Source organism: Malania oleifera, chromosome 8, assembly GCF_029873635.1.
Source record: "Malania oleifera isolate guangnan ecotype guangnan chromosome 8, ASM2987363v1, whole genome shotgun sequence".
NCBI classification, from domain to species: Eukaryota; Viridiplantae; Streptophyta; class Magnoliopsida; order Santalales; family Ximeniaceae; genus Malania; species Malania oleifera.
The window spans coordinates 29,041,675-29,185,853 of NC_080424.1; the positions used below are offsets into that span (position 1 = coordinate 29,041,675).

Here is a 144,179-nt window from a genome sequence, read left to right on the forward strand (position 1 = left end):
TAGATTTAAGCATGCACTTAACTTGATTTAGCATATCCAAGTCTCCACAAGCAACCAACATGTCATCAACATATAATAGCAAATATATATGACATTTATCACATTTATAATAAACACAGCCATCATAATTGTTTCTACAAAAATCATTTTGAATCATGTAAGAATCAAATCGTTTATACCATTGTCTAGGTGATTGTTTCAGCCCATATAAAGATTTCTTTAATAAACATACATGATTTTTATTCAATTCTGTATCAATACCCTCAAGAGGTTGCATATAAACTGTTTCTTCTAAAGTACCATGCAAGAAAGCAATTTTAATATCAAGTTGTTCCAAATGCAAGTCATGTATAGCAACAAAAGATAATAGAATTCTAATTGAACTCTGCCTTACAACAGGAGAAAATATTTCATTATAATCTACCCCTTCCCTTTGTGTAAATCCCTTAGCCACTAACCTAACTTTATACCTAGCTGGTTCAACTCCAGGGATTCCCTCTTTCCTCTTAAAGATCCACTTGGATCCTATGAGTTTCTATTTTTCCGGTCTAAGTACTATCACCCATGTCTTATTCTTATTTAGAGACTCCATTTCTTCTTACATTGTAAGAATCCATTTTTCAGCCTCTTTACTATCCATGGCCTCTTTAAAAGTCCTAGGCTCCACCTCAATTTTTGTTTCAATAACAGAAAAAGCAAAAGCTGTCATATCAGCTTCCCCATACCTTTAAGGCGGTTTTATGACCATATTTTCTTTATCCCATGCTAGAAGGTAGATTTTACTTAATTCAGAGGTTTCTATTTCTGAGTTTTGCTCCTCAAAATCTACAGCATCTGTTTCTAAATAGCTATGAGAAGTGGAGGGTTGCTCTACCTCAAGATGCAAGTCACTAGTATCAGGGTGCCTAACAATTTCATTTGAATTTTCTGGTTTTCCCCCCATTTTAGTTTCATTAAAAACTGCATCTCTGCTAATAATACATTTTTGTTTTCCAGGTTCTATAACCCAGAGATTATAGCCTTTAACCCCCTCTAGGTATCCCACAAAAATGCATTTAATAGCCCTAGGCTCTAATTTATCAGTTCTAATGTGGGCATAGGCTACACACCCAAAAACTTTTAAACCTTGATAATTAGCAGGCTTACCCGACCAGATTTCTTGAGGGGTTTTAAAGTTTAGAGTTAAGGATGGACACTTATTAATAAGGTATACAGTAGTAGTCACCCAATCTGCCCAAAAGGTCTTGGGCTGACCTGAAATGGCTAACATGCATCTTACCCTTTCCAGAGTAGTCATATTCATCCTTTCAGCTAATCCATTCTGTTGCGAAGTATCCCTAACAGTCCTATGTCTAGCAATGCCCTCAGCTTTACAAAATTCAGAAAATTCATTTGACAAGTATTCTAATCCATTGTCTATTCTCAGTATTTTAACTTTTCTGCCAACTTAAGTTTCAACTAAGGTTTCCCATTCTTTAAACTTTTCAAAAGTATCACTTTTATGTTTTAAAATATAAACTCATACTTTCCTAGAAAAGTCATCTATATTTGACAGAAAATACCTAGAACCACTATGAGAACTAACTGTAGAAGGCCCCCACAAGTCTGAATGTATGTAATCAAGAGTCTGTTTTGTGGTGTGAGTGGACTTCTTAAAGTTAACCCTAGTAGACTTACCCAAGACACACTCCTCACAGAATGACAATTCCTCAAGTTTCCTATCCCCAAGCAGCCCCTATTTCTCTAGCTCCTTTAGGCCATGTTGGCTAACATGTCCTAGCCTCTTATGCCACGAGGAAACTTGATTTTCTATCCTGTGATTGATAGGTGAAGCCTCTCCAATCACTGTCGTTCCTACCAAAGTTTACAGCCCATTCTTTAGCACCCCTTTCATCACTACCAATGAACCTCTACATACTCTTAGGCTACCTCCTTCAAACTTAAACGCATACCCTGTCTTATCTAAGCTACCAAGAGAAATCAAGTTTCTCTTCAACAGGTATGTACCTCACATCTCTTAGCACTATTTCAATCCAATCATGCATTAGAAGCCTCACTGTCCCAATACCCTATATTTTACATGACTTATTGTTTCCTAGGACAACATGAGCTCCTTCTAAGCATGTAAAGGACTCAAACCAGTTTTTCAATGGACACATATGGAAGGAACATCCTGAATCTAATATCCGTTCTTTTCCCAAATATTTCTCAGAGCCGTTCAACACTTCTACATTATCATACCCATCTAAAACTACAGTTGCCTTACCCTTTGATTCAGAGGTGGTGGCATTGGCAACCTTTTTCCTTTCAGGGCAGTCCCTCTTAAAATGCCCTTCCTTGTGACAAGAAAAACACTTTAGTGCTTTGCTCTTAAACTTTGATTTAGACCTCTTGTCTTTTCCTTTCTTGTCCCTCTTTTTAGACCTACCTCTCACATTTAACCCTTCCCCTGACCCTGATTTAGTCTCAAACTTAGTGTGCATTTCCCTAGAGAGCAAAACTACTTGCGCATCTTCTAAAGTCAGCCTCTCTCTCCCATACATCATAGTTTCTTTAAGATTTTCATATGTGGAATCAAGAGAACTCAATAAAAGAATTGTCTAGTCTTCTTCATCTATATTAATATCAATATTAGCAAGATCCAAAATAATTTTATTAAATTCATCTAAATGTTCATCAATAGATGTTCCAGGGGTCATTCTAAAGGTATAGAGTCTAGTCTTCTTATGGAGTCTATTTGCTAGGGATTTTGTCATGTACAAACGTTCTAGTTTTGACCAAACTCCAGTTGTTGTATCCTCATTAGCAACTTCCCTAAGCATTTTGTCTCCTAGGGACAAGATAATGGCACTATGTGCCTTTTGGAGGATTTTGGGCTTTACTTTGTCGGTGGAGGGTAAACTTGGTTCCCCCTCTTTTGAAGTGGAAGCCCCCTTCTTTTCTCCAAGAAGGGCCTCCTCAAGCCCCCGATGTACTAAAATGGCACGTATCTTAATCCTCCATAAACCAAAGTCATTTTTTCCAATGAATTTTTATATTTCAAACTTAGCGGTCCCCATCACATAGCCAGGCTATGATACCACTTCTTGTGTGAATAACCTGATTGTTTGTTCTAATTTACAAATTTTAATCAATTATAAATGAACCACAATAAGAATCTGATTTTATCTATCCAGCAATCACAACCACACCTAAACTAAAACCTGCTTATTTCAACGTGTGCATGTGTGCCAAGCCTGATCAAGAAAAATATTTATTTATTCACCAAACAATATTCAGCAAAGGCGCAATAATTTCAGAAAAACATAAAAATGCAAAAATCAAAAAAACCACAAAAACGCATTTACGTGGTTCAGCCCAAAAATTGGCCTACATCCACCACACGAACTCACCTTTGGAGACGCTTTATTAAATACGGTGGAAATAAATACATGTACATAGATTTACCTCTCTTGGCTCACCAATCTCCTATGAAAATCAGCTCAAGAATGACCCAAGAAAACCCATCTTCGCACCTGCGAAGAATCCTAGGCTTCTTCCTATCTTTCTCCTTGATTTCCCTGAAAGAAACCCTCCCAAAACCTAGATTTGTGTTTACCTTCCCCTTACCCGTGCGTGAACCTCCGCTGGAGGCTAGAGATCCCCAATGCCAAACCCTCCTCCTTTCGTCTCCCTCTCTCGTGCACTACAGCTGAAAGATCTCTCTCTCGCAGGTGAAGGCTCTCTCAGCTGTGAAAGGGAAGATGTCTCTACTGAATCTATTCTAAAGCAGAAAAACTAAAAAACCTCCTCCTGATTTTGCTGTTTTGTTTACAAATAAAAAGCAAATAAAATTACATCAATGCCCCCCACCCCCCCCCCCCCCCCCCCCCCCCACAGAGAAAAGTAAAAAAAAAAAAAAAAACAGCAGTCGTTTGATCTCTTCATCAAATGGACGGCCCATATTCATGTTTGACACTCACACAAGGACTTAGGAATTGCAACTAAGTTTTGCCTATTTAGAGGGCTTATACATAAGGGACAACTAGTAACTCCATAAATTCATCTCACTATTTTTCAAAGTTTCAACATGAAACCACTAATATGAAAATATATGATCAAATTATTCGGATGCTCCAAGAACATGCTACCATTATAATTTAATTTTTCACTTATATTTTTTAAATTCTTAAAATATCATAAAAATTTCTAATATTTTAGTATAACCCACATTTTATTTTTTTAGAAAGATAATTTTAATAATTTATGTAGCTTTGTATGATATACATGCCTATATTGGTTAAGAAGAACATACAAATTTCTATAGGGACAATTATCCTCACTAAGATGTATGTAACTTTGACAATAATTTTCCCATACAACAATGCTTCAATAAATAATACATTAGCTTAAAAGAGATGCAATGGATGAAAGTACAGACAAATTACTAAAAGAGAAATAAACTACACCTCAATTAACAAAATTTAATAAGCTTCCTATTGAGATTGCAGCTGGTGGAGTCGTCGACAACTGCACCAACCAGCTACTTATGCTAAATTTTGAGCTACAGTAGGTGGAAACTGGCAGCCACCTTCACCTAAATTGCCCACCTTGGTTGACTTGTACCTCCTCCCATCCATGGCTATAAATGAGATGTCTGTGTGTGTGCAGAGTTATGTGTGCTAAGTAGAGAGCTATGTGCAGAGTTGTGTGTGATGTGTGCTTTGTGTGTGAGAAAGAGAGAGAGTGACAGTTGAGTTGAAGGCAGTAGCCTCCTCCTCCTTGTATTATTCCCCCAGTTTATAGTGAATTAGTGTGTGCTTCATCGACGTAGGTCGATTCGACCGAACCACGTAAATCTGGTGTTCCATTCTTGGGTTGTTAATATTTTGCCCATGTGTGATTGTGCTCCTAGATCCACCCCAACAATTGGTATTAAAGTGAGGTTTGAGCAAAATCACTAGATCAAGCAAAACTGCCGGATTGGAGCCTCTGTTCAGCAGCTTAAAACTCAGTTTTGAGGCCACCATCGCGTTCCTCTCATCGAGACGAAGCCAACGGTGGTAACAAGAGCTCGAACAGAGTTCAGACGAGGCCGCACGCGCTTGCACGCACTGCCAATGGCTAGGCTACGTTCCCTCATGCCCCCACGTGCCCACATGGATTGGCAAATGATCAACAGGTGGCCTCACGCAGCGTCTGAGCGTCTGAAGGTTGAAAATGGCCACGTCATCGCCACGTAAGCACTAAGAAAGTGCCCCATCAACGCAGCGTTAGCACGCCGCGTCAACACCCAGTCAATCGGGTCCCGCAACATGTCAGTAACCGAGGATCCCAGTGCCATGTTAGTAGGTGGGCCCCACACACCCACGTCAGCATGTAGTCCCTGCATGGCCATGCCAGTAGGTGAGTCCCACAATGCCACGTTAGCGCCATGTCAGCAGTGGTCCCCACCGTGCCACGTTAGCAGACGGCGTCAGTTAACGCCATTAGAATATTCCATCATAAGGGAATCATCCGTTAAAGTTGACCAAGGTTTGACCAGGTCTGACCAAAATTTTGACCGAGCTTTTCGGAACTATTTCAGGTTCATTTTTTAAACAACTTGAACCATTTTTTAAGTTTTTCGGTCGTTTCGGATCCAACCATATTTTTTGTTTGAGCTAATTCCGTCTCTAGATCACTGAATCAAGATGTCAAATGAAAAAAGCTCATAGATCGAGATGTTTGATGGCATGAACTTCAGTTTCTGGAAAATGCAGATTGAGGACTACTTTTTTGGTAATGAGTTGTAAACCATTGAAGGAGAAGCTAGAATCCATGAGATCGAGTGGGAGTTGCTTGATCAAAAAGCTCTCGAACTATCAGAATGACATTGGCAAAGCCTATTGCCTTCAACATCAAGCACTTGACAACCACCAAGTCCCTTATGGATGTGCTACCTAATATGTACAATCATCCATCAACCGCGAATAAGGTACACTTGATGAAAAGATTGTTTACCATGAGCATGTCTACATGTGAAAGTTTTAGCAGACACCTAAATTATTTCAACGTGCTGTTATATCAACTCGCCTCAGTTGAAATTACATTTGATAGTGAGATCTGTGCCCTACTAATTCTTAGTCAGTTGCCTGAGAGTTGGAAAGGTATTGTTACTACAATCAGTAGCTCCATAGGAAAATCAAAGTTGAAGTACGATGAGGTCATTAGCTTGATTTTAATGGAAGAGATCAGAATGCAGTCGAACAAATGCCTCCACTTCAAGTTCAGCCTTGAACGTGGAAAGCCGAGGAAAAGGAAGCGGACATGGATGATCAAACAATCACGGAAGAGCTAGGACCAGGCGGTCTAGATCCAGAAATCCCAGACGTTCCCAGGGCACAAAGAACGTTGAGTGCTGGAAATGTGGATAAAGGATTTTGAGGCGAAGATAGAAGCAAATATCGCCTCTTCCTCAGGAGATGAAGATGCATTGATATGCTCTTTGGAGAGCAAGCAGGAGTCTTGGGTCTTAGACTCCGAAGCCTCATTTCATGCCACTTGCAACAGAGATTGCCTAAAGGAGTACACACCAGGTAATTTCAGTAAGGTGTACCTTGGCAATGATCATCCTTGCGACATAGCCGGTAAGGGAGTTGTGAAGATCCAGATAAACGGGTCAGTATGGAAGCTGAAGAATGTCAGATATATTCCAGACCTAAGAAAGAATTTAATCTCAATTGATCAACTGGCAGATGAAGGATACACAACGACATTCATTAATGATGAATGGAAGGTTTCAAAGGGTGTACTAACAATTGCACGAGGTAAGAAAAGTGAAACAATTTATCTAACCTCCAATGCCTCCATTTCTATTTTAATTGCTGCAAGAAATGACGACAGCAACATCTGACACCAACAACTCGGTCACATGAGCGAGAAAGGACTCAGAGTGATGCACTCAAAGGGAAAACTGAGTGGTCTACAGTTAGTCGAGATTGACATGTGCGAGGATCGACTATAACTAGTCTACTCAGATGTATAGGGACCGACACCCGTCTCATCCATATGCAAAAGGAATTACTTCGTCACGTTAATTAACGATCATTCTCGGAAGGTATGGGTTTACTTTCTAAAGTATAAGTTGGAAGTATTTGATGCTTTCAGGGTATGGAAAGCAATGGTTGAAAATGAAACTGGTTTGAGAATCAAGAAGCTGAGAACAGACAATGGTGGTGAGTATGAAGACATCGGGTTCAAGAAATTCTGCTATAAGCACAGTATCAGGATGGAAAGAATTGTGTCAGGTACGCCTCAGCACAATGGCGTAGCCAAGAGGATGAACCGAACGTTGATTGAAAAAGCCTGAAGCATGCGTATATAACTAGGTTTACCATTGCAGTTCTGGGCAGAAGTAGTCATCATAGCAGCATACTTGATTAACAAGGGTCCATCAGTACCATTGGACCACCGTATACCAGAAGAGGTATAGAGCGGAAAAAAGGTGAGACTTTCACATTTGAAAGTTTTTGGTTGTATTGCATATGTACATATCAGTGATCATGTTAGAAATAAACTTGATCCAAAGTCCTGAAAATGCACCTTCGTCAGTTACGGTGAAGATGAATATGAGTATCGCATTTGGGATGATGAAAACAAGAAACTGATTAGAAGTAGAGACGTAATTTTCAATGAAAAGGGGATGTACAAAAACGGGCACACAGCAAAATCCACCGAACCAGTTCAGAGAGAGTCAACCTATGTAGATATGGATGATGTCCTAGAAGGTGTCGAGACACAACAACAAAATGTCCAAAATCCTCAGGCGAAGGAACCAGTGGAGCAGATCGTCGCACCACTGCCTCCTACTCCAGCTCCAGAGCTTAGGAGATCTTCTCAGCCCCATGTACCAAATAGAAGATATATAGATTACTTACTTCTTACAGATGGAGAAGAGCCCAAATGCTATGATGGAGCATGTCAAGTGGTAGATACAAGCAAATGAGAGCTTGCGATGAAGGACGTGATGAAGTCCCTCACATCCAACAGAATGTGGGAACTAGCTGAGTTGTCCAAAGGTAAGAAGGCCCTTCACAGCAAGTGGGTGTACAGGATCAAAGAGGAGCATGACGACTCCAGGAGGTACAAGGCTCGGTTGGTAGTCAAAGGCTTCGAACAGAAGGAAAGAATTGACTACACCGATATCTTTGCACTAATTATGAAGTTGACAACCATCAGATCAGTCTTAAGCATTGTTGTCTCGGAGGGCCTACATCTCAAGCAGTTGGATGTCAAGACAGCATTTCTTCATGATGATCTTGATGAGTAAATTTACATGCACCATCCAGAAGGATTCTCAGAGAAAGGTTAAAAGAATCTGGTGTGTAGGTTGAAGAAAAGCTTGTACAGTCTCAAACAAGCTCCCAGACATTGGTACTGGAAATTTGACGGCTTTTTGCACAGGAATGATTTTCTAAAGTGCAACGCCAACCATTGTTGCTACTTCAAGAGGTATCAGTATAACTATATCATTCTGTTGTTATATGTGGATGACATGTTAATCGCAGGAGTAGATATAGAAGAGATCAGGAAATTGAAGCATCAATTGTCAAAAGAGTTAGACATGAAGGACTTAGGCTCAGCGAAGCAAATACTTGGAATGCGGATCTCCAGAGATAAGTGATAGAGAACATTGTAGTTATCTCAGTTGAAGTACATTAGCCATGTTTTATAGAGGTTTAATATGAGCAGCGCCAAAGTAGTAAATACACCATTGGCAAGACACTTTTGCCTCTCCAAGGATCAGACTCCCCATACAAATTAAGAGAAGAACTTCATGGCTAAGGTACCTTATGCCTCAGTCATTGGAAATCGCATGTACGTCATGGTTTACCAGACCAGACATTGGACAAGCAGTGGGATTTGTCAGTAGGTTCATGTCAAATCTAGGGAAGACTCACTGGGAAGCAGTGAAGTGGATCTCCAGGTACCTCAAAGGCACTGTTGATAAGTGCTTATGTTTCGACAAAGGAGACTTGAAAGTCAAAGGGTATGCAGATGCCGATTTTGTTGGTGAAGTTGATCACCGCAGAGCACCACCGAATATATGTTCATTGTTGCTGCAACAGCTGTTAGTTGGATGTCGCAGACACAAAAGATTTTTGCCCTATCCACTATAGAAGTTGAGTATGTAGAAATGACAGAAACCAGCAAAGAGATGATTTGGCTTCAGGATTTGTTAACAGAGCTTGGATTAAAGCAGGAGAGGAATGTTTTGTATAGTGACAGTTAAAAGGCAATACATCTGGAAAAGAACTCTGCATTTCATTCCAGAACCAAACACATTGGACTGCGTTATCATTTCATCAGATCTTTATTAAAGGATGGAGTGCTGGCACTTGAAAAGATTCAAGGTAGTAGGAATCCAGCAGACATATTGGCAAAGGTGGTGACTACTAAGAAGTTGAAGTTGTGCTCAACTTTAGTTGGTCTTCATGCTTGAAGATAGATATGAGCACATCATTTGTTTATACACTGGTTGAGATGCTGCCTCCATCTCCAAGTGGGAGATTATTGAGATTGCAGCTGGTGGAGTTGTCGGCAGCCGCACCAACCAGCTGCTTATGCTGAATTTTGAGCTATAGTAGGTGGAAACTGGCAGCCACCTTCACGTACATTGCCCACCTTGGTTGACTTGTACCCCCGCCCCCTATCCATGGCTATAAATGAGATGTCTATGTGTGTGTGTAGAGTGTTGTGTGTTGAGTAGAGAGCTGTGTGTGCTGTGTGCGTTATGTGTGTGTGTGTGTGTGAGAGAGAGAGAGAGAGAGGGAGGGAGGGAGGGAGAGAGAGAGAGAATTGAGTTGAGGCAGTAGCATCCTCCTCCTTGTATTATTCTCCCAATTTATAGTGAATTGGTGTGTGCTTCGTGGATATAGGTCGATTCGACCGAACCACGTAAATTCGATGTTCCATTTTTGGGTTGTTAATATTTTGCTCGTGTGTGATTGTTTCTCCTAGATCCACCCCAACACTTCCTAACTCCATAAATATATACATACATATATATATATTTAAATATATATATATATATATATATATATATATATATATATATATATATATATATCCTCATCATCTACACTATTGTTCGCTATAACATTGGGATTTAGAGTGTTCTCAAGGTCACATGATTTTGGGATGTCCAAATATGATATATGTAAGAGCCATAGCAAGTTTGCTTATGATGCTAAAGAAATTTACCCCTAACCTGACCACCTTGTTAATCTCCACTTCCCAAATATGACAACCAAGTAAGGAACTTTCAAGGTAGAAGTAATCTTCTAACAAATTGACATATCGAGAGCATAATTAATAGAGAATAAGTAATTCGAGATTTTAAAATATAGATGATACAAATAGTACTATGGTATAAAAAGTGATTTCTTTTCCACTTAGATACTCAAATTTAAGGTCGTTGGACCCTTCCAGATACACATGTTCTCCCTTAATTTGGAAGCTAAAAAACACGCATGTAAAAAATAAATTTTATAAGATTATATAACTACTTATATGAACTTTTTTCTTGGTCCATTAGAGGCTTATTAGGAATAAGCTACATGCTCTCAATTTTATAACTTTTGTCACCACATTTTAGAACTTAAACTTAAAAACTTATATTATAGAAGTTCAAATTAAACTATTGAGATGAGTTACAAAATGGACCCTAGTTACATCAATGCATATTCATAAATGTATTTATATGTGTATATATTTGTATAAGGTACACACTTACATGTACCATCACATGAAGAATTAAATTAAAAGACACCAAATACATTTGTATGAACCAGTGGGACATATTATTAAAGAACCAAGAGGAGGGATGTCTTGATCATGTGACACATTTCGATTGAGCCCACTCCTACACACTGCCTTGACACGTGAGTCGCAAGCCATTGCATGGTCTTCACTTTTCTCACTTCTCCCTTTTATTAAAAAAAAATTCAGATAAAATGGACTGTTGCACCAAATATAATTATAAGTAATTATCTAATAAACTATATAGCTACTTATGTGAAGAAGAAATTGTATAGCACATGAGATTTTTATTTGTATAAATAATAATTTGAACTTGAAACGACTGAAAAAGTTAATGATAATTGTTTATTTTTTGAGTTATTTTTGTCCTAGTTAAAAGACATCTTGACTGAAATTTTGAAAATACCATTGTCGAAAAATTTGAATTTTTTATGAAAATATTATTTTTCATTCAAAAAAATATAATTGATGATAGTTGACACAATATAGATAAAATTGTGTTAAGTATAACCAACTTTCTTAAAAGTATGTGAAAAAATTGAAGCTAGTTGTTGTAGGACCTAACCATGCATGAATTACGGGGTGCATCTAAGTCGGCTAGTTCAAACTAACCTTTCAAAAGTCAATTTATTAAACAATTCCCCCTCTCTCCTCATGCACTTTATAAGTAATTGAATTTTCATAAGTCTGTTTATTAACAAGTTTTATGCATGATTTTTCATGTTCATGCAATGAAAGTTAGACATATTACATGATTTTTCATGTTAACAAGACAAATGCCCCGTATCAATTTACACATGATTCTTCATGTGCATGTTTGCAAAAGGGCACTTTACATGCTTCCTTCATGTGCATTAACATATTCTTGTTGCCACTTGAACCAACAAGAATGAGTGTCTCATCTGCGCGATTGTAGTACCTCTTTCTTTTAGCCCCACCACCTAATCTTGACTTGGTTGACGACTATTGGCACTCATATTCTAATGGAAAATTTTTTGTGAGTGATCGGCTTAGTTTCGTAAAGTTTGAGTAGAGTGTTGGGTGTAAGTAATTCAATGCATGTAAATTGATTCATGCTTAGTTTTACTCCAATAGCCATCAGTTTTAGAGAAGTGCTTCACTATTGGTTGTGGGTGCGCATGCCAAAGGTACACTTGCTACTGCTGCAATGCAATTGTTGACTTTTTGGTCAGATCTCTGTTTTGATTATGACAAATCACAATATCTCATCTATGTGTTTTGAATATTTGAGCAGGTTTATGTTTTAATTAGTACAGATGATGATGCAAATTTGGAAGCCATAAAGAGCACCTAAACGAGCATACCCCGGCGTATTCCATGGAATTGCAAAGGAGCAACGTATGAAAAATGATTTTTGTTTTAAGTTGTATTTTTATTTATCAAGGGTCTGTAACTATTATCAAAGGTCTATAATAATTAATGCATGGTAGGACTGTAAGCTCGGCAATGACCGTAGATAGACCGTAAGTTAATCAGAAGACCCTAGACAAGACTTCGATCGATCAATGCCAAGTTTTTTAGGCTAAATTAAAGAGCCTTAACCTTAGATAGACCCTAGGTCCCTGGACGTAACTTATGATCTAAAACAAGACCAAATCTTAAGCAATTAAAGGGCTTCAGATGACCGAACCAAGCACGTTAAAAATGTCTCGGTCGACCAAATGGTTGAAAAGTCAGAAGGTTGACTTGGGCCGGGCGACCGAACCAAATTAAACTAAGTGTCCTTGGACGCGTGAACTTCACATTCAAATTAACCTCGAGTGACTGAATCCTCAAGTTCGGTAGACTGAACTTAGAACCAGGCGACCGAACCTCGAGTAGTTTGGAAATCGCCTTTGTAATTAGGAATAGCTTCCCAAAAGGGGGGTGAATCGGCTTTTAAAAATTTCTTTTTAGTTCTTTCTAAAATCCTTAACTTATTTTAATATTTAACCAATTCTTTTACTTGTTTATCTATTTTGTCAATCAAACAAGAATTAAGTAAACATTCAATCTTCAACCACAACACTTATTGCTTAACCAAACAAGTAAGCAATTTTTCAACCAAACCAATCAATTTACCATGATGATCAAACCAAACAATCATAAGAATTCTCAACTTGAGTGTAGTCCTATTGTTAATATGAATTTGAACCAAGCCCTGTATATATGAATTTGTTCCTTCAATATAATATTCAATGTATCATCCAATTACTCTTTTCAAATATTTAAAATCCAAATAAACTCTCAGTTAATTTATCTTTGGGTGTTTAATCAAGTAACGTACTCTCGTATGGTTTCCACAAAGAATGGTTCAACCAACGTACTCCCTTTCGGTTTCTGCAACTCAGATCAAAATTAAACCTTAAATTTGTTTGATTACCAAATTTACGTAGTTTATATGATTTTCAAATTTAAACCATCCACGCAATTTAAATATGCACTGAAAATAAAGAATAGGGAAAGAGAGAGTGAAACGGAGATTTTTACGAGATTCGGCTTCAACACAGCCTACGTCCTCGCCTTTGGCAAAACCACCAAAGGATTCACTAAACCTGTTCCGTTGACGGGTGGAACAAACCTTTACAACACTCCTTTGTTAAGACTAGATCCCTCCTTTTCCAAACGATATCCCCTTTTCCGATCACTCCTTAACTTGATTAGAGTCCGCCTCTCTAAGTAATATCCCCTTGCTTAGCCAATGATCCAAACAATCCTTGGAATCGTCAATCTAAAATAAAAATAAAAAGAATAGTTGTGTATAAGAAACACTCTCTAGAAAGAGCGAGTTAGTACAAGTTCAGCACTATATACTTCAATGTAAAATATCAATATGAAATATAATGAAGTTCAAGTATAAAATTCACCAATATCCTTTTTAGATGAGGATTAGCGGTAGGAATTCAGAAGAGGGAGGATTAATACTTGAAAATATCTCAGTAAAAGAGTTTTTCAGAACAAGAGTGCTTTCAGCTTTTTCAAACATATTTTTCAATTCTTGGTGTGTTTTTGATTTGCAAAATCATGTATTTATAGGCTTTTAAAAGTTTCCTTGTTACTAAAGTTTCCTTAGATAATTTCCTAAATTTTTAGAAAGTTTGGAGCACAAGAAACTAATGTTTAAAAAATAAATTTTGAAAATTTTGTGCCCATTAACAGTGTTCAAATAACTGAACTTTCGGGTTCAGTCATCTGAGGTGGTTCTGCCTAAAAAAGAAATTCATAAAAAAATCTTCAGATGACTGAACTTAATCTTCGGTCGTCTGAAGTGGTTCTGTGTGCTGTTCAGTCAACTGAAGTGCCTCCTATGAACAGTGTTCGGTTGATTGACAATTGTGACTCCATTTCAGTATTTTGGCCATAACTTTTTCTGTATAACTCCAAATTCGGTTTTCTTGGTGTCAAAAGAAAGCTAAGAGAAAATCCTATATCTTTTATGTTGAACACTTTTAAAAAAAAAAATTGATAGAGAAAACTACACCTCAATGCAGATGTATAAAAACTGACAGCATTTAAAAAAAACTCTTTTTGGTGTTTTTCATTCAAAAAATGATTCAAACCTTTTTAAAATAATTTTTAACCTTATAAAAATATTTTCCAAATATGTGAAAAGGTATCTAGGTCTAAGAAGTTAACCTAAGAGCTTCAAAATATTTCAAACGATATTTTAAACATTAAAGCACTTACATGAGACTTCTAAAACATTAACATTTTAAACGCTCGAGTCTTCATGCTTACTTTGGCCCTTTCTTGGTCTTCAAGCTTTAATATTCTTCGAGCTCTCTCACTTTTCTTTTCTTTGGCTCTTTTGACTTTAAACATTCCTTGGCTTTCAACAAATCATGCATGACCTCATATTCTTCAAGATTTAATATGTCATCTTTAAATCCATGTTTTGACTCATTTAAGTTTCATTTGATCCTTGGGAGCACTTTGACCTTACTTTTTCATATGTGAACCCTGAAATAACATTACTTATATAAATATGTTAAATTTCACTTGTTTGTTAATATCAAAACAAGATAACAAGATTTTAAACCTTGTAAGGCCAACAGCCTTAGTTCAGCCACCCGAAGTTCTCACCGGGCACCCAAACTTCAAAATTACACTTTTCTTCATGTGTCTGTTCAGGTGACCAAACCCCAAGTTCAGGCAACCGAAACTCTCAGGTTGGCCTATTTTTACCGCAGGTTAGTAAGGTTAAAATGGGGTTATTATGGTTAAACGTGTTTTAAAACAATTTTAAAAATGTCCCCTATGTCCCAACGGTCAAAATTTTAAGGGTGTCTATATATATGAGTTCATTTGCACAAATTAAGCTAAGATTAGGAATTTGGATTAAGAAAAATCCTATGAATTTTTGAGAGCCTTTTCTTTACATACTAAGCCAAATACTCTTCCATTGACCATTCTATTGCAAAATTCTTTTGAGTAAGAGTATTCTAAGTGATCCTACACTCCCTACTATTACTTAAAATCTCATTGCTTTGATTGTTTGATTGATTTTTGATTGAGAGTTCAGTCAAAAGTTTTCCCATGATTTAATTAATAAATATATTGGTTGGGGAAACTTTTTAACTTGTGAGTCTTAGCATTCGTATTAAAAGACTCCTAAGCTTGTCTTGTGATTTGTGAAGCAAAAATCTTTTTGACAAGCTAGTGCTACAAAATATCTCGTGCTTAATATTTTCAAAAATCATTTTTTGAGATATTTGATCATACTATTATAAATTTTTGAAACCCTACTTGTGATTGATATATATATTGTTTCAAAGATAATTTAATAATACACTCTTGCACTTGATTGCTTATTGACATTACATTTAGTGTTATATCACATAGTTGCACTGAACTTATAGTTCTCATCCATTTGAAGTGCATTAGTTATTGCTTGTGTGTATCGATATAAATCTGCTTGTATTAGAAGCAACTTTATTTGTACGTAAAATTTGAGCTGATTGATTGTATTTCAGGCGTGGGCCTAAAGAGGGTATACTCTGCCTTGTTAAGGAGTGTGTTGTAAAGGTTGAGGTCAGCCCTAAATTTGACCTAGGGCCTTCTCCACCCCATAAGGAGAGTTTGTAAAGGTTAAGGTCAACCCTGGTGTAATTTGACCTGGTTGTAAATGGTATCGCTCCACTCCTTAAGTGAGCAATAGTGGTAATCATCGGGCTTACGAGCTGAGGCGGGGATGTAGACAGTATTGGCCGAACCCCAATAACATTTCTTATGCCTGCTTTTAATTTTCGCAATTTAAATTTTAACACTTGAATGTTTGTGATTTATTATTGTGAATGATTGGGTTTATAATTGCATAGATAGACCCTAAGTTGTGTAATACTACTGTTTTGGATAAACCTAGGAGGAGAAATTTTTTAATTCCCAAGTCACCCCCTCCCTCTTAGGAATATACCAATTCCAACAGCAATATTTTGCGAAAAAAAAAAAAAAAGATTTTTCGTTACATGAAAATGGACAACGCACAATCATTGCTTACATAATCTATGCATTTGCATATATACAAAGCTAATATGTGATAGTTACATGTAGAAGTGCATGCATGAAAGTTTTTGTCTCTTCAAACCTCCATCAATACTATGATTAAGTGTTTGTCAAGTTTAGAAAACTTTATCTGATATAGATGGTAAAAGTCATCCATTCGTATCTGTGAGAGAACTCTATAGTTGGCTTACTATAATTTGTTTAACCCCATAATTTGTTTAACCCCAAGTACATTGATAGCATTTAAATGTGTGTGAATAATTATAATTTATCTATTGGGTTTGCAACAATGAAAGATTATAGCTAGCATGATTAGGGCATAGAAAGAATAAAGGTTGAGTTTATATTGGACATGGTTGGCATGACTGCCGAGTTAGAAATGACCTAAAAAGTGGAAACACACTTATATTTGAGGTAATTAAGAAAGGAGTCGAGCCCATTATTAAAAACTAACTTATGGAAAGTCATTTTTGCTTCAACTAAGTGCAAGCCATCTAGTGTGTCTCTTTGTTGAGGGGGCGTAACCTCTCAATATAATTGAATTAGCAATAGGATCCTAGTTAGTGGCAATTTGTTAGTTTTGAAGAATATATTCCCATGTGGAATGACCATGCTTTCTCTTTTCCCTTGAGATTGGAGATGCTAAATATGACCATTTTGTTAGCCTCGGGGGAGTACATGAGTGGGTTTTACACACATGAGTGAGCACCAACTTGATCCAAAAGCTTAAGCCTGTTGGGTCTTGAACCCAACCATGTATATAAGCACCCATCATCCACTCAATTTTTCTAATGTGAACTCACAAGTGGAATTCTCAACACGTTCATGAGAGTCCTTGTAACAATTTTTTCGAGAGCAACCAATTAAGTGAAATGAGAAAAATTGGAAGACAAAGAATTTAGAGTCACTAACTAATTTCTAACTATTGCTTATGACCATTCATGGGAGTCCTTGCAACAATTTTGTTGAGAGCAACCAAGAAGCTAATGACTAATTTCTTACTATAGTTCCTAGTTATTCAACCTCCCCTAAAGTGGTTCCTATAGAGCTCCAACACCATGTAACAAAATTGGAGAATGAAGAATCATGTTCCCGATGGGAGAATGGAGATGCAACCTATGTTCCTTCCACCTTCTAGTCGTCAAAGTCAATTATGAACATAAAATGACCATAAGAAACCTCTCTGCACATACTTGAATATGTAACAAGAAATGAAGATTCTTGAAACTTGGAAAAGAAGCTCATTCCTAGTGGGAGAATGGAAAGGTTCCTCGAAAACCCCAGCAACACTTCCATTAGGCTAAAGAGGCACGACATCAAGATTTGGAAAATAAGCTCATTCTAACTAATTGTTGTTCTTACTTATGACAATTCAAGTGATCATAGGAATATGTGACAGATTTTTTATGAAATATGAAGAAGAAAATCAATTTAAGAGTTAGACATAGAGCCACTAGCACTAATAAAAGGAAAGGAAAACTTAGCAAAGAAACACTTAATAAATGAAAAGAAAGACATCAAGGGGTCCGAAGGGTTTGTTGGTGGCTGGAGTTCCTATATAATCAAAAAAAAAATTGAAAAGAAAAAGCATTGGAGGTGCCTTCAAGAAAGTTGGCAATGTCTTTACTTGGTTTGGACCACATTCTCGCTTGATATATAAATATCAGGTAAATTTTATTTATATATATATGCATGTATTGAAATTTAGTTAGACTAAATTACATTTAGAATATCTAAAAGTTAATTTTTGAGCTAAAAGAAAAAACTTCCAATTAATTAAAAATAAATAAACATGCATTATAACATAGATATCTACACCTATATCTATACTGTAATAAATTAAGAAAACTATGAATCAAATAAATTATTTTGTGCCAAAAATATTATATATTTTAAAAGCAATTCAAAACATTTCTAAAAGAACTCAACCAAGATTAAATAAAACTATATTAGTAAATTCTATATTAGATAGGTTAAGGTTTGAATCTAAAAAAGAAACTCTAATACCAAAAAATTTAAAAAAAAAAAAAATGTGCATATACATAAGATATAAAAATATAAATATTAGTGTAGATGGTTTGCAAATAAAAATATTATTATCTTTTAGAAGTAAGAAAATTATTTATGAAAAATATTAAATTCAATAATATTAGATAAATTTACATTTCAAATTTTTATTTTGAATATATCATGACGTGGACCTAAAAAATTTATTTCACTCGAAAAAATAAAATAAAGCAACACCATTATAAATGTTAAATTAATTGTACATCCCAAAATAAGATAGATGAAATCCTCCAATGTCTTCTAAAACTATTGTAAAGTGTCTAGCATCATTTAGACAAATAATAATATAATTTTTAAACGATAAATATTAGATATGAAATTGTAGACCTAAAAGTACAACCATCTTCGAGTTTTAGTTCAACCATCTTCCATGGAACCCAAAACATTCACAATGGTGAATTAGCCTTCAAATTTATGTTGCCTATTAATAGAAGCTCTTGTAATCTAAAAATGTATACTCAAGTCGAGAAACTATATCAACATTTTTTTTATTTACAATAAAGGGATACCAAGTTAGTTCAAATTTGTATTTATTCATTCTTCAATTTTATTTTTTTTTAAATTTAATTCTAACTTAAATTTCTATAACTCAAAGAAATTTATGCCAATGATTATGTTTTATTTTTCATATACACGTTTAACTCTCTCCTATGATGTTTGTGAGATAATAATTGATTTAGTTTTATACCAATTTAAACATTTTTCCCTCTTAACATGGCAAAACATATTAATCAATAAACGGGTCATTATTTGACATAATGATAAAAAAAAAAAAAAAAAACCTCCCTTCTAAAAGAGAAAGGAAAATTTTGATCGTCTTCAAAAGTGAGAAAATACACAATATCAATCTTACCCTCATGTAAATAAAAATGCCATGACTGAAAACCTAAAGGCGTGTTTGGTATCGCCATTGTTTTCTATTTTCTATTTCTATTTCTTCATTATAAATAAACAAATTATAAAAACACATTTATTTATGTTGACATGTTTTCGTTTTCTATTGTCAATTTTTAACTATATGCCAAAAATTGAATATTAGAGTTCATAGTTTTCAATTGTTTTGAAAACCTGTTGCTAAAAATTTTAATATCTAGAATTAATCTTTTTCGAATAAAATAATTTATCGTATATACTTTTAAATTAAAATTAAAAATAATTGATCATATGACTTTAAATATAATTAAATAAAATATACATAAATTTCAAGATAATAATAATAAAGTCAATTACAAAATAATTTTCCTATTTTTCAATTGACATGCCCTATAAAATTTTAATTTGTAAAGTAAATTTCTAAAGCATAGTAATTAAATAAAATAACTATAACTTTTATTTTATTATAGTGGTTTTTAATGTATATTATTTGTAATTTTATTGATTTAATCATATTTTTATAATGCTATTTAATTTAAATGAAAATGATTTGTTTAATTAAGTTTTTAATTTATATTAATTTTTTAAATATTAACTAAACATGTTGCTGAATTTTTATTTTCAGTTTTTGTTTTTTATTTTTGAATTTTGTTTTTGATTTCCACTCTCATAATTTTTGACAATATGATACCAAGCAACGCCTAAATGTTAATCCCCATTGAGACTCATCCTCTGCCGGTGCCTACCCTCTTGTAATTTTCGACTGGTGAGTTTTGAATTGAAGCTTTTATGTCATTCTATAGGAGCTTACCAGCAATGCAACAGTTTTATTACTTCAAATAGATAAAAGTAAGGTAGATTTTCATGGCCAAAAAGAGAAGACAGAGAAACGAGGAAGAAAACATTTATTTTACGAAAAGAGACGCCATACACAGCCGACTCTGCATTGCCAGTTTCTTCTTCCTACATTAGGACGGCCGACCTGCAACAAGAAGGAACCCTGTGAACTTCAGATTGAAGACGTAAAATCAACGAGTGGGGAAAAATATAATACATACATCTATTCGCGTAGGATTATTAACACTACATGATTGGGCAAAAAGTACTGGTGAAACAAACGGCCGATATTGCTTCCATTGCTTAAGATGAATAATAAAAATATTGTGAAGATCATCCAAACTGAAAATGGCTGAAACAGCACAAATGTTGCTCATATTTCAGTATACCCGACACCCCGCCCCCTTACCCTAAGAAAAAACAACATAAAAAACTGAGACAGTGGGAGAGAAGGATGGGGTGGGGGAGAGAGGGACATTGAGAGTGAGGCCGACATGAAAATAAGAATAAAGTCCTAAAAATTTGTGACATAATGAACTAGATTCCGTTGGAGCTGGTCTTATGCTAAGAGTATTGCCTTAAATGGGGCAAAGATATAGGATACAGTGAGCATGTGCCGAACTCACATCTATCCAATTTTCACCATGGAATTACAAGGCAAAAAATGCACCAGTAATGTCAATAAGATTTCCTCTTCCCAAAATATTGCAAAAATCTAACCATTCAGGGACCTAAAAGTTTCTTTCAATAAAAGATTCAACATAAGTCGGCAATACATTTTCTAAGAACTACACCACAATTCAATACTCCCCCTTAACTAATATAATATTGCTTATGGCAACATTTACCTTTGTTATAGCTCATCTTTTACTGAATCCTGCTGCGCATTGATACCCCGATTCTTCTGTATGAAATCAATGACGCCTTCCTTTGTCCTATCCCCATCAAACAGTGAAAAGTTTCCAGCTTTGGACTTGAAATACAGAGTTGGGTAAGCTTCAACCTTGAAAATATCTTTTGGAATATCATTTGCAGTTGCATCCTAGAAATTGTGTACAAATAAGTGAAATGTTTAAAGCACAAATTTACAATGCTGAGAGAGAGAGAGAGAGAGGGTAAATCTGCAAATGATGATTGACTCATGACAAATTGGCTTAATTTTTCTACTCTAAGCAGTAAATAGAGTGCAAAAAAACCAATAGATTATAATTGTGGAACAACTGGGATACAATTGAACGAGGTATAAAATTCACCCAACCAAATGAAATCAATTGTGGCACCCATTTTTCCTGCTTTTCAACTAATCACGAGTTTATACAATCATGGGAAAGTATTAATGAAATAACAGTAACCTTGATTGCTCAGGTCCCCAAACTAACGTTCATGAGATTAAGAATTGGAGAACGCCCTATATTGCCTTATTATAGTGTGATGTTTACCTTCAAAAAACATGATTCAAAGACCTGGCTAAAATTAACAAAGTTTCTGACTGGGTTGGGCAATTTTCAGCCCTTTTAACCATAAATATCGGAATGTCAATCCCTAATTTAAACACCATCAACCTTAGCATATAAATCCAGTATGCAGAGAAAAGTATAAACATTTCAATAGGAGGATTCAAATTATCCAGGTACCAACTTATGTGATCTCCTTTATTATTGTATCGACAAGTTATTGACATAGCTACCAAAAAAATTGATGGTACACATCCTAGGGGTTGTTATAGTTTCTATAAGGGGTGCACATTATGGAAATAGACATTGATTTTCATTGCAACAAAAAGCACCAACTTTATGAGGGGAAATTCTTAAATTTATTTGCAAATCCTTGAGGAACTGACTAGCCATCAGGCTTTCAGCTATAACAAATATTACATGAAAAAAATAAATGGACCAGCAAACCTCATCAACATTTCTTAACCATTCATCACAAAACAAGAAACTTAATGACACAGTAGGGATACCTAAGAAGATAAACACAGAACGATAAAGGACAAACATAGATCCAAGTGACAGGCAATAAGCAACAAGTCAAAACTACAACAAGGAATCAAAATCCACTTTGTTGAACAGTGAAAGCAATACAAAAAATCAAAATCTCAGGACTCAAGGCAGAGATATAAGCAAGGAATCCAGAAGAACTCCAACAAAAAAATTTAAGAATAAAATAAAAAAGAAATAAGAACACAAACTTTTGACAATTATCGCTCATAATTTCCAATGGGTGACATTTTACTTCTTTGATAATTAGCATGAAGGCTGCTTCCTGCTTCATTCTGATTGAAGGTTTTGGCTAATTTTCAAGCTCATACTTCATAAAAGTAAAAATTTCTTCACAAAAGATTCATCAATCAAAAATCAAGTATCATTACATGGTGTCACAGTTCCATTTCGGCTGTGTACTAGGGAGATCTTGGGCTTACAAGGAGGCTTTGGGCTCCAACTATGTGAGGCGCCTTTTATAGGACAGCCCGTGATGCCAATAGGCCAAAGCGGACAATACCTCATGAAGTTGGGCCCAAGACCATTACATTTGAAATCAAAGCCACCTGGGGATGCTATCATGTGAGTGGATCCACCCTAGGGGCACTATCATATGAGTAGATTCTGCACAAAGGTGTACTAGGTAGACCACTCTAACGAGGACGTCAGAAATCGGACGAAAGAGCCTGTCATGGTCCCATATCGGATGTTTGCTACGGAGATCTTGGCTAATAAGGAAGGTTTGGGCTTCAACTATGTGAGGTGCCTTCTATAGGACAAATCTGAGAGGCTAGAGGGCCAAAGAGAACAATATCTCACCGGAGTTGGGCCCAAGACCGTAACACATGGCATACACCACATATTTCAAATTGGACTCAATACTTTCCAATACTATTGAAGACTAATGTCCAAGTGAAATCTTATCCAAATAGAGAGACCCAAAACATGGTACAGCATTCAAAACAGTCGATTTGACAACCAAGAATTACTTGGAAGACAACATAAAAATCCATAAAAAAACTGGATGTCATAAAGGCTCATGGATTATCAATACAATTAGCAGCGCCATTAACTAACAACTATTTCACATCTAACATGCTTTCAAAAACAGACGATCAGATTATAGTAATATCCTGGTATTCATTAAAAATATTTTTTATTTGAGATAAAGTGAAAAAAAAAAAAAAGGAAAAAGAGGTAGGGATCTAATCTCTAAGATAGCGATCTGAAAAAGCCTATTTCTTCAAAATTATACACATTTTTCCCTTTGACACAAATGATGCTGATACAGAATGAAAAATCCAAATTTTCTCAAAATAATAGCTAAAAACTTCAACTTAATTCCTAGGGAAGTTATAATTACTTATTATTTAAATATAGTATTTGATCAGTCAATTTGATATCAGTACACTGCCTCAGAGATGTTTGCAGTAATTCAGAATGAATTATTATGATTTTTTTTTTTTTTACCTTTGTAATAGAGTAACTACTGGAATGTTGTCCAGTGCTATCAATTAGTGTGCCAGATGATCCTCCTGACAAGAAGGATACTGCTGAAGAAAAATATGATATTTCAGTCCTAGAATCAGTTCAGAGTACCACTCAAATGGTACCTTCGTATTTGATTACAAAACAAGTCTCTGGCAAATCACTAAGATAGTGCACAAAGTTAACTTTGAGAACATTATTCAGTATTTTTCTAGCTTCAAAGCATGTGTCCATATTTTGGCTTTTAAACCCCTTTTTGTCGGACTTTTAATGCATGGTTTAATTGCAAATCGCATGGTTAATATCAAAGCATACCATGACAAACACCTGAAACATATTTAATAAAATCTTAAGCAATGGTTTCCATTCATTTACACAATCATCCTTATACTAAGAGCAATAAAAGGAAAAATGGCGTAATCCATCAGTTACTAAATAGGATCATAGTTCTTACAATTTTTGCGATGATAATATCAGGGTCACTTTCATATGAGACAGCTACTTCTTCCAGGATCGGAGCCAATTTCTTGCAATGTTCACACCAAGGAGCATAGAACTCTAGCAGAACTGCGAAATAAAATGTACAGAAATATGTTACCTAAAAATATTGCAAACAGGCAGTAGGATGAATAAGATCAATTTTCTGTTGCAGAAAACCAAGTGATAGAAATTGAAAATGGTTAGCATGAAGTATTTATAGCATTCTTTATCAAATCAAATTGTCAGTGACCTTCCACAGTCCACCAAAAGACAGCCAAGGAAAGATGGTAAAAGAACCTACATGTGGAACCTGTTAAATTTCCAAATATCTAAAGCTTTAATGGACATCTCATCATAAGAGAAATGAAAGAGTCCACAATTAATATTTTTTTTTTCACATAACCCATGTGTCATTGTAATTGTCTCCCTCAGATCCCCTACACTTCCCCTCATGGTTTTAAATCCGGTAGCGGGTAGCATAACGTAACGGTAACGGGTGTAACAGGAAGCGGGAGTAACGAATGTTACATAACGGGAAGCGGGTGTAACGGCCGTGAATTTTTTGGAAGCATGCACAACCTTGTGCATATTAGCATACTTGCATGTTTTAAGCTGTTAGCCCTAATCTCATATTCTAATCTGTGATAAATTCTTATGTGTGCTAAATTAATTAATAAAACAAAATACATTATACACTCCAGACACATAAGACATACGAATAATACAAATATAAAATAGCTAGAAAAGAAAGAAGGTTGAAGTTGAAAAATATATAACATAAATATCACATTGTTAATATTATTAAAATAAAATATTTTCCCAACAAGTTAGTTTTTCAAATTGTTAATTAATGCATCTCTTGTTAGTATTTAAAGAAATAGTAAATTTTGTATCATTGTCACCTCATTATAATCTTTTCCCCCTCTCGCCACATGGTATATTGAGAATGATTTATGAAAAAGATGGAAAAAGTGGGAAGAAAAAAGTAAAAAATAAAATAATTTTTTTCGTGTAACAATCCTACAACGGTCAGTAACAGCCATAGCGGCCTTTACGTAATGGTCGCGGTTTGTAACAAACGCTATAGCCGTGATTTTTATTCCCACCGATTTTGCGGTGTGCAACGGTATCGGTAACCCAAAAAACCATTACGTAACGACATTACGTAATGGTCGCGGCCGTTATTTAAAACCATGCTTCCCCTCCTCCCTCCCCAACCTCCAAAAAATATAATTAAAAAAAAAAAAAAAAAAACACAGAAAAAAGAATCATTCAATGAGTTCTCCACAGCTTCGTCTGGCTCCATCTCATATCAATGGAATTAAAACTCTAAATTGGTACATTCATTGCTAAGAAAACAAATCAACAAAAATTGAAGATGGGATAAATGAAATAGCACAAAGAAAACACTAAGATTTATGTGGTTTGACTTTGAACGCTATCTCCACAGGCGAGGGAGGAGAGACAATTCACCATGAATCAAGATAGATATACAAAGGGAGACCTTTCTCAAATACTTAAATCTTAACCACATATACACCCAACCTCACACATGAACCCTAAGCTCAAATACACACAATCTCATGCACATTATGATAGAACAAAACCAAACCCTACAAACATAATACATGTCTCTCGAATACAAATAGATCATCAGATCAAATCCTTACAGTGAGGCTACACCCCTACACCCTAGAAAAATTCTACATAATTGCAAAACATAATGACTTAAAACATGCTAGCCAAATTCCCCCACTAGGGCATCACTCACCAATATAACACTCCTAGCACTGTCATCATCCTCCAAAACACTTGTGTCAGTAGATTTTCCTTTCTTTTCTAATCTATTCCTCCACTATGCTCATTCTTTTTCACATAGTAATATTCTATTTTTGTGTGTCCATTCTTTTTACAGTAATTACAAAAGGACAGCCTTATAGTAATATTCTATTTTTGTGTGTCCATTCTATTTATAGTAATTACAAAATGAAATCCTTTTGTAAATATTTTGATCTAGACTTTTTATTTTTTACGGCAAATAGAGTCCCTTCTTTTAGTCCTTCCCTTACAACTAGGCCTTCTCCTAGATTTTTAGACACTACCACTCATCTCTTAGTCAATCTTCACGTTTGACAATAAAGATTCTTAAACATCTTTTAATGAGATGGTTTAAATGCCTCTAAAATTAGGAGAGGCCAAGAGACAATAGCAACAAAGCTAAATCCTCATCCCTATAGTTCGCATCCAAATTTTCAAAATCCTTGTCAAGTTCCACCTTCAACTCCACTCAAAGGCCCCGTATCAACCATAGCCTAAAGATAGGAATTTAAGACACAAGTCTCCACCTTGGCTTGAATTTCGTCAAAGTAGCAAACAACCACCAACATAGCAAAAAACATCCCTTCACCTTCTCCATAAGGCTTTTCAGGGCACAACTCTTCTGCAAGAAATACCAATCAAGTCCAAGCAATATTTAAACTTCATTAGTGGGAAGCAACTTTGTAATCATACCTACAAGACTATATCCTGTATCAACCTTGCTAAACCGCATCACCATGTGACACATAATCTCAACCAAAGTGGCACCTGACATAAATATGCTTGGTTCTCTCACTAAACATCTGATTTTGACTTTAAAGTCAAATGATTAGCACTTTGGCTATCACAAAATACAATATCCAACCTTGTTGCATACTTAAATTGCAAACCAAACCTGTCAATCACAAGGCCTCCTTTGCCACCACTTTAATTGCCATTGATTTTGCCACACCAATGGGCAATGCAACCATAAGATTAGACAGCCTTGATCACTTGCCTTAGGGTTCTAAGATGGCCACCATAAAGCACAATATTCCTATGCTCGATCACAACACCAAATGTGCTTTGTGGAAGTCAAGATGCAAGCAATCTCATTCACTTTTGTATTAGTTCGATGTGAAGAATGTCTTCCTACATCGTGATCTTCAAGGAAAGGTCTATATGGAACAACCACTTAGGTTTGTTGCTCAAGAGAGGATCAACATTGGTGTGTTACCTCAAAAAATCCTTATATGGTATACAAAAATCTCCCAAAGGATGGTTTGGTAGGTATGACTCAATAATACTTGAATTTGGCCTTCAACGATGTGTGGTAGATCACCCTATATATTATCACCACACCATAGTTGTTAGAATCTTACAATTTGCAATTCAATTCATATGGTTCGTATCAACTCCACAACAAATCAATTTGATTCTTACTAGCCAATAAAAAAACAACTGAATTGTTGCCAAATCAATCAATTTGGGGTGAATCTATTGAATCATGATTCTAGGCCTATCATATCCTAACAAACCCAACTGGTTTTAAACACCAAAAACATCTCTTCTTTTATTGCTTTTATTTTTACAAAATTACCTTCCATTCCTTGCCTAGGTCAGTTTTGCACTAAAAAGATGAGAAAATGGAACTTTAAGTCTTGTATTGCCTTCACAAAAACATTCTTCACTAAAATTTAAACAAAAAAGGAAAAAAACAGTCTTCACTATTTGAGGAGTATTGAGTCCTACCATTGAGAAGAAGGGAGAGAGCCCTCATTGGCTAAGGTGATATTCATGTTTTATTGTGTTGCTAAGATTTGAAGATTTTTTTCTAGTAGTTTGTTCAATAATTATTGATCTTCTTAATTTCATTGTATTTTTTATTTTAAAAAAATATGCATGAAATATGTTTTTTTTTTTTAAATTGTTGATAAACACCAAAAGTTCAGCTTTTTATATTTTTTCCCCATTCCTTCCCTTGAACAACATAAAGTTTGTTTTTTTATTAATTTTTCTTCCCTCGTTCCTTTATTTTTTATTGTTTAGGGAAAGCATGCAAATGAAATAAGAATTTTTTCCCTTTCTAAGTTATTTGAAGTGTGAGGGAGGGGTCTTTCTACTACGGCCTTCGAGGCCAATTCTTAGGAGCTCTTTTTGGAAAGAGCTCTATTATGTTTTTGGTTTTTGCTCCTTTAGGTGGATCATTGGCGCTGATTTTAATGTGGTGAGGTTTTCATGAGAGAAGAAGTAGGGGTAGAGTTGCTACTAGTATGTAGAATTTTATTTGTTAACCAAGGATTCCTATTTGAGTGACCTACACTTGAGGACATTTCTTTTACTTGGTCTATAGTGGAGCCAGAGCAGTGGTTAGCAAACTGGGCGAATTCTTGTTTTCTAGTGAGTTGGAGGATGAATCTCCTAAACTTTCTCAAAGTGTTCTCCCAAGGACTACATCAAATCATTTCCCTATTCTTTTGGAATTTGGTAAGGTGTCATAGGGTCCTACCCCTTTTTGGTTCAAGAATATATGGTCGGATGAGCAATTTTTAAGCCTTTGGTTACGGATTCTTGGAGAGAGGAAATGGAGAAGGATTGAGAAGGGTTTACATTCTTAAGGAAATTGAAACATAGGAAGGAGATATTGAAAGTTTGGAACAAGGAGGTGTTTGGCAATGTTAGAATTAGAAAATCTAGCCTTTTGGGCGAGTTGGCTTCCTTGGATAGGAAGGAGGAGATTAATCTCACGGAAAGTGAAGGGGCAAGAAGAGGTTCTCTAAAGAATGAGCTAGATTTGGTAATGTTTTACAAAATGAGGAGTTGGAGGCAAAACACCAAATTCAAATGGGTCAAAATGGTGATTGTAACTCTTCTTTCTTTCACAGACTAGCGGGAAAAGAGTAAAAACTTGGTTAGAGAGCTAGATGTAGTGGGTGGAAGAGTTACTAATGACCATTGTCAGATCGCATCTATGATTACTAATTTCTTCATAATTTGTATTTGAAAGATACTATTGTACGCCTACGATAGAGGGGTTAGAGTGGAATCCTATAACTGAAGAACAAATGCAATCGTCAAAGAGACCTTTCAATAAGGAGGAAGTCAGGAGTGGAATTTGGTATGGAAAGGGATAAGACCCCCAGCCCAAATGGTTTTACTATAGCTTTCTTCCAAGACTGTTGGGAGGTTATTAAAGGTGATCTTTGTTGATTTTTATGGGAATGGGATCTTCAACAAGATCATTAATTCCTCATTTATAGCTTTGATGCATAAGAAATCCAGATCTATCAAGATCAAGGATCTCGAACTTATTAGTCATGTCTCTAGTGTGTATAAGAGTATTACTAAAGTTTTAGCTAATAGGTTGAGTGCGGTGCTCGATGAGAAGATCTCTGGTGCTCAAAGTGCATTTGCTTTGGGGGCGGGGGGGAAGCAAATAGTGGATGCTATGTTAGTGTCTAATGAGGTGGTGGAGGATATTCATAGGAATAAGAAGAGGGCGTTCGTTTTCAATTTAGATTTTGTGAAAGCTTATGATAGACTAATTTGAAGGTTCTAGGATAAAGTCTTTGCAGAAAAGGGATTTGGTGAGCATTTGCATAGGTGGGTTAGGGGTTGTTTATCTAATCTATGGTTTTCGATGTTTGTGAATGATGACCCAAATCCTCGTTTAGTGCTTGAAGGGGCATTAGACAAAAAGGACATCCTTTATCACTCCTTTTGTCCATCCCAGTAGCTAATGTGTTAAGAAGGATGGTGAAAAGGGTTGTGGGGAGTGGGTTGGTGAGAGTGTTAGAAGTGGGGAGAGAGGGAGTGGTAGTTTCTTATCTTCAGTTTTAAAAGATCACAGCCCTTATTTCAGGAGTCTCTTGGGTATTCTCCAAATCTTCAAGAGGGTGTTTGGACTTAAAATTGAAATGGGGAAAAGAGTGGTTTAGCAGCTATTATATGCCCATTGAGTGTGTTAGTGAGTGGACTACTGATGTGTGGTGTGGTTTATTGTGTTGGCCTTTGACTTACCTAGGGGTTCCTAGGGGAGGGGGGGAGGTGGAGGGGTGGGGGGAATCCTACAGTTGCAGATTCTTGGAATTCAATAATGGAAAGAGTGATGAAGAAATTAGATGGTTGGAGGGGATCTTTTTCTGTCTTATGGGTGGAATCATTCTTATTTAATCTTGTCTATCTAGCATTTTGTTGTATTTCTAGTTTGCTTCTAAGATTCCCAATAGAAATTGCTAGCAAGCTTAAGAGAATTATAAGACACTTCTTGTGGTTTAGTGTTTTTTTTTTTTTTTTGGTGGGGGAGGGGGGGTTGTTCTCATAGGGATCACTTAAATGAGCTGGTAAAAGGTTTGTAGGTCTAAAAGAGAGGGGACTAGATCTTGGTAAGTTGGTGTCTAAAAAAACTACTCTTTTAGCTAAATGGTTATCGCGTTTCCCCTTAGAAGATTCGTTCCTTTGGCATACAATAACAAGAAGTAAGTTTGGGTTGGTTCTCGAATTCATTTTTGGATAGAGCAATGGTTGGGGAATGCTTCATTTTCCCACATATTTTCCCCATCTCTTTCAATTGAGCTTATAGAAAAATAGAATCGTTTCTTTCTTTTTGGTGGCGAATTAAGTAGTCCTTCGGTTTCTTGGAATCTCCATTTCAGGAGACGCTTAATGATAGCGAGTTGGTGGAGTTGTCATCCTTGTTGTCTTTATGAATAATAGTAACCTTTTGAAAGAAGAAACGATTGAAAAATATTTTTCTTCATTATATTGTTCTTCAGTACAATCCAATATATAATACGATTACCTATTCTAAACAAGGAAACAATTTCCTATTGAATAATATCAAATCCCCCATAATTACCCACTTTCCTAATTTGTATTTTATTTACAAAGATATTCAGGATTGATATTTTAACATTCCCCCTCAAGTTGGATCATAAATATTAATCATCTCCAACTTGCAAATAAGATCATCAAAGCTCTAACGTCCCAACCCTTTAGTGAGGATATCTGCAGCTTGTTCCTTGGTTGGCACATAGGTCATGCATATAATTCCTTCTTCAATTTTTTCTTTGATGAAGTGTCTGTCTACCTCCACATGTTTAGTCCTGTCATGTTGGACCGGATTAAGAGAGATGCTAATAGCTTCCTTATTGTCACTGTAGAGTTTGATAGGAAGGTTCACCGGTACCCGTAATTCCTCCAATAGTTTTCGTAACCATAATCCTTCACAAATCCCTTGAGCGACTACCCTGAATTCAGCTTCAGCACTACTATGAGCCACCACATTCTGTTTTTTGCTTCTCCAAGTTACGAGATTTCCCCAGACAAATGTACAATATCCTGTGGTGGGCATTCTATCTTCCACTGATCCTGCCCAATCTACATCTATAAAGATCTCTACTTCCTTACTTTCGCATTTCTTAAAGAAGAGTCCTCTTCCCGGGGATCCCTTGAGATATCTAAGGATCTCGTATAAAGCATCTAAGTGAACTTCCTTTGATGAATGCATGTGTTGACTTACTACACTGACTGCAAATGCAATGTCTGGTCTAGTATGTGATAGGTAGATCAACTTGCCAACCAATCTCTGATACCTCTCCTTTTCTACTGGTTTTCCACAATCTTCAACCCTCTTTACTGTTTCTATCGGGGTTTCGCCGGGTTTGCACCCTTGCATGCCAGTTTCAACTAGGAGGTCGGTAACATACTTTCACTGAGAAACACTAATTCCCTTTTTCGTTCTTGCCACTTCCATGCCCAAAAAATACCGCATCTGTCCCAAGTCTTTAACTTCAAATTCAGTAGCCAGAACCTTCTTCAATTTCTCCATTTCTACAGTATCATCACCAGTAAGAATTATATCATCGACATACACTATTATATCCGAACTATATTTAAGTTTGCCACTGGTGCAAATGTCTCAGTACAGTCAATGTCGTAGGCCTGTGTAAAACCTTTTGCAACAAGTCTGGTTTTATATCTTTCAACTGTTCCATCAGATTTACATTTCACTGTGAAGACCCATTTACAACCCACTATCTTCTTCCCTTTCAGTAGATCTGTCAACTGCCAAGTTCCATTTTTTTCTAGGGCTCGTATTTCTTCCATGACTGCCTCTCTCCATTCTAGTATTTCTAGAGCTTCTTGAATGTTTTTTGGTATTTGCATCCTGTCAAGATTAGTGACAAACACACGATATCCTGTAGACAAGCTTTTATAAGACATGTATTTCGACCAAGGGTACTGAGTACATGACTTGGTTTGTTTTTTGATTGCAATAGATAAATTGATATCATCAGGTGCAGAATTATCAGAGGAAGACTCAATTACCAGATCAGGATAAGGCGAGGGCTCATGATTATTTGAAGCCATCACCGGTTCCAACGCTCTTGGTGCCTCAAGTATGAGATTCTCCCTCTCCTTTGTTTTCGGCTTTTTTGAGTAAACCAGTATGTCTGCGTTGTTTTACTCTCCTGCATCTCCCCCTGAGGGTAAGTGTTCAGTTGTGTTTGGCAAGTCGGGAAGTAATGTAATGGAGGACTTAATGGAAGACTCAATAGATGGGTCAGGGAATGAAGTAACTGGAATAACCGCAAATTCAGTAGTAAAAGGATCAAAGAACCGATCTTCACTCCATTTCTCCCCCTGAAGAGAGGGCTTTGGGAAGTAAGGAGTGGTTTCAAAGAAAGTGACATCAAGACTAACGAACAGTCGTTTTGAAACCGGATCATAGCATTTGTAGCCTTTTTGGGTAGGTGAATAACCAAGGAAGACACATTTAATGGCACGAGAATCCAATTTATCACGATGGTGCATGGACATGAACAAAGGTAGTACAACCAAAAATTTTCAGTGGGAGACTAGAAGGAAGTCAAGAGGCAGGAAAGTGTTCTTGAAATTTCTGAAGAGGGGTGACAAATAAGAGTGTTCAACTTGGCATTCGATTGATGAGATGTGTGGCTGTTAAGATGGCATCGCCCCAAAAATAATGTTTCATGTGGGTAGTGAACATTAATGCCCAGGCTACTTCAAGTATATGTCTATTTTTTCGTTCAGCAACTCCATTTTGTTGAGGGGTATCCACACAAGAACTTTGATGAACAATCCCATTATCTTGAAGATAATTTCCCAGGATGGTATTAAAATATTCCGTACCATTATCAGTACGTAGGATCTGAATATGAGTCTGGAACTGTGTATGAATCATGGTATGAAAATTGATGAAAATTGAGCGGACTTCAGTTTTGTCTTTCAGGAAGTAGACCCAACAAAGACGAGTATGGTCATTGATAAAGGTCACAAACCATTTTGTATTGGTGCGATTTAGGGAACGTGAGGGACTCCATACATCACTGTGAAACATAGCAAATAGGCAAGATGGTTTGTATATGGATGATGGAAAAAAAGTACGACAATGTTTAGCAAGCTCACATACTTCACATTGAAACTCAGAAGCCATTTTATTTGAACAAAGAGAAGGAAACAAACGTTTTAAATAGTGGAAATTGGGATGACCCATCCGTGAATGCCATAACAAAAGTTCACTATTTCTAGAAGTAGATGCAGAATCACAAATTGTAGTATTACATAGTTCATTCAAACTTGCCTCCTCAAAGTAGTAGAGTCCCTCATACGCTTTAGCAGTGCCAATCGTCTTCCCGATGATAGGTCCTGAAAAACACAATGAGAGGAAACAAATTTAGCGGAACAATTCGAATCTTTTGTTAACTGACTGATAGACAACAGATTGGACAATAACTTTGGGACATGTAAGACCGATTGTAAAGTTAAGGAATCAGATATACGAATACTTCCTTTTCCAGCAACTGGTGAGAGAGGGTCATCTGCAATTTTTACCCTCAAATTCCCGGCATATGGTGAGTAGGATGAAAAATATTAATAAGACCCAGTCATATGATCGGATGCACCCGAATCAATTATCCAAGGACATTTGGAACAAGATGTGGTTTTTAAAGCTGACAGACGATTCCCTCGGTGAGCCAGGGAACCAGAGGAAGACTGACCCAATGTTTCAATTGATGAAATTATCTTATATAACTGATCCAATTGTTCAGGACTGAATGCACTGCTAGACGGGGTATTGTTGTTCTCTCCTTGTGATCTTTCAGTTGATCCGTCAGTGCTGGCCTGGTACCCACGATTTTTTTGGTATTGTCTCGGTTTCCAATCTGCTAGTTTTCCATGAATCTCCCAGCAAGTATTTTTTGAATGACCTGTTTTTTAGCGATGTTCGCACCATATTTTTCCTCTTTGCGGTCATTGACTAGGTCCCCCTAAGCTTTTTAATATAAAAGCTGAGGCATCCGGCCCAGCATGTAGCCCATCTAATTTTTGGGCGAATACAGGTACAGCGGGTCCAGCCCCACAGATCCATTTTGAGGCCGCAGCATCACCCGCCTCCTGTTCTCTTCCCTCCTGACCTCTGCGAAGACTTCTCGAGTTGAAGGGAGAGGTCGCCGGCCAAGGATCCGTCCCCTCACGTCATTGAGCTCTTGATACAAGCCGGCAAGAAACTCGAAGACCCTCTCGTTTTCGAGCCTCCTTCGGCATCAAGTGCTGTCGCCGGAGCACTCCCACTCCTCATCAATGCTCAGGTCGAGCTCCTGCCAGAGATGACTCATCTCCATGAAATACTCGGTAACACCTCTCTCGCCTTGCCTCATCTGCCACAATCGGGTCTTGATGTCAAAGATTTGTGAGTAGCTTTCGACATCGGAGTACGTCTCACGTACGGCTTCCCAGACTTCCTTTGCCGTTGGCAAGAACAAGTAAATTTTTCCGATTGATGGTTGCATCGAGTTGACGAGCCAGGCCGTGATCATGGAGTTTTCGGACCTCCATCTTTGCAGGGCTACAGCGTCGAAAGGGTCTGGCTTCCTCCGCTCACCGGTAAGATATCCAAGCTTCCCTTTTCCCTCAATCACCAGTTTCATGGACTGAGCCCATTCATGGAAATTTTTTCCGTTTAGTTTTTCCAATGAGAGGGGAAAGACTGTGTTATCCAGTCCATTCGTACCCCTACCGGACGTAACCTCTGAGTCATCGGCGATGTTTGCAGAGGAGGTAGAGCCTCTGCTGTTAGCCATCGTTTAGCTGGGTTTAAGAAACCCTAGCTCTGATACCATGAAAGAAGAAACGATTGAAAAATATTTTTCTTCATTATATTATTCTTCTGTACAATCCAATATATAATACAATTACCTATTCTAAACAAGGAAACAATTTCCTATTGAATAATATCAAATCCCCAATAATTACCCACTTTCCTAATTTGTATTTTATTTACAAAGATATTTAGGATTGATATTTTAACACCTTTCTTCAAGGAGGGATGTTCGTTATTGGTCTTTGGATCATTCAAGGGTGTATTCTTGCCAATCATTTATTTGTGGTTGTGGGGTTTTCGTAGTTCTATGACGTTTATAGATTGAAAGAAATGCTCATAATATATATGGAAAAACATTTTGAATGTATCTTTGTTATTGGAGAAGATTCATCATTTGGCCTTGCTTTGGGGTGCTTTTGTTGGTTGTTTTAAAGGAATGAGATTTTCGAATATTGAAGGAGATTGGTTGCCTTTGTTAGTCTAATCGTTTGAGTTTTGTTTTATTTTTATTTTCTCTTTTTTCTTTCTTCAGTTTTGGAAGATTTCTTCTTCTCCTTCTTGTACATTCTTCTTTCTCTAATAAAGTCATCTTCTTTTGCTATCAAAAAAGTTCTTGAACCCTTCCAATTCTTCATTTCATCTACATCATATTATTTGGAAGGCCAAAGCTCCCAAAAATTAAGGCTTTTACTTGGTTGGTTGTGGTTAATAAAATCAACACTAACAACTTGTTGCAAATACAGAGACCTTTGAAGGCTCTCTCTCCAAATGTATGTGTTCTCTTTTATAATAACTCCAAGGTAGCTTCTCATCTTCTTTTGCACAAGGAATTTCCTTGGAGGAATTGGAATAAGCTATTTGGTATTATGGGTGAGTGTTTGGTCTGTCCTATTTTTGTGGGAGGCTTGGTACTTGGTAGCTACTTCTTTCACAAATTTTGGAAGGAGAAAGGATAGGGCAGCATTGTGGAAATTTGTGGCATATTTGCAGTCTTCTAGGGATTATGGTTGGAGCTTAATGCATGAATCTTTTCTGGAAAAAAGTTAAATTGGGTATGGGTGTGGAAAAAGATTCAATATGTGGCCTCCTTGTGATGTGTCGGCTTGGAATTTCAGGGCTGCTAGCTTTCTGGAATTACATAGAGATTGGAGGAACATGCTAGCTTGATAATTCTTTCCTCTTTGTTGCTTTTAGTTTTTTACTTCTGGTTTTTTCCAGAATTTTCTCAGGAGATATCTTATTCTCCCTCTTGTAAATTCTTTCCCTGTTAACAAAATCTTCTATTGCTATCAAATATATCTATATATATTACCATTTCTCTTGTTGTTCGTATATAAATATATGCATGTCATCTAGAATCAATTATGGAATTTTTTTTAAGTCTTATGATTTGATTTGATTCGATTCTTGATTAAGGAAATTGGAATTTCAGTTCACAATTTGAATCTCAATTTGACAACTATGCACCATACCACTGCAAGTAGGATTTTGCTGGTTGTGTAAGTGGACAATACTATGATTACTAGTGATAATCAGGGTATGCAGAGCCTGAAGCATTTTCTAGAAACAAATTTTCAAATTGAAGATTTAGGGTCACTGAAATACTTCTTGGGTACAGAAGTGTCTAGATCTTGTATGGACCATTTTGTCACAAATTAAGTCTAGACCTTTTAGATGAGACTAAGTTATCGGGATCCACGCCTGCTAATAAAGCCATGGATCCTAACAGCAAATTAATGCAAAATGTAGATGATTTGTCGGCCAACCACAGAAGATGCTGGAATTGTTGGAAAAGTAAACTAGCTCACAATTCCTTGACCAAATATATCTTTAGCAACAAATGTTGTGAACCAATTTCTTGATTCTCCGACAACAAGTCACTAGATGACATCATTCATATCTTAAGATACATCAAAAGCACACTTAGGTTAGGTCTCTAATATAGGGTCACACTCACGTTTAATGCAAACTGGGTTGGGCCACCCTCCAAGAGAAGATCCCCGACTAGTTAGTGTGTCTGTTGGTGGTAAACTGATATCTTAGATGAGTAAAAAACAAGCTGTAGTGGCTCAGTTGAGTGTTGAGTTGGAGCATAGAACCATGGCCCACACTTCAATGTAAACTAGCTTGGCTAAAGAACATGTTGGGAGAACTTGGTTTTCCATAATCACATCCTGTGGAGTTTACATGTGATAATCAAGTTACCATTCACATTGCCTCCAATCCAATCATTCACGAGAAAATGAAACACATTGAAGTTGACCGTCACTTTGCTTGAGAGAAAATTGTGCAAAAAGATCATTACAACCACTCATGTTAAGTGTAAGTACCAACTCGCTAATTGTTCCCTAAAGTTTAAAGGTGTGCTTGGCTTAAATCGATTTGAAACAAGCTAGGAGCATGTGATATCTATGCTCAGGCTTCAGGAGAACCGTTATTGTTATTAGTATTACTAAAAGTAACCGGTGTGATGCAAGGGATCTTTGATTATTTATATTGTTAAACACTACGCAATATATATGTTTACGTATTTTCATAAAATATATAATTTAAAACACAATAAAAATAAATTTTAAATGAAAATTTTTTTTTACTATTTCTTATTCGATTTGTTGATTCAATCTGATTAATCCATGTTCAAATAACTAAAAGGAAAATGCTAGCCTTCTAGAAAACTTTAAAAACATTGTTTCATGAATCCAATGTGATGCTAATCACTCAAGCTTGATATGTGGGACCCAAAAGAGCACCGCTTCAATGACAAGTTGTTAAGAATGCCAGCAACATTATTACTTAAAAAAGTATAATAATTTGTAAATAAATAATAATAATGTACCAAAATGAACTACTATGTCTGACATTACAAACCATATTTTCCAGAGTTTAATACTATGTCTTGGAGGCTGTTAGCAACAACGACCTTTACAGGTGTGTTGTTGACTTCAGGAATTGGTTCAGACTTTATGAATGGTAGCAGGTTGCCGTCCTGCAGTAATGTATTTTAGTCGATCAGGTACTGATTAGTAACAGTAAGAAATATACATAACTAGGCATGAATGTACCACCATTTAAAAATAAAATAATAATATATTTAAAAACAAAAAAAACAGTGTTTGTGTGTGTGTGTGTGTATTTGGAGTTTTAAGAGATTTCATCCCTTATCGAAATGTTAGCACTGTAATTGTTGAAGAGTGATAAGTTAATCAGAAGATCTAAAAACACCTTGTACTCCTTTATCCAGGGTGCAATTTGATCAGGCTCCAAACTTGACTTAATATAATGATGTTCGGCATTGCTTTGTATAATGATGACAGGGACCTGATCTGCTTTGAGTCCAAAATACTGTTTCAAAATGGTGAACATTCATCATATTAAAGAATTATACATTTTTAACACCATAAAGAATGAGGAAAAAAAAAGGGAGGTGCAATCTTTGCCCAAAAATTCATTTGGATTTCTTGCCTATTGACAACTAAGGATAAAAGCAGAAAATAAAGGACAATTGCGCCAGAGATGTCATCATTGTGTGTCATACTTCATCACAAAGAAGAAACTGTCTGAATTGAAGGATACTGACCTGTAAAGTTTGTTGACTAGCCTCAAGGTCTGCCAGCAGAAAATTTAAGCCCTTTCCTTTGTACTGCTCAGCGACATCATGATAATTTGACTTAAATGTATCAAAAAACTCACTGCTGAAGTTCAAAACCAAAATAACCTACCAATTCCAGAATCTTTTATTAGAAGTCATTCAATAGAGTTGAAAAACAACCCAAACAAAAATAAAACATACTTCAAAGGTGTTATAGAATGAAAGAACAATTAATTATCCAATCACTCAATTATATTATAACACATGCATTGACCACAAATGAGTAAGGTATATCAAGATAGTAGTTATACCAAAATTTGAGAAAATGTCTCATTTTAGTTGGCTACTATCAGAAAGACTAGAGCACCCAATTGTAGGATAAAATAAGAGTTCAGCAAGACCAAGTACCATGTCCCAAAGAAGCAAGAAGGCAGTAATTAGTAGAACACAAAAACAATTCCAAATAATAACTAACTTTCTCTCAAAAAAAAAATAAAAATAAAAATAACACAGCAGAGACACATTATGTTGGGCGCACCACAGCCCCCGTTTTTTGGAAGGAGTGGATGTTATGAAGATAACGGAAGAGTTATAAAATTATTTTCAAATTTTTGAACTAAAATTATTTGTTACACTACTTATGTAAACATGGTTTGTAAATCTTTTGAATAAATGATAACTTGTAATGCTGAGACATTTTAGGAGTAATGAAGGAAAAAAATATACCTCCTCTTCCTTTGTTAATAGTCAGATACCAATCATTAAATCAAAAAACATGTGACCCTAGGTTTAGAAGGAATAAATTGCAAATGCAAATAAGAATTTAGCTTTAAAAGGATAACACACTAAACATTAAAAGGATAATTTAAAATTTCATATTAACATTAAATGTCTTGTAAACAGGACAAAAAATTTAAAACCTGGGGACCAAAATTGCCATCCTCATGGTCCACAATGTAAACTCACAACCCTACATTCAAACTGACTGTACCATCCATATGAAGGCAGCAAAGACAATACAAAAACCAAACGTTTGTTGGAAACTTCTAATGTAAATAATTTGCAAGTTCCCAGCTATCAATCCCTTCCCATTACTTCCAATTCTTCAAAATATTCCAGAGAAACACTCTGAGATAACATTTCCTCAACTAAGCATCTAAAACCACTTAACTCTAATTTGGATTTTCCAGTTTTAAATGCCTGACAAGAGTAAAGTCACCTTTTCTTTGAAATGTCAAGCCAACATTACTTAAATTTATAAATAAAGGAAATAGCTTGTCGTATCCTAGTGTACCCTGTCATGCGGACTGTTAAAGAGTCTGAGGACAAATGGGTGGTTGCTTTGGTCTTTATCAAAAACAGCAACGAGAGGCATACTAGACTCTTCAACAAATTTCTCCATAGCATCAACATGAAAATCCTGCCCAAGAGAAAACCAAAAAAGGAACGAACTTCATTAGACAGCTTGCTGTAACTAAAGAAATGAAAAACACAAACTAAGAGTAGTAAACCTATAAAGAGTGAAATCTGTATTTCAAAATATTAAAAAATAATAATAAAGACTCTGAGGCACCTGAGAATCAACAAAGAGTTCATCAAATGGTTTGAACAACCTAATGGTCGGCCCTGCAACGGATGTTTCCCCACGCGGAAGAAGTTTAGCATCCAAAGTATGGCCAAAATCATAGTCAGTGCGCAATTTCTCAGCCAAAGTTGTGAAATTCTCGAACTCCTCACCGGAGAATTTAGGGAAAACCCCAACCTATAAGAAACGGGAAGAAGATTTCACCAAATAAATTCCAACCCCAACAAATAACAAAAAAAAAAATTAAGAAGAAAAACTAAATGAGCATGAACTTACAACAACAATCTTCTTGCCAACAACTCGACTGCTGGCATCTTCCATGGACTTTATCTCAAGGGAAGCAGGGCCGCTCTGTCTCTTCAAATAAGCAACAATACCATAGGCATCCCGAGGACCCTTGTAATCTTGAACAACTTTTCCTCCATTTCTGAAAATCTTAAGCGTTGGGAAACCCTTAACCTCAAATTCAGAAGCAAGCCTTTTGTTTGGTCTATCATGGGCATCAACTTTTGCAAGAACGACTGGAGGGTCATGCCTACTCAATATTGATGCAGCCTTCTCATACTACAAGTACACCACAGAAACATGGTTACTTACCATCACCACCAAACATAGCAAAGCACAAGAAGTAAATCCGATTGATATATTTCCTCTTGATCTTAAAGGATTTTATTTATACAAATTAGATTACATATGAATTGCATGAATTAGTTACATATAAGGTAAATTTTACATATATATTATATGGACTAGTTTATAGGTATTATATAAGCATGATTTAGATCATACATGATATGTAAACACATGTATTTTGCAATGATCCCTCATCAAAGTCAAAGAGATAAAGAGACAAACTTAAGTTTGAAAAATAACTACTAAAAACAACTAGGATATGGCACTAAGGAAACAATGGCATGAGGTAGAGCATTTCATTTGTAGTTGTGGTAGTTCACAAATTTGAGGCTGGAGAGGTGCAAGTAAAGTTGAACAACCTAGAAGTAGATTTGAGTCCAAAAAGAAGAGCAAGAAATTAAAAGCATATCTGAAATTTAATAAAAAAAAGGAAGGAGCTAGGAGCATCTCTGAGTTTAAAGAGGTGAGCAAGGAGGTAGGAACATAACTAAACTCGAAGAGAAGAGTAAGGAGTTAGGATGATGTCTAAGTTTGAAGAGGTGAGCAAGGAGCAAAGAGCACATCTGAACTCGAGAAGGTCAACAAGGATTCAGGGGCATATCTACCCAAGGATGTGAGTAAAGAGCTCGGAGCATATATGAGCTCGAAAAAGTGAACAAGGAGCTAGCAGCAAATCTGAGTTAGGAGAGGGGAGCAAAGAGCTAAGTGCAAATTTGAACTCAAAAAGGTGAGCAAGGAGCTAGGCAGCCTATGACATGTATGAGCAGTGATGATGAGGTGCATGAGAAGTGGCGCTAGTGTGTTCGAGTGGTGGTGACAAAGAATTGAAGATGACAAGCAGTAACATGGGGAAGCACCTATCATGGTGGAGGATTGGCAGCCATAGCACTGATACTATGTTAGCTTAACAAAGTTTGGAAAGAATAAATGAATGAATGATTGTTATATTATCTCTTGGCCTCGAAAGGCTCTATTTATGTAATATATTATAAATTGAAGTTTAGTGAATAATTTCCATAATGAGGAATCTTATTACAAGCTTCAAATTCAATATTTTGAGAAAAGTGAAACTACCTCTGGGGCAAGCTTCTTACAATGGCCACACCTACAATAAAGAATGGATGTAAATATGAAATAATTCTTCAAAAAAAAAAAAAAACCAGAAAGAAGAAAATAAACTAAAAGAAACTTTTTACACAAAAGACACTAATACCAACTTTGAATAAAGTTTAGTATAAAGATGCAGACTTTCTTTTAGGTTTTAAAAAATCTCACAAATCTTTTCTTAAGTTTGGATTAAAAAACAAAATGCAAACTTCTTTTGCAATTTCAAAAATCTTTAAAAGCTCCCTTAAAATTTAATTTTGAGGCACTTATCATACCTATTCTTTTCTAACTTGTCTTCTAGTTAAATATTCATGGAAGTCTACATTTTCTTACTGAACCTTAGAAAAGGTTTTTGAAATTTTTAGAACCTCAAAGGTGAGATTTGCACCATTATACTAAAATCACAAGAGAAATTAAAGAGAATTTTTAAATTTCTAGAGAAAACTACTTTTGTTTTTTTTAACTAAATCTCATAGTAAGCAAGTGTTTTTCTAGTCTTTTTTTCCTAAATATTTCAAAAACAGTGGTGTAACAAGTTAACATCAATCCATATTCATTTTTCATCTTTGAATCTAATAATAAAAGATGAGAAAATGAAATTAAATATCAAAAAAGAAATTTTAAGTTTTAATGTTTGAACGCGTCGAACTTATATTATGTCAGTTTTTCTTGAGGTGTAGGTTTTCCAAATTAAAACTCCTACCACTTTTCCATGTAGATGACAAGAGATATGTTGACGTGAGTTGTTGTTTAATTAGAGAGATTCTAGGAAAAGTCTTAATAGTAAATCCCTTGTATCAAGACCTTGATTGTAATTCCCTTGATACAAGGGACAATCCTAATTCTAACCTTAAAATTAGTGGTCCAAAATTAGATTTTTACCTTGTATATAATTACCTACTATTCCATGTAATTAGAAATTATGAAATTTTTTCACTTGATTTTAACATGGTATCAGAGCAAGGTTTGACCTGGCTTTTTTCCTTAACCCTACCAACCGCCGTCGTCTATAGCCTCATGACTCTGGCCATCATCTGTTTAGGGTCACCAATTTGAACCCCTCTCCGACAACCCATCCTCGGCCATCTGCAGCAAAGCTTCGCCTCCCGACGATGCGAAGATTAGACGGGCAAGGTGTCGACGGCGTTGCGAGAAGGAGTTTCTTGAACGCTTGAGAGGACGATCCTTGGCCTCCTCTTCGTCCTCGTTATCAACGTCGGCAGTGCTATTGTAGGAACAGCGCTCGAGCGACGTGAAGATGTTAAGTATCTGTAGACTGAGCTTTCTTTTGATGGACTACTTCTAAGCATTCTTTAGCCCTATAAACCTTTGATTGAGAATAGTTGGCTCTTTGTCGATTCGAAAGCACCAGGGTACTTTGCGACGGCCTATGATAAACACAGAGACGAGTTCAAGCAGCTTGGCGGTGGCGGTTTGATCAGCAATTGGAATAGATACGTTTGCTTTCGTTTTGCACAGTGACGTTTTCTAAAAGTCTGTCTCCTACTCTCTCTCTCTCTCTCTCTCTCTCCATTGTGCTCTGCTCTTTAGGCTAGGATCTACGACATAGATAATGGCGCCGAAGCGAATGAACTAGGGTCTCGCGGTTGCCTCTTTACGGTTGTGTACGTGGAGTTTGGGGTTGCTCTTGAAGGGGTGGTATTGAAATGGTGACTGCGAACCTGTTTGATTTATTGGGGAATGATGATGCGGAAGACCCCTCGCAGCAGTAGAAACCGGCGCCAGCGCTGGTGCCGAAGAAGGCCTTGGCTCTGTCTCATACAATGGCGCAGCAGAAGGTGGCACTGGCAGCAAGGATGCTGTCGAAGCCTCTCCCTCCAGCCCAGGCTTTGAGGGAGACAAAGAATGAAACTAGGCGAGGCGGAGGCCGAGGCAGTGACCGTTGATATGGGCGAGGTCGTGGTGGTGGTGTTGGTGGTGGATATAATAGGGACTTTGTCAACAATGAGAACGTGTTTAGGAATAGTGGAGTTCCTGGTGGTCAAGGTACCATTGAAGATGTTGATGGTGGAAACCCCTCTGAAAGGCGTGGCTATGGTGGACCTTGTGGTACTGCTCTTTGTAGTTTGTCTCGTGATGGTGACAGAAGTTTGTGGATACTTGACTCCAGAGCTACCGATCACACGACATTCAAAAAAATAATTTCTCCAAAACATCCCAACCTCGGCGCACGTGCATTGCTAACGCCAATGGGGTCATATCTTCAATTACAGGGGCAGGAACCGTGGATTCATCCACTTTATCCTTATCTAATACTTTACTTGTTCCTTTCTTTCCCATAAACTGCTTTTGTGAGTCAAATTATTGAAGCTTTGAATTGTGTTGTACTAATATATTCTATTTTTTGTTTACTTCATGGTATTCTTATCAAGGAGATCATTGGGCATGGTACTAAGAGGGGGGCTCTATTATGTTGACGATTTTAGTATGGGCCGTGTATATCATATGCATCCTCCAGTTGACAAGAAAGACCGACAGATTTGGCTTTAGCACCGCTGGTTAGGGCATCCGTCTTTCAATTATATGAAATTTTTGTTTTCAGATTTATTTTCCAATATTTCGATATTTGATTTGAAATGTGAGACTTGCATTCTTACTAAAAGCCATAGAGCTACTTATCCTTTAAGTATGAATAAAATTACTGTTCCTTTTACTTTAATTCACTCGGATGTATGGGGTCCTTCCCCAATTTCTATAATATCTGGTTTCCATTGGTTTGTGATATTTGTAGATGACTGTACTCACATGACTTGGCTCTACATACGGAAACATAAAAATGAAGTACTGACTATATTTCAGTCCTTCCACACAATGGTTCAAACCCAATTCTCAGCTAAGATTCGGATTCTTCGATCGAATAACGGTAGTAAGTATGTAAATCAACTGTTTCAGGTTTATTTTCAACATCACAGCCTTATCCATGAAAGCTCCTACACATATACTCCTCAGCAGAATGGTGTCACTGAGCGAAAGAACCTCCATATTCTTGAAATTACTCAAGCCCTATTACTTTGGGCTCATGTGCCTAGTCACCATTGGACGGATGCTGTTGCTACGATTGTGCATCTTCTCAACCAAATGACTTCCAAAGTCTTGAGTTTCAAGTCTCCGTTACGGACCCTATCTACATATGGCTCCTTACCTACGATCTTGATGTTTCCTCCTCGGATTTTTGGATGTGTTGCATTTGTCCACCTTCATAAAAATTAGTGCACAAAACTAGCTCAAGACTTCAAAAGCGTTTGGCGACTGAGTTCGAAATGAAAAATCTGGGAGGACTTAAATACTTCCTGGGAATTAAGGTTGCTAGATCAATGCAAGGTATATTTCTTTCCCAATGGAAATATGTCCTAGACTTTCTATTTGAGGTGGGACTACTAGAATGCAAACCTGCAGACACACCAATTGTTCAAAATCACAAATTGGGAGAATACCCATACTAGGTGCCGACAAATAAAGAAAGGTACTAAAGGATAGTCGGAAAGCTTATTTATCTATCACACACTCGCCCTAATATTGCTTATACAGTAAGTGTAGTAAGTCAATTCATGCACTATCCAAGTGAGGATCACATGGATGCGGTGCTCAAAATTCTTCGATACTTAAAGTCATCTCCAGGGAAAGGACTTGTATTCTCAAAAAACAGAAACCTCAAAGTCGAGGGATATATAGATGCAGTTTGGGTAGGAAATATATCAGATTGAAAATCCACCTCGGGGTACTTCATGTTTGTTGGTGGGAATCTTGTAACTTGGAGAAGTAAGAAACAGAACATGGTGGCTTTGTCAAGTGCTGAAGTTGTGTTCCATGGAATGACTAAAAGTCTTTGTGAACTTCTCTGATTTAAGAGACTACTAATTGAAATAGGTTTTGCCTCAAGTTGTTAGATGGACCTGTTCTGTGATAATAATGCCGCAATTGATATCTCACACAATCCTGTCCAACATGATCGAACTAAACATGTGAAAGTGGACTGACATTTCATTAAACAAAATCTCAGGAACAAGACAATTTGATTTCCTTTTGTTAAGTTTGAAGATCAATCTGCAAATGTACTCACAAAGGATGTATGTAGCAAAATCTTTTATAACTCACTTGACAAATTGGGCATGCGAGACCTGTATGCACCAACTTGAGGGGGAGTGTTGGCGTGAGTTGTTGTTAATTAGAGAGATTTTAGGAAAAGTCTTAATTGTAAATCCCTTGTATCAAGGCATTGATTGTAAATCCCTTGATACAAGGGACAATCCTAATTCTACCCTTAAAAATAGTGTAGTTCAAAATTAGATTTTTTCCTTGTATATAATTAACTACTATTCCATGTAATTAGACATTATGAAATAAAGAGAGAATTTTTTCCCTTGATTTTAAGTAGATAGTTTCTCTCGCCTATTCATCCTTGCAAAAAATTGAATGAATGTCTTCTATTAGTGGTTCTGAGTGTGAGCCTTGTAGTAACTGCTAACCACCTATACGAGACGTCCATAGCTCTGCCCTACGCACCATGCACACACGAATCAAGACCGCCTTTGTACCATGTTTTAAAAAAAAATCTAATTGATAATAGTTTTCCAACATTAACCTGTTCTCTAATCATCTCTATTCATTATGTGTAAGGGTCAGCATTCAGTCGGTTCGATTAATTAAGCAAACTAATCGAAAAATTTTGGTTAAAAAATCTCATTAATCAAACTGATCGAAATTTCATATTTAACCGAACTCAAAATTAATCGAACCAAATTTCAGTTAAATTGGTTAATTGATTTTAACCGATTTAATATTTACTATATTTAAAATATAGATTTTTAATATATATATATATATAATATAAATAATATATATAATTTTAATATTTATAATATATAAAAAAATTTAGTGTATATATAATATATAAAATATTTTAATATATAATATATACAATTATTTATTATTCATTTATATTATTTGATTAATTTGGTTAACCCAATTAACTAAACCCAAACACAGAACCGAAAACCGAAAATCAAAATTCAATAAAAATGAAAACCGAATCAAACCAAATCGACTAAATTTACTTAATTAATTTGATTTTAACCGAATTATATCACCCTACTTCTATGCCCTGCTCTAATCAGTCATATCTCACTTTACCTACTAAGCAGCCACAGCGAACTCCTCTGCTAATGAGTCACCGATGCATAGCTCCCACTGTTCTTGGAGGAGCGTGCAAACAAACTTAGCTTCAAAATAGTGATCTTTCCATTCTTTAGCTCTAATTAAGCATTTTCCTCTTGTTCATTTATGTAATTAATTTTGTATTCCTTTATTATTACAATAAAAGTACCTCATGTGGAGTCCCAATCTTCAACTTTTTAAAATTCTTAAGCAATTTGAAATTTTGTGCATAAAAAGAGTGCGTAATTTTGAAAAACAAATGAAACTCACGTTAATTATTAGGTTAAGACTAGGGGTGTACAAAAATTACCAAAAAACCGAAAATCGGATCTAAACCATAAAGGGTTCGGTTTTTTGGTTTTCGGTTTTGGTTGTGGTTTTCAAAAATAAAAAAGTTCGGTTTCGGTTTCAATTTCGATTTTATGTTGAAACTGAACCAAAAAAAATCGAAAAAATGATTTATATAATATATATATATATATATATATATATATATAATATGGCTACTAAAAGTATAGCATGCAATATAGCCATATAACCACTATAGAAAATAAAAATCCTCAATAAATTTTTAAGAATTTTATGAAAAATAAAGGTTATTTTCGTTAAAAGTGCCCCAACATATTTTATTTTATTAAAATTATGAGTCCCTATAAAAATTTAAAATGCTCAATAAATTTTCAACAACTTTATAAAAAATAAAGGTTATTTTTTTTGTAAAAAAATCGGTTTAAAACCAAAAAAACCACAACCGAACCGCCACATTTTCGATTTTCAATTAAAGCATAATTTTGGTTCGATTTCGGTTTCGGTTCGGAAATCCCAAAACCGAAAATTTAGGTTCGATTTTCGGTTCTGGCCAAAACCGAACCATGTACAACCCTAGTTAGGACTTGTTCCACTTACAGTATATGCCTGAGACTAGAACCTTGAAGCTCACAAGTTAAAGTGGATAATATATTACAGGTGACATAAGTCAATATTTTGGTTACATTTGAATGTTTATTTATAAGAATAAAATTGTTGTAATAAAAGAACTCGCATAAAAAATATATTATTATCATAAAATAAATAACAATGCAAATATTTTTATGATTGAAATGTTTTTGTATTTTCTATTCCCTATTCACTGGAATAGTATAAATTTTTACATGAATTACTTTTTCTAAATTATTACATTTTTATACAATTTTCATTACAATCTTATTATATTTCATCATATTCCTAAGGATAACTATTCTGCTGCAAATTGAAACTAACCTCAGCATTAACAATTGACTTCCCTCGTGTCTCGTGTTTAGGGAGGACTAAGATTTGGAATTGTATTGGATTTAGATAAGATGTGAATAAAATTGTATTAAAATTTGTGCAAATCCACCAAAAACCAAATCTAAGGCCCAATCCATACTCCCAAATACTATCTTAATTCTTCTATAAATTTTGAAATTCACAGACTTGAGATGAAAGGTCAAACCATCCATATACAAACATTCTCCCTTAATTTGGGGTTACGATATTGTAGAGGAGGAGGGTTTGGAATCTCATATGGTTTGCGAATAGAGGAAAACTTTGTCTTATGATTTTAAGACTCATCATCCTTACATATATATATATATATATATATATATATATATATATATATATATATAGACATGCACACACGTATTACATGAGCCACAAGACAACTTTTAACATTAAAATTTTAAATTTATATTTTTAAATAAAATAAATAAAGAATTAATTAACTATATCTTCCCATAATGCAAAGAAAATTAAGGTAATGTTGCTGTGGGCGAACTGATCCCACGCAAAACGTCACCGTTGATTTCACTTGACCAACACGAGATATCATGTTGGTGCAGAGAACAAAATTGATAATCAACAAATCAAATAATTTAGGATAAAAAAGTTTTTCTTGAGATTCAATAAATAGTTTATAAAATTTTAAAACTTCTCTTTCTCTTCTATTTAATTTTTTTGAAAGATGCAAGTATTTCAAAATTTTAATGTTTGAGAAGTATGTAAAAATCTGGGAAAAGTTTATGAAAATTTTAGATTTTCAAAAAAAATCTTATTATTTTGTCAAAATTCTTTCCAATAATTTATGACGTGGTGGCCATCTAGCTTCAAACTTTGGTGTGATCATAAAAAAGAAAAGCAACTCGTCTTTGTACATGATCCGAGGGAAAAATTTGGAACACAAACAGTAAGCATGCATCAAATCAATATAAAGAAGAATATAAGAAATTCTGTGTGTGTGTGTGTGTGTGTGTGAGAGAGAGAGAGAGAGAGAGAGAGAGAGAGAATTTCAGATAATACCGTGGAGAATAGAACTCAACGACGATGAAGCCGTACTTGCTAACAATGTCGGAGAAGTTGGAGTGGTGGAAAGTGATGACGACCTCCTTGGACTCGGATTGATCACCTCCCCCCGATCCAGCTGACTCCACCACTCCCAGACATGAACTAATTTGAACAGTACACAGAACCAGCGCGATGAAGAAGAACAAGGTTAACGCCTTCACCCTAACACCAGACGCCATTATCGATTCCCACGCCCCTCTCTCTCTCTCTCTTTGGAGCCTACTGCTGCTTTTCTGCGAGTCGACTACTCCGACTGTGCCACTCACCGGCCACTCACTCTGCGACTCAGCAGATGGAAGCACCGAGACACTCTGCTCTCACGGGCTTCGGTACCACTGTTCCTGCACTTCTCGAGTGTTCAAACTCTATACTCGCTTTTTGGACGGTAGGATATTATCATATGGCAACGTGGGAGTATCTGATTAATCTTTGAGTGCCTATTCCATGCTAATTGGACGTTCTCGTTCAGATTTTGGGCGAGTATGTCGTTTCCGCACTCTCGAAGGTGACGCGGTGCTGTCCGATATGAAAAACGTGTGACGAGGAGATTCGAAGGAGATAAATGGTTGAGAAAGTAACCAATGGAACTTTGCCACGTACGTTTACGTTTTTTTGCAGACAAATCAGTCATCACCATGTGTCTGTTTCTTTTGGCTGATTCGTCTGCAGATAAATCCCCGTTATTTTATTGGCACGAGGACCTTTTTTTTTTAGGGAGGCCAAACGTGGTACAATAATTTACTCACTACAGGACATAATCAATTAATCCTCACGAACTTCATTGCACTATTTGATGGCCTGATTCCCCCATTAAAAAGACAAAAATTTAACACGCCTCCCCTCCGCCTCGCCCCCCCCCCCCCCCCCCCCCAAAATATTAATATTTTAATTAAAAAATGTAATTATATGATTGTTGGTCGACTAATTATTGAAGAACGTATTAAAAGAGAACCACTTGATAAAATTATTTGAAAAGTCGATTCTAATAGAATACATTGTTTTTATCGATTGAGATATAATCGGCTTTTTGAAAGTCTGTTTATGAAAAAGAAACCAACTATCCAAAAGTGAATTTCCAAACAGGGCATGATTGTCGAGGTTTTTTCTTTAATTTTAATTTTATTTTAATTAAAATTATTTAAAAACACTTTAGGTGGAACTTTATTTTCCAAATTGATGCATTTTAAAAAACGTTGGATGGTATAACGTTTTTTAAACAAAAAGACGTTGGACCAACTAGCATTTTTAGTTTAAAAAACGCATGAAGCGTTTTTTTAATCTGAATTAGCCCTCCCTGTAGGATTTATATCTATGTCCTACATGAATGATGTGGGTCCCACATATAGGGAATGTGTCCCATATGATAAGGATATGAATTAATGATTATATGGGTTAACTAAAAGGTTAGCTTATTTAATATGAGAAATTAATGGTGGAAGTTTGAAGAGATTCCTATATATAAATATTATAGATATATATATATAAATATATATTAGCTACTATTATGGGGTGTAGCTATAAGGGCATGCTATACATCAAGTTAAGCTCTAAGGGGTTAGCTACATTGTGGTGTTAGCTATAAAGAAAATATAGGAAGAAAGGAATTGTTCTCTCTCTGTCTCTACTTCTCTGATCATCAGGAGATCCCATAGATATAGTGAAGGAAAGAAAGAGAAAGAGGAGAAGTGGGAGAAACGATTTCTTCGGATTCTCCGGGTGTTCTTTTCGATAGGTTCGATATGGCCGATTCTGGTATGTAAAGTTTACAGTTTATGATTTATTTATTTTCCGCATAAAGTAATTGATGTGAAGTTCATGATAATTGAAGATCCTTGGCTACAATGTATTTATGAAAATTTTTCTTACACGTGGTATCAAAGCTAGGTTTGAAATTATCATGATCTTCCTTTCATGATAAAGATCGTTTCTTTTAACCCCTTACAATCTTGTTATGGGTTCGTGTGAAAATTTGTGTTCATGATATTTTCTGGAATCGAAGTGAAGAATTCATATAATAAATGATTCCTGAAAATATATGTGATATTTGATGGATTTATGGGATTTTTTGTTGGTTGAAAATTTTCTTGCATGTGGATCGTTGACGGTTTTCCCCTATATAGTGATATAAAAGTAGGGCTGCTAAATGATATGCATGCAAATAATTTTATTATAACTTGATTAATAATGTAACACTCACGTGTTATGCATGCATAAGTTAGAGAATTTTACATAAAAGTAAGTTAGTAAAATTCTTATATTGGGGAATTGATTATCTGTTGTATATTATGGATTGGTATTTTGAAATGAACTCTGAGATGAATATGAAACATGGCATAGATCAAATAAAAAAAAAACTAAATGCAATTTTGGCTGTACCGTGAAGTTTTTGAATATATGGGCCGCCAGTTTTTGAATATATGGACTGCTAGTTTTTTTTTTTTTTTTAATGTGTGGGCTGCCTATTTTTAATACATGGGCTGCCAGTGGCTGTCAATTTTTTTTTAATATACGGGCTACAGTTTTTTAATACATGGGCTGCCAGTGGCTGTCAGTTTTTTTTTAATATACGGGCTGCAGTGTTTTTAATACATGGGCTGCCAGATTTTACATAAAATAAAATAAAATGTTAATCCAAGTAAAATTCTCATTGTAAGAAATTGATTATCTGCTTTAAACTTAGATTAATTTTGTTAAGTATGAAGTCAATCAATGTTTATATTATGTTTAACTTCTTGTCAGCAAAATGATTTTGTTAAGAAAAATTATAAACATTGTATTGAGATATAAGCTTGCAAAAATTATTACAGAATGATTATTTGAATATTATGGCTGGCCCAAAAGTGCACCAACTTTCAAATAATCATTGATTTAATTAGGATAATTGAAGAATGATAGTGAGATTGGGATGCCTACCCAAAGGTGACAAACCAATCAAACTTGGTAAAGGTTATCAATTATGTCTTGATGAATGAAAATTACCAGTAAGTGTAAGGATTAGTATATTTCATAAGTTGATCCAAAGATTGAACGCAATTTACTAATGAAATGTTCTAAACTTAAAGTGTCACGCCCCGAACCCGCAGGTGGGTCCCAGGTGTGAATTTAAGTAACCTAACTTGATTTTGTATCAATTTAAACATATATGATACAATACAAATAAGATGGTCTGACCACGTGGGGTACACGGTTGCCCTATGTACATACTCATACCAATCCATACTCATCAGATATGCAGCGGAATACGGTCTTTTTTACATAAACAGTATCATACCAGAGTCTATACAAACTAGGACATACATTCCCATAATTACATCACATATCCCAGGTGTCTACAAAAATATCCTGACAACTTGGATACCAAAACTCGTACCTAAAAGGTACTAGTAGTAGCTACGACACCCCTTGCTTCCGGAAGCTAGGATGCTACTTACCGCTACCTGAAGGACCTGAAAAACATTGCACGTACATTCGGGGTGAGACACCTCTCAGTAAGGAAGAAAACAATTTATATCAGTATGTGGCATACCAATGTCATTTTACATACTCCATAACACTATACGTACGATGCAGTTTGAAACAATTTGAATAGTTTCATACAATTCCATACAGTTCCAGTATTTTCATAAAACCGTTCCAGTTCATATGATACCCAAACATACATACATATATACATACATACGGTCAGTGTCGTCACACTAGTTCGCAACTACACAAGGTCACCTCATCTCACAACGATTACTTTGCTACATACGCAACTACGCTGCGACGATCAAGGCCCAATAGTGATTACATTGCTCCATACGCAACTACATAAGGTCACCTAGTCTCACATCGATTACATTGCTACACACGCAACTACAATGCAACGACTCGGGCCCAATAGTGATTACATTGCCACATACGCAACTACACAAGGTCACCTAGTCTCACAGCGATTACATTGCTACACATACAACTATGAAGCGACGACTCAGGCCCAATAGTGATTACATTGCCACATACGCAACTACACAAGGTCACCTAGTCTCACCACGATTACATTGCCACATGCACAACTACGCTGCGACGACCTAGGCCCACAGTGATTACATTGCTACATACAGTGTAGAACACACCCTTGGGTGACCAGCCAGACCATACTGGTGATATTTCACACCCCGGATATAGAGCCGACCACTCTCGCCCACGGTAGTTAACCGATACATGGCTATTTTACAAAACCCTGGAATCATTTTGGAACTCACGTTCCTATACATTTCAGCGTACGGTAATTAACCGCCACATAGCTGTTTTACAAATACTTAGAAAAAATACATACAACCATTCATACCACACTTATTTGGTTTACGATAAATCATATCGTTTACAATTTCAAGTATACAGTTTATGTAAATATGGATTACGGTCACCTCAATAATACAGTTTTAACACAACTAACAGTTTTCCAAACAAAATAGAGATGATACCCGCAATCCCCCAATTTTCCTGAAAAACTGTAACCCGAAAATCCCACATTTTTACCCGATAAATTTCCCCAAATAAGTAGTCAAAACATACATACGATCGTAGGCTACAAGCTTACCGATCCTGATTTCGAAAATGAACTGATATGAACAAAATCCCCTTACCTTAACCCGAATTCCAACTACAAACTCTACGGTCCCCAAAACTACGAACCGAGACTCCGAAACCTACAAACCACAGTACAATATAGGCTTACAATCCGTACTACTAAACATATACTGAATCAGAAATAAAAATTGAGCCCTTACCTCGATTTTAGCCCGAAACCCGAAATCCTCCAAAACGAGATTCTGATTCGCTAGAAACGTAGAGAATCCTTCATTGATCCTTGTATTAACCTTGGATTTATAAACCGGGCAACGATCGGCAAACAAAACTAGAGAAAGAGAGTGTAGGGAGAGTTCTAAAGAGAGAGAGAGAGAGAGAGAGAGAGAGAGAGAGAGAGAGAGAGAGCATATGGGGAAACTTAGCCCCAAAGCAACTCAAAATATCCCTTTATAGCACCTTTGACCCGGGCGATTTCATCGATGAGATGGCATCCTCGTCAACGAGGTCTTCAGAAATTTCATCGACGAGACAGTGATTTCGTCGACGAATCCTAATATTTCCAACTTTCCAGACCTCTTGGCTTTTTCTCGTCGACGAGCCTCTGAATTTCATCAATGAGAAGCCTTCTACCTTCATCGACGAATTACGGTCTCTTCGACGAAGTCTGTGCAAATTCCATTTTTACCCCTTTTTATATACTTAACCCCTATATCATGGTTCGGGTTCTTACATAAAGCATTAATGTAGTGAGCATTTTGTGTTATTGCAGTGTCTGTTCATGTTTCATTGCATTCTCTGGCTTCTTCTGTTCCAATCTTCAATGGGACAAATTTCTTTGACTGGAATGAATAGATTCAGTTTCACCTTGGTGTTCTGCATCTGGACTTAGCTCTACGAATGGATAAACTGGTTGCTATTACTGAAACTAGCAGTTCGGAACAGCAAGCTTTGTATAAGTCATGGGAAAGGTCGAACAGATTAAGTATGATATTTATGCGAATGTGTATAGCAAATAATATTAAATCAACACTCCCTCAACTAGATAACGCAAAGGAATATCTTAAGGCAGTGGAAGTTAGATTTTGTTCAGCCGATAAGTCCCTTGCAGGAAGGTTGATTGCTGAACTAACCACAATGAAATTTGATGGCAGCAAAGGAATGAATGAACATGTCCTAGAAATGTCTAATTTGGCTGCTAGACTTAATACTTTGGGAATGAATGTTAATGAAAACTTCCTTGTTCAGTTTATTTTGAACTCTTTGCCTCCTCAGTACATGCCTTTTCAGATTCACTATAACACAATTAAAGAAAAATGGAATGTGAATGAATTGGCAAGCATGTTAGTTCAAGAAGAGGCAAGACTCAAACAACAGGGACAACATTCAGTAAATGTCATGAGTCACGCAGCTGGAAATAAAGGAAAGAAAATAAAGAAAGGTTTAAAGAAAGATCCATTGAAGGTGGCGAGTACTTCGTATGGTGGTGAGGCTCGCAGGAAGGAACATTATGGTCACAAGTGTTACTTTTGTCGTGGCTACGGGCATTTAAAGAAAAATTTCCCGAAACGTAAAGCATGGTTCGAAAAGAAAGGTAAGCCTTTAGCTTATATATGTTTCGAATCAAACATGACACAAGTTCCTTCTAACACTTAGTGGATTGACTCTGGTTCTACTGTTCATGTTTCCAATTCGATGCAAGGATACCTTACGATCCAGAGCGTAAAGGAAAATGAACACATGATAGTCTTGGGGAATGGAAATCAAGTGCCAATTATGGGTGTTGGAACTGTTCGGTTGTATCTTGAATCGGGTCATTGTATATACCTGTTTGATACTTTGTATGTTCCAAATATTTCTAGGAACTTAATTTCCATGTCTAGATTATATAATGACGGTTATGGTTTGTATTTTGAACATAAAGGTTTCTGTATTATGAAAGGTGACTAATGTGTTGGCTCTAGTATTTTGTATGAGGGGTTGTATAAATTTAATCTTAATGAAAAGTTTGCTGAAACACTCCCCACTCTGCATCATAATATTGGAACTAAGCGTAGTAGAATAAACGAGAATTCCTCTTTCTTGTGGCATAAAAGACTGGGTCATATATCCAGGGAAAGAATGGAGAGATTGGTAAAGGATGGGGTTCTCATGAACCCTGATTTTACTGATTTCGATGTTTGTATTAATTGCATTAAAGGAAAGCAAACTAAACATACAAAGAAATGAGCCACAAGAAGTAAGAATCTACTGGAAATTGTTCATACTGATGTATGTGGGCATTTTGACTCACCATATTTAGGTGGAGAAAAGTATTTTATCACCTTTATTGATGATTTTTCATGATATGGCTATATCTATTTGTTGCATGAAAAGTCTCAAGTAATAGATGCTTTAAAGGCATATGTTGCTGAAGTGGAGCAACAATTAGATAGGAAAGTGAAAATCATTAGATCTGATAGAGGTGGTGAGTATTATGGTAGGTATGATGGCATAAAACAATGTTCAGGACCATTTGCTAAATTCCTAGAACAACATGGTATTTGTGCTCAATACACAATATATGGTACGCCTCAGCAGAATGGTGTGGCTGAAAGGCGGAATCGTACTCTTATAGAAATGGTTAGGAGTATGTTGAGTAATTCCTCAGTACCCATTTCATTATGGATGGAAGCCCTTAAAACAGCTGTATATATGCTAAATCGGGTTCCTAGTAAGGCAGTTCAGAAAACTCCTTTTGAATTGTGGACGGGAAGAAAGCCGAGTTTAAGGCACTTTCATGTTTGGGGTTGTCCAACAGAGATTAGAGTCTATAATCCAAATGAAAGGAAATTGGATTCAAGGACTGTGAGTGGGTATTTTATTGGATACCCAGAAAAGTCTAAAGGGTATAAGTTTTACTGTCCTAATCATAGTATGAGAATAGTTGAATCTGGTAATGCAAAGTTCCTTGAAAATGGTGAAATCAGTGGTAGTGATATATCGTGAAATGTGGTCATTAAATAAATTCAGATTCCTATACCGATATCTAAACCTTTAACAGACATTGTTGTTCCTTTAGTTGTTGAAAGGCATGATAACACTGAACAACAATCTAATGATGTATCACTTAATAGTGAAAATGTCACCATCGAGCCAATTGCAGAACAAATCACAAGAAATAGCATTAAGGAGATCTCAAAGAGTAAGGAAACCAGCTATTTCTGATGATTATTCAGTATATCTGCAAGAGGCTGATTATGATTTAGGAACTAGTAAGGATCCGGTTATGTTTTCATAAGCCATTGAAAGTGATGATTCTGAAAAGTGGATCAATGCCATAAATGATGAGTTGAAATCTATGGAATAGAATAAAGTTTGGGACATCATTAATTTTCCTAATGGATTTAAAACAGTTTGGTGTAAATGGGTCTTTAAGACCAAACACGACTGTAATGGCAACATTGAACAATATAAAGTTGGACTTGTAGCAAAGGGTTTCACTCAAAGGGAAGGTGTTGATTATAAAGAGACATTTTCTCCTCTGTCTAAAAAGGACTCTCTTAGAATCATTATGGCTTTGGTGGCTCATTTTGATTTAGAGTTGCATCAAATGGATGTGAAAACTGCTTTTCTAAATGGGAATTTAGATGAAGAGGTATATATGGATATTCTTGAAGGTTTAATGATTAAAGGAAAGGAGCACATGGTTTGCAAATTAAAGAAATCAATATATGGACTTAAACAAGCTTCCAGGCAATGCTATTTTAAGTTTCATGATACCATCACGACCTTTGGTTTTAAAGAAAACACTATTGATCGGTATATATATCTAAAGGTCAGTGGGAGCAAGTTTATCTTTCTGATTCTATATGTTGATGATATTTTACTTGCCACTAATGATCTTGGCTTATTGAATGATACCAAGAGATTTCTTTCTATGAACTTTGAAATGAAAGATATGGGTGAGGCAACTTATGTGATTGGAATTGAAATATTTCGGGACAGATCACTTGGACTGTTAGGGTTGTCTCAGAAAGGATATATTAATAAAGTTCTAGAAAGATTTTATATGGCTGATTGTAAACCGACTCCTGCTCTTATTTGTAATGGGGACAAGTTCTGTGTAAAAGATTGTCCACAGAAGGAATTCGAAAAGAAAAGTATGGAAAATATTCCTTTTGCATCTGTTGTTGGGAGTTTGATGTATGTGCAGACTTGTACGAGACCAGATATAAGTTTTGCAGTTGGGATGCTTGGGAGGTACCAAAGTAATCCCGAAACGGAGCATTGGAAAGCTGCAAAGAAAGTCTTGAGGTACTTAAAAGGAACCAGACATTGTATGCTCACATATAGGAGAACAGATCAGTTGGAGGTGGTTGGCTACTCTGACTCAGATTTTGCTGGATGCGTTGATAGTCGTAAGTCAATGTACGACTATTTGTTCCTGTTAGCTGGAGGAGCAATATCATGGAAGAACACCAAACAGACTATCATAGCAGCATCTATGGAAGCTGAATTTGTGACGTACTTTGAGGTCACGATTCAGGCTTTGTGGTTGCGGAACTTTATCTCAGGACTTGGGATTGTCGACAGTATAGCCAGGCCGTTGAGAATTTATTGTGATAATTCCGCAGTAGTCTTTTTCACCAAAAACGAAAAATACTCTAATGGCGCTAAGCATATGGAGCTCAAGTATTTGGCCGTTAAGGAGGAAGTTTGGAAATAGACAGTACTTATAGAACATATAAGGACTGAGCTCATGATAGTAAATCCTTTAAAGAAAGGATTGACACCAAAGGCATTTAAAGAACATGCTGATCACATGGGTCTTTGTTGTAATCCTTGATGTATAATAATGGATCTTTATGTTTTGTTCTATAATATGTATAATGATATCAATACAAGTGTTTCTGACATTATTTTTGTTTACCATAAATCACGTGATTATGAAGATGGTTCACTGTTAAACAGAAATGGTCTTTGACAAAGACATTACAGATACAGTATGGTAACTTCCTATTATAGATCATAGTTAAGTGGTTTATTAGTTTTGTGGTACATGGAAGGGAAGATGTCGCTCTAATGATATTTACCGCCATGACTCGTACTAATGGGTTGCTTGATTATGATATTATGTTAATCTCATTGAAAAGTATAAATAAGCTAATGTTTTGTGCACATTATGGATATTTGTTAATCCATATTAATATCATTCAAATGGCCCAAGTGGGAGGATGTAGGATTTATATCCCAAAAGATATGTCCCACATGAATGATGTGGGTCCTATATATAGGGAATGTGTCCCATATGAAGAGAATATGAATTAATGATTGTATGGTTAACTAAAAGGTTAGCTTATTTAATATGAGAAATTAATGGTGGAAGTTTGAAGAGATTCCTATACATAAATATTATAGATATATAGATATATATATATATATATATATATATATATATATATATATATTAGCTACTATTATGGGGTGTAGCTATAAGGGCATGTTATACATCAAGTTAAGCTCTAAGGGGTTAGCTACATGGTGGTGTTAGCTGTAAAGAAAAGATAGGAAGAAATGAATTGTCCTCTCTCTGCCTCTACTTCTCTAATTATCAGGAGATCCTATAGATATGGTGAAGGAAGGAAAGAGAAAGAGGAGAAGTGGGAGAAACGATTTCTTCGGATTCTCCGGGTGTTCTTCTCGATAGGTTCGATATGGCCTATTCCGGTATGTAAAGTTTACAGTTTATGATTTATTTATTTTCCGCATAAAGTAGTTGATGTGAAGTTCATGATAATTGAAGATCCTTGGCTGCAATATATTTATGAAAATTTTTCTTACACTCCCATCAGATAACGCGAGGCGATTAAAAAACACTATCCCAAGTAGTGTTTTTGCTCACTTAAATCTCGCCTTCCTCCTTCCTCTTTGTCTACAATTTGTAAAAGGCCTTCAATCAAGAGGGCGGACAGACGTTGATGTCATTTTTGCAGGTGAACGTTGCGTTCGGATTGTACAATACAAACATTCTACCACAAGGTACAAGTGAACGTTAGGGAAGTAGTATATAAAAACGGAAATGAGATATGTTTTCCCACATCAAGTTGCTTAAAATATAGTTCTTGTAGTTTGCAATTTGAGTTGAGATTCTAAAATTTGAGTTGAAATTTTTATTAGTTTGTAGTATAAATTGGTATTTTGTATCTTGAGTTGAGTTATATTGAAATCAATTTGGTGATATGAAGCATTATTATGGAACCCCCAAATTGAGGTTGGGGTTTTTTTTTTTTTTTCATATTTGAATTTTTCATGTATAAATGATATGTGCATATTAAATTTATTTGAAAAATGATGAATGCATATTAAATTTTTTGTTTGATATTATGGAATTATATTATATCAATTGTGTTTTTTATCTTTTGTTTTTGTTACAACAACAACATTTATGTTCGTGTTTTAAATTTTTTTTATTTTTGTAGTCAATTTCTTAAGTAGAATCAAAATTTATGGTTATTAGTTGTTATGTTTTAATATTCAAAATTAATTTTTTATGTCAAATTATTCAATTTTATACATAATTATTAACTATAATTGAAATAAAATGACAAATTAATTGTAAAATAATTAAAATAAAAATGCTAAACATTTTTGTAAGCTTTTTTAAATTTTGAAAAAAGTACTTAATTGTTCAAAAAATTATTGTTTTTTTACTACCATGCACAATAGAATTATTATTGAAGCATTAAAAAGTGAATTCAAAAATATAGTAATTAAATAAAATTAATATAATCAATTTTTTATTTTAGTATTCTCAATTTATATTCTTATTTATTTTATAATTATTGTGTTTTCCTTTTGGATTCTATATTACTTGAGTGGATTCAATATTTTTGTTATCATACTCTCCTCCTTATGCACTCAACCCTATACAGTCATCCTTTGCCTTGGATATTTTTTTAACTAAAAGTTTATTTGATGTCTAAGCTTTTAGAAAGAGTATTGGGGTTTTTATTGCACTTCATTTTGAAATAAAATTCATTAACCATAGGGCTTGAATCAAACTTTCATATATACAAGGCTGCAAACAAATAAAAGCTGAAACTTAAATCTTAGTTTGAATATTATGGTTGATTAAAAAATTGATTGTTTAAGTACTCGTGTTGGTTACTTTGGTTGTGGATTGGATATTTTTTTAAGTATTTATTGTGTATATAAATCAACAAGAAGACAAGAATTGATTAAAAAGAATTAAAAGAAATTTTTAAAACCAATTCATCCCCCCTCTTGGGACTACACCTTAGTTTTCAAATCTTGTTCGTCAACGAGCACTTCTTCACTCGTCAATGAGACCTTCCTGAAATCCCTTAAGAAAATTTCTTTTTCTCTCCTTATTTTTATTATTTAATTGTTATAATTCTTTGGGTCTCTGCATTCTCCCCTCCTTATAAAAATTTCGTCCTCGAAATTTACTATTTGTATTGACACCATCTTTTAAAGAAAATGGACTACTTATTTTATTACTTACCCTCACTTGTGCCGGAGGAATATCGTGGTTACATTCAGGGTCCTGGGAGATTACAAATACATAAACTAAAATTATCCTGAAACCAAAATACTAACTATTCTATAACCTACAATACTACTCATACATATATCATCTTACTTTTCATAACCTCAAACCATACTACATTTACTTTACTCATATACCTAGTGCTGAACTCCACTGAATAAGTGCAGGTATTTCTGTTGTATTTGCTCCTCGAGCTCCCATGAGGCTTCCTCTGCTGCATGATTTCTCTACAAGACTTTTACTAGAGGAATCTTCTTATTGCGCAATTCCTGTTCATTTCTATCCAAAACCTGTACTGATATCCCCTCATAGACCAGTGAATCTCAGAGCTCTAACTCTGTATAACTAACCACGTGGGAGGGATTTTGGGATGTATTTCCTTAGCATAGAAATATGAAATACGTCATGTATTCTAAATAAAGTTGGTGATAAAGCTAGTCGGTAGGTAACTGACCCCACTCTTTCAAGTATCTCGAAAGGGCCAATGAACCTAGGACTCAACTTACCCTTCCTCTCAAACCTCATAACTCCCTTCAACGGCGCTATCTTCAAAAATACATGATCCCCAACTTCAAATTCCAACTTTCGGCATCGAGTATCGGTGTAGCTCTTCTGCCGAATCTGAGCTGCACAGATTCTTTATTTAATAAGTCGGACTTTGTCATAGGCTTGCTGCACTATTTCTGGTCCCAACACTCACCTCTCACCCATCTCAACGACACCTCCTACCATAGAATGCCTCATAAGGTGTCATGCCGATACTGGCCTGATAATTGTTATTGTATACAAACTTTACCAGCGGCATATACTGGGTCCAACTACCCCCAAAATTCAACACACACGCCTGCAACATATCTTCTAATATTTGAATCACCCTCTCAATCTGGCCGCTCATCTGAGGATGAAACGTTGTGCTGAAAGATAACTGAGACCCCAGAGCCTCCTACAAGCTCCTCCAAAACCATGACGTGAAACGTGGGTCTTGGTCTGATACTATAGACACTAGCACACCATGTGATCGTACTACCTCTTGAATATATGATTTTGTCAGTCTGTCCATGGAGTAGTTGACTTTAATAGGAATGAAGTGAGTGCCCTTCATCAATCTATCAACGACCACACAAATAGCATTCTGACCATTTTGTGCCGATGGTAAACCCATCACAAAGTCCATAGATACATTATCCCACTTCCACTCTGGGATGTAAAGCGGCTGCAACTGGCCCGTTAGCCTCTAGTGCTCAGCTTTTACTTGCTGGCACGTCAGACACTGCTGCACTAACTCAGCAATTTCTCTCTTCATGCGGCTCCACCAGTAAGACTCTCGCAGATCCCTATACATTTTTGTACTACCCGAATAAACCGTGTACAAGGACCTATGAGCCTTCTCTAAGATTGTCCTTCTGATGTCCATATCTACAGGCATGCACAACCTGGAATGGAACTTCAAGGCCCCATCATCAGAAATATTGAATTCCTCTCCTTGTTCATCCTGCACCTTAGCTATCAGCTCTGCTAATTCTGTGTCATCTCTCTGAGCGATTTTAATCATTTCTTGTAGGGTAGGCTGCGCCATTAGGTTGGCCACAAATACCTAAGAATCACTCTCTACCAACTCTACACCGAGTCTCTCCAGATCCATTTGGATCAGATGCTGAACCTCCATAGCTACTAATGCTGGTCCCACTGATTTTCTACTCAAAGCATCAGCTATCACGTTTACTTTCCCTGGGTGGTAACTGATAATGCAGTTATAATCTTTAATAAGTTCCAACTACCTCCTCTGTCTCATATTCAACTTTTTTTGAGTGAAAAAGTATCAAACTTTTGTGATCAGAGAATATCTTGCATCTCTCACCGTATAAGTAATGCCTCAAAATCTTTAATGTGTGTACCACTGTAGCTAATTCCAGATCGTGGGTAGGGTAGTTCTTTTCATACTCTTTCAACTGTCGGGAGGCATAAGCTACGACCCTACCATGCTGCATCAATACACAGCCCAGCCTTTTCAAAGACTCGTTACTATAAATGACATAACCATCATCCCCTGATGGAATGATCAACATTGGTGCAGTGACAAGCATCTACTTCAATTCCTAGAAGCTCTGCTTACAATCCCCATCCCATTCAAACCTAACATTCTTTCGGGTCATACGCATGAGAAGTCCTGATAAGTTGAAAACCCCTCTACAAACCGACGGTAATAACCCGCTAGTCCCAAGAAACTCTTAATCTTTTGAATTTTCCTCGGCCTTTCCCAATTCACCATTGCTTCAATCCTGTTGGGATCCACTGAAATACCATCTCATGAAATAACATGCCTCAAAAACGACACTTTCTCTAACTAGAATTCACATTTGCTAAACTTGGCATACAACTTCTTTTCCCTGAGCATCTGAAGTACCAGCCGTAGGGGTGTCTCATGCTCCTCAAAACTCTTTGAGTAAACCAGTATGTCATCAATGAAAACTGCAACGAACTAATCTAAATACTAGTAAAAAACTCTATTCATTAAGTCCATGAACACACTAGGAGCATTCGTCAGACCAAATGGCATAACTAGAAATTCATAATGCCCATATCTGGTCCTAAAAGCTATGTTAGAGCTGCTTTGACTTTCACCTGATGGTACCCAGTAGATCAATCTTCGAATATACCTGCGTACCTTGAAGCTAATCAAATAAATCGTTTATACGGGGTTTAAGGATACCTGTTATTGATTGTCATCTTATTAATTTCCCTATAATTTGTACACATCCTCATGGACCCGTCTTTCTTCTTTACAAATAATACTGGATCTCCCCACGATGATACACTGGGCCGAATAAAACTCTTATCCAACAAGTCTTGCTAATGATCCTTTAGCTCTCTAACTCTGTTGGAGCCATTTTGTAAGGAGCTTTAGAAATTGGTGTCGTCCCAGGAAGTAGGTCAATAACGAAATCTACCTCGTGGTCAGGAGGCAACCCAAGTAGATCTTTTGGAAAAACATCAGGAAACTCCTTAACCATTGGTGTATTGCCCAGCTTCAATTCATTTTCTGACACCTCCTCTACAAAGGCAATAAACCTCTAACAACCGTGCAGAAGTAACCTTCTCGCCTGCATGGCTGACACTAACTGTGGCGGGGAACTTATCTACAATCCCAAAAATCTAAATTTTTGCTTCCCCGGTGGTCTAAAAATCACCTCTTTCACATGACAGTCAATATTAGCGCAGTTAGTTGCTAGCCAATTCATACCCAGTATTACATCGAATACATACATATTAAGCTCAATAAGGTCAGCTAGTAGTACTCTCCCCTAAATTTCTATCGGATAACCCCTAAGCACCCTACGACATTACACCACTGACCCTAACAATGTGGCTACTAACAATTCTACATCCAATAAGTGGGTCTCATTTCCAGACAATTTAATATAGGTCGTAGACACAAAGGAGTGGGTGGCACCTGAATCAAATAAAACAATTACTTGATATGATAAAACATTAAAGGTACCTGTCACGACGTCACCTGCGGTCTCAGTATCTCCAGGCGTCAAAAAATAGACCCTCGTTGGAGCTATATTCCTCTGCTAGCCCCCAGGAGGTGCCTGATAACCTCCCCGGTAAGGTCTAGAAGCAGGAGCGGTACCAGGTGGAGTAGGGCAATCTCGCATCAGATGTCCTTGCTTACCACAATGATAATAGATGGCTCTCCCCACTCGACACTCTCCCAAGTGTCTCTTTACACAGGTCTGACAAACAGGGAAATTCTGCACCGCCTAAAACTCACGACCTCCAGTATCCTACCTCTATCCTCTGCCATAGTTTCCTTTCCTCCACAAACCCTGCCTAGATCCCTGCTGGAAGCCTGAAGGTGTAGATGTTTTCTTTTGTCCCTACTCCTCAGCATCTATGCGCTCACTAGCCTCAGCCCCAATGCTGTTCTATCAACCAACTCAGCAAAATCATATATCTTCAACACTTCTACCTACTTGTATATTCCACGCCTCAATCCTATTTCAAACTGTCTTGCCTTCTTTGCTTCATCAGGAACAACATTCGGGGCGAAGGGGGACAATTTTATGAATCTCTCCACATACTGTTGGACTAATTGTTGTCCCTGCTTCAAATTCAGAAATTCTTCCACTTTAACTTCCCTGACAGTGGTTAGGAAATATCTGTCAAAGAATAATTCTTTAAATCGGTCCCATGACATAGCTATCGGCATCATCCTCTTCTGCTCCAGGAGTTTTACAGCAGTCCACTACCTCTCAGCCTCCCCTGTCAGTTTATAAGTGGAGAAGAGGACCCTCTGTTCCTATGTACACTGCAATACTGTCAACACCTTTTTAATCTCCTACATCTAATTTTCAGCGACTGCAGGATCAGAACCTCCTGAAAATGCTGGAGGATTCATCTTGGTGAATTTCTCTATCGCGCACTTATGGCCTGTAGACGGGCCTCCCTGCTCTCTAGAGCTCCTAGCGATCTCAGTCATAACCTACTGAACTAAACTGCATAATACTACATCCAAATCAGCTCCGCCTGCACTCGAGGGCCCTGCACCGTAACTACCACTCGCATGAGCACTACCTCCTCCAGGGTCCATCCTGAAAAGACAATAAACATGGTTCAGGGACCCTATTCTTATAATTTAGTCATCTGCCCAAAATCCCCTATCTTGACATCCTTTTCTTAACTCAAGATTCAATCCTACACTTTAAAACACAACCCAAAAATAGTTTTCTATGGCTTTCCTGAAATCGTCATTCTAGGAAAGACACAGAAACCACCACGGAAGTCCTGCCTCCAAACTACAGAACAAAACCTCAAATCATTTTCTTATACTCTGGTATTATTTCCGCTGCCTCTAAAGTCTACAGAACCCAACAACCTAGGTTCTGATACCAAAATGTAACAATTTGTCTATTTTACCATAAATTTTTTTAATAATATTTAATTTAATAATCTTAATATCTTGTTCAACTAATAAAACATAATCAACCTGGACCCATGGGCACTTTTTGGTCTTTTAGCGCCCTTTTTTTGCCTCACCTTCTTTTTTTTAAATGGAAAAGTTGGGACTATCTATTTGGTAAATAGTTTTTTTTAAAAAAAAAAACTTTTAAAAGCTAACTTTTAACTTTTTTGGAATTTTTTTAATAGTTAGGAATTTGAACATTTAAAAACAAAAAAAAAAGACTTTTTTTGTTAAAAGATAATTCTACTCTATGGACATTCCTAATTATTTTTTTTAATATTAAAAAATTACCCACTCGCTCTCCCATCCATATTTTTTTTCCCTTCTTTCTTCATAACTCAAATCAAAAACTTCGGACCCATATTGGTAATGATATTATTTTATACAAATATTCTTTTGATAAAAACTTTAATAACCATTTTAAATCATATTATTTACATATGTTAATTTCTAAAATGTATCTTATTAATATTAAATTTAATTTTTTATACATAATTTAACAAAAATACTCAAACAAGCATGCCCATTTTAGTCATTTTAACCATTTCAGTCAATTTGCAATTTTTTTATCAAATAATCACCACTAATTTTTTCTTTTCAACAATTCCCTTTTTTCACAATAGAGGGGCCAAACAACTTTTATAATTATTTGAAAAGTTCCTTTTCATCAACTCCTTTTAAAAAATTTCTTTTAAAAAAGTCACAGGAAAGACAAACTAAGTCTTAATCCAACCGACTTATAACGAAATGAAATAATTACTTAACATAAATCGACCAACAACAACCATATAACATGAATATCCATTTTTATTTTTTCCAAAAAAATTCTTACCAAGCAAAAGTTAAAATGATCAAGCTAACCTTTATCTTAAATGTTAGCAACCAAGACTCCATTTGTCTCATTGGTTTCATTAAGAGGATAACAAATGACTTAATCAAGACCATCATTAAAATCATCACTATCATTATCATTATTATTGCAAAATCCATCACTGTTCTATTTATCTTTCTCCATTCCTAATGTTTAAAGTATGCATCACTAAAATAAAACCAATCACTTTTCTATGTTGTCCATTTCATATATATGTTATATAGGACAAAAGTCAAAACTATATGAATTTTATTCTAGTAAAAATTTTTAAAAAATTAAAGAATTAAGGAACTTGTGATCCCACTACAATTATACAATGATCCAATTGATCCCACTGATTCTATTATAACTCTAACAATTTGCAATTTTAGGTTAGATCAGGAACATTTCAACAAAATAGGATCGTAGGGTCCTCCAATCCATAGCAATCGTACTAATCATGCTTTACACATATCTCTTTGGAGTTGTCTTTTTTTATCAAATATAAGATATTTATGTCTTTTCGATAAATTTCAAAGAAGGTTTATGAAATTTTTAAAATTTGACATTCATAGGAACTCAGCTGAATGATACACAAGATGCAAGAAGCATCATAAAAGACTTCACTTGTGTGTGTGTGTGTGTGTGTGTGTGTGAGAGAGAGAGAGAGAGAGAGAGAGATCTTTAATGGTAACCATATCATAAATTTTCATGTATTTGCCTACTCCATCAATTTATGAGATAATTGTGAACATAACATGATGACTCAAAATAAAAAGGATGCATCTTCTCGTCCCAAGGATAAAGGACTAAAGCCCGGCAGAAGCAAGATGTCAGCATTTGACCCTCCCACCAGAAACAGTAATCAAGAGAAGAATGAAAAATGGTACAAGAAAATGGCTTAATTTTCATCCCAGAATGGTACAAAATTTTGGAGGCTATAAACATGAAATCCCCCTAGCACACTACCCTAAAACAACCATTGGGTTCACTGATCGCCAAACTGATAAACCAATAAATGAATTTCTGTACAACATCCTAAGGAGTTATATATGGGCCATTGCAGAAGCAAATTTCAGGGTAAGGCAATTTTCCAATTCTAAGTCCAATTGCTGCGCGAAACATCTGCCAGCCCTGCCAATGACCCTTTTTTTTAGGTAACTCTACAAGCTGTTTTTCACATTTCCACATCTCTATGCTCACCCATATGGTGCTTCCATCCACTATTCTAACTACCCTTAGCACGCGATCCCAGGGAGTCTTTCTTGGTTCATACAGAAGTATGAATTCTTTCCCCAAAGTCGTTACATTGGTTTCAATATCAAATTCAGACACTACTTCCACTATGAGCCTTCCCCAGTTCTCTGAATCCTCACTTGCTCATAAGCCTTCAAAATCTCTGAAGTAAAATTTGCCAGAGCCTCAAAAATGGGTATCAAACCAGCCTGTATACTACTAGAGGCAGCACTATGCACTAGTTTAACAGCCTCCTTATGCCTGATTCTCTCTTCCTCTAACCTCTTCCTCATTGAATCCAAATCCACCTTTAAGTCATCCAGCCGTGAAACTCCACTTTCTGTGTGAACAGGCCCAAGAGTTGTGTCTGACAAAGCCACTCTGTTGCGTTTCATCCTCCCCCTCTCCATTCGAAGGGCTTGAAGTTGTTTCTCAAAATCTTTGGAGATGTATTCAGCTTTAAGCCTCTGACGATTCTCCTCATCTTGCTTCTCCCACAACTGGTGCAAGCTTCTGGCAAACTCTTGCATTGCATCAGCCACACCAGTATCTGAAATTCTTTCAATTGCCTGCTTCCAATCATTGCAAATAACGAAAACTGGTGGAGCTCCAGCCCGACCTGGGGAGAAGGGGGCCAACCCATCAGAAGTTTCTTCTGGTTCCTGGAGAAGACACCCTAGAAGCCACCCATTCAAGGATTCCGCATAGGACTTCTGTGCATTAACCCAATCACTAAAACGGGTACACCATTTTAAGAGCTGTGATTCTAGTTCAACAGTAGCTGCAAAGCTCGAATCTCTTGGGAAACCAGTGTGTGCTTTGAGAGTACGAATTTTGCTATTCATGATGGCTTCAAACTGCTTCTGGTGGCACTTGAGCATGGACCTCCACATTCTCGTTAATCTGCAAATTATTACATAATTTAGCATCCCAGGAAGATATAACTGTTTATTACAAAAATACAAGCATCCATATGCTTCATTATACAGGAAAACAATTTGGATGCAAACTTATTCAAATGCACCAACATAGTTTTCCATCTCCTCACCAAAATACAACATTAGAAGAAAGCAAGCCATGCCTAATCTACTCACAAACTGCACATATTATTATCAACAGTTGGTGCTTGCACACTAATGTTAGCATTTGAAGAAGGGGGAAAAGTTATTACAGACAAGATTTACTTTCATCTCTCATTTTTTCAGATAAATGGCCCCAATCAAATATTCAGGGCTGCTTCCAGAAGTGAATGACAATTTTTTTCACATGAAATTGAATTATTTGCCCATTAAGAAATTTTGTTACAACATCATGCAGGTTGCTTCCTAATTATCGTTGGATAACTCAATGAGTACAATCACCCATCCACAAGTACTAATTCTTAATGTAACCAGGAATAATTGTACCTTTCCAGTTCCAATAGCAAACACGGTCATTGACTTAAAAATGGTCTCACAAAAAGCGAAAAATGGTACAAACATACAAGTAACTAGGTAGATTGCCAACAGTCACAAAGAAATTACACCAAAAAATACCAAAAAATAAGAAGAAACAAGTTTAATGTTTAAGATGATAAATCAAGAGAAACGTGCGCTCTATAAACAAGCTTTTGTAAACCCTGTGCTGAGCAGAATAAAAGTTGGTGGAGGCTGAATTAGTAAAATTTGTTCAAACACAGATTCTACAGGAACGACGAAAAAGATACAGACATGGGGAATGATTGGAAAATTTATTCACCTGAGTCCCCGACAAGCCAATGGCAACATGAATGCCATTTCAATGAATAGTATTACGTGCAGTCCAAATGGTGGAAGACATAAAAGACTTGCCCCTTCAACACCACCACCCCCACCCCACCCCCCAAAAAAAATGAAGAATAAAATCCCAGCCCCAAGAAAAGCTTAATTTTGACTTTTATTGTATTAGCTTTTTTTTGTTTTTTACTTTTTTAACTCTACTTTCCTGAAGATTTCCCTCTCAATAAATTCCTTTTTGTATAATAATAATAATATATCATCTCCTCTTGATTCAAATTGGAGGGACACTGGTGGTGGGGCCAGGCTCCTAAGTCCTAACTAGAAGGGGAATCAATTGGATTTTGAACCCAAAAAAACACCTAATGAAAGGTTGAACATTTTTTGCAAAATACACTCTTGATCTCATGCAATGAATTCATGTGTTGCACCTAGAAAATGATTTCACCATTAAAAAAAGATCCACTTTTGTCCCCATGTAGCTGATTTTTCATTTTTTTTGGGTTACAATTATTAAAAGTAGAGTTAAACTAGAAAATATGGAGTAACGCAAGTTAGTAACTTAAGAGAGACAAGAAGAACAGGACAGGAAGCAGCTGGATTATTGCTAAGGGCATTTCATTTGTAAAGGAAACTTTTCAAAAAATCACCAAGTGATTTGACTCAAAAACAAGGTGCCTTGTGGTTCATTACTGGCACTAAACCCCCTTCTTTATTCCAAAACTATGCAAAACCGTAACCCTACTATTCTCCATCAACAAGAGGTGATGAAAAGATCAAAATATCCACAATAACAATCAATCAAATTAAATTATTAATGATTGGATTAATATCCACACAAACATCAAGGCTAACTCCTACTCGCCTTGGAACGCATCCTCATCAAAGTTCATCAGACCACTTTGCCTCACCCTTCATGGTCTTGTGACTCTAGTCTGCACCATCAACCACAACATCACCAATGAGCTTACAGGTTAGGCTATGTGTTAGGGGTTGACAATGTGTCCTCGGTTAAATGAGGAGGAGAGATGTCTTCACTTGCCCTCGCCGGGGATTTTTATACTGAATGTTGAATACTTCGGATGATGGCTTGTGTGGTTGTCTTGTTGATTGAATATAACAACTAGTTCCACATTTCATTGAGTATGAAGGTCGTTTGTCTTCATGAATTCATTATTGTTGGAAGTGATATTTCATACCTATGATGGCTTTCGAAAACCTCTCGAGTGTTCATGACAGCTGGATCGAACGTATAGTTATTGGTTGACTCTGTCAAGGGATAGCCTCGACGAGTGCCGCGCGGCCCGTTAATTGAGTTGAAATTGGCGGTCCATGACAGTTGGTATCAGAGCATGGTTTGCGTGAGCCCCATGGGCATGAACACTATGAGTTGCAAAATGAGAATTTAAACTTTTTGTAAAACAGAACAATGTGGAAGCATGTAAGGCAAGGGACGACTCAAGAGAAAGGCGTGCCAATTGAGTTGAGGCCGCCAAAGAGAAAATTGATTTTGAAAATAGAATTGTGGAACTTAAGTAAGTCACTCCACGTATGAAAATCCCTGGTATGGAGTAGCTGGAAGCCTCGAAAATAGGTTGAAATACATTGAGGGCATGATGTCATCTCCCATCTCATGAAGGAGAAAGACAAACAGAGCTTGCGGTATTCGAAAGGAGGATTGAGCAGTTGAAAACTCATCGATGTTGTGATTTCATACATAATCTCAAAGGGTAGTGCCAATAGAGCTTGAAGCCTCCCTACGGGAAGCAAGCTAAACGTATTAAGTTGTTGCCTAGAGTAGACTGAAATACATCAAGGGCGTGATGCCATCCATCATCCCAAGGGGTAGTGCCAATAGAGCTTGAGGTCTGCCGAAGAGTATTGAGTTATCGCTTTGAATAGGCTAAATTACATCGCCACCGTGATGCCATCCATGATCCCAAAAGGTAGTGCCAATAGAGTTTGAGGCCTCCCTACAGGAAATAGAGCTTGAGGTCTGTTAGAGAGAATATTGAGCTGTTGAAAGCCTTGAATAGGCTGAAAGACATCGATGTTGGTTGCAATCCAGAATCCCATGGGTTTGTGCCAATAGAGCATGAGGCCGCCCTATGGGAGATGATTGAGATCATGGGTTATCTTTATGCGTGTCGAGAATGGAAAAGAATCCATGACAATTTGATGGGTAAGTGAGCAGAGAACTTCCAATAAAACTACAGAGAGAAGGTAATGGTTCACACCAAGCACCTAGGAAAGAAGGCAAGGTGCCACAAAAAAGTGCAAAGGGGAAGGCAATGTGAACGCTACATGCTCTGTAAGTCAACATGGTAGAGAAAGGATAATGATTCACACCAAGCGCCCAGGAAAGCAGGTAGGGTGTCACACCAAGCACTAAAGGGTTGGTATGGTAAATGATTCATGCTTCGGTTGGGATGGCAGAGATAGGATAATGGTTCCCACCAAGTACCTAGCAAAGTAGGCAGGGTGACACGCCAAACGGGCGAAAAAGGGGTAGGTAGGGTGAACGTTGCACGCTCTGACCAAGTTAAGATAGATAATTGCAAGCCTTTGATGACTTGAACAATGGTATGATGCGAGATTCGGTAGATTTCAATACCCCAAAGACAACCAATTGGAATGGATAAGTCATATACCTTTTCGGTTCTTTACTTGTCAGTTGTCGTAGTTACCTCACATAGTTGATGAGTTGTATCCTTTTTTTCAGATCCTCAACTGCTAGTTGTAATAGTTATCTCACACAATCAAGAAGTTGTATCCTTTTTAGTCCTTTACTAGCCAGTTGTCGTAGTTACCTCGCATAGTGGATGAGCCGAATTCCTTTTTCAATTCTTTACCAATCAGTTGTAGTAGTTTACTTCACACAATGGGTTGAATTGTATCCCCTTTCAGTTCTTTTCAAGTTACTGGTTGTATTTCTCTCATATCATTAAATGAGTCATATAGAGTAGATATTAAATATGTAGAGTAGAACTTGTAGACATGTAGTCAATGACGAAGGTCATCGACAACAAGAGTGTGAAGTCTTTTTACAAATACATCGACGAGGTCGTCAATAGAGTGAGTGGGGGAGAATGTTAGGGGTTGACAGTGTAACCTCGGTTAAATGGGAAGAGATGCCGTCACTTGCCCTCACCAGTGATTTTTATACTAGATGTTGAATAACTCAGATGATGGCTTGTGTGGTTGTCTTGTTGATTGAATATGACAACTAGTTCCACATGTCATTGAGTATGAAGGTCGCTTGTCTTCATGAATTCATTATTGTTGAAACTGATATTTCATGCCTATGATGGCTTTCAAAAACCTCTCGAGTGTTCATGACAGCTGGATCGAACGTGTAGTTATTGGCTGACTCTGTCGAGGGAGAGGCTCGTCGAGTGCCGCATGGCCCGTTAATTGAGTTGAAATTGGCAGTCCGTGACACTATGCAGAGCATTGGCTTGATGTACTGGCTGCTCACAACGATAAAGTAAGCTTTTGTATTTTGTGTGTATGTTGATCAAATCAATTAATATCCTAATATGATTAAGTTGATTGTGTGGATATTTTAATCTTTCTAACATGTTTTTTTCATAAATTGAGAGAAATTTTTTACAGTTTTGAAGAACACAAGGGGGTTTGCGTCAATAATGAAACCATATTTACCTCATTTTTGAGTCAAAATATAACGGGAGCTTCTGTAATTTTCCCATTTTAAAAGAAGAAACTGAATGAGACAAGGGAGAAGAAGCATGAACACATAAAAGAAATAAAAGAAAATAAAGTGAAACCTGAAACAGCTGGTCTTGCATATTGGGGGATAGCGAGTTGACTCATATGGCTTGCTTTGTCAAAGGAGAACAGTAAGGTGGAATTTGAGAAATGGCAGTCGCAAGGTAAATTTCAGATGGTGCAAAACAGTTCAATGGCATCTGTTGGCTTCAACATTTGAGGTTTTCAGCCAATTGGCAATGTCCGTCCGACTTAAAGGTAGATATGTCACCAAAAAACTTAAGGAAGGAGATTGTGTTGTGTGAATCCAATGCTGGTGGCCTAAATATAACTTAACAATCATCAAAGGAAAGATGACTGAACTTTAAAACAGAGGATGATGGGAAAGATGACATCTACAAAGACAGGAAGATTTTGACTGAAATTTTAGAACAGACGGAAGGCTGACAGGAAATTTAAAGAAAGAGGTGGGGAGTAACAATAGTTACAAAAGGGTGGATTATTGGAAATGAAGGAGGAAGAGATGATGCAAATAGGCGTAGAAATAGAAAATTTCACAAATAAAAGCTGAGATTCAGAATAGCACTATGACAACCTTCTTTAACTCAAATAATTATGCAATCTTCAAAATAACGAATAGAATACTGCTGTGAATCCAGCAAATAGGGAACTTAATCCAGTACCTGTTTTGGCAGTGTCAGAACAGTAACAGTGGCTTTCTGCTAGCCTCTTGTGCCTTTAGTAGCAACGAAGGGACTAGTAGGCGCTGCAGGGTTGAATTCTCAAAACCCAAACCTCCCAATCTGCAAACCCTATCTGGTTTGGAGCTGAGTTCTGCAGAGAAATCTTTCTAAAGACAAAAGCCAAAATGACCTCCTATAAAAGTGGCTGAAGGCTCCTACTTGTACCAACCCCAAGGCTTCAAGAGAAGCCAACTCCTAATTTGCACATAATCCTCTAAAACCACTTGTCTTCTAAAGCCTCAATAAAAATAGATATCCCATCATAAAAGCACCCCTCGAATATTATTACAAAATAACCCCCAAAAAAGCTAATTTGACCAAAACAAACCCTAAAATTCAGATATTACATAAATACCCTTAACACCTATAAATAACAACAGTTTATTTAAGCAGAAAATTAAATAAATATAGCAGATTTGCATCAAGAAAGCAGACCCTTGGGCTCTGATACAGCGTTGCAGGACCAATTGGCAACAGAAAAATGATGGAAAAGTAAAGAAAATAAAGGGAAAATAAAGAAAAGTTAAAAGGAATGCAAAGGAAAATTTGAAAGAAAAGAAAAAATACAACTAGGTTTCTCAAATTCAATATTCCAACCCCCTCCAAGACATACAAAATCCTTTGTATAGGCTTAAACCCTATACCTAAAACAAGGAAACAAATAAAGAGAAGTAACATTAAATTCCTATAGAAATAAATTCCAAAATTGGCCTTAAAATTCCTAAAGAAATTAATTTATGCTTTAAAAAAACGATCCTCAAATTTTCTTCTTCCTTCATCATTCTCCCTAGGCTCTGCAGGAAGATAGTGCGGGCTTCCAACAAAATCCACTAGCAGGAAAATCTCTTAACAAAGAAGACAAATAAAAAATATCCAGTAAGGAAATGAATCCTTAGCATAGAATAGGACTAATAATCAAATTCACATGCAACCAGAGCAAATGTGCACAATGTCCAAGGTGGAACCAACAGTATAGCTTATAAAATCATGTGACTATAAGCCAGATCAGTCCCATGGATCAAGTTACCTTGGTTCAGTTCAAAACCATATTAACTAGAATATGAAACATTTGGGAACAGGATTGAAGTATGGCACACTCTTTAAAATGCAGTGAATTAGGGATACACTTGCATAGATATACTGAATAAAAAAATGTAATGACACTTGCATAACAGAGGGAGGATGTTGAGTTGTTTCTAAATCTAAAAGAGATTTTGCATGGTGAAGTAGATTGATAATGACTAAGAATAAAATTATAAGACAATAATGCTCCATTTTTATTAATAAAATATATGTCATATAAAATATATTGAATTAAAACTTTAGGTCTATAGATTTAGTGACCCAGAAGGAAAATCCACCAATTCATAGTTCACTGAAGTGTGTAGTATTTTCTACTATGGTTCAAAGCCACCAACTTGTAAATTTTATAGAGAAATGAATTACTGAAGCTGACAAAATACATTGACACTATCAGAAGCAAAAGCAAACTTCCCATGCCAATGATCTTGATTCAAATTCTATGAAGAAAAAAATGGTGCCAAGAATGAACAAGATGTTTAGTTAGGCCTGTTTCCCACAAGTATTTCAGTTGTTATTATGAATCTATGTGGTAATGGAACATTAAACATCAGAACTGTAAACATGAAATGGGAAAAATATGAAAAGCAATTTTATACCCAATAATCAATTCATTGAGCTGGGGCTGCAATTCCTCATCCCTCAACTTGTGTATCCTGCTTGATATAGCATCAATGGCTCCGAGACAGACATTAATTTTTGTCAGTAACTTCTGTATCGAAGCCTGAGTAGCCTCAATCTTATTAGACTCTGCTCCTCGGTCATCCAAAATTCTCAGCCTCTTGCACCTTCTTTCATAAACGACCCGAAGTCTTTCTTCATCCTAAAATCACCAGACGTAAACTGAATTAGCCAGGATGCTCCAAAATTGAACTAATGATGGCAAATGCTAGAATGGAAGAATTTAAAAATTCACTGGAAAAGAGGATCAACATTGCAAGGTCACTGGCATTTGCATTACAAGGTTACAGCAAGTTCAAAACTGAGAAAACTACATGTGCAACACAATGATCAATTTTTGTAGCATTCTATAAAAGATGCACAGGAAACCTCCAACTGATTAAGAAACCTAAAACGTGTCTAGTACAGTGCCAGATCTCCACAAATTTTAGAACTAATTGAATTATTAAATGTGAAACAACTTCGCACCAGAAACAGAAAAAACAGATAAGTTGGTGGGAGGTTCCCAACCACACCCAACTCATAACAAGTGGGTCCCATTAAAGTGGTCATTGCTTCCTATTTAGTCAACAATTTCATATTTTTATTGCCTTTAATGTGAAAGGCTAATTATTGATGATCATCTGCTAACAGTAGTTAAGTGTAATGGTCTCCAGAGAAAAAAGACAGGAAATGCACTAAGTGATAAAACATTAGCTGCGGGCATGAGCTAGTGGTTCTTGGTTGTGTTCTGCCAGAGGTACTTAAAAGAGGTTATAACTACAATTTACTTTTCACATATAGAATTAAAAAGGATTAAGGAGACTGTCTTCAAAGTCATTGAGTGCGACTACTAGAGAGAGAGAGAGAGAGAGATTGATCTTCAATTTAGTTTTTTTGAGAAAGAGAGGCTTCGGATATGGAAAGAATCAACCATCAAAACACAAAGGATCAAAGAATATGTAAGCTAAGAAAGTGTTTTTCAAATAAAATGAAACAAAAAAGAGGAGCACAACTCGAGAGACCTTGTCAAAACTCAAACTGGAAAAGCTACGACCAAAATAATATATGGAAAGAACACGAGCAAAATAAGTAGAAGTACATGAATCTGTAAGAAAGAGAAAGCAATGTTACAAAAGGCTGGATCGAGGCTTGCCTCGAGACAAGCATGTCCAAAACACCTTGAGGCACAATACAAAAGTCCAAATCCTGAGAAGGCAAACACATAATAAACTAAGGTTTACGCCTTCTGCTGCTTCTACACCATTTCAGTCGAACCTTGCGCACTTTGAGCGTGCAAATTTGAGTTAGATTTGGCAACAAAACTTTTAACCAAATATTTATAAGAAAGGAGTGTTGGTATTACCACTTTAATGTTGGATGTTTCAAATTAAAAATATTTGTTTAATAGTCGTCAATTTTGTTTTAATTAAATATACGTTAAATTTAATATTTTAGTTTTAATATTTTTATAATATTCAATATTACTTTAACAGTTTTGCATTTTTGATGTTGGAAGTAATACTTAATTCGAGATTTATATTTTTTTGGGTAACTAAACAACACTACATTTCAGATAGCTCAGGTGTTTGTCAATGCACACATACCGAGCCAGTTGAGTAATCCTAGAGGTCATTTGCACAGTGACTATATGCACTGAGAAATATTCTCCATAGGCGCAAAATTGGCTTGAAGGACAGTGGTCCTTCCACGCCTCAGCTTCTGACAAGTATTTGTATTTTTATTTAATATTAATTTTATTAGCAATTATTTTTCCTTTTACTATATTTCCAGCAATCCTAAAGTCAATTGCTATTATCTATTTTATAAAGGAAAAAAAATAAATTGCATATATTGGGGGAAAAAAAAAAAAAAACTTTGATTTCATAAATGTTGGTTTGAATTGTTGGTATTACTTTATATTCTGCAATAGGCACCAGCATGTCTCCATTTATTTATTCGATGGTTTAAAGATTTGAACTTTGAACACTTAAATTTGAAGCTACTATATTATCTTATTTGTAGATAATGAATCTAATGATACATGATTTGCAGAATGTAATTCTCACATTAAATTATTTTTTTTTTTTCAAAACAACCATATTCAATGGCATCATTTTTATTTTTTTTGTGAAATACCAATATTAGTTTTTAATATATATATATATATATATATATATATATATATATATGACATAAAGTATTAATAATTCAAGAGCGGACTGAGTTTGCTACCATTTTTACATGATTAAATTATATGTTTGCTCCTTCGTCATTACGAATTATTGAGCTCATTCTACTTATGTTTTATCTTTATAACTAAAACTTTAATTTATAGTTTAAAAAAAATTGATTATGTTTATTTTCTAAGTTTTCTGAACCACACAAATTTTGATGTTGTTCTTACTTTCTTGCATGACAAGTGTATTTTAAATTTATTTATTTATTTGTCAAATTTCTTGTTTCTGGTATAATCTTGTTAGAGATATGTTATTTGCATAGTAATATTTTACTAAACTTATTTAACTATTGCCAAATTTGAAAATGTATTGAAGTGTTGGGGGTAACAATGTTATAATAGCTATAATATTGCTTGAAATTTATTATATTTGAGTCAACTATAAAATTGTGGCTTGAACAATTGACTTGGAAGGTTTTTTCACTTCCTATTTGTGGTCTTGATTTGTTTATTTAAGTGGGAGATGCATATGTGTATAAATGAGATGACACTATTATTTTCTATTGTTTTTCAGTAGATAAAATTTTAATATTTTATACTATTTCACTACGTATATGAAAAAAAATATAGATAATTTATTTTTCCCAATTATATGATTACATCACATGATTTTTGCAAGGCACATAAATTTATTATCTTTAATTTTAGGAGTTAAAGTGTTTCACTATTCTATTCATATGTGAAATAGAAGGTGGTGCATAAATATGCAATTAAATTAATATGTTCGATAATTATTATTAATGTTTTTGCAAAGCAAGATGGGTGCAAATGAGGCACAGTATTTGCATTAGAATAGTAGTGCGGTGATGGAGTCACCTAAATTTACAAGCCTTAAATGGCTTAGGAAAATTAATTCAGGTATGAAAATAATACACATAGATGTGTAATTTTACAGTGCATTGTCCAAATGGATAATAGACATATAGGCATAGTATTGGCTTTGGTTAGTATATTTTTGGAGTAACCTGAACTAATTGAACAGTCAAATTGGGCTAGTATTAGTGTGATCACAAAATATGAGGGTACCTAGTACCAATATGATCAAGATATGAGACTTGAGAAACAATTATTGATTAATGAACTCCTTATCTAAAGGGTTAGCCAGAACACTAATTGGGAGAAAAAATCAAGGGGATGTGTCTTAAACCTTTGACATAAACTATTTGTTGACCTAACAAGGCTTAATCTCGTTTTGATGATGACAAACCAAGGCATCTAATTGAGCTATCAAGTGTATTTACAGGTATTACAGTATAAAAGCACAATGCAAGATGCATAATGGAAAGCCATGAAGAACACAAGTAAATGAAAGATGGGCTATTGAAGAAAAGCTTGGATGAAGACCAAGCTTAAAGATATGAAGACCAAGTTAGTTTACCATGTGTATTGTAAACTAGGCTTCATGTAAGTACATCTTAGTTAATTTTTGTTATGAAGCTCTTAGGTTATATATTTGGACCCTAGATACTTTTTAAAGACTTGGAAAATATTTTTACAAAGTCCAAATGTTATTTCAAAAGGTTAAAAATCATTTTTGGAATCAAAATTTTAAAAGAATATTGAATTTCAGGATATTCGGGTGCCTGAGGCAAATGCTCAGTCGACCAAATGCAGGAGTCTGAACAAACTGGCTTGGCATCAGAGAGTTCAGGCGACCGAACCACAGGTTCAGTCGACCGTATGGCTAATGTCATTGTTAAAGTTCCAAACAGTGTTAGTTCGGATGACCAAACGTGTTTGGACAACCGAACTTAGAGTACAGTCGACCAAATGGCTACTGTTAGTTTTGAAACAAGTTAACTGATTCGGGCGACCGAACTGCTAGTCCAGTCAACCAAAGCGCTGCGATAAGTTTTGCAAACGGCCGAAAATCTTTTCGATTCTCAAATATATTGTTACCAAAACACGCACAAACAGCTATAATTCAAACCTACACATGAATAGCCAACCATAATCGTGTTTTAGACACTGGAACATATTGATTTACATTGAAAAATTTTGTCTTGCGCCGTTCTTGCTGAAATCTGTTTTCTGAGTTATTCTTTCAAGTTCAAAGCTTTCAAAACCTAGAAAACTTAGCCAATCTCCTTGAGCTTCTTAGCAAATATCTTCTAAGAGTATTGTAGAGGTGCTTATTGTGTACGAATCCACTCAGGTTAGAGAGTTCTTATTGTACAAATCGATTCTCGATTTCCTTGTGTAAACTGACGACTCTATGATTGAGTAGTTGACAAGTGGAAGGATTGTTTTCACTTGAGAGGTTTCTCCGCCTACTGCAGGAGAGAGGTTTTATCCACTTAAGTAGGGATTAGTGAATCCTCATAGCTGGTTGCTTGAGGCAAGGACGTAGGCACGGTTGCCAAACCTTGTGAAAAATCGAGTGTCACTCTCTCCCTTATCTCCTTTATTTTCCAAAAATATTTACTTTGATTTGTGAATGCTGTGAATGTTTTAGTTTCATTGTGTTAGATAAATTATTGAAATCTTATCTCGCTCATACTTACAAAGCACTTTGATATTGATTTTGTGGGAAATTTCATTGTGATCGGTTTATTACTTACTGAAGTTATAGCATAAATCATCTTGTGGCTGAGCATATTTTTTATTTAATATTGTTCTGTTGTGAGCATTGTCAATAGTGTGTAGTTGATTACATATTGAAATCCTAGTTTAGGCTCTTTCATATGTAGAAATATCAATATTGGTATAGTTGTTTGCTTAAAATACTTCTATGGTTATTAAAGTATTTAGATCACTTGTGAAAAACAAATTAAAATAGATTAATCTTCCGCATTAAATTTTAAAAATACCCAATTCACCCCCCTCTTGGGATTACACCTCAACTTTCACTATTAATGATGGTAACCCAACCTATGTGATTCGAGATCCCATGAATTAGGTTCAATGGGTAATAACAAACCATTGAATAGTTTGGTGAGCGCTATTATTTGGTTTAATCATCCCTATGGTGTTTGAATGGTGCAACTGTAATGATTGTGAGGTTGAATTTATCTCTTAATAAATCCATACCCTTTGTTAGGTGGTGTGTTTATTTACAGTTACACACTTGATGAATGTGCCCTATGTGAGTGTGGAAGTGGCGTCGCTTCTTATAAAAGTTTATTGGACTAAAACCTTCTAAAGCACTCGGAATATCCAGGTATGGTGCATGGCCTATTTGTACCAACTCACAGGAGTTTTGTGTCTAGAGATGTTATGTAAGTGATATGTTAGTGTTAGGCTAAAAAAAATATTTGGTTCAAGAATTTAATATTCACCAAGTTATTGTAACTCAACATATATTCTCTAAGTGCAATTCAAAATAAAAGGTATTTTCAAATATGCATTACATATCGTCGTTGCCCAAGACTGATTTTTCATATTTCTTCGAATTTTTTATTTGAACCATGAGGGTCATTATTGGTATTACCATACTAATGTTGGATGTTTCAAATTAAAAATATATCTGTTTAGTCATCAGTTTTGTATTTAAGGTGCAAACTTAACAACCACATGGCATTGGTTCTTTATTTGATTTATTCATTTATTTTTTATTTTTGGCAGAAAAGGAAGAAATTTATTACAGCAGAAAGAATGTACATAAGAAAGGAGCATAATAAACCCTACGACAACTACTGAACTGTATCCAAAACTGGCATTGTTTTCAAATTGTACCCATTTAGAGCCCACTTTGAGATTGATAATAAAATACAGTAGTCAATGCCAAAGACAATTAATCATCTAGCCAGTACCATAGAAATCCAATGTTGTTTACCAGCGAAAAAAATAAAATATTTAGATTTCTGATAGTAATCCACCTCTAAATGGGAGATTAGCAGTTGCCTTAATGTTATGATTTACAGTCTTAATCCAGCCCTGCACAATCCCAACCTGTCTTTGATTGAGATTTGAAGGCTGGGTGCATTAGCAGAAACTAGAAAGAATAGAATGAACGAACAAAAGAGCGTTTTTTTTCCTCGCATAGCATTATAGCCGTGCATTGTACCTTCTGACTTTTTTTCCAGATAAAGAAAGAAGATATGTTAAGAGACAGAAAAGGAATAAAATCAATAGCGGATAACAAATCCTAAAAAAAACTATAAAAGATAACTAAAAAAATAAACGGTACTGCCTTTCACCCAAAAGAAATCTAATAGACGCTACATAAGAGAACTCCTTTTCAATCCTTTTCCATCATAGTTAACAGAGCCATGCAAATTAGCTAGTTTGTACCGTCTTTTCTTAGTCTTCTACTATCATCCAGACTTCCTTACCCTGCCACTCAGCTAAGTAGCCAAATACAAAGCCATTTTATCCACCAAATGTTGAAGACCAGACCCAAGGATGGGCAAAATACCAGCCTGAGTCTGCTCAATCTTGTCATTTTCTTCATCTATTCCATCATTCTAAAAAGCAAAAAAACTCCCTCTAAATCATCCATTGGAGATGGAGGCTTATCACTCATGTGAAACATCACCAAATAAATTAGAAGAATCTCCACATGTTGACCATTGTAAAGGCTTGATATACATTGTTGGTCAACAACATAACAACCTAAGCTTTTAGTTGAAGTGCTAATCTAACACAGTACAGGAGCCAAATTGCCAGGAGGTCCTGGGTTCTAGTCTTGTTGCCCGCATTTATTGTTTAATTTTTAAAAATTATATCATTCCTGTCACAGGGGTTATATATCATCTATTTATATCTCCATGTGCAATCACAATGCATGTGCAGGAGAGTGTTAAGGCTTGATATACATTGTTCACCCACAACCTAACAGGTAACAGCTTAAGCTTTTAGAAGTGGTAATCTAACAATCATGAACTTCATCTATAAGTAGCCCTCCATCACAATCAAAACCACTATCCAGCGCAACCACATCATCAGATACATCACCCTATTTCTTCTTCTCCTTTATGGGAATTCCCTTGGTAACCTTCTTTATTGAATCTACCTTTGACCCACTCGAGAGCTCCTCAATATGCAAACTTCCATCGCTAAGCCTTCTCAAAAACTTATCTGCACTGCAGTTACTAGTTGACATAGTGGACTTATTGCAAATGAGTTTAATGTAATTTTTTTATTTTTGCAGCAACCTACAAGATGATTGATTTCTTATACTTCGGGTTGGCATCCCCTTGATGCCCTCTCAAATGAGGAGTTCCTTTCTTCCATGCCCTTCTGCCCCCGACAAGCATGTATCTTTGATATTACTGACTTTCCAGCAACCATAGATTTTGTCAACCCATCCATCCCCAACTTAGCGTTATTAGAACTCACGCCATCTCAACCCCCAACTGACCACCAACAGAATTTACCTGTGCCTGCACTTCTTGCTGCCATGAAACCTTTGCCTGATGTCCATACTCCATTGAAACACCAGACAAAAGCTTGCAATTGCCCACTCACACTAACATATCTCGCTCAAGAAGATGTACCACAAATCTGTTTCTCCTCCACCTGCACACTTTGCCCGAAACCAGTTGTGCTGTACCCATCCTTAACAAAACCCTCCGCTGCACCAGCCTCACCTACACTCCCATGATCCCATCCTGTTTTGATATTTGCTGGGTTTAAGGTGGACTCATTTGTACACCCTCTCCCCACTTGTACCATAGTTACCATAAAACATTAAGATCCTTGTGAACCACATATTAATGTGGTACATTCCCATTCCAGAATCCTAAATCAAACGATCCTAAGTTATAAATTTAATACTTTTCACAAAACAATTTTTTATTAGTTAAAATGGAGAATTATCACATTATAATTCCATCCTAATTCAGTGTTTATCCATTTCACACCCCCAAAAAAAAAAAATCTCTTCTAGATTTTGAAACACTATAACATCCTCCCCAAAATATACAAATGCCTTAACATATTTTTCATCAATACATCTATATAATTATTCCACATTTTAGAGCATATGCTGTACCACAATCCCATTCCTGGTACATGAACCAAAACATTCTGCATTCTAGATAACACTGACTTGCACATTGGAACTCCGAATTGTACAGCAACATGACCTGCGATTGTCCCTGATGCCTACAAGGAAGCATCCAATCTCCCTGCCGCGTGCAGAGAAGCAGCATCCATTCTCCCAGCGTCTGTGAAGAAAAAACATCTGATCTCCCATTCTTGAGTGCCAAGGCAGTCACATTTAGGCTAGATAGTTTCCCTTGTGTTCGATAAATCCTAATCTGGGCCTGGGCACATCTATTGTCATCTATTGTTTGCAATCTATATCACCCTTAAAAGCCCGTGGACTTCAATCTTGACCAACACCCATACTTGGGACCCATAATATGCACTCATGACTAACACAGGCTGACGCACAGATCCAAATAACTGGGACAAATGTGCTGCTATATTAACTACTAAGAATCCCTGGCCCACTCACTCCAAACACCCACTCTACTCTCACCCACACAAGCCAACACCCCCTTCCCAGCTTCCCATCACAAACCCTGGCTTCCCCCTAAACCTCCAGAAACTCCAGCCACTGCAACTCCAAAACATACCAATTGTGAGCCTCCATGGTTTCCCCCAGCCCCACTAGCTCTTTACTGCCTCCGGCAATCACGAGTCCCTGAAGATTGAGCCACGACCTTTGCTTGTGGCTTGCTCATATTCTCTGAATACTTGATTGCTCCCAACTCTTGCATATACCTTGCCAACCACCTCCAGGGATAAAGATTGAATAACCATTGTCATTGGAATGTAGGACCAACTCCAGAAAGTTACCCTTCTGATTTGATTGCCACCCAACATTGTATACTGTGAACTTCATATGACAAATGAACTGCTCCAATCTCCATATAACTGAAAACAAAACATTCGCACACCAATTTAGCAGCTGACAAAATAATTTTCATCCACTGTCTACAATTCTAATATTTCTCCTCCTGATGCACAAAACCCCCTTCCCCAACTTTTTCCAGCTGCAAATCAAATGCAAGTGCCTTCTGAAATTGCCAATTTTTTAGGCAAGCCAACAGGCAATTCATCATAACTTGATTCCAAAGGCACATATTCCATAAGAATTTCCAAATTTTTCATTCAGGGACTGCAAGATGAGTATTTACATTTTTTTTTTTTTAAGTATTTGGTTATTCCTGAGGACAGGCCTTGAATCAACAGTAAGGTTGCTCATTTGTGACTGGTTGGTCACTGGTTAGAGTCCAAAAAAACAGCCTCTCTGCATAAATGCAGGGATAAGGCTGCATACACCGTGATGACCCTCTCCCTACCCTCACAAGGCAGGGAGCCTTGTAGGCAGCCCAGGGACACCCTTTAAGTACTTGAATATGCCAGTTAATATTTTGACTGAAAAAACAGAAAACATACAAATCAGCAGACCAATATTCAACTGAAAAAAATTGAATGAAGCATTTCTATAAAATAAAATGTCAACATTTAACGAGTGTTTTGGGGTTTCTAGGAGGAGTTAGGTGAAAACAGAGAAACAGGATGAGAAAATCCAGACAGCATTATTTATAATCACATAAAAAACAAAAACTGTATTGGTATTGTTTACACACTTATCAGGAAAAATATTTACTGCTTCATTGAGGTCTTTTCTCATCCCGAAAATGTGATGTGTTCTTCCCTCCAGCAGTAAATAACAAGAAAGTTATTGGTCTGATGTAGCGACTACAATTTATTGCTCTCTTTAATAGGAGTTTCAGGAACAATTAGTTCTAATTAAAGCTAATGACTTTCACGCCTGGATTTCATTTTCTTAATGACACCTGGAAGAGTTTTTGATGTTTGTGGGGGGGAGGAGTTGGGAGAAAACAGAGAACAGAGAGAAAGCCAGACAGAGAACAGAGAGAAAGACAGACAATACTGTCTTTTATATTTCAAAAAATGTCGTAATGATATATTCACACATCTAGTGCAAAATATTCACTTCTCATTCCAAAAGTGTGGCACTTTCTTCCCTCTAGTAATAACACAAAAGTTACTAGTATGGTGTAGTAGCTAGCAACTCTTCTACATCTTTTTTACATTAATGATAGTTTATTGCTCTTTTTTATAAGAACTTCAAGAACGACATTTAGTTCTTATAAAAGCTAATAAATTTCAAGACTCAATGAAATCTCACTTCACTGATGGAAAAAAAAGCTTTCTGGCGCTCATGGTTTTAAATGGCAGCCACAACCATTATATAATTCTGTTTTGTATAGGGGTGAGCACAATTTGGTGAAAATCAAATTACCCGATTTAACAGATCCAATTTGGTCGGTTCGGTTTGATTTAAATTTTAATTTGGTTCGATTCGGTTCTAATTTTGGGTAAAATCGGTTTTTGATTTTCAGTTCGATTACGGGTAAATTTAATTTTAGTTAACTAATTTAACCAAATTATATAATAATTAATAATTAAATACAAATTATATATAATGTTAATTGGTATATCTTTGGGATTTTAGGGTTCCCATTTGAGGTCCTCGACCATTCCTTTCCAATTTCCACATTCCAGTTCGAGACTTCAAGCCTCCACCCTCCAGCCATCCAGAAAGTCAGCAACCATGCCAACCAGCCAGCCTCTGGCCCTCCAAGACCAGGTTTCGCACTTCGCAGTGTGCACTCTGCTGTGCTCACCTACTCCAAATACAAACTTCCATCCCACCATTTGACTAATTGCCTTCAAGATCAAGAGTCGAGGCTTCGAGAGTTTGAGTCGCCTCGCCCCTAGCCCCTTGCCGTCGTCCAAGCCCTCACCTAGTTGCCTGAGTCGATTCGCCCTCGTCGTGGCCATCGCCCTAGCCCTCGCCATGGCCATCACCCTAGCCCTCGCCGTGGTTGTCACCTCTCAGGTTGTTACTAAGTCATTTCAGGTTTGAGATTTATGCCATTTTTGAGTTTTTGATTTGACGCCCATTATGTTGAGATTTATTTTGTTCACATAATTTATAAAAGACTGTCATGCTAGTTGTGAATCTTGTGATGATCTTTTGTTCCTAGATGCTTTAATATTTGTTATCCTGGTTCGATGAAAAATTTCAAGTACATTTTAACTACACACTGTCCATTTTAGTAGTATTTTGTGTGAACACTAGATGTTGTTTGCAGGGATAATCTAGAGAATTTTCAAAAAGAGTTGTACAACGAAAGGTTTGTTTTAAATTCTTCTCTTCTTTGTGTTGTTATGGATGAGTTCAGTAAACACAGCACAACAACAACAACAACAAAACCAAGCCTTAAGTCCCACTAAGTGAGGTCGGCTATATGAATCATTTTCCGCCAATTTATGTGATCATGGACCATTTCTTTTGACAGATTCAGGGATATTAAATCCTTACTCACTATCCCCTCCCAAGTTATTTTAGGTCTACCTCTACCACTTCTACTGCCCCCCACAGTAACTAACTCACTCTTCCTCACTAGCACAAAATATGGCCTACGTTGCAAGTTTCTATACCATCTGAGTCGTCCCTCCCTTATCTTATCTTCTATATAAGCTACACCCAACTTACCGCGAATATGTTCATTCCTTCATTTATCTTTCAAATGTTATACCACTCATCCATCTAAACATTCTCATATCGGCTACTTTTACTTTTTGAATATTCTATTTCTTTGTCGCCCAACATTCTGATCCATATAGCATAGTTGGTCTTATAGCTGTCCTATAAAACTTCCCTTTTAATTTTAAGGGTATTCTACGATCACAGAGCACACTTGAAGCACTTCTCCGTTTTACCCAACTAGCTTTAACCCTACGCATTACATCATCTTCAATTTCTCCTTCAGCTTGCATAATAGATCCAAGGTATTGAAATCGACAAATGTTATTTATTTCTTCATCATCAAGTTTAACTTTGTCTCCAATATTCCTCCTAACATTACTAAATTACATTTCATATATTCTGTCTTATTTCTACTTATCCTAAAGCCTCTAGATTCCAAAGCTTCTCTCCATAATTTAACTCAGCCTCTACTCTATCCTTGATGACATCAGTATACCTACTACATACACCCTTTTTTTCTAAAACCCACCATAGAACTTCCCTAGGTATCCTATCATATGATTTCTCTAGGTCAATAATTAATTTTCTTAAAAGATATATAGCTTCTATAGTAGATCTTCTAGGCATAAAACCAATTTGATTTTTTGAGACCTTCGTTTCTAACCTTAATCTTTGTTCAACTACCCTTTCCCATAGTTTCATCGTATGACTCATAAGTTTAATTCCACAATAGTTCATACAATTTTGAATATCTCCTTTATTTTTGTATATAGGTATTAAAGTGTTTTTCCTCCATACATCTGGCATTTTCTTAGTTTTTATAATTGTATTAAAGTTTAGTAAGCATATAAAAAATGGGGTTTTGTGGTGTGTGTTGTTTGGGGATGATACTGTGATGATAGATGAGGCTTGATATGGGGTGGAATTCAAGATGGAGTCATGGATTGAAGCTTTGGAACCTAGAGGACTTAAAATAAGTGGAAATAAGACATTATATGAAATGCAACTTAAGTAATTCAAGGCAGAAAAATTCAACTATTCATGTCACAAATTTGATGTTAAGGCAAAGGAATTTTGTTTGCAGCATGATTGTTTGTTAAAGATATTACTGTATAGCATCCATAGTGATTGTACTCTGCACTCTTCTTTGTCATTAGACTTAGTGCAGCGGAGTCCATTTGAATTTGAATTTGTTTTAACCCATTTGAGAGTTCTTATTTATGATTGCACTTTTTTTTTTTTTTTTTTCAGATATTAAAGGAAAAATGAGTCATGACTTGCCTATGGAGGTGGAGGTGGAGGTGTTGGAGGATGCAAATACTACACAAGGGGCCTCCCAACCTCAACCCTCAAATCCAAGCATGACAGATGAGAGTGTTACTAATCATCCCACTGAGTCTAATCAAAAAACGAGGAAAAGAATGAGAGGAAGATCTGAAGTGTGGGATCACTTCACTAAATTTGTGCCGGAGTCCAGTGAACCTAAGGGTAAGTGTCATTATTGTCATATTGATTGCAGTGTTGATCCTAAAAAGAATGGTACGGGCACACTTTGATATCATATGGTTAGATGTCCTCAAAATCCATGTTTTGAAGAAACAAAACAAACACAACTAAATTATCAACCAACCTCAAAAAATGTAGAGGGCTTAGAGGCAACTCTTACAAATTGGAAGTTTGACCAAGAAGCGATTCGAAAGACATTATCTTAGATGGTTATTGTTGATGAATTGTCATTTAAATTTGTAGAGAATATGGGGTTTAAACATCTTATGAACGTTGCATGCCCTCGTTTTCGAATTCCATCAAGATGGACAAATTCTAGGGATTGTTATGACCTTTACATGGAAGAGAGGTTAAAGTTGAAAAAGATTTTGAAAACCTCCTCTCAAAGGGTTAGTTTCACAATTGACACGTGGATTTCCTTGCAAAAGGTGAATTATATGTGTTTGACCGCACACTTCATAGATGATGACTGAAAATTAAACAAAAGGATCCTTAACTTTTGTCCAATTTCTAGTCACAAAGGTGAGGCGATAGGTATGGCTATTGAGAGGTGTTTGCTTGATTGGAGAGTTGACAATGTGTTTACTCTAATAGTAGATAATGAAAGTTCAAATGATGGTGCAGTTGCCTACATAAAATGAAAATTTTCAAATTGGAGAAAGGACATTCTAGGGGGTTAATTCATTCACATGAGATGCATTGTACATATAATTAACCTAGTTGAGCAAGATGGTTTGAAAGAAATGGGGGATTCAGTTGCTCATGTTAAGGATGCAGCTAGATATGTTAGACATTCACCAGCAAGGTTGAAAAATTTCAAGCGTTGTGTAGAGATAGAAAAAGCAGAGTGGAAAAAGATGTTGTGCCTAGATGATAGTACTCGATGGAATTCTACTTATATGATGCTAGACATAGCTCAAAGATATGAAATAGCTTTTGATAGGTTTAGGGATGAAGATCCTTTTTAAGAATTGAGCTTGAGGCTAGCTAGGGATGGCACACCAAGTAGATTTGATTGGGAAAAAATAGAAAGTTTGTGATGTTTTTGGAACACTTCTATGGCCTCACTTCACAAGTTTCAAGTTCTTTGTGTGTTAAAAGCAATACCTTTTTTGATGAAATTAGTGGGATTGATTGTCTTCTGAAAGAGTGGGAAACTAGTGATGACTTGGAAAGAGTTTAATGAGTATGAAAATGATGGAAAAATACAACAAGTATTGGGGAATAATTGAGAAAATGAATATGTTTATTTTTGTAGCATCCGTTTTTTACCCTCGAGGTAAGTTGGAATTTGTGCAATATGATATTTCCACAATGTATGAAGGTGACAAAGATTTATTGATGGGGAAAAAGGTTAAGGATGCCACATTTGAATTGTTCGCTGAGTATAAGAAGTTGTCACAATCTAAAAATGAAGAATCAAGCAGAAGTGAAACTTCAAGCTCCACTGGTCCAGGGGAAGCACAACAAAAGTTCAAAAGTTTGTATCAAAAATTCAAGACTCAAATTGAAGGTGGAGATAACAAACCAGACTTGGATAGGTATTTGGGTGAGGCTTGTGAAAAGGATGTGGAGGGCTTTGATATTTTGGAGTGGTGGAAGTTAAATAGTCCAAGGTTTCTCGTCGTTTCACATATGGCTCGTGACATCTTAGCACTTAGCAGTACCCATCTCCACAGTTGCTTCAGAGTCTGCTTTTAGCACCGGAGGACATGTTCTCGATGCCTTTGAGAGTTCTTTGACTCCTAAAATTGTGCAAGCTCTTATATGTAGCAAGATTAAACCCAGGGTTCATCTACTCCAATTAAGGTTGAAGAAGACTTAGATGACCTTGAAAATCTGGAAAAAGGTACCACTATATTTATATATATATAGTAAAAAATTTTCATTTGTTCATTGAATGATTAGTTATTATAACTTACAAGTGCTTCTGTACAATTTTTTAGAGTTGTCAAAGGTTGCATTGGAGTCCACAACTGATGAATACGCATTGACAAAGAAAGACAACGGGTTAGTTTCACATTAAGATTATGCTTAAGAGCTTTGTCATAGAGATTACATGCTATCAATTATCATTATTGACAATATATAATTTATTATTTTGGCATATTGTAGAAAACTTGGAATTTTAATGGCTTGTCATTTTCAAATATTTACAGCACAGGAGCTGAGGAGTGGGAGTGGTAGCTGATGTATGAAGCCATTTCAATTTTTCTTGCAATTTTTGTATTAATTTTGTACAAACAATTTAGATTTCATGTTGTTTTTTGTTTTAATTTTGCACAAACAATTTAAATTTCATGTTTAATCTATAATATAATAGTAGGGATTTTGGACTCTCGAGAGTTGAGCATAGTATGGACTCTAGACCCTTGAGACTCAAGGGAATTTTATGGATTTATGCTGACAATGCTTGAACTAGGAATATGGATTTATTATATAATTTATATTTATATGCTCAAAGTCAATTAGGTGTGGCAAACTAGCAACTCAACCAATTTTGTTCAAAGTAAATTTGAGTATTTGACGACTTTTTTGCTAAGGAGAATTTGAATTTAAGTAAATTTTGGTTAATTTTGTTAAATGTTAAAGACTTACATGAGTAACATCTTAGTATCTTACAGTGTTTACCATGTATTAATAATTGATTGATATAATTAAAGTAAAAAAAAATTTTATAAAAATATAACATGGATGCAATAGTAATGATTTTTGAAAATCAATAAGTTGAATTTTGGAAGCATACAAAGCATGTTTTCTTTTTCCCATAATTAATTGTAATTTAGTTCAGTTAAATTCATTTACCGAATTAACTGAAAATTCGATTCGGTCAAGTAAGGGTTGGGTAATAAGGTTAATTCAGTCGGTTCGGTTATGCCATATTGTTAACCGATTTTATTTTTTTTTGTTAAATCAGTTAATTGACCGAACCGGCCGAATGCACACCCCGAGTTCTGTAATGGATTTACGGGGTCACTGTACACAATTAAACGCAGCTATAGCTGGGAATGAAAAAAACTCTAGCAGCAGCAACTACTACAGCCACTACAGGACTGTCATAACACAATATTATTTTTTGTTCATCCAATTTTGCTTCACATTTTCTCTCTTTTTCCTTCTGTAAATCAATCGAATGAGCCGCATGAAGAGAACGGGAAGAAAATTATGAGGATGACAAGGATACAAAATTATTAATTTTCTGGACTTGCATTACTTAGCAGTTTGATATCAACAACTTTTTTGTTAAACATGTTTATTTTATTTTGGTGATATTAGTAATTTGGTATTTCTTTTCTATTTTGTCCATCTTTGTGCATTAATAATAGATGAACTTACCAAAAGATATCAGAATTGGGGCTCTGTGGTGTACTCTCTTTGCAAATGATATTATCTTGATTTATGAAACTAGCAGTGATCGAGAAAAGCTTTATACACTCCAGGTGTTAAGATAAGTAGAAATAAGATAGAATTCAAGAAACGTAATTTTAATCATTTTAGGATGAATAGTGAAGAAAAAATCAAACTTGATGGTCAAGTAGACTTTGGGATCTATTGTGCAGGCTAAAGGGAAATGTAATACACAGAGTTAAAGCAAGTTGGGCAAAAAGGGCAACTACTTTGGCGTGTTGTGTGATAGTAGAATGTCCTTAAAATTATGCTTGCTTTACATTTGTAACATTAACACTTGAATAGTTTTTTCCCCCCTTTAAACTCAATATTAAAAGAATATCATCCTTAAAGGCACGAAATGTTAGACATGATTTTTTCCATGTCAACAAAGAACTGCTCAAAGTAACCAAATCATTAAGAAAAGACTCCATCCATCAAATATACATACCTTAACCTCTTTATATAGTTTCTTTTCCCATACGTACAGCTTCTCCAATGTTGAGGAAAGGGTGCAATGCTTCATGTTGTTGGACCTTCCAGGATCCCTGTAGTAGGTTTTGGCCATTTTCATCGTGCTAGAAGCTAATCCTACTGACCGCCTAGATGGGGGTTGTGAAGATGACACAAAAGATGAAATAAAATACAGAATCCTGGAAAAGATCACTGCATAAACATGCATGAGTTTCAATAAAGAAGCAAAAATAGAAATTTTGTCTCAGGACAACAAATATTGCGAAATAAAGAATTTCTAATTTACAGCATGAAACCAAAGACTTAACTTCATACATTGGAATCATCAGCACTCAAGTAAAACAATCATTTTTTTCCCATGTAAGAAAACAATCATATTTGACTGTTGCAATCAATTTTCAGAAAAATCTAATCAAGACAAAAAGAAACAATATCATATGGACTTTTGCTTGCAAATTAGATAATGTGCTCCTGCCGGAGGCTGCTTACATTGTGATTTATAGAGAACCAACAAAAGCAATAATTTAACAGTATGCATACTGGGGGAAATTGCAAACTTCCACAAGATTAAAGTAAACAACGTAGAAAATGTCCAGAAAAAAATTATTAAAGGGGCAACAATAACATCAATTTTACAGGGTAAAGTCAAAAATGAAGCATCTTAAGTGTAATCTCGAGGGCTAATTCCTCTTCTTGTTTAATTGTGCTTTCCTGCCATGAAATGAATTAAAACGCAACAACTACGTAGAACTCATAATGACAGCAAATTAACAGCAGATGTGTTATCTTGCAGAGATGGGTTATACCAAACAACCATATCTATCACATGATTATCAAGGCACAATTATGCAAATACACTACTACATCAATCGAAAAGCCACATAAATGTGAACCCTTAGACAATAGAATAAATTTTGAAAATGCAAAATATATAAAGCAGCTATATTCAGGACAGCGATGCCAAGGATATAGTGAACAAATTATGGACCAAAAATAAAAAGAAATGCAGAAAAAAAATTAGAAATGGCTTTTTCTTCTAAACTTGCCTCGAGAAAATACCATCGAGGCATCCATTGTCCTCACATGTATGAAAACCCATTGACTAGAAGTCATTTGATTCACAATATAATGAATCCTCAAAAAACAGTCTCAAAAAACAAAGACAGCTGTTTGAAACTGCTGGTAATAATATATAAAAACGTACCCATCACCTTAAGAAGGAAAAGGAAAATAATAAAAGAAAGAGAATTCCACATTTTCTTTCTGTTACAATACATGAGGACAGCCATTGTACAGCCCATTCAAAATGAACATGAGAATGTTTAAAGAGAAACTAAGCTCTTTTTTTTTTTCCTTTATTTTTCAGAACAAAAAAGGCTACTGAGAGTGAATAGAAATTAAACTGATAGCTACAATTAAAGTAGATCTTAAAAAGCAAAATTGTGAAGCAATCAAGACAAGCACTGATCAACTTACAACAACTAACAAGAATAGCTGAAAGCTAACCTTTGAGTGCAGTTTCTCTGGGATGGTAAGGCAGCTTGCCTACCTCTAGCATCAGAGCAACATCTTTTCCATAACTCGAAGCACTCTCAAATTCATCCCTGATTTCTCTCACAACCTCCTGAAGGTCCCGTGTGCCATATGTTGATAATTTGGTCGAAGTACTTGGCTCCGTAGATTCAATCTCCTGAGCCAATGGCTCGTCTTCCCCAAAATTCACTTCGTTCTTCCCAGGACTCTCCTCTCCAGGCCTCTTTGACACAATAGTATCAGGACTGCTCTCTATCTCCTTGCCTGTTCCCCCTGAGAACTCAGCATCCTGTTTCTCTGCTTGATCTTTATTATGTACAGGCGCTGCCATCGAAGTGCCCTCACTTGAACTTTTATTTACATTTTCACTGCTCAATTTCTTCTCCTTGGGTATTTCTTTGAAGACTCCTTGATCTGTTTCCTCTTCTAACTCAGGAATTCCCTCCCTCTCCCTCACTTCCTTCGAATCAGGACTACTGGAAATGGACCCATATCCATATCTAGGCTGTGAATAATAACCAGTATAACCACTATCATATGAGTAAAATGGATTTAAAAAGTCCCACGCAGAGACATTAGGTGAAGGAGGAGCCGGTGGCTCCACCGGATGACTCGGTTGTCCAGTATTATAAGCATCATGGGACGGCTCACCCGTCGAAAACCCAAAGAATCCCCCATTGCCATATTGGGGATAGTTCGACTGTGGATAATTCGAATGCTGATCACTCCATTGAGCAGATACAGGCTGCGGCTCCTCATAAATCACTGAAGGCATTGCAGTCGAAGATTTTTTCATGAAATATGCATATGAATTCACCCCAGGTTGGCTCCAATCTCTGGGAGGCTCATAGTATGAATGAGGCTCCTCCATTTCTGTGATTTTCTCCATGCGAATATGCCCGGAGGAAGATGAACACAAATCAGAATCAGAATCAGACGACAAATGCAAATGAGAGCATTCGTCTTCTTCTTCTTCTTCTTTCTCGTCTAGAGAGTGAAGGTGTGAGGGCGAAGCTGAGTGCGAAATCGATAGAGACGAAGAAGAGCTTCTACTAACCGCGTTAATGTCGTTCCCTTTATTCTTATTCTTCGTCTTGCCTTTGTCTGAGGGTAACTTTAGAACCGGCGAATCCAGAGGCGAAGAAACCCCAATTACAAACTCTTCGTCCACAAATCGACGAAAGGCATCACCAACATCTTTCAGAGATCGAAAATAGGATACGTGTGCGGCGGCAAGAGCGTACCGATGCTCGGAGGCCGCTTTAACCAACTCCTTTCTCTCTCTACAGAGCGTCACCAATGGCAAATCCTCTACCTTCGATGCTCCACAGCCCATATCAACCTCGTTAAGCAAAACCCAAATCCAAACACTAGATCATCACACCTCCACAGTCCCCACATCATTTCGTCCGTGTCTCTCCGTGCCAATGCAGACCACGTTCAAACATTGTGAAGCAGAGATTTCTCAAGCACCAGATCCAACGAAAAAAAAAAACCCCCAAAATTACAAAACAGAAAAGGCGAAGTTATGGAAACAGGAAGAAACACAAAACTCGCAAACGAAGAAGAAGAAGAAGAAGAAGAAGACTAGAGAATTACTACAGTGCAGAGAAAACATGGAGTCCTCCTATATGACAAAACAATAACTATGACTAAAAAATAAAAACAGACAATTTTTTTGGGAAACCTGAGCGTTGAAAGTTGGGAAGAGGGCTCGTTACCGTCCATGAGAGCGAGAGGAGAGACAGAAAATCAGGGGATCGATCGTTTGAATCAGGGAATGCGAAAGGGAGTAAGTTTTGAACGTTTGAAAAGGAAAAGAATATTAAAAATAAAAACTTAGAGATGTGTGAAGGGAGGCCCGTAAATTTTTTAAGGTCGTCTTCTTCTTCTCTTCTTCTTCGTCTCGAGTCTGTCAGAGTTGCAGAGGACGCTGTCATCATGACATTTGCGCTCTCCTCTCTGTCTCTCTCTCTCTCTCTCTCTCTCTCTCTCTACGCTGTTTTGGGATTGTCAGCCCTGTCAGAACTCAAAAGAGTCTTTCCACTATAAAAATTCCCCCGCTTTTAAATTTTTATTATTATATCCTTATTAATTTTTTATCACAGAAGGAAAGTGGGCTTTTTAAATTTTCAATAACGAATAAAAAGTAAACTAATTAAAAAGGAAACTTTCCTTTCTAATGAACCCCCTCATTAAACTGCCCCTACCTCAACGCATCATTCATGGTCTCCTTCCTAATTTTCTTGACATGATTTATTGCAAGTTAGGTCACCTATAATGTGATCTCTCATTTTAAAAAAAATTATGCACATTAACCTTTTCAACATGTTACTTGCGACTTACATATTTAATATAACAAATTATGGAATGGTCACAACGTCCTGAAAAAGGTTCAGAATGGTGAAAAATAATTATATTAAAAATTGATAAAATCGTCACTATAAGGTAAGAAATCAATAGTTTTAATCTACTTTCATCAGGAGTTCAATTATGCGAGAGAAAGATATTTGCACTCCCTATACACACGTTATACAAACGATACATAATTAATCATGAATTATCCATAAATTAAATCTAATAGTCTTTAATTAACCCAATTAGAATAAATAATTAAATAAATAAATAAACAAATAAATAAAATTTAAAAGGAAAATGAAAATCAAAGTGCAATTATGAAATGTCTAATAAGACCTCCAAACGAGGGGAACTTCTTAGATAAACCCCTCTTAACACTAATATAGGTGAGGTCTAAAATATCTTTTTATCCTTTATTAAATCATCATGCACTCAAAAATTTTGAAAGGAAAATGAAAATCAAAGTGCAATTAGGAAATGTCTAATAAGACCTTCAAACGAGAGAATCTTGTTAGATAAATCCCCCTTAACACTGATATAAGTGAGGTCTGAAATGTCTTTTTATTCTTTATTAAATCATCAAAATGCATACACTCAAAAATCAAGTAAAATCATCAAATTTTAATCAAAAGAATCTTCAAAAATATTCTCAGATTATTCTAAAATTTTGCAAAGTTTTTTGAAAATTTTCAACATTTTTTCTAAAAAATTTTGAAATTTTTAAAGGTTTTTCCTCCTTTTTTTGACATTTTATTTTTTTATTTTTTAAAAATTTGAGTCAAAATAACTCAAATATTTATTTTATTTTAAAAAAATTCATGATTTTTATTATTTTTTCCAATTTTCAAAAATTAAAATTTTAAAAATAAACTAAAATAAAATAAATAAATAAAAACCATCGGCTCAGGAAAACAAACTAGTTCAGCCGGTTTGAACCGAGTCAATTGATTCAGTTTAGTGGGCCATGTGTGCACTCACAGTGGTGACACATGGCATCTTTTAATTTATTGTTTTTTTTTTAAATTCACTGTACTACCACGTGGCAACTTCAGGTCTCTCTCTCTTTATATATATATATATATGCAACAAGGTGACATTTTTCAGGTGGTTTGGGATATTTAAAACAGATTGTTGACGTGGTAGCAATCTAACAATTCAAAAAAAAAAAAAAAACATAGATCAGACAATTTAGATCGCACCACGTAACCCTTTTAAATATTTGGTCCTAGTTGTAACACATGTCCCACTACTTCCCATTTTTCTCTCTCTCCTCGCCTCTTCCTCTCTTCACTCTTTTTTTCTCCTCACAACTCCTCTCTCTCTCTCTCTCTCTCTCTCTATGCTTTCTCCTTCCTTTTCGAATTCCTTTTATTTTCTTCTCTTATTTCATTCTTTCTCTCTCTTTTATTTCTCTTTTTGTTCTCTATTCTTCTCTCTCTCTTCCTCTTCTTTCTTTTCTCTCCTTCTCTTTCTCTTCTCCTCTATGTTTTCTCTTTCTTCTTCCTTGTATTTTTTTTTTTTTTCTATATTTCTATTTCTTTTTATTATTTGTATTTTTTATTAAAGGATAAATAAAATTTGTTTATTTTTGTTATATAAGCCTGGACTATTTAGGGTGTCTACAGGAGTCATTTTATTAAAAATTTAAAATTTTACTCTACTTCTTAACAATTAAAAAAATATGAATATATACTAGCATATATTAATATTGCCATGAAAAAGCTCTTTTTATTTACTTTTTGTGCTCAAAATAAATAAAGAATTTAAAATTAATTTTAATGAAAATTCTTTTGTAACTCATTTGAAAATCTTGGTTGAAACAAAGTTTTGAGTTTCATTTCCATCTTAGATGTGAAGCTTAGTTTAATTTAATAATGTCATGTGTTGGCAGGTCCAAAATTTAAGAGAGAGAGAGAGAGAGAGAGAAAATCAATAACAATCATAGCTAATAACAAATGTAAAAGCATAACACAAGAAATCAATTATTAGTTATGTGTTGAATTCTCTTTGGATTAGTTTGTATTTCTTTCTATTCAAAGGCAAAAATGTTAGAAAAATGATTTTTAATATTCAAATGCTCTAATGTAAATTTTTTTTTTCTATTTTCAAATTTTTGTAAATAAAATAATACATAATCTCATTAAGTTTATCTCTAGTGTTGTCGCATAAGGTACTGAAATTAAACTTAAAAATAATAATCAATCATTCAAGTATAATTATATTAATTGTAACAAAATTTTGCTTCCAACTAAATGAATAAATTAATCAATAAATAATGAGTTAACAAAATTTTCAAGTGTTATTTTCTATTGTTGTTTGTGGTGTGACTCTTATACTTTGGATTTCATAAACCAAAAAGAAAGAAAAACATGAAGGGGCAGCACAGCAGGAGCTCGTCGACGAGTGCCCTAAGGTCGTCAACGAGGAGGAGGTAAGGACTTGTCAACAAGTGTCCTGTGCTCGTCGACGAGAAGATCCCAAGAGGCCTAAAAATTCAAAGTTTCTAAGATACCAAGAGTAGAAAAATGGGATCGTCGACGAGTGGAATGATTCTTCAATGAGTGTTCTTCTTGGTCTTGTCGACAAATCCTCTGTTCTTGTCGACTAGTTTTGGGCTGCGAGCAGTTTTTTAAATTTTAAATTTGAACGTTGGGTTGACTGGGTAATTGGAGGGAAACCTCCAAGAGAGTGTTATATATGTCATTATGGGCATGTATTGAAAAGAAGAGTGATCATTTGAGAAGTGTATTGTATACTTTGTGATTTCCATAGTGAATTTTGTGTGTCATTACTTCCAAAGATGTAGGCTTTGTCAAACAACATAAATCTTGTTGTTGCTCTGGTTCTAATTGTGTTTCATTTACTTGTTATATTTATTCCACTGTGATTCTTAATTATTCGATCCATATCACAACATCTATTAAATTTGTAATCAATAAGGTTAGTATCAGAATAACCAAGCGATTGAAATTATTATGTTGTGTAAAAAAAACCTCCAAATATGCATAGCGGAATGTATATTTGTATGTAAAGAATCAAACACACACTGCAGCACTCTAATAGTGAAAATACAGAAAAATCCACAACCATAGTAATTAAATGAAAGCAATAACAATCACAAAGACACAATAAATATTACATGGTTCGACAATGCTTAATCGGGAGCAAACGGTAAGGATTCACTATCTTCTTGTATAAATTACAAGAACAATACAATCCTCTCTTCTCTTACAACCATCTCACATCAACCGTACTCTAAATATATCAAACATGACATATATATAGAGTTTCTGGAGGTTTTCCCTCCAAATCCCAACCATATTAACATCCATTGTTCAAATTTTGAAATTTATGTTGGGTGTTTTAAGCCAAACCGTCGACAGTTTCAGACAAAATGCAATTGCTTGAAAATCCTGCTCCAAACCATCAACGATTAGAGCCAATACGTGGACGGTTTCCCCTACTGCTACTTGATTCCCTTCATGCTTTCCTTTTGTGTATGCTAACACTCAGTATGTGAGCCACACTTCACAACATATTGTCATCAGGATAAAAAGACTGAATTTTTGTATCTTTAAGTAAAATAATACTCATTTTGATTATATTAAAATCAAGCATATACTAAATTGAATTTTATCTTTGAGATCCAAGTCCACTTCCAATTAATATCTTTTTGATAAACTTTAAAGATAGTTTATAAAAGCTTTTACCATAAAGTTCTCTAGAAATTTTAAATTTTTAAAGAGACTAATTCTTTTTTTCCTCAAATTTTAGATGAGCTCAATTAGACGTGATAAAATGGATTAGGTCATGTAATTCATGTCGAATTATTAAGTAATTGCAATCCTTATTCGACTCAATTAAATGACAGGTGTATGGCGGTTCAAATCAGATAATTCGTGGCTAATGACGGATAATTTATCATTTCCATCACAAGTATAATTTTTTTTTTATCATTCGATGAACAATTTATTTCATAACATAATATTTGAAATAATTTTTTAAATTATGATATGGTTGTTAGATTACCACTTTACGTAAAAGTTTAAGCTGTTAGGTTGTGGGCCAATAATGTATATCAAGCTTTAACACTCTCCCGCACGTGCAGTCCGATAGCAAGTGGAGAGATAAACAGATGACAAATAATGTATCAGAGCTATGGTTACTAGGAAGTCATGGGATCTAATCTTGTCGCCCGTCTTTATTCTGTGACATTATTTGTCATCTGTTTATCTCTTCACGTGCTATCGGGCTGCACGTGCGGAGGAGTGTTAAAGCTTGATATACATTGTTGGTCCACAACCTAACAACTTAAGCTTTTAGGTAAAGTGGTAATCTAACAATGGTAAATTATTAAGTATTTAATAACCAATCATAAAGTTATATATATATTTTTATTTTTAAGATCATGAATTTATTTTTTGTTTTGATAATGAGAATTAGGCATTTGAACTTGAGTTTAAGTGGCATATGGAATAAACTCGGAGACGCATATAATAGTATTAGCTCGAGAATAAGAAATTTAGGGTGGCCGTTAGTCAATTAGACTTAGACTAACCAGTTGATACCTCATAAACATAGATATATGAAATTATCTATAAATTTAAGCATTAATTGTTAGTAAATTAGTAAATGTTCAAAGGATAAAACTTAAAATTTGCCAACCAACTCTTGATTTATTATGTGTGATCAATTATTAATTAATTTGAGTGAATAATAAATTTTTATCCCTTCTATTAAATCTAAGCTCACATTTGTGTGAGCAAATGAGCGGGGGAGGCGTTGTGTGGGTCATCGTTAGGGCGAGAAAGAGGGAGAAGGTTCTAAAAGTGTTGGGTGGTGGTGGATTGGTGAAAGAGACGTACGTGTGCATAAAAGAGTAGTAGGAGTAGCGCTTCTACTATCACTGTTAGTGAGAGAGAGAGAGAGAGAGAGATGGTTGGCCAAATCTTCCCTCCAATTTGGAGAAGTTAAATGAGTTGGCCTGATTCTAACAAACCCCCCCCCATCTGTCGGGCCCACCTCTTTTTCTTTTTTTTTTTTCATTGAGATGGAGAGTTTGGTGTTCACTAAATAAATTCAAATTTAAGTAAATTTAGGTAAATTATAATATTAAATTTTATTCTATATATTTTATTTACATAAATTTTAATTTAATGTGTAAAATTTGTAATTTCAAACGAAGTATGAGTTTGTATTGTGAAACCAGTGACAATTATGATGAATAGTACGAAAAAACACAGAAATAATACAACAAAAATACATAATTTAATGTGGTTCTGCAGTATGCTTACATCCACAGGAATAAGTGGCGGCTGGATTTCCCTAGTCGTACAAAACTATTCGAAAAATTCTTCAAATATCCCTGTACCATACCGTGGGGATATTGCTCCCGCCCTCAACCCATTAATCGTCCCAACTAATAAAACAGTAAAATAAAAGCCCAAAAGGCTAATGTCGTCATTCCACTCCGCTCTACTTTCGACATCAGCCTACTTTTTCTGTAGTAACTCGAAAAAAAAAAAGTATGAAAGAAAAAATATTAATTATTAATAAAATAATTAATTAAACCTTATTAAATTAATGTTTTAAATAAATGATATATTGGATATAAAGGTATATATATATATATATTCAATTTCAAAATTCATAGATACATTATAATATTAATATAATAAAATTGAATATATATGTGTATATATATATATATATATATATTAATGAAATAAATTAAATGCAACATGATGAATTGGATTTCAATTTGAAATCCAATTCCAATTTCTCACCTGAGCCAAATTTCATCTCCAAGGCAACTCTCTGCCTTTCATTTCTCTCTCAATTTCTCACGTACACTTCTCCATGTATGTCTCTCTCTTCTTAATTTCTTGATGATATTCAGCTAATCGGGAAATGAAAGGTGCCATTAAATTCTTAGTTCTGCCACCAATATTTCTATTAGAGTGGATTTATCGTGAGAGCGGCGTAGGCACAATTCCTGGGATAAGATAATTTTTCTTTATTTTCTCAAGTTCTCCTTAGATTTTCAGTCAAATCGACGATCGGACACTATCACGGGGTCCTAATCGTGATCGTCATCATTTTTTATAAAGTAAATTTTCAATTTAGGTTTCTTAGACATCATTCAAAAGCGAGAGTAGGATTTGAAGAATTAAGTAAATTAATTATATTTGAGGGTATAATTATTTATTTGGAATTTATGGACTTATGAAATATTAAAATAATATTTTATTTAGGATTGATTTAATGAAATTAGGATTTTTGATTCAGGATCCGGGTGAGCGCCGCAGGCATCAGTTTGAGATTCCTGTTGGTGTAGTTCAACAAAACCAAGTAAGGAAATAAATTAAGTCAAATTTTTCATGAAAATATTTACTATTTTATAGCATTTTATTCCAAGAAATTATGTATAGCATAAAATTATGTTTGGAAAATTTACTACTGCTAACAGGAAATTGTTTTAGTACATTTAATTAGGGAAAATGATTTTAGTGTAGATTTTATTAGTAGAACATGATTTACTTTTGTGTAGCATGGGTATAGAATTTTATGATTTTATTTAATGGCAAAATGCTATATTTCCAGAATAAGCATGCTATCACTGTTTCAGGAAATTGTGAAAAACAGTACAGAAATATGTTTAAAGTACATTATAATGCAACAGCGCAAGAGTCGTAATTTATATGATATGGCGTAAGGGTTGTAATTTATATGAAATGACGCAAGGGCTATAATTTATATGATATGATATGCCGGCACAAGGGCCGTGATGTATGATATGCTATTTTCATGAAATTATTATTATGTCAGATATTATGATGAAATAGTTATGTTCAACATATGAAACATAGTATATGATATTAGGACCCAAATGACTAAGTTTAGTTCAATTTTCAGGAGTACGGTACCGTAACTATATATATTCAGATTATGATAGTGCAATCGCACGATCATAGTGTAATAAGGTGGCAGTCGATGTGACTTCAGTGTAGTTTGGAGATGTTTCCCTGGCAGTCCGGACCAGGTGGGGCAGGCCCATCGTACTTACAAATAAGAGATTTTGATCTATCATGGTCGGCTAGCCATTGTTAGGTCCCGCCTTCGGGCTGCACAACTCAGTCATGTGGGGGTAATACATGACACCAGCTAGTTATCCATCCTGAGATTTATTTCACGTATTATACAGTTGTATAAGATGATTTACACGTACATAGACATAGCATGACATGTATGTTACTTTTAAATATGTTTATTCAGTAAATTATCAAACAGTTTTCACAAATATGATTTATATACAGTATATGCTTATGACACATGAAAATCCCCATGTTGCCATACATTGATATTAGTTTATTTCCCTTACCGAGAGGTGTCTCACCCCAGCTCTAAAACATTTCAGGGAATTCAGGTAGAGGAGCGAATAGAGCTCCGCAGCATTAGTGGTCGCCCGATCTGCCCTACCAGAAGGGTAAGTCGCTATGCTAGGGTCATATGGGTTTTTGGGTATTGACCTTAGGGAACTTTATGATCATTTTGGGATGTGTGTATATTTATATGACTGGTTGTAAAACTTTGGTATTATATTTGGAAGGTTGGTTTGTTATGTATATGATGTATATTTTCCGCTGCTAGGGTGTTAGTGATATATGACAGGTTTATTCCTCAATACTCACGGGTCTGGGTGGAATATGTTTATGGTTATCATGATAATTAGCATGCTATTATGTAAATATATATATATATATATATATATATGGTAAATTAGGCAGGTCGTTATAGTTTGGTATCAGAACTTAGGTTGCTAGGTTCTGTAGACTTTAGAGTGCAGTAGAAACAATAGCAGAGTTTAGGTCAAAGGGTTTGAGGTTTGGTTTTGCAGTCTAAAGGCAGGACTTCCGTAGTGATTTCTGTGTCTTTCCTGGGGTGATGATTTCAAGAAAGTCATAGTAAACTATTGTCGGGTTGTGTTTCAAAAATGTAGGACTTAACCTTGAATAAAGATAAAAGTGGCAATATAGTGGAGTTTTGGTTAAATATGTAGATTATAAGGACAGGGTCCCTGAGTTATGTTCATATTTTTTTTTTTCAGGATGGACCTAGGAAATAATGGTACGAATGTTAGGGGTGATGGAGCTGGATGTGCAGGCGGAGGTGATCCAAACGTCGTACCACGCAGTTTGGCTCAGCAGGTTATAACTGAGATCGCTAGGAGCTCTAGGGAGCAGTGAGGTTCGTCTGTAGGCCCTAGGTGTACGATTGAGAAATTCACTAAGATGAATCCTCCAGCATTTTTAGGAGGGGTTGATCCTGCAGTCGCCAAGAACTGGATGTAGGAAATAGAGAAGGTTTTGGCGGTGCTGCAGTGTACTGAGGAGTAGAGGGTTTTATTTGCTACTTATAAATTGACAAGAGAGGTAGAGCGGTGGTAAGCTACTGTGAAACCCTTGGAACAACAGAGGACAACGCTGATAGCTATGATGTGGGATCGATTTATAGAATTGTTCTTTGACAGATACTTTCCAGCCACTGTTAGAGAAGTCAAAGTGGAGGAGATCCTGAATCTGAAGCAGGGACAGCAGTCAGTCCAACAATATGTGGCGAGATTTATATAATTGTCTCGTTTTGCCCCATTTATTATACCTGATGAAGCAAGGAAGGTGAGACCATTTGAAAAAGGGTTGAGGTGTGAGATCTACAGATAGGTTATGGTATTGAAAATACAGGATTTTATTGAGCTGGTAGATAGAGCCGCTTTGGCTAAGGCTAGTGAGTTGTTGGGTGCTAAGGAGCAAGGATAGAAGAAGAGATCTGGGCCTTTAGGTTTCCAGCAGGGGTCCAGGCAGGGTCAGTGGAGAAGAGGAAACTATGGTAGATAACAGAGACAGGAGGTTGGGAGTCATGGGATTCAGGCAATGCAGACTTACCTTGTTTGTCAGACTTGTGGAAAAAGACACTTGAGAGAGTGTCGAGTGGGGAGTGTGGTCTGCTATCATTGCGGTGGTTCAAGGCATATGGCATGGTATTGTCCTACACCACCTGGTACTACTTTTGCTCCCAGGCAATTCAGGGGAGATTACTAGGCGCCCCGTGGAGGCCAGTAGAGGAACGTAGCCTCTGCGATGGTTTATGCTTTGACACCAGGAGACGCTGAGACTGTAGCTGACGTAGTGACAAGTACCCTTACTGTATTATCATGTCATGCTATTGTTTTATTTGATTCGGGGGCTACTTATTCTTTTGTGTCTGCAAATTATATTAAATTGTCTGGTGGTGAGACCCAGTCATTAGAGGTAGAATTGTCTATAGCTACTTTGTAAGGGTCAGTGGTGAGGTGTTATAGAGTGCTTAGGGGTAATCTAGTATAAATTTAGGGGAGAGTGTTACTAGCTGACCTGATTGCGTTAGATATGCATGATTTCGATATAATACTGGGTATGGATTGGTTGGCAACTAATTATGCTAATATTGACTATCATATGAAAGAGGTGATCTTCAAACCACCAGGAAAATAAGAATTTAAATTTGTGGGGTCGCAAGTGCATTCCCTGCCTTAGTTAGTATCAGATATGCAAGCGAGAATATTACTCCTTGAGGGATGTCAGGGGTTTATAGCCTATGTAAAGGAGGTGTTAGAAAATGAAATGAAACTTGACAATACACTAGTGGTTAAGGAGTTTTTAGATGTTTTCTCAGAAGAATTGCCAGGATTGCCTTTCGATCGTGAGGTAGATTTTGTTATCAATCTATTTCCCAAGATAGCACCGATCTCTAAAGCTCCTTACCATGTGATTCCAGTAGAGTTGGATGAATTAAACGAACAGCTACAAAACCTATTGAATAAAGGATTTATTAGACCTAGTATTTCGTCCTGGGAAGCTCCAGTGTTATTTGTAAAGAAGAAAGACGAGTCTATGAGAATGTGTATAAACTACAGAGAGATAAACAAGCTAACCATTATGAACAGATATCCTCTACCCTAAATAAATGACTTGTTTGATCAGTTCCAGGGTACACGGGTTTATTCTAAGATTGACCTCATATCAGGTTATCATCAGGTGAAAGTAAAAGCAGTAGATGTCTCGAAGACAGCTTTTAGGACTAGGTATGGGCATTATGAATTTCTTGTTATGTCTTTTGGTCTAACGAATGCTCCTACAGTATTCATGGATTTGATGAATAGAATCTTTCATCAGTATTTAGACCACTTTGTCATGGTTTTCATTGATGATATACTAGTCCACTCGAGGAGTTTTGAGGAGCATGAAGCACACTTACGGCTGGTACTATAGATGCTCAGGGAAAAGAGTTTGTATGCTAAGTTCAATAAATGCGAATTATGGTTAGAGAAGGTGGCATTTTTGGGGCACGTTATCTCAGGTGATGGAATTTCAGTGGATCCCAACAAGATTGATGCAGTTGTGAATTGGGTCAGGTCGAAGAACGTTCAGGAAATCAGGAGTTTCTTAGGGCTGGCAGGTTATTACTGTCGATTTATTGGGGGGTTCTCAGCATTATCAAGGCCTCTGACGCGACTGACCAGAAAGAATGTCAAGTTTTAATGGGATGACAACTGTGAGCAGAGTTTCTAGGAACTGAAGTAGAGGCTCATCACTGCACCAGTGTTGATCATCCCATGAAGGGGTGATGGTTATGTTATCTACAGTGATGCGTCCTTGAAAGGACTTGATTTTGTATTGATGCAGCGAGGCAGGGGAGTAGCATATGCTTCTAAGCAGTTGAAAGAGTATGAAAAGAACTACCTTATCCACGATCTTGAATTGATTACAGTGGTACATGTGCTAAAGATTTGGAGGCATTACTTGTACGGTGAAAGATGCGAGATATTCTCCGACCATAAAAGTTTAAAGTACTTCTTTACATAGAAGGAATTGAATATGCGGTAAAGAAGATGGTTGGAACTTATCAAAGACTATGATTGCACCATCAGCTACCATTCAGGCAAAGCAAATGTGGTAGCTGATTCACTGAGCCATAAATCAGGGGGTGCAGCACAGTTAGCAGTAGTAATTTATCATCCAATCCTGATGGATCTGGAGAGATTTGACATGGAGTTGGTTGAGTGCGATCACCAGGCTTTTGTTGCCAACCTGGTGGTGCGGCCTACGTTGTATGAAATGATTAAGGTAGCCCAAAAGAATGACATAGAGTTGGTGGAATTGATCGAGAAAGTGCAGGATGGACAGAGGGAGGAGTTTAGTATTTCAGATGATGGAGCTTTGCGGTTCCGTTCTAGATTATGCGTGCCTGCAGATGTTGATATTAGGAGGACGATCCTTGAGGAGGCTCATAGGTCCCTGTATACAGTTCATCCCAGTAGCACTAAAATGTATCAAGATTTACGGGAGTCCTTTTGGTGGAGCGGCATGAAGAGAGAAATTGTTGAGTTTTTGCAACAATGCCGGACGTGCCAGTAGATTAAGGCTTAGCATTAGAGGCTAGCGGGCTAGTTGCAGCCACTTTTCATCCCAGAGTGGAAGTGGGACCATGTTTCTATGGACTTGGTGACGAGTTTACCGCCGGCATAACAGGGGCAGAATGCTATTTGGGTGGTCATTGATAGATTGACGAAGACCGCTCATTTCATTCCCATTAAAGTCAACTACTCCATAGACAGACTACAGGGTTATATATTCAGATGATCGTGTGATCACATGGAGTGGCAGTATTTATTGTATCAGACCGAGACCCACGTTTTATGTCACGTTTTTGGAGGAGTTTGCAGGTGATTTGGATATTAGAAGATATGCTGCGGGCGTGCGTGCTGAATTTTGGGGGTAGTTGGACCCAGTATATGCTGCTAATAGAGTTTGCATACAATAACAGCTATCAGGCCAGCATTGGCATGACACTGTATGAGGCGTTCTACGGTAGGAGGTGTCGTTCTCCTCTATACTGGGATGAAATAGGTGAGAGGCGAGTTTTGGGACTGGAAATAATGCAGTAGGTGTACAATAAAGTCTGGTTCATTAAAGAAAGAATCAGTGCAATTTAGAGTCGGTGGAAGAGCTGCACTGATACTCACCGCTGGAAGTTAGAATTTGAAGTTGGAGATCACGCGTTTTTGAAGATAGCACCACTGAAGGGGATTATGAGGTTTAGAAGAAAGGGTAAGTTGAGCATTAGGTTTATTGGCCCTTTCGAGATTCTTGAAAGAGTAGGTCAGTTGCCTACCGACTAACTTTACCACCAGCTTTGTTTAGAATTCACGATGTATTCCATGTTTCCATGTTAAGGAAATATGTTTCAGATCCTTCCCATGTCATCATTTATGCAAAGTTAGGACTCATTGATGCTTTGACTTATGAGGAAGCCCTAGTGCAAATTCTGGACAAGAAGGAACATGAATTACGTAGTAAGAAAATTCCATTAGTAAAGGTCTTGTGGAGGAATCATGCAGTTGAAGAAGTTTCTTGGGAGCTTGAGGAAGAGATGTGACTGAAATACCCGTATCTCTTCAGTGGAGATCAGGAGTAATCAAGGAAAAATACAGGTAATTAAGTAAAGTTTTTTTTTTGTAGGTTAGTTAGTAAATGTAATAATTTTCTACTAGTAGGTAGTGTTTTGGTTGTGGGAGAATTCTATTTTATATGTATTTGAAATCTCCCATAACTCTGAATGTAACCACGGTATTCCTCCGTCACAAGTGAGGGTAAGTAATAAGATAAGTAATTCATTTTTCCTCAAGGGATGATGTATAGTACAAATAACAAATTTCAAGAACGAAATTCTTTTAAGAAGGAAAGAATGTAGTAATCCGAAAAAAAAAAATAGTATGAAAGAAAATAAAAAATAAAAATATTAATTATTAATAAAATAATTAATTTAATCTTATTAAATTAATGTATTAAATAAATGATATATTGGATATATAAGTATACATATATATATATATAATATTAATATAATATAATTATTAGTGGAAAGCATTAAATGTATCCATGATTTTTGAAATTGAATATATATATATATATATATTAATGAAATGAATTAAATGCAGAAATCCAATTCCAATTTCTCACTTGGCCAAATTTCATCTCCAAGCGCAACTCTCCGCCTTTCATTTCTCTCTCAATTTCTCACATACCCTCGTTTGTCTCCGTCTCTCTCTTCTTAATTTCTGGACGGATATTCGGCTAATCGGGAAACGAAAGGTGTCGTTGGATTCCTAACTTTCCACCGACATTTTTTAGCGAAGCGGATTCGTCATGAGAGCGGCGTAGGCACCATTCCTGAGATAAGGTAATATTTTCCTATTTTCTCAATTTTTCTTTAGATCTTCAGCAAAATCGACGATCAGACACCACCACGAGGTCCTACTCGCGATCATCGTCATTTTGGTTAGAATAAATTTTCAATTTGGGTTTCCTAAATACCATTCCAAAGCGAGGCTGAGATTTGGGGAATTAAGTAAATTGGTTATATTTGAGGGTATAATTATTTATTTGGAATTTATGAGTTTAGAAATTATTAAAATAATATTTTATTTAGGATTGATTTAACGAAATTAAAATTTTTGATTTAAGATCCGGGTGAGCGCTGTATACATCAGTTTGAGATTCCTGTTGGCGTAGTTCAAGAAACCAAGTGAATAAATTAAGTCAGTATTTTTTATGGAAATATTTACTATTTTACAGCATTTTATTCCAGGAAATTATGTATAGCATAAAATTATGTTTGGAAAATTTATTACTCTTAACAAGAGATTGTTTTAAAACATTTAATTAGGAAAAATGATTTTAGTGCAAATTTTATGAGTAGAACATGATTTACTTTTGTGTGACATGGGTATAGAATTTTATGATTTTATTTAATGGCAAAATGTTATGTTTCCATAATAAACATGCTATCACTGTTTTAAGAAATTGTTAAAAATAGTACAGAAATATGTTTAAAGTATATTATAATGCAACGGCGCAAGAGCCGTAATTTATATGATACGGCGCAAGGGCCATAATTTATACGAAATGGCGTAAGGACCATAATTTATATGATATGATATGCCGGTGTAAGAGCCGTGATGTATGATATGCTATTTTCATAAAATTATTATTATGTCAGATATTATGATGAAATATTTATGTTCAGCATATGAAACATAATATATGATATCAGAACTCGTATAACTTAGTTTAGTTCAGTTTTTGGGAGCACGGTACCGTAACTATATATATTCATATTATAATAGTGCAACCACACGATCAGAGTGTGGTAAGGTGGCAGTCGATGGGGCTTCAGTGTAGTTTGGAGATGTTTCCCTGGCAATCCAGACCAGGTGGGGTAGGCCCAACGTACTTACAAATAAGAGATTTTGATCTATCATGGTCGGCCAGCCATTGTTAGGTCCCGCCTTCATGCCGCACAACCCAGTCACGTGGGGACAATACATGACACCAACTACCTATCCATCATAGGATTTATTTCACGTATTATACAGTTGTATAAGATAATTTACACGTACAGAGACATAGCATGACATGTATGTTACTTTTAAATATGTTTATTTAGTAAATTATCAGACAGTTTTCATAGATATGGTTTATATACAGTATATGTTTATGACACATGAAAATACTCATATTACCACACACTGATATTAGTTTATTTCCCTTACCGAGAGGTGTCTCACCCTAGCTCTAAAACATTTCAGGGAATTCAGGTAGAGGAGCGGATAGAGCTCCGCAACGTTAGTGGTCCTCCGATTTACTCTACCAGAAGGGTAAGTCGCTATGCTAGGGTCAGATGGGTTTTTGGGTAGTGACCTTAGGGAACTTTATGATCATTTTGGGATGTGTGTATATTTATATGATTAGTTGTAAAATTTTGGTATTATATTTGGACGGTTGGTTTGTTATGTATATGATGTATGTTTTCTACTGTTAGGGTGTCAGTGATATATGATAGTATTGACAAGTTTATTCCCCAATACGCACGGGTTTGGGTGGATTATGTTTATGGTTATCATGATTATTAACATGCTATTATGTAAAATATATATATATATATATATATGGTAAATTAGGCAGGTCATTACATTCCCTGTACACGTGTTCTACTCGATATGAGTCAGTCACATACTACAAAAGTTTGATTTATGGATTATACAAATTCCTATAAATAGAAAAATATGAAAAATATATATCAGAATCTCACTTCATTCCTAGTTTTTAGAAAATTTTTATATAAAAAATTAAAATAGCATCTTTTATAACTATTCAAATTTGTTATATAAATATTAAAAATCCAAAAGTAAGATAACATATTTCTTAAATAAAAAATAAAAAAAATACTTTTAACGACATCCAACTCCTTATATATATATTATGTTTGACTCACAAAATATTATCCTTGAGCTTGCCTAAAAAATGTGTCATAATTATGAAATAAATCTCAATGAATTTTTTTTATAAATAGCATATAAGAAATAGATTAAAAATAGTATAAATATTTCATAAGAAAAAAGATAAAAAAGATAAATATGTTATTCATTATCTTAAAAATATATTGACAGTTACAAGTTTGTGATATTATAAACCCATGTTGTTGGAGGAGAATGGGTGAAATACTGTAAATCTAACTTTTTAATTAATTTTTCTTACTAATTTTTTAAAAAAATAATAAAATATCAATAACTAATTTCTTAAAAATAACATTTTCCTTAATTTATAAAATGTAGAAAATGTAAAATCCTGATTTCAGATTGGAATTGAGACAAATTTAATGCAAGAAATTCAAACGCCACCTTCTGATATTTTATTTATTTTTGTTAAAAAAAAAAAAACCAAAATTCCCAAAGCTTGCAAATAATCCCTTTCAAAGGAGAACAAGTCACAAGGCAGAACCTCTTACTTTTGCATTTATGTTTTGTTTTATTTTTTGTGGTTGGGCGCCTCTACTGTGGTCAAGAGGTGGACCTCCTCATTTAATGACAATGTTAGCTTTTGACAAAACCTTGTGGACTCAGAAATTGTTTACCAACATTAATTTTAAATTTGAACTTAAATTTTATGTACATTTAAAATAGATCGGCATAGCCTAATCAGTTTAAATTTGAATAAAAATACATAAAGGGAAATTATTATAAATGATATTGACCTATCTTCAAACTTAATAAAAAGATTTTATAAACTTTTTTTCTATTTTATTTTGGAGATATTAGCATAACGCAATACCGGAAAACCTAGCTACTTGGGAGGTAATGTGAGAGAGAGAGAGAGAGAGAGAGAGTGTAGCATCTTTTGAGGAACCAAAAATACGAGGTGTATGAAGATGTATTGGTAGATGGTGACATTGCATAGCAAAGGAGTGGTGAAATTTCTATAGGCGAGAGTACAATAGTCGAGTGAAGATTGAATGACTCACTCGAGATATTTAATTTTGAGTTTTCGACATGTGTGAAGTTTTTATTAAACTACAAGATTAAGAGTAAGATCAATATTTTAATTTTTGTCACTTGAGGACTACCATATTTTTTGAGTTTTTTTCACGGTTTAACTTTAAAAAAAAAAAAAAGATTAAATAATACCACATTCTGGGAAGTATTTCCCAGATTGACTTTGACGTAATCTTGTTACTCCAAATAACGAGATTTAAATAAATCTTGTACTCGGAGTAGTGAGATTTCCCACGTGTAATGGCCTTATGCAAATCTCGCTACTTGGAATAGCGAGATTTGCATAGTAGCGAGATTTGCTTGCTACACGTCTATGCCAGATTGGGGCTGCCATTTAAATCTCGCTACTTGGAGTAGCGAGATTTTTTGTGCACCAAGAATTTATTATTTTTCCCTTTATTATTTATTTATTATAATAATGATTAATTAAATTATTTTCAGAATTATTGGAGGGAAGAATCATTTATTAATTTAAATTTTCACTTATAATAAATTGCATTTCGTAATTTAGTTAAAAATATTTTTTTATCATAAATTAATATAACAGTCACATTATAAATATAACAGTCACATTATAAATATACACTAATTATATTTAATTAAATAGGAAAATCTTCTATTATTTTATTGAGTAGGAAATATTTAAATATTAATTGAAAATAATTATTATTGAAATTGTTAATCAATTAGATAAACTAATTAATTGATAACAGCAACCTTCTGTTTAGGTCCTATTTTGAAAATGAAAAATGGGGGAATAAAGTAAAAGAAATATAAGAGAATTTAATTTTCATATTTCATATCAAGAAAATTGAGGAAAAAAAAAGTATAGCAAAAGAATGAATGAAAATATAATTTTAGAAATGATCAACATTTGAGTTTTCTGAATTATTAATCATATAAAATAAGTTATCATTTTTTACATGAGTTTTCTTTTTTAATACCAAATCTTTCATTAAAATGAATATGAAAACATACCCGTGTATTGGAGATCAACGAGCTCAATTCGAAGAAGGAAAACCCGATTCCACAGTAAATGACAATTACTTGGGCTGATTTGATAGTCAAATAGGCACAAGAGAGCCTTTTGAAATGCTCCTTAAGCAAACTCCTCGGGAGGGAATCTTCTTGTAAGCCATTTCACAACCTTTTTCCACAATAAAAAAAAACCCCACCAAGAAATGAATGCCAATCCACACCGATTCGCATTACGGAACAGGTATTTTGAGTTCCCCAAAATAACGGAACAAAAATAGTGGAGCCAATGCAGACACCGATCAGAACATAAATCAGAACCACAAAACCCTCCCAACACAAAGAAAAAGCAAAGATCGAAGCTCGAAAGAAATCGGCAGATAAAGAAATGAAATTACCAGCAAAAGAGAGAGAGTGGGAAGTGATGTAGAGGCCTCAGGGAGAGATTGGGAAGTGAGATTGAATTGAAGAATGGAGAAGATGGGTTTGTTTGTTGCTCTATTTATAGGTGGGCTTTGTTAGTGTTACGGGGAGGGTATCAATCCCAAACCTCTTTGGCATAGTTTGATCTATGACCATGGTCGCGACCTCGACAAGCCGCTCTCTATTCATCGAATATGCCTAAAAGGTTTCGGCATTCTATTTGAATTCAAGCTCTATTGAATCACTTTAATCTCGTACGCCATGGAAATGACTTCCAGTCCTCGAACTATAGAAGAGATCTTTAAAAATTACAACGGTAGCCGAGCTGGCCTTGTTTATGCCTTAACCTATGATGTTGATGATTGTTATGGCCTCTGTGATCTAGAGGAGAAGAACTTGTGTCTGTATATACAGCCAAATGAAACTTAGGAAGTTACTCTTCTGATAGAGGAAGTTTCACTTCCTGAACCTGCACTTGGGATTAATGATAGAAAAATTAAAGCAAACCCGAGACTTGCAGATGAAAGTTACGAGGAAGATGAAGATGAACATAGTGAAACCCTTTGTCGAAGCTGCGGTGGAAACTACAATGTTGATGAGTTTTGGATAGGTTGCAACATTTGTGAGAAGTCGTTCCATGTAAAGTGTGTGAAGATTACCCCTGCTAAGGCTGAGAGTATTAAGCAATACAAATGCCCATCTTGCAGGACTTGTTTCCCGGTTTATCTTCTTTTTTTTTTAGCAAATAATTCCCGGAATGACTCTGACGTAATATCTCTACTTGGTCCAGCGAGATTTATCATGTGTCACGAAACAACATCTTTCATTTGATGTATTCTTCTAGATTTGTACTCCATGTGTGTATGACATAATATTTTGGCCTTATTAGCATGTTCAAACCCCTAAAAAATATCCATTTTTCTTGCTTGAATCATTCGCCTAAATGGAAACTAAAATATGACTCTTAATATTTGATAACATCAAGTATCGGATCAATTAGTTAATTAACTTAGAATAATCTTCACTGATTAGTTACCTAATTGTTTGATTTAGGGATGGGGTTAAGAAGTCTAGTTCAACCAGGTTTTGAACATTGAGTTGGATTAAATTAGAGAGGTGTTTGTGCTTATCCAAGTCCTTTTTTACACTTGTTACCCACACTTTTGAGCATATCGATCCATGCACCTATTCAAAGAAAACATTCATCAAACACAATAGATATCAGTATGTTTACAACGTTACATTCACCAGTTTCGTACACATCCAACTTATCAAATTACTATAAAATTTTGGCAGAGTCCCCTTTAAAAATTGAGCATATCCATCCATGCACCTATTTAAAGAAAACATTCATAAAATACAATTGATACCAGTATGTTCACAACGTTACATTCACCAGTTTCGTACACATCCAACCTATCAAATTACTATAAAAATTTTGGCAGAGTCCCCTTTAAAAATTGAGCATATCCATCCACACACCTGTTCAAAGAAAACATTAATCAAACACAATTGATACCAATATGTTCATAGCGTTACATTGACCAGTTTTGTACACATTCAACCTATCAAATTACTATAAAAATTTTAGCAAAGTCCCCTTTAGAAATTGAGCATATCCATCCACGCACCTGTTCAAAGAAAACATTCATCAAACACAATTGATGTCAGTATGTTCACAACATTACATTAACCAGTTTCATGTATACATCCATGAGAAACAATGCGAAACGTTCATTCACACCAGTCATAACTAAATTTCATTCACATATTCATCATGTGGGAAATGAATAAATATTTGTAATTATAGATAAATAATACAACGATGCTCTTTAGATTGGATGAAAAGGAGAAAATATAATGTTGTACAAATAAAATAATAGAATGATCATCTATACATTTCAAATAATGGACATCCTGATGCTATACAAAAGAATTAATACAACGATCTGTACAAGTTAAAAAATGAACAAATAGATGCTTGCAGTTACATATGGGTCCTCTATACAAATGAAATAATGAACAATACATGATGTACAAATGAAATAATAAACAAATACATGATGTACAAATGAAAGAATGAACAAATACATGTTCTACAAGTGAAATAATACGATGACGATCTCCTACTCGGTGCCGCAGGGAGGTCGTCTTCGGTGTTGGGGTGGCTGCCGTTTGCATCTGCCCTCTCCTAGCTGCTCCTCTGTGTCTGGTGTCCAGGCTCGTCAATGTGCTACATGTCTGTCATCTCCGCCTATAGGTACTGTATCATCTATCTCCATGCGAAGCGGACGGGGAGCTAAGTCATATAAAGTCTCTGGACGAGTCTAAGGTGGCAACGTGGGTGCATCCCTCCCATCGAGAGGGTCGTCTAGCAAGTATGACATTGACCGGGTGGAGACAGAGTCAGATGGGGCGTCCGCCTGTCTACTGGACGAGCCCACAATATCGGTGGCTGTCGATGAGGCATACAATGCGGGCGACCTGAATATGTACTCCACCTATACAATGGGTGACGAGAAGGTCGGACTCGACGGACGACTGGAGAAAGCTGCTCAACCTCCTTGTACTGGAGTTGCTCGACCTTCTCATGGTGCCTAGGCCCGTTGTGGTGTAGGGATCCGTCGTCCGTCCTCGTAGACAGTGTCCAAACTTGCTCTCGCTAAATCGCTCACAGCGGGGTCTGAAGAGAGTAGGTCGACCTGTTGTAGTATGTTCGCTTGCAGCATACGAAAAAAGTGGTTACCACATTGACAACCTAACGTAGACGATAAGAAATTAGGTATGCGTTAGAGTATTCTTACGAGGCTCATGTAGATCGCCGCGGTCCTATTTACAAAGCGTCGTGTGATGGACTTATACCACGTATAATATGGGTCCTCCAAACCCATCGGATTGTCCGCCTCCACTCCCTGTATGATGTACTCCCACCGATGCCCCCATATAGTCACGTATATCGCATGTTCGGTAGCTCAATCCGTGTTCCCCTGACCGCGAGCATCAATCTCGTGTAGGTCGTCCCCACGTACATCGACCCCCGACGTCAAAAAGCGGTCTGGAATGACCTGCCGAAAGTCGAACTGACCCATCACTCGGTTAGGGAGATGTCACTTGATAATATGAAAACATAGAGTGATACTCATGCTAAGTAATATGTCATAATTATGAAATAAATCTTAACAAATTTTTTTTTTTTATAAATAGCATATAAGAAATAGATCAAAAATAATATAAATTTTTCATAAGAAAAAAGATAAAAAAAGATAAAAATGTTATTTATTATCTTAAAAAAATATTGATAATCACAAGTTTGTGATATTATAAACCGACGTTGCAGGAGGAAAATGAGTGAAATAATGTAAATCTATTTATTTAATTAATTCTTCTCACTTTTTTTTTAAAATAATAATAAATCAATAACTAATTTCTTAAAAATAACATTTTCCTTAATTTATAAAATGTAGAAAATATAAAATCCTGATTTTAAATTGGAATTGAGACAAAGTCAAACGCCACCTCTTGATATTTTATTTATTTTTGTTAAAAAAAAAAACGAAAATTTTCAAAGCTTGCAAATAAGTCCCTTTCAAAGGGGAACAAGTCACAAGGTAGAACCTCTTACTTTTGCATTTGTGTTTTTTTTTTTTTTTTTTTTGGTGGTTGGGCGCCTCTACTGTGGTCAAAGGATGGACCACACAATAAATTCTCCTTTATTGTGTGGACAAAGAAATTGTTCACCAACATTAATTTTAAATTTAAACTAAAATTTTATGTACATTTAAAATAAATCCGCATACGTAATCATTCTGACTTTGGATAAAAATACATAAATAGAAATTATTATAAATGATATCGACCTATCTTAAAACTTAATAAAAAGATTTTATAAACTTTTCTTCTATTTTATTTTAAAGATATTAGCACAACGCAATACTAGAAAACCTAACTACTTGGAAGGTGCCGAGAAAGAGAGAGAGAGAGAGAGAGAGAGAGTATGTAGCATCTTTTGAGGAACCAAAAATACGAAGTGTGTGAAGATGCATTGGTAGATGGTGACATTGCATAGCAAAGGGGTGGTGAGATTTCTATAGGCGAGAGTACAGTAGTTGGGTGAAGATTGAAGGACTCACTCGGGATAGTTAATTTTGAGTTTTGGACATGCATGAAATTTTTATTAAACTACAAGATTAAGAGTAAGATCAATATTTTAATTTTTGTCACTTGAGGACTACCATATTTTTTACTTCAGACATTTAGGAGTGATTTAATTTGTAGCGTGCAAAATTTGTTTCACGTGCAACGCATGTGCCCCTAACTAGTATTTTAAAACTAACAAAGATCGATATGCATGAAAAAACTTTAGAGAAACTAAATAAAATGAAATAAAAAAAAGTTCAATTATGAGGTTTAAATTATGTAACTAATTATAGCCTATCAAAATTTTGACAGCAAACAATACATAATTTTTTTACCTCTAAGAATTGACATTAATTGCATAATTACAAAACAACTTTAACTTTCAAAGTAACACAAAATCCAATAATGAAGTGAGTTAAGTATAGAATATAAAAATTCAACAATTGAACAAAATAATGAGGGCAATTTGATCATTAAAGCAGGATTTGCATGAGAATATGATTTCCATGAAACTAACCTGTTGAGGAGGGTAGGAATGGGATGCCTATATTTTTCGACGAATCGTCATTCTTAGAAAATGTTAAAAGCATGCAGGAGACATTTAGTACAAGCATGCACATCAGTAGAGCAGACAAAAATATTTGTCCATTTAATGAAATTATCATTTAAGCGAAGAATGGACAATAGACATTTAGTAAAAAGTAGTTTATTTCAAGAATATAATCCATCAATCAAATGTAATTAATTTTTGAGCGAAAGATGGATTGTGAGCATTCAGTGCAGTAATTACAATTAACTATCCATCAAGGAATTTAATCATCTCACAATATGTGGATAGTGATTTGCAGTTCAAACATAAATTCACTGCTCCTTCTCAGTGATGCAATTATATATTCAATTAGCAGTAATTGGTATAACTTATATTCTTTGATGTGGGGATGAGCTTAAGATTTTCTTAGATTAAATTTATCATTTAAGCTCAATGATGAGTTTAGGATTTTACATTTCATACCATAAGATAAATTTCCTAAAACTTTATATTGTATGAATGACAAATTTTGCTATATTTAAGATTTTTATATTAAAGCATATATATATATAGCATTAAAACTCTTTTAGCAAATAAAGTTTCTTTATCCATTTGAAGGGGATAGCCAATATATTTATAAATTATCCAATCATGATGATATTTATTTATATTAAGCATAAATTGAACAAAACACTTTAATTTTCATATTGACTTGTCTTTCCTATGGTTCTCAGGATGATAATAGTGTATAATAAATTTTAGAATTTTAATCACAAACACTATTTAAGCATTTATCACCATTGTAACCCCATATATAAGGACCAAATAAAAATCTTATGAGTATTGTTGCGGGGTAAAAAAATAGTTGGGATGCTCCTTCGACTCTCGTTGACCTGAAAGAAGAAAAGAACAAAGGCTTGGAGGACCCGGGGTGTACTCCGGGGATCACTCCGATGCCTAAGTAAGAGGAAGGCTTTTAGGAAGGTTAAATGCAACAATAGAATAGTGTTATGTCACTTACCTTTGCTTGTATTCCCAGTCCCTACTTATAGGGGCTTGAGTTGACCGCTGGTTGGCTCGGATTTATTGCGTGGGGGCGCGAATCGCTCTTCGGCCATAAGTGCGTGCGCCTATTACTCGGTTTTTAAGGGCGTCGGCGTGAATCTCTCCTCCTCTTTATTAGGTCGGAGCTAATCACTCGTCAGAAAGTCAGACTTGGAGAAAGTATGAGACAGGCGTTGACCCGCCCTTATTAGCGTGATTTATTATGGGCATATCAGTTGTCCCCCCCTCAGTTTCAAATTTCTGGATAGAATTTTGAATCATTAATTGTGTTTGCATCTTTCGGTTTTAACACTTCCTCGTGTTCCCCTTTTTTCTTTTTTTTTTTGGTAGAATAATTGAGTAGCTCGTGCCGACTGTTTTGTGCAGAGCTGACCTCGTCCAAGCTGTTCGGGCCGAGCTCTTTTGACTGAGCTCTTTGAAGCAGGACTCGTGCCGAGCTGTTTCTGCCGAGCTGTTCGGGGAAGGATTCGTGCCAAGCTCTTTTGTTCGAGCTCTTTGAAGCAGGACTCGTGCCAAGCTGTTTCTGTCGAGCTGTTTGGGCCGAGCTCCTCGAGGAAGGATTCGTGCCGAGCTGTTTCTGCCGAGCTGTTCGGGCCGAGCTCCTCAAGGAAGGATTCGTGTCGAGCTGTTTCTGCCGAGCTGTTCGGAGAAGGATTCGTGCCGAGCTTCTTTTGTCCGAGCTCTTTGAAGCAGGACTCGTGCCGAGCTGTTTCTGTCGTGCTGTTAGGGGAAGGATTCGTCCGAGCTCTTTGAAGCAAGACTCGTGCCGAGCTGTTTTCTGCCGAGCTGTTCGGGCCAAGCTCTTCGAGGAAGGATTCGTGTCGAGCTGTTTCTGCCGAGCTTTTTGAATAATCAGATCGAGCTAACCAACCTACTCGGCTGTGCGGGATTACAAATAATGCTCGTTGCTTGGACTTTCCGCGTATTGAGTCGTGCTCATCTGTTGGGTTGTCCTGCCCTCACGAGTCGTGCTCGTTAGTTTGGGCCATCCTTCTGATGAGTCGTGCTCATCTGTTGGGTTGTTCGGGCCTTACGAGTCGTGCTCGTCAGTTTGGGCCATCCTCCTGATGAGTCGTGCTCATCTGTTGGTTGGTCTGGCCTCACGAGTCGTGCTCGTCATTTTGGGCCTTGCGCCGATGAGTCGTGCTCATCTGTTGGGTCGTCCTTCGCGACTATCTCACTTTCCCGAGGCATCCTTGCACGTTTCTGTTCTGCAAGAGATATCAAAAAGCAGGTATTAAATGCGTCCTACCTCGGAAAGTGGGTTGGAGGAAAGAATTATTGATGGCCATCCGTCTGACGTTGTGTCCGAGGCAACCTGGTGTTTCCGAAGTGGCGTTTGTCCTCGGGAAGCCTCGTCTGTGCACTTGTCAGAGATTTTCTGTGTCCTATGCCTCCCTCGAGACGCAATCCTTCTCGTAAATGAAAATTCTTGAGATTCCCGCCACAGGGATTCGTGCCCTCCTCTCTCTATATAAAGGCCAATGGACTCCTTCATTCCGCACTCGTCTCATTCCAAGAGGACTGCTTCCTTCTCTACTCTTCTCCATTCCACAAGTCCCTTATTCGGTGCTAGGTATGCTTTCCCTTTCTATAGTATTTTTGTCTTGCTGTTCTTCATGTTCTTCATTGTTCTTGCGCTAGTTTTGTATGTTTGATCTTGTCTTGTAAGATTGCCTAGTTGTTTGTGTGAAATTTTACTGTCTTGATCTGTGTTGGCCTCCTTTCTTCTTGATCTTTGCTGTTGCTTGCTCTGCTTGATCCTTAGGTCTAGGTAGTGTTTCCTTCAGGCTTGTTTTTTCCTATGGAGACCTCCTCACAGCCCTTAAGGGTACCTACAACAGTTCGGAGCGCTCGTTGTGAGCTCTCCTCGTCTGACCTACAGAATGCCCGTTATTTCTTTGTTGTACCATCGAATATCACTGTTAGGTTACCCTCTGCTACTGAGTCAGCTCTTGACCAAAAATCCGAGGAGCTCTGCCTCTATACCGATTATCTAGACTTGGGTCTTAGGCTCCCTTTTTCCCCTTTTGTTTCTAACGTACTACGTTTTTACCGCATAGCACCATCACAACTTGTTCCGAACTCTTATCTTTCGCTCACCTGTTTTGTTGTGCTCCTGCTCCGCTTGGGCCATCAGCCTACCGTCCCACTTTTTAGAAGTTGCTTCCAAATGCGGTCTCATTCTGCAGAGAAGGAGCTATATTATTTCAACTCTCTACCAGGTTATAAACTCTTCTCACCAGGCAGTTCTTCCATCCATAATTGGAAGACCCGTTACTTCTTTGTCTTGGGAGAGTTGAATTACACGGGCTCCTTTGTCTGGTCTTCTCCTCTTGATGGTAACGTTGTTATCTTTCTCCACCCTCTTTTTCAGGGCTTACAGGTAGGTTATCCGTCTAACCCATTTTTTTCTCCTTTCACCCCTTTTTTCCTTGTAGTTCGGGTGCGCCATCTCCTTTCCAGACTTTCCCCCGAAGAGCAGGCCACCCTGAAAGAACTTCGTACACTCGGTGAACGGGGTATTATCCCTCACGAGGAGCTGCTCCAGGAGCGTGTCCTTGTGCAATGGGGAATCAGCCCCGTTTCCTCAAGTCATTCTCTCCCCTGATTATGTGTATGTGTACGTTCAGGTGTTATCTTTACTGTGGGTGTTCTTACTCCATTTCTCTTTTATACTCGCAGATATGGACTTCACCAGGTATGAATCGCTCATGGGAGAAGCTAGAAAGCAAAGGGTGAGTAGGAGTAGGAAGAAAAGAAGAGAGGTTGAAGGAGAATCCTCTCAAAGGGAAGCCCCTGCAGTAGGTGATTCCGGCGCCCTTACTGACGAGGTCCATGCTGCTCCTCCTATGCACTCGCAGGCTCAAGTTGAAGCCATTTTTCACGAGCCGACCCGTTCTGCCTCTGCTCTCCGTTTGGCTGTGCGCACTGAGGACTTTGTGCAGGCCCAATGTACCCTTACTGACGCTCTCTCGGTGAAAATCCGCCATACTTCGTACCAGGTGTCTACTTTACTTGCTTTATAATTTATTTTTTTTTGACTTATGCCTGCTCTTGCTAACTGTTCCATACTTTGCATTTTTCCACAGCTGGCGACGATGGCTCTGGCCCAGGAGGAGAAAGTCGCGGAGATGTATCGCCAGACACTGGATGCACGGGAAAAATATGTCCTCGCTCAGAACGAACTGCACGAGTCCGAGCTCCGCGAGCAAGCTTTGAAGGCAAAGATCGATCGCCTTCATAGGGAGGAACTTCCTGCCCGAGAAGCTACTGCTGCTGCTTCTGCTTCCCGAACTGCAGTGAAGAAATACAAGGACTCCAACCAATTTGTTATCGACACCTCTAAAGCTTACCGAGTTGGATTCAGGAGGTGTCGTGATCAAGTAAGGACTAAACATCCCGAGATTCCTCTTGATGGTGTAAGCTCTCATGGCTATGGCGAAGAGAGCCCCGAGTCTGCGGAGGATCTGGAAGAGGATGAAGAAGGGAGGAGGAGGAAGCTGGAGAAGGGAGCAAAGCAAATTAGTTTGTAGGAACAGAATATGTATTTTGAATTTTTCATCCTTTATTGATGTAGTGCAACTTTTGTAAGCGGCACTTTTATTACAGCGCTGCAAGAAGCGGTTTTTTAAGAATAGTATTTCTTTAACATTTCAGAGTTCTATGTGTTCTTAACTTCTTTCCCCCCTACATCTTCCAACTTGTATGTTCCGGGTTTTATTTCTGTTGTGACCTTGTATGGGCCCTCCCAGTTAGGCTTTAACTTGTGCGACCCCTGCTCGGACGGGTTGTTTCGCCTCTTCCTCAGGACTAAGTCTCCTGAATGGAAATTCCTTATTTTGATGCGGTTGTTGTAGTACTTTGCTACCCTCTGCTGGTACGCTGCAACTTTTAAACTCGCCTGATCCTGTCTCTCTTCCAGTAGGTCTATTTCTGACCTGAGCTCCTCACTGTTGGTCTGCTCGTTAAAGTATTTCCTTCGCCAAGAGGGTATGCCCACCTCTGCTGGGATGACTGCTTCTGCGCCGAAGACAAGCATGAACGGGGTTTCCCCTGTTGCTGCTCTCTTGGTGGTGTGGTACGCCCATATAAGGGAAGGGAGTTCCTCTGTCCATTTACCTTGCATGGATTCGAGTCGGGTCCTCAGTCCGTGCAGAATCGTCCAATTCATGTTCTCTACTTGTCCATTGCTCTGGGGGTGCGCCACTGATGCGAAGAGAAGCTTAATAGATAGGTCCGAACAGAACTTTTTGAAGCGCTCGTTGTCGAAGTGCTTCTCGTGGTCTGTAACTATCGCTAAGGGAATGCCATAGCGGCAAACTAATGAGGTCCACACGAAGCGTGTAATATTCCGCTCTGTTATGGTGGCTAGGGGTTCGGCCTCTACCCACTTAGTGAAATAATCTATTGCTACCAACAAGAATTTTTTCTAGCCAGTCGTCTGTGGAAGAGGTCCAAGGATATCTATCCCCCACTGAGCAAAAGGGCAGGGACTGGTTAGAGGAGAGAGTAGACTTGAGGGGGCGCGTGGTACAATTGCGCACCTTTGACATCTGTCACATTTTTTTACGAGCTCAACCGCGTCCTTCTTCATTGTGGGCTAGTAAAATCCTTGTCGCATAGCTTTGTGAGCTAGAGCCCTACTGGCAAGGTGGTTTCTGCATACTCCTTCGTGGATTTCTCATAGTATGTATTCCCCTTCGTCTTTGCTTAAACATCGGAGGTAGGGCAGTGTCAGGGATCGCCTGTAGAGCTCTCGGCCCATCAACGTATATCTTGCCGCTTTCCTCCTCACCTTTTGAGCCTCCTTATTATCTCTTGGTAAGGATCCGTCCTGGAGGTACAGGAATAAGGATGCTCTCCAATCGTCCTTGCTGAATTCGGACGCCACTGAGTTAATTCTGTCCTCCTCGTATAAGGGTTTTCCTATGCGTTCAAGATAGATAGTGTCTTTCCATTCCGAACCGGTTGCCGAGGCTAATTTCGCTAGTGCGTCCGCCTTTTTATTCTCTGCTCTCGGTACGTGTTCTATGTCGAACTGGACGAATGCCTCTATGTATTCTCTTGCCTTCGAGAGATATTTCTTCATTCTTGGATCCCTAGCTCCGAATTCTCCTTTGAGTTGCTCTACCACCAGCTGGGAATCACTCAGTACTTTGATCTGTGCCACCCCTAATGCTTCCGCCAGTCGCAAGCCGGCTAACAGGGCTTCGTACTCCGCTTCGTTGTTGGTTGCTGTGAACTCCAGTTTTAGGGCGAAGAGAGTTTCATTGCCCTCCAGGTCAGAAAGGATGAACCCGGCTCCCCCTCTAGCAGCATTAGAGGACCCATCAACGTGCAGTGTCCACTCCTTCGACTTGGTGGATGACTCGGGGAGCCTTTCTGCTGTAAAATCCGCGAGTACCTAAGCCTTGACCGCGGGCCTCGGTTGATACTGTATGTCAAATTCACTTAATTCTACCCACCACCTCGTCATTCTCCCCGAACTCTCCGGTCACTGTAGAATTTGTCTCATGGGCAGGTTTGTTAACACGACAACCCTATGGGCTTGAAAATAGGGTCTTAATTTACGCGCTGCACAGATGATGGAGAAGGCGGCTTTTTCCACCGTACAATAGTTCTTCTCTTACTTGTGTAATATATAGGCTAGTGTTTTCTACCCTCTTCCCGGACTAAGACCGAGCTGACGGCATTCTCTGTGGGAGCTATATATAGATAGAGGTCTTCCCCATTCTTTGCTTTTGTCAAGAGAGGAAGGGATCCAAGGTATTGCTTAAGCTGCTCGAAGGCTACCTCCTGATCTTCCCCCATTCGAATCCTCCCTTTGTGATGACCTAAAAATATATATATATGATTAAAGTACAATAATAATAAAATAATAAAAATAGTCATTAAGTTAATATCAATACAGAAGTATTTTTCTGTAGGATCCTTGATTCCATGTTTGATGCCTAAGAAAGACCTTGTCTTAGCGAGTGCTCAGAGACCATTGCGGCTCAGTCGCTCCCTGGAGGTCGGCCTGGTCAAAATGGAATTTCATAGGATAAACAGGATAGACACTATTTGTACACGTAAATAAGTATATATACATAAAATAGTGTTTTGACAAACATAATTTGTCGAAATACATAATAAGATAATAATAATATAGGTATCATATGTGGGGCTCACAAGACTATGTGGGGTCCACATGAGTCCCGGAGCCACAAGACACTGTTTATATACGTAAATAAGTACATAAAATAGTATTTTAACTGATATAATTTGTAGAAGTATATGATAAAATAATAATAATATAGGTATCCTATGCGGGGCCCACAAGACTGTGTGGGGCCCACATGAGTCCCGAAGCCTTATGGAGGTTTTCACAAGTCTCAAAGCTATGTAGGATGCATAAAATTGTATAAGAGTTATTCGAGTTACGTAGGATCCATTCGGGTCTCGAAGTTGTGTGGGGCCCACAAGACCATGTGGGGCCCACATGAGTTTTTAAAATTTAAATTTAATTCTTGTTCAAAAATAAATAAATACTAAAAGTAGTTTAAAATTAATAACAATGATAATAATAATGATAATAATGATTAGAAAAAATAATAATAAAATAATAGAATAATTAATTAAGTTATTGATTAATTAATTAGGTAAGTAATTAATTAAAAAAAAAATTATTTAGTGGGAATGGTGGCAAACACTCCCACATGGCTTCCATCCCTATCCCATACTCAACCCATACCTTGCCCATCCCTTGCCCATTCTTTAATTTTTAAAAATTATAATTTCACCAATCTCCCCACACTTTTATAAATTCCATTTCTTCCCCAAAATTTTCCTATAAATAGGGAGCTCTCAACCTTCATTTTTCACAACAATTTTCTAAGGAAGAGAAGGATTAGTGAGTGAAAGAATTTGTGGTGGAGTGAGAATTTTGAGTAAGTTCTCACTCACCCACTCTTTCCGATCTCATATCTTAAAGATAGTTATTGTGTTCGTAGCACACGGTAAAAGAAGAAGGTAAGTAAATTTTGATTATGTTAGTTTCTTTTTATTTTAAATTCATACCCGAGTTTATTTTGTACGTAAATTTTAATTATGTCAATTAGTTCCACAAAATTTTCATGAGTTTATTTTCACGCATATTTAATTATACCAGTTCTATCTTTAATATACTTGCATCTATTTTTGGGTTAAGAAATGTTCCAATCCCCTCGGGTAAATTTTCAGCATTTCTTTCTATTCAAAAATAAAATTATATATATATTTTTAACACAAAAATTGTGTGGCATGAGTTTATTTCTACGTTACATTTTTTTATGTAAATATGAGTAAAGATGAGATTTTCACGATATTATTTTAAATTGCATAAATGATAATAAGATGATTTTCAAACCCCTTATGGCAACGAAAGTTCAAAGTTACAGATGCTCGGTACCGCAGCTTAAAGTTTATACGGATCAGAGTGCACCCACACTGTTTACAGAGTGGTTATTTATGTTAGTGGATTTCTCCTGAGTGCACACCTAGTTCCGGACCAGGACTTTAAGGAAAATCTCACTTAAAGTTTACGTACGTTGATTTAGTTTGGTCGGCCAGCCATCTAAGTCCAGTCTTTGGACCGCACAACCCAGTCATGGGGGTAAACATGATTTACGGCAAACAGGCCTAAGGGTGGGTTTTTATAATATATATTTATACATATTTAATTACGTGTACAAAGTTACTGATGATTTGAAGGAAAAGTGTAAGTTTACGTGAAAAGGATCATTTTGGTACTTAAATGACGATCTAAGGAAAACGTATAAGGAAAAGTATATGTATGTTTATCATTAAATATTTTTATAGTTTTAAAGTTAAAAGTTTAATTTAGCAGTTATAGTATGTGATTGTAAAAATTTACTGTTGAAATTGATGACAAAAGTTTTATGCAGAAATTTTTAAATTTATGTTTATTCTAAAAGCAGTCTTGAAGTTATAGTATTAAATATTATTTTACGAAATTCTTTAAAAGCTCATTTTGGCCACACACTAATAATAATCTTATTTACTTACTGAGCGTCGTCTCACCCCAATCATATTTTATTTTAGATAACTCTAAAGGACATGTCGGAAATCAGGCTTAGCAAGTATGCGGGTGGGGATTAGAAAAATAAAGATTAATTAGAAATATAGTATGATTTCAGATATTTACATTTGTGTAATTTTCTTCTTTTGAAATAAGTGATTGTAACATGAATAATTAGCGCTCTGGTTTGAATAAAATTGAGTTTATTTGCTTCCGCTATAAATTAGTAGTAAAAAGTTAATATCCCAGGCCCCTCGGGGTCGGGGTGTTACACCCTTCTTCCGCAGTGCTCTAAAGAAAGGTAAGCCTTTATCCCCTGAGCAGGAGATAAATCTACTGAGGGAGGCTATCCTTCCGGTCAGAACTTGTATCTCCTTTTTAGTCCTTGGAGCTTCCATCTCCAGCAGCGCTCGTATTTTATCCGGATTTGCTTCTATACCTCTGTGAGTCACCATAAAGCCTAGGAATTTACCTGCAGAAACGCCGAACACGCACTTCGAGGGATTCAACCTCATGTGGTACCGGCGGAGGAGCTCGAACGTTTCCCTCAGGTCTTTACAATGTTGCCCTGCTCCATGCTCTTCACCAACATATCGTCCACGTAAGCTTCCATTGTTTTTCCGAGCTCTTCTTTAAAAATCTTGTTCACTAGCCTTTGATATATGGCCCCCGCATTTTTTAAGCTGAAGGGCATCACCTGGTAGCAATATAAACCCCTTTCGGTGACGAAAGAAGTTTTTTCCTCATCCGCGGGACTCATAGGGATTTGGTTGTACCCTGAGTAAGCGTCCATGAAACTGAGGAGCTTGTGTCCCGAGGTCGAATCCACTAGCTGATCAATTCGAGGGAGAGGAAAGCTGTCCTTTGGGCACGCTTTATTCAAGTCCGTGAAGTCTATGTAGGTGCGTCATTTTCCATTGGGCTTTTTGACCAGGACCACATTGCTCAGCCACTTGGGGTAGTCCACTTCTCGGATGAAGTTGGCCTGCAACAGTTTCGTAACCTCTTCGTCAATTATTTTGATCCGTTCCATCGCGAAGCTCCTTTTTTTTTTTTTTTTTTTTTTTTTCTGTTTTACAGGTCAGTGGTTGGGGTTGACCTGCAACCTGTGCTCTATCACAGCAGGGTCGATGCCGAGCATGTCTGCTGGCGACCATGCGAACAAATCAGAGAATTCGTCCAAGAGTTCAGTCAACTCCGCTTTCAAAGTATCGGGCAAGTGATTCCCGATCTGTACACTTCTCTCCTGGTGGCCTTGCAGTGGTATGTGTTTGATATCTTCGTGTAATGTACTGATTTGGGGATACTCTCCTCTGACCTCCAGGTCTTCCACCGTTAGAGCTTCTTTGGCCTCCATCTTCCCTTTCAAGGCCATTACATAGCAACTCCGGGCAGCGGCCTGATCTCCTTTGGCATATCCTATTCCTTGTGGTGTAGGGAACTTAACTTTGAGGTGGTATGTTGATGTTACCGCTCGAACTGCGTTAAGGAATGGACGACCCAAGATGACATTGTACACCGAAGGTCGGTCAACCACCAGGAACTCTGTCAACGTTGTTACCTGCTGTGGGGTCGTCCCTATTGTCACTAGTAACGTGATGGTTCCCAAGGGGTGAACAGTGTCTCCCCCAAATCCTACCAAAGGGGTCGAGACGGGCTTCAATCGTTCCTTGCCGATCTTCATCCCTACCAAGACCGACCAGAACATGATGTTGGCCGAGCTCCCGTTGTCTACCAGTATACGCCTAACCATGTAATTGGCTACGAGTAGGGAGAGCACTAGTGCGTCATCATGCGGTTGCTGCACTCCCTCTTCATCTCCTCTGTCACAGGTTATGGCGTCACCTTTCTTGTTTCGTTTGCTACTGGTTTCCCCCTTTTCTATCGTCAGCACCTGTTTAGCATATCTTTTGCGTGCACTTCTACTATCTCCTCCACTGGCGGATCCTCCGAAGATCACCGCAATTTCCCCAATAGCTTGCTCTTCCTTCTCTTTTGCGCCGTGCCTCCTCTGCTCGATTGATTCCCTTTGTGAATTTTCTTTCTTGACAAATCTTGACAGATGTCCCCTTCTTATTAGGACTTCGATTTCTTTCTTCAGCTGAATGCATTCTTCTGTGTCGTGGCTGTGATCCCTATGGAATGCGCAGAACTTGGACATGTTCCGCTTATGTAGAGGCGTTCGCATAGGTTCGGGCCATGAGACGTAGTCCTTCTTTTTGATCTGCATCAGCAACTCTGAGCGCGGTACATTTAGAGGTGTGTAGGTGGAGAACTTGTTGTGCTGTCCTCTACTCTTTTGACCTGTTTGTAGCGCACTAGTTTCGTGCCTTTTTATAGGTCTATACGCGTCTCCAGATTCTCTACCGTTGTTTCTCCTTTTCCGCTCTAGACGATTTCCTCTCATGTCCATCATCTCCTCCAGGTTTATGTATTTCTCTGCTCGAATCATTAACTCCCCCATGTCCACTGGAGGTTTTTTCCCAAGGGAGTATAAGAAACTTCCGGGTTGGAGAGTCGTTGTCAGGGCGGCCAAGGCTACCCCCATATCCAAGTTGCGGATTTCTAGGGTCGCTGTGTTGAAACGGTGCATGCAGCTCTTTAAAGTCTCCCAGTCCCCTTGCACCATACTCATTAGATGGCCTGTTATTTTGGCAACTCTCCGGCTACTAAGGAAGTGGCCGATGAACATTTGCTCCATCCCTTGGAAGGAACCAACAGATCCTGGTCGAAGAGTTCGATACCAGTCTCTGGCGGTACCCTTAAGGGTGGTAGCAAACGCTCGGCACATGATGGCGTCTAGAGCCCCTTGCAGCTGCATTAACATTTTGAAATTTTCCAGGTGATCAATGGGGTCAGACAAACCTTCGTATCTCTCAAAGGTGGGCATCTTGAATCTGCTGGGCAATGGAGCTTCCATGATCTCTTTGCTGAACAGAGATTCCGCGCACTTCAGGGATGTTTCCCCATGGTAGGGCCTGGTTCTGCCCTCTTTCATCATCTTCTCTATGTAATCTATCTTCTTTATTCTTTCCTCGAGCTCGGTGGATCTTTGTTGGTTGACGTCCACGCTATTTGCATCTTCTACCTTCTTGCTGGGTTGAGTTTTCTCTTCTTTCTCCCTTAGTTCGTCAGCTTGTTTGTCTGCGCTGGGTTTCTTTTGCGGTTGGGGAAGGACGTGCCCTTCTTGACTCTTCTGTTGTAAGAGTTGGTTGAGCATGTCCTTCATTTCCTTCTGGAAGGCAAGGAACTCCTCCCTACTGACACCAGATGAATCGGAGGTCCATTGGATGGATTGGGATGGTTCTTTGTTATCAGGGAAGGAGGTCGAATTGCGTGAGGTTGGCATTGCTTGAATGTTTGAAAGTCAAGAGCAAGATAATATCGCCTCCTAAAAGTAACTTCCCACAGACGGCGCCAACTGTTGCGGGGTAAAAAAATAGTTGGGATGCTCCTTCGACTCTCGTTGACCTGAAAGAAGAAAAGAACAAAGGCTTGGAGGACCCGGGGTGTACTCCGGGGGATCACTCCGATGCCTAAGTAAGAGGAAGGCTTTTAGGAAGGTTAAATGCAACAGTAGAATAGTGTTATGTCACTTACCTTTGCTTGTATTCCCAGTCCCTACTTATAGGGGCTTGAGTTGACCGCTGGTTGGCTCGGATTTATTGCGTGGGGGCGCGAATCGCTCTTCGGCCATAAGTGCGTGCGCCTATCACTCGTTTTTAAGGGCGTCGGCGTGAATCTCTCCTCCTCTTTATTAGGTCGGAGCTAATCACTCGTCAGAAAGTCAGACTTGGAGAAAGTATGAGACAGGCGTTGACCCGCCCTTATTAGCGTGATTTATTATGGGCATATCAAGTATAAATAAAATTTCTTTTCAAGCTCGTCATAAGATATCATGCAATAAAAAAAAAAATGATCCATATTAATAGACTTAACATAATATACATCATATGAATCATTTCATAAAACATTCAACAAAGTAGAAGGAGAAAAGATATACCTTTTCATTTTATCTCCTTCTTAATCATTTAGGCTCAGAGTGGTGTGTATTTCTCTCTCGATCTTTCCAAACCTCTTAAGATTCCAAAAAGTCCTTAGGACTACTAAAAAACATAAGCTTTGCAAGAAAATTAGTAGTCAAGACACAACACAATATGCATGACACTCAAATGATATGTATTAAATTCAAGTCATGTACTTTCAAATCATTTTCATGTTTGGAATTTATGGACTTAGGAAATATTAAAATAGTATTTTATTTAGGATTGATTTAATGGAATTAGGATTTTTAATTTAGGGTCAGGGTGAGCACCGTAGACATCAATTTGGGATTCCTGTTGGTGTAGTTCAAGAAACCAATTAAGGGAATAAATTAAGTTAGTATTTTTCATGGAAATATTTACTATTTTACAGCATTTTAATCCAAGAAATTATGTATAACATAGAACTATGTTTGGAAAATTTACTGCTATTAACGAGAGATTGTTTTAATACATTTAATCAGGGAAAATGATTTCAGTGCAGATTTTATGAGTAGAACATGATTTACTTTTGTGTGACATGAGTATAGAATTTTATGATTTTATGTAATGGCAAAATGGTATGTTTTCAGAATAAGTATGCTATCACTTTTTCAGGAAATTGTTTAAAACAGTACAGAAATATGTTTAAAATATATTATACTGCAACGGTGTAAGGGCCGTAATTTATATGATACGACACAAGGACCGTAATTTATATGAAATCGCGCAAAGGCCATAATTTATATGATATGATATACCAGAGCAAGGGTCGTGATGTATGATGTGCTATTTTCATGAAATTATTATTATGTCAAATATTATAATGAAACAGTTATATTCAGCATATGAAATATAGTATATGATATCAGAACTCAGATGACTTTGTTTAATTCAGTTTTTAAAAGCACGGTACCGTAACTATATATATTCATATTATGATAGTGGAACCACATGATTAGAGTGTGGTAAGGTGACAGTCAATGTGATTTCAGTGTAGTTTGGAGATGTTCACTTGACAGTTTGGACTAGAGAGGGCAGACCCATTGTACTTACAGATCAGAGTTTTTGATCTAGCATGGTCGGCTAACCATTGCTAGGTCCCGCCTTCGGGCCGCACAATCCAGTCTTGTGGGGGTAATACATGACACCAGCTAACTATCCATCCTAAGATTTATTTCATGTATTATACAGTTATATAAGATGATTTACACGTATAGAGATATAACATGACATGTATGTTACTTTTAAATATGTTTATTCAGTAAATTATTAGACAGTTTTCATAGATACGATTTATATACAATATATGCTTATGACACATGAAAATACTCATGTGTCACACACTGATATTAGTTTAGTTCCTTAATTGAAAGGTGTTTCACCCCAACTCTAAAACATTTCAGGAAATCCAAGTAGAGGAGCGGATAGAGCTCTGCGGCGTTAGTGGTCGCTCGATCTACCCTGCCAAAAGGGTAAGTCGCTATGTTAGGGTCAAATGGGTTTTTTGGTAGTGACCCTAAGGAATTTTATGATCATTTTGAGATGTGTGTATATTTATATGACTGGTTGTAAAACTCTGGTATTATATTTGGACGGTTGGTTTGTTATGCATATGATGTATGTTTTTCGCTGCTAGGGTGTCAGTGATATATGACAAGTTTATTTCCCAGTACCCACGGATCTAGATGGGTTATGTTTATGGTTATCATGATTATTGACATGCTATTATGTATAAAAAAAAAATGGTAAATTAGGCATGTCATTACATTCCCTGTACACGTGTTCCACTCTATATGAGTTAGGCACATACTACAAAAGTTTGATTTATGGATCACACAAATTCCTATAAATAGAAAAATACAAAAAAAACATATATAAGAATCTCACTCCATTCCTAGTTTTTAGAAGATTTTTATATGAAAAATTAAAATAGCATCTTTTTATAACTATTCAAATTTATTATATAAATTAAAAATCCAAAAGTAAGATAACATATTTCTTAAATAAAAAAAAAAACTTTTAACAACATCCAACTCCTTATATATTATGTTTGACTCACAAAATATTATCCTTGATTATAGATTGATGATTATAATAGGAAATTTTAATAGCTTGCCTAAAAAATGTATCATAATTTTGAAATAAATCTCAATGAATTTTTTTTATAAATAGCATATAAGAAATAGATTAAAAGTAATATAAATTTTTCATAAGAAAAAAGATAAAATAGATAAATATATTATTTATTATCTTAAAAAAATATTGACGATCACAAGTTTGTGATATTATAAACCCATGTTGTTGGAGGAGAATGGGTGAAATAATGTAAATCAATCTATTTAATTAATTTTTCTCACTATTTTTTTTAAAAAAATAATAAAATATCAGTGACTAATTTCTTAAAAAAAACATTTTCCTTAATTTATAAAATGTAGAAAATGTAAAATCCTGTTTTCAGATTGGAATTGAGGCAAAGTCAATGCAAGAAATTCAAACGCCACCTCTTGATATTTTATTTATTTTTGTTAAAAAAAAAATGAAAATTCTCAAAACTTGCAAACAAAGTCCCTTTCAAAGGGGAACAAGTCACAAGGTAGAACCTCTTACTTTTGCACCACCCAAACAACAAAATGACATGGAATACAATAACAAAAAAAAATAACAATTAAAAAAACATGATAAACAAAGATCAAATTCAAATTTATTTTTAGAAACAAAAAAAATATCAAATGCTTATTGCTTGATTTGTCTAAGCAACCTCGAAAGACTTGCCACAATCAAAGACCTTCGTCTCATCATCTAGCTTACAATTGGAGATCATCTTCTCATCATCCGGCTTCAGGCAAAAGTTCTTCCGAAAGAAATTTCCAAAGAGTAATGAACCATCCACCATTGATGACAAAAATTTCAAGGCTGTACCTAGAATCATTTTTCTGCTTTTCACCCCTCAAAATAAATTTGTGTGTGACTATGATATTGATTTTTGGACCCTTTATATAGAGTTTTAAGAGTAGCCCATATTTATTATTAATTAATAATATTCTAAAATTTTTTCTATAAGTGGCATAATACATATATATACCATATATAATCAACCTATTTCTTATCAACATAGATGTGCATCATCAAATATTTCTATTTTAGAATATGGTATCATTTTAAAAAATGTTAATTGCATGTATGTTCTCATATTTAGGTAGATTTTTATTGAAATAGTTACTTACCTTTGTTGGCTATCGTAAACTTATTTTTTTTAAAAACTTCCTTTACCAATACGCAAAAAGAATGTTAAAATGTTTCCTATTTTGTTAATGTTAAAATCAAAGGAGTATGATATAAAATATAAGATGTTCAAATATATATATATATATATATATATATATATATATATATATATATATTACAAACATTAATGAATTTACAAACATGTATGCATATAGCTGTATAATTGTTAGAATCAATCTCCAAAATTTAATTTCTAAGGACAAATAAAGAAGGTAAATTTTGTATTAAAAATTATTTTTATGAAGTATCTATTTTCATATGCTTCATGCGAATTATCGCAAATTCATTATAGTACATTTTTTTTTTTATGATTTTATTAAAATATTCATGATTAGGGAAAGGACAACTTAAAGCAAATCAAATTTTAGAGGTTTTGTAGAAAGATTTAAGATTTAGTATTTACCACAAACACAAAAGAGTTTAAAAGATATATTTAAAACATCTTTTCCCAAAAAACTTTAATAACATTCTTATATTATGACTTAGTACAAGATAATTTGTCCCCAAGGCTTTAAAGGGGTGCCACAGCAACAGGGTTGGCTTTTCATAAAATGGGGCCCTAGGCGAGATTTAATCAGGAACCCTTAATATTTTGTTTAATATTTTTTTTCCTTTCTTCGTTTTTTATATCAAGATTCATATTTTCTCGTTGATATAATTAAATTCCAAAATTAACACTAACTATAAATTGACAAATTATGTAAACAAATAAAAATAAATTTAATAAATCTATAAAAATAATAGATTGAAACAATATAACCTGATTATTATTATTATTGCAAATTGATCGGCGAGTGAGACTTTAGAAATATCGGATTCTTGCCAAATACAACGCTCTAACTTCAAAACTTCCAAAATCTAAGAAAAAATTTTAAAAAAATTCAGAGTGAAAATAATAAAAAAATAATGCACAAACATTGAAATCAAAATTAAGGTTGATGAAAATTACAGAGAATCGGAGGCCCAAAGATAATGAACACAAGAGCCGAAACAAAAATCATAGAAAGACCAAGAGATGAGAGTAAGAGAGTATGAGAGATGGAAAGATTTTTTTAGAGATGCTAAGAGAGAGAGATGAAAGTAATAGATAGTTAGAAATATAATAAAATTGTTAGTTGGAAAGTCAATGAGACTTGAAAAAAAAAAGAGAATTAAATTGCATTTATTTTACATTTTAAAATAAAATTTTATTTATTTGTTAGTTGAAAAGTCAATGTATGGGAAGAGAGCATAATAAATAATGTTAACATTATTTAATTAAAAAAAAATTTGGAGCCCCAAAAATATATTATTATATTAAAAAAAATATGGGGCGCGAGCACCTCAGCCACCTAAAGGAAGAGCCGGCCCTGCATAGCAATTAATCCAAAATATCTTAGATTCAATAATTAGAATCGAATACAGAGAAAGATTTTGAAAAGATGATGTATACATATCGTGTTGTCTTGCCTACTTAATAGACATCTAAATGAACCTAAAAACAAAGAAACAAAATGAGCAAGCAATAATACATAATATTAATATAATGACAAAACCTTGTGAACTAAGAAATTGTTTACCAACATTAATTTTAAATTTAAAATTAAATTTTATGTACATTTAAAATAAACCAGCATAGCGTAATCAGTCAGAATTTGGGTAAAAATAGATAAATAGAAATTATTATAAATGATATTGACCTATCTTAAAACTTAATAAAAAGATTTTATAAACTTTTCTTCTATTTTATTTGGAGATTTAGCACAACGTAATACCGAAAAACCTAGCTGCTTGGGAGGTGATGAGAGAGAGAGAGAGAGAGAGAGAGAGAGAGAGAGAGAGAGAGAGAGAGAGAGAGGGAGGGAGTATGTAGCATCTTTTGAGGAACCAAAAATACGAGGTGTATGAAGATGCATTGGTAGATGGTGACATTGCATAGCAAAGGGGTGGTGAAATTTCTATAGGCGAGAGTACAGTAGTCGGGTGAAGATTGAAGGACTCACTCGGGATATTTAATTTTGAGTTTTGGACATGTAAGAAATTTTTAATAAACTACAAGATTTTAATTTTTGTCACTTGAGGACTACCATATTTTTTACTTTAGACATTTAGGAGTGATTTAATTTGTAACGTGCAAAATTTGTTTCACTTGCAGCGCATGTGCCCATAACTAGTATTTTAAAACCAACAAAGATCGATATGCATGAAAAAACTTTGGAAAAACTAAATAAAATGAAATAAAAAAATGTTCAGTTATGAGGTTTAAATTATGTAACTAATTATAGCCTATCAAAATTTTGACAACGAACAATGCATAAATTTTTTACCTCTAAGAATTGACATTAATTGCATAATTACAAAACAACTTTAACTTTCAAAGTAGCACAAAATCCAATAATGAAGTTAGCTAAGTATAGAATATAAAAATTCAACAATTGAGCAGAATAATGAGGGCAATTTGATCGTAAAAGTAGGATTTGCACGAGAATATGATTCTCATGAAACTTACTTGTTGAGGAGGGTAGGAATGGGATGCCAATATTTTTTGACAAACCGTCCTTCTTAGAAAATGTTAAAAGCATGTTTAGATGTGAAAAATAGTCTTCATTTCTATTTTAGTTTTCTAAAGTATAAAAGCGTCAGCTAATTTTTTTTTTTTTTAAGTTTTACAATATTTGTATAAAATAAATGAATAACAATTAAAAGGTGTTGAACATATTTGCTTATGGAAAAATGTTTATGTTTTCATTTTAAATTTTCAAATAATAAAAAAAAAATGTTATTTTATTTTTCAAGTTTCTAAATATAGGAAAGTTGATTTTTTTTTTCATTATTTTTTTTTGACTTTTTACTTTGAAAATGGCAACATGGAACTCGATCTCAACATTTGATTTGTGTAGCTATATATTGAGTTTCTTTCAATTTCACACAAATTCAAATCCATGATTTCAAATACCACCCTATATGATTTTTGGAAAATTGAAAAACAAGTTGTCTTTTTTATAATTATTATGTTTAAACTTAAAAAAAAGTTATTTTAAACTATTGAACAAACTCATTATTTTTTTACCTTTTAATGCAAATATTGGAAAACAAAAAAATTAAAATATTTTTAAAAAATTGTTTAGAAAATTTAAAATAAAAAAAAATAAAAAATATTTTTCACAACTAAACGGTCCTTAAGATGCTTTTTACGTCAAATTCAATGCCTAAACAAATATGAAAATGAGATGTCATAGGTATCACATCTCAAAAGGAGTTTCCCTCCACTCCACAAGAGGTCCATAAAAGAACTTTCTTAGGGAGAGGGCACACCCAAGTGAAGGTAAAGTGAGGATTTTGTGAAGGAATAAGGGTTCAAAGGGGCCTTTTTCTTTGGAAAATGTAAGAAGGAAATTCTCATTCCTTCAAGTTTGTAAAGGGTATTTGGGGAGTGATATGGATAAAGAGTGACCCTTACTTGATATATAGAGTGAATAAACGTCACAAGATCAGTGCCATTCCCTTCCTCTTGTTCAATTTTATTCATTTATGCAAGTATGACATGTATGTTCCTTAGAAGAATGTTCTAGGTTTGAATGTGATCTACTTTGATTCTTCCATATTTTAATAATGAAAATCATGTCATTTTGTTATGTGAATGTCTATCTAAGATGTATGTAAATATGTATATGAAATGTGCTAAATTTGGCACGAAAGTAGAGATGGTTAGTGCAAGCACGACATTTGAGTTTTTGAAAAAGTAGTTGTTAGGCTACCAAAGAGTTGACCGACCCTCTCAATTTTTTGGAAGGCGATTGACCACTGTTGGAATTGGTGTGATCCTAAGAGGGGTGGGGTGGGGGGATGAATTGAGTTTTAAAATATTTTAACTAAATTTAAGTATTTGTAGATTCACCACAGTTCATATCACAATCATTATACACGCGTGTATGTAAAATAATTTTAATAATGAAAGCAAACATGCACGTGTGCAATATATCTTATTTAAATCAAATGTGTGTATGCAAATAATTTTGACATTAAATAAACATTCATATACATTCTGAAATTAGAGTGCAGAAAATTAAATAAGATAGATATAGAGAGAGAGAGAGAGAGAGCGACACACGATATTTATTATCGAGATTCAGCCAAACCAGCCTACGTTCCTGCCTTGGGCATACCCCCGAAAGATTGCACTATCCTTGCTCACTTAAACGGGTAGAGCAAAAGCCGTTTACATCTTCTTCTTATGGGACAAGAAAAACCCTAACTCAGTTATTAGGTTGAGCCTAACGGGTCTCCCTTACGAGGCGGAGACACCCTAGTTCAATTTTCGGGCTGAATTGAACAGGCCTCACTTACGTGGCTGAGCCACCCCAGTTCAATTTACGAGATGAACTCAATCGATACAATAAAACATTTTTGTACATAAAACATGCTTCTGAATATAAGCATAGATGTGCAATTTTAAGCTCAATACAAGCATTCTAATATGATATGCAATAGTGCTCAGTAGAGAAAGGGTGTAAAACAAATATTCCAATTTTTGACGAAAGATACATATGATAAAATGCATCAAAGATTTGAACCCTAATAAAATACTTCTCTAAAAATATTTTCAGTACAAAGTAGGAGAACCTAGCGTTTTGTTTTCAAAGACTTTATGCAAATTATAAAAATGATAATCTTTGAGTTAAAAGGTATACATATGATAGGTACTCAAAGATTCAAATAAGATTGATTGTTTCTTCAAAAATATTTATCAATAGAAATTATGTGAAGAAACAAAATCTTTACTCTCCAAAAATGATTTTAAAGATGAATGTTTAAATGAGAGTAAATGATCTAAGACAATCAAATAAATGCCCAAATAAAAATAAATACTCTCTTTCAAAATATTTTCCAAAGAGTAATAAAGAGAGTTGGAGAGTAAAAACTTTAACCCCAAAATGATTTTTGAAATAAAAGTGTAAGTAGGGGAACTTTAATTAAGTAAAAAATTTGAGAGAAAAAGTTTGCTAATCAAAGTTGCTAATCTAAGTTATGAAAGGATAATTTATAATTTTTCTGAAAATTATGACCGTTAGGGACATATTGGAGATTTTTGAAATTATTTAATTAGAATTTAACCTCAATTACCGCAGTTAATTCTTGGCAACTCGAGAGATTCGATCACCTGGTCCTTAGGGTCAGTCGCCCGATCAGACACAAATTGTATTGTGTTCGGGTGACTGTGAGTGAGTCCGGTTGGCTGAAGCCAAAGCAATTCCCCAACCTTCATAGGTTCGGGCGTCCGGTTCATTGGTTCTATTTGCCATGCCTCAAAATTCGGTCACCCAAGATGATTTTGATCTATAAGTTCAGGTGGCTGGGGCTGGTAAAAAGTGTCAGCATTCAAGGTTCGGTCAATCATGGAATTTTAGTTTAAATTTGGGTCGGTCGCCTGAGTCAAGTCAAAGTATTGAATTTTTACCAGTTCAGTCGACCGAGACATTTTTAACGCCCTATGTTTGGACTGCCAAAGCCCTTTCAAAGTTCACTTTAGGTCTTGATTCTTATTAGAATTCACCCTTGTTAATAATGGTATAACTTTTAAGATATAGGGGTTTTTCCCATGAAGTGTTTATGGGGACCTAAAGTTAATCTATAGTCATTGAGCATTAAGTCATATCATGCATAATGTATGCATTTATTACAAACCAAAATATAAAAACCTAAATGCATATACAAATTAAATCAAATATGTCTTCTTCTTCGCTCTTCTGATATCATGGAATGCGTCTGAGTGTATAGTCTTTACGCTCTTCAAGGTTTCCATTGTCAGTCTCCTTATGTGTGTGTTGAATTATAACTTATTTAATCACTAAATACGCACATAAGAAACATGTGTTTTGTCAACAACAATATAGGGATCAGACTCAAAAAGTCAACAATCTTTCCCTTTTTGATGATGACAAACGCACCAGAACAAAATGGGTACAGCCTAAAAAGGCTCCCCCTAAGAATATGCATAATTTAAAAATGTAAACAATATAACGCGAACATATTCACAAAAGAAGACATTTCAAAAACATATGCATTTAAGTTTTGCATTAAAGCACATGCTCAGATATTTACCCCTATGTTATTTGCCCCTAAAATGAAAACTTCTCCTTTTTGATTATTAACATTTTGCTCATGAAAATTCTCCCCCTTTTGACATCAACAAAAAGGGTTAAGCCAAGTATAAAATAATTTTATCATTTAAAATAGGCTTAGCAAAGAGAACTCCATTTTTTTTGAAAAACTCTCCCCTTTTTAATTTAATTTTTAATTTTCTAAGAAAAATTCTCTCTTGTTTGGCACAAGATTTGGGCATAGAGAAAAATTTAAACTGTTTGAAAAATTTAACCATTTAGCACACAATAGTATAACTGGTCATTAAAAATAAAATAAAAGGACATGTAAAACATGGCTAGATCAGAAATATATACAAACCATTTCAATTAAAGCACAACGTAAGACCTCGCAAAGATTGGAATTTAAAAGCATGCGACATATATAAAAAATAGGTTTGAGCATAAAAATGATCTAACTAGTTCACATGCATTTCATGTAAAGTCAATGAACTAGTTATATAACACCATCTAAAAAATAAAATTTCGTAACACAAGATTTTAACACAAAATAGCACAAGTCATGAAGGTGTTTCAGCACACAAATAAGACAAAAAAATGTTCTATATAAGTTCATATCTTGCCTTTAAAATATGTGTATATATATATATATATATATATATATATATATATATATATGTCCCCTTATGATTTTCAATAAATACTGGGGGCAATGTTTGCTGAAAAAAGAAACTTTAATATGAAGTTCAAGCAAGCCTCACTTTCCTGGTTAAGCATTTGAGCATAATTCATAATATAACCAGAAAAATGCAACCATATAGATCCAAAGATATTTAATAAATTTAAAAATAGGGATCATATGGCAAAGCAAAGAATCATGGCAAGCAGTATATTTTCATTTAAAGTTTTTAATAAAAGCCTCTTGCTTTAAAGTACACAAGCCACAAAAAGTTTCAAACAGATCTAAACCTAAAAATGTTGTTGAGCATAACGAAATGGACAATTAATTTTAGATGCCCCCCACCTTTCAATTTGAATTCGTGCTTAGATTTAGTCAACTACTTATACTGATTTTAATTGTAAAATAGTCATTTAGAGAGAAAACAGTATAAATACTATTTTTCATTCTTAAACAAATTTTACTGGATATAAGTTAAACCATTTGATTTTACTAGTAAAACCATTTCTAAACACACATGTGTTAAAAGTAAAACACTAAGTTATGCATGGTGTTCATATGCCCCAAAAACAATCCATATCAAATATTGATTCAATAAATGCAGGATATGATGTTCAGGGTACTTAAGGAAACATCATACTCAAAAAGTAAAAACAATAATAATGTGAGTCCATAGGTCAGGTAACTTTAATCCTCTTCGCAAGGATGGGGCTTAAATTCCCCGGTATAGTCTTAGGCATACATAAGTGCATTAACGTTTAAGGATGAATTTCATTCAACCACATCCATCACATGTTCATCCTTCTTAATAGTACTTAGCAAGCAAGAGATTTTAGGCATTAAGTTCTTATTCATTTTTCCTAAAAGTGGGGCTTAACCTCCCCCTATATATTTGCGTGCACACATACTTGCATTATAATTTAAGGATGATAGTCATTAAATGACACTTATCAAATATTAATATTTTTCAAGGGATTTCAGTGTGTAG

At 36.0% G+C, this 144,179-nt stretch overlaps 2 protein-coding genes across 2 annotated transcripts; both read right to left on the bottom strand.

The window, feature by feature from the left end:
* Nucleotides 1-20,031: 20,031 nt before the first annotated feature.
* LOC131161958 (protein disulfide-isomerase-like) lies at nucleotides 20,032-49,784 on the bottom strand. Its single transcript, XM_058118028.1, has 11 exons — nucleotides 49,344-49,784; nucleotides 41,817-41,847; nucleotides 40,386-40,673; nucleotides 40,098-40,286; nucleotides 39,819-39,944; nucleotides 38,513-38,650; nucleotides 38,158-38,277; nucleotides 37,804-37,921; nucleotides 23,986-24,098; nucleotides 20,910-21,103; nucleotides 20,032-20,206 (listed from the first exon to the last, which is right to left on the bottom strand). Exons 1-10 carry the CDS (start codon nucleotides 49,565-49,567, stop codon nucleotides 20,915-20,917), a joined length of 1,536 nt encoding a protein of 511 aa, XP_057974011.1. The 5' UTR covers nucleotides 49,568-49,784; the 3' UTR covers nucleotides 20,032-20,206; nucleotides 20,910-20,914.
* Nucleotides 49,785-68,004: 18,220 nt separating this feature from the next.
* On the bottom strand, nucleotides 68,005-97,204 carry LOC131161959 (protein ROLLING AND ERECT LEAF 2). Its single transcript, XM_058118029.1, has 4 exons — nucleotides 95,118-97,204; nucleotides 93,589-93,803; nucleotides 76,467-76,690; nucleotides 68,005-69,464 (listed from the first exon to the last, which is right to left on the bottom strand). Exons 1-4 carry the CDS (start codon nucleotides 96,478-96,480, stop codon nucleotides 68,669-68,671), a joined length of 2,598 nt encoding a protein of 865 aa, XP_057974012.1. The 5' UTR covers nucleotides 96,481-97,204; the 3' UTR covers nucleotides 68,005-68,668.
* Between the last annotated feature and the right edge of the window lie 46,975 nt (nucleotides 97,205-144,179).

Coding starts and splice junctions, on each gene's coding strand:
- LOC131161958 (XM_058118028.1), bottom strand. CDS start 49,567: ATGGCGTCTGGTGTTAGGGTGAAGGCGTTAACCTTGTTCTTCTTCATC. Junction 40,287..40,385: donor TTGGCAAGAAGATTGTTGTT/GTAAGTTCATGC, acceptor CGTTTCTTATAG/GTTGGGGTTTTCCCTAAATT. Junction 39,945..40,097: donor AACTCTTTGTTGATTCTCAG/GTGCCTCAGAGT, acceptor TCTCTTGGGCAG/GATTTTCATGTTGATGCTAT.
- LOC131161959 (XM_058118029.1), bottom strand. CDS start 96,480: ATGGGCTGTGGAGCATCGAAGGTAGAGGATTTGCCATTGGTGACGCTC. Junction 93,804..95,117: donor CAGAGAAACTGCACTCAAAG/GTTAGCTTTCAG, acceptor ATGTTTATGCAG/TGATCTTTTCCAGGATTCTG. Junction 69,465..76,466: donor CTCAATGAATTGATTATTGG/GTATAAAATTGC, acceptor AATAATTTGCAG/ATTAACGAGAATGTGGAGGT.